At 31.7% G+C, this 144,179-nt stretch overlaps 6 protein-coding genes across 8 annotated transcripts; 5 read left to right on the forward strand and 1 right to left on the reverse strand.

Annotated features, from left to right (window-relative positions):
- The first annotated feature begins 551 nt into the window (after positions 1-551).
- On the forward strand, positions 552-18,506 carry LOC143067684 (mannose-6-phosphate isomerase-like). Of its 2 annotated transcripts, XM_076241139.1 has the most exons (8): positions 552-744; positions 2,068-2,207; positions 6,247-6,447; positions 6,767-6,905; positions 7,039-7,224; positions 12,897-13,070; positions 14,010-14,224; positions 16,645-18,506. In XM_076241139.1, the coding sequence occupies exons 1-8, from the start codon at positions 729-731 to the stop codon at positions 16,891-16,893; spliced, it is 1,320 nt and encodes a 439-aa protein (XP_076097254.1). In that variant the 5' UTR covers positions 552-728; the 3' UTR covers positions 16,894-18,506. The 2 variants fall into 2 exon arrangements, with proteins under 2 accessions (XP_076097254.1, XP_076097255.1); XM_076241140.1 differs by lacking the exon at positions 2,068-2,207 and having other exon boundaries at positions 553-744.
- A 6,186-nt stretch (positions 18,507-24,692) lies between these two features.
- On the forward strand, positions 24,693-33,747 carry LOC143067685 (mannose-6-phosphate isomerase-like). Its single transcript, XM_076241141.1, has 8 exons — positions 24,693-24,799; positions 26,516-26,643; positions 28,400-28,600; positions 29,315-29,456; positions 30,384-30,569; positions 31,709-31,882; positions 32,156-32,373; positions 33,488-33,747. Exons 1-8 carry the CDS (start codon positions 24,781-24,783, stop codon positions 33,701-33,703), a joined length of 1,284 nt encoding a protein of 427 aa, XP_076097256.1. The 5' UTR covers positions 24,693-24,780; the 3' UTR covers positions 33,704-33,747.
- Positions 33,748-52,093: 18,346 nt separating this feature from the next.
- LOC143067686 (uncharacterized) lies at positions 52,094-73,006 on the forward strand. The gene is made up of 3 exons (XM_076241142.1): positions 52,094-52,222; positions 65,036-65,108; positions 70,972-73,006. Exons 2-3 carry the CDS (start codon positions 65,069-65,071, stop codon positions 72,165-72,167), a joined length of 1,236 nt encoding a protein of 411 aa, XP_076097257.1. The 5' UTR covers positions 52,094-52,222; positions 65,036-65,068; the 3' UTR covers positions 72,168-73,006.
- Positions 73,007-79,644: 6,638 nt separating this feature from the next.
- Positions 79,645-87,661, reverse strand: LOC143067687 (mannose-P-dolichol utilization defect 1 protein-like). Its single transcript, XM_076241143.1, has 5 exons — positions 87,505-87,661; positions 85,930-85,995; positions 81,535-81,667; positions 80,714-80,918; positions 79,645-79,979 (listed from the first exon to the last, which is right to left on the reverse strand). Exons 1-5 carry the CDS (start codon positions 87,602-87,604, stop codon positions 79,758-79,760), a joined length of 726 nt encoding a protein of 241 aa, XP_076097258.1. The 5' UTR covers positions 87,605-87,661; the 3' UTR covers positions 79,645-79,757.
- Positions 87,662-99,030: 11,369 nt separating this feature from the next.
- Positions 99,031-107,677, forward strand: LOC143067689 (galactose mutarotase-like). The gene is made up of 8 exons (XM_076241144.1): positions 99,031-99,144; positions 100,636-100,766; positions 101,496-101,653; positions 102,053-102,262; positions 102,595-102,676; positions 103,603-103,747; positions 107,083-107,254; positions 107,501-107,677. The coding sequence occupies exons 1-8, from the start codon at positions 99,080-99,082 to the stop codon at positions 107,576-107,578; spliced, it is 1,041 nt and encodes a 346-aa protein (XP_076097259.1). The 5' UTR covers positions 99,031-99,079; the 3' UTR covers positions 107,579-107,677.
- A 3,987-nt stretch (positions 107,678-111,664) lies between these two features.
- Positions 111,665-136,875, forward strand: LOC143067690 (amine oxidase [flavin-containing]-like). 2 transcript variants are annotated; one of them, XM_076241146.1, is made up of 15 exons: positions 111,665-111,803; positions 119,291-119,385; positions 121,667-121,804; positions 123,920-124,024; positions 124,400-124,491; positions 126,285-126,426; positions 127,354-127,417; positions 129,094-129,182; positions 129,538-129,697; positions 130,260-130,356; positions 130,697-130,808; positions 133,014-133,111; positions 133,869-133,980; positions 134,991-135,053; positions 135,826-136,875. In XM_076241146.1, exons 1-15 carry the CDS (start codon positions 111,758-111,760, stop codon positions 135,967-135,969), a joined length of 1,557 nt encoding a protein of 518 aa, XP_076097261.1. In that variant the 5' UTR covers positions 111,665-111,757; the 3' UTR covers positions 135,970-136,875. The 2 variants fall into 2 exon arrangements, with proteins under 2 accessions (XP_076097261.1, XP_076097260.1); XM_076241145.1 differs by lacking the exon at positions 126,285-126,426 and adding an exon at positions 126,604-126,745.
- Positions 136,876-144,179: the final 7,304 nt, after the last annotated feature.

Raw genomic sequence — 144,179 nt, forward strand, 5'->3', positions numbered from 1 at the left:
CAAACCCCATTAGAAATTTGAATTGAGATCAGTTTTGGAAAAAGGGAAAGAGGGATGTGAAAAAAATAATGGGGGGGGGGGGTAAATTTTTCTCATTTCAGATTTCATGAATAAAAAGAAAATTTCTTCAAACATTTTTTTGAGAGGATTAATATTCAACAGCATAGTAAATTGCTCAAAGGCAAACAAAATATTTTAAGTTCATTAGACCACATTCATTCTGTGTCCGAAACCTATGCTTGGTCAACTATTTAATCACAATCCAAATTTAGAGCTGAATCCAGCTTGAATGTTGTGTCCATACTTGCCCCAACCGTTCAGGGTTCAACCTCTGCGGTCGTATAAAGCTGCGCCCTGCTGAGCATCTGGTTGAAAAATGTCACTCGCCTATCTGACATGATCAATGAAAGGTCTTTTTGTGATTAGCGAGGCATTTAATGTTTAAATGTATATAAAAATCATGAATAAAATCATCACCGTTGGCTGAATACGTTGTATCGTATTTACAATCGTCTTTATATTTAAAAAACAAAATATATTAAGCATATATAAAAAGAGGGCATCTGTCGCTTTCGATATACTAACATTGAGATCGGTCCATAAAGTCAATCACAGTATTCTAGCATTCCAAATACTTTATAACATAATTAAGCATTATGTTTTCCATTTCGCGATGAATGGCGTGTACTTAACCCTTTCGTATCGCAGCGTAACAGCCCTGGATATTAATGATGTATCAAGGAGGTAAGTGAATTTCTTAATCTGTACATGCAAATAAAACAATGACTATAGTTTATCTTTAAAGGACTTGAAGGTACTTTAAATCGTGTAATTGTCTGGACTATTTCATCACTTTGTGTTTTAAGTTTTTCTCTCACTGGCAGAAAAGGATGTTTTTTCAATAAACAAAATGACAAATGTCGTGCGTGACCCATCTTGTTTCTTTAAAATTTATTTGAGAGATGAGCTAGAAAAACTTTATGTTCTGACAGACACAGTGACATTATACTCTAGGGTCTGTTTTCATAACAGGAGACGTTTCCTTCGTTTTACTGAGAGTTCAAGCAATTCCTCAGTTTTTGTCAAGCCTGTGATTTTATAGTATCAGACATCAATTACTTTGTAAAATTTTCATGGAATTTTATGAAATTTAGACAGAAGTTTGTTTATAACCAAAATACAGTATCCAGAGCAAAATTTGGAAAATATTTATTTTCATTTTCCGTATCTTACTGATAATGGATTTAGATTATTTTACAGTTAATATTCATAATCAGTCTGAGGAAAACGTTTCGCTTTGACAAACCTTCATGGAAGCCTGATTATGTCATTAATAACCAAAATTCAGTATCCAGAGCAAAATTTTCAAAATATTTAGTTTCATTTTTGCGTATTTTACTGATAAATGGACTTAGTGTTTGTTTGTTTTTCCGTATTTTACTGATAAATGGACTTAGTGTTGGTTTGTTTTTACAGTTTCAAGTACATACAGTTTGGGGTTAAAGTTTGTTACATATCAATTACTGTGTCAAACCTTCATTGAATTTAATGAAAATTTGGTAGAAGCTTTTTATGATTAATTAGAGATAATGTCTGAAACTTTTGAAAATATATTCTTTCATTTTCCGTATTTTGCTGTATATCAAATTTGTTTTTCGTTCATTATTTTGTACATAAATCAGGGCGTTAGTTTTTCTTTCTTTTTTATAGCCGACTCTGCGGTATGGGTTTTACTCATTGTTGAAGGCCGTACGGTGACCTATAGTTGTTAATGTCATTTGGTCTCTTGTGGAATGTTGTCTCATTGGCAATCATACTAGATCTTCTTATTTGTATATTGAAACTTTCTAACCATATGGAATATTATTTTATATTATGTATGTCCATTAATTATAATATTTGTCGGATTTGATCACCGTACTAGCAAGTTAATTTCCACAAATCAGGATGGAATGGTTCTTGTGTTTTCAAAACGTTAGCACTTTCGGTGGATAAACTAAGTTTTGTGATGCCAGAATTTCGACTTCTGTGATATTTCATGATACATTACCCTTCTTAAATTTACAGGAAGCTTGAAAGTTCTAAAGCTTGAATGCTCTTTCCAAAATAACGCATGGGGGAAATTAGGCAGTGAAAGCATGGTAGTTCGACTTGTAAAATCTGCAGATGATAGTTTTAATATTGATGAAAATGAACACTATGCGGAGGTATGTAAAAGTTCAGATGTATAAGAAAGACTACAAGATGGAACTTAGTCTCATCCAATTTCGGCTTATCAGGAGTCGAAATACATACATTTAAAATTGAATGGAAATGGTATGAATCAAAGTTCGGGACCGCAGGAAAATTTCGACTCATCCGAAATTTCGAGTCAACCGAGTTTTAGAGTATTTGTGACATCTTCACCATATTGATCTACAATAATGGCTTCCAATTCTTTCTTGAAGAACTATTTTTTCAGAAAGGTTTGGGATATTTTTTAAAATCTCTTTCTATATAGGATTTCATTATATTTTTAAGAAAGGATCGAGGCTATAGATACTACTAACGGGATATTCTAACGCATAAGTGAAAAAAACCTAACAAACTATTATAAATAGATCACGTTTGAGATGTTGATTTTTAAAGAGCTGCATGATTTGCTTTCTTTTTCTATTCCTTAACAAACGTTCTTTTATATATTAAATGCCATAGATATCTTTCTTTTTTCTTAAATCAAAAACTTATTACGCGATATATTTCCATCAAACACGTGATTATTTGCTCTAGTTGTGGTACAATGAATTAGTAAACACGTTAAAAACTAATCCGGCAATAAAGGTCAAGTACAAAAAGTAACTGACAGTCTGTGTCAACGATGAATGAGCACTGTTTCAGAAAGCAAATTACACCCAACATCATGGCAGTGGTTAGGCAGCAACCATTTGATTTTCTGGGGGGGGGGGGGGGCTATGATTTTTTTTTCTGTGCAAACTTTTTTTTTCGCCTTCGGCGAAGAACAATCTATTTTTTTAGCGACAAACCGAAAACAATTTTTTTCTTTCAATTTTAGCATTACTTATAGTGGCAGCTGAGGGTGAAACAAACATTTTTTTTTCTCAGGGTCCAAAACAAATTATTTTTTCACCAAAACCTGGAAAAAAACTTTTTTTTCCAAAAAAAACCATAGCCCCCCCCAGAAAATCAAATGGTTGCTGCCTTACAAAGCTGCAAAGTCGTACATTTTAAATAGGAAAAAAGAGGAGTGTACGAATGTAAGACTACATTGTACTTGCTTGAAAATATTGCATATATAAAGGGAAAGTTATCTTTTGCAATAAAAGTTCATTTTTTTTACATAAATAAGGTCGTTAGTTTTCTCGTTTAAATTGTTTTACATTGTCTTATCTGGGCCTTTTATAGCTGACTATGCGGTATGGGCTTTGCTCATTGTTGAAGGCCGTTCGGTGACCTATAGTTGTTAATGTCTGTGTCATTTTGGTCTTTTGTCGATAGTTGTCTTTTTTATACTCTCTTTGTCAATTGAAATTTATACATTTTCGCTTCGTGAGTGAACATACTTTTGCAAAAGAGGCAATGCATTTCACGCACTGGTCTTAAATGTTATTTTTTACTAAAAACTCACTATGTCTTTTATGAACAAAAATCATCTTTAATGTGATAGAAAAATACCGTTTTCGTCGGATTTTCTTCTGTGCAAGCTAAATATCTAAAATAATGCATAGCTTATCAAATTTAATTAGTTTGAATCCGAAAGACATTCCATCAGGGAACAACCATTTAACTTCAAAAAAAGGGGGGGGTAAGTTTTGTTTTGTCTGAGTCAGAAAAAAAAGTTCTCCAACGCTATCAATCAAATTTGTTTTTACAATACTTTACACTATCAGGTATGGGGAAAATCTGGATTCAGAATATTTTTTTTGTCATCTGCTTGACCAGAATAATTTTTTCAGCTAATTGGGGATCAGAATATTTTTTTTAGATATGTCTAGGCCTTTTATGGCCTGCTTTTCGCGGTATGGGTTTTGCTTATTGATGAAGGCCGTACCGTGACCTATAGTTGCTATAACATCTACGTTTTTTATTTGATATTTTCAAGTTACGTTGAATGCAAACGATGTGAACCTACGAAGTCTTATATTTATAGGAGTAGGGATGGAGTGATTTTTTTTTATAAAACAATAAAATATACATAATTGAGTTTGAATCAAGTTGAAATGAGAGCAGATTTATACAAAGATAATATTTTTATTCAAAAGTGATACATACATTGTAGCTCGAACCCTTTAATCGTCATTTCTCTGTAGACCCTACATTGTTTAAGTCGGTGAGACATTATCCACCAGCAATATATGTCCACGAAACAAAACTTCGGGTACAGGAGACCTTCTTGCTTTAAGACAGTTCATATTTTCTTTATTGTGAGCTAGAGCTAGTTTCGACCTTGGCGTCTTATTTTTAAGATTTCTTCGTTGATGAACTTATCACCAGGCGCGTAGCTACGTTTACGTCAAAACGCCCGGGCGTACACTTGAATTTTGGTAAAAAAAATATTTTTATCTAAATAAATTTAAAAGAACTGGTTCAAAGCACATCAGCCTTCTAAATCTTTCTTCAGACAGTAGCTTTTAATTGCGAATAAAAGTGACAACATTTATTTTTCAATCAAATGGTACCGTATTACATTTTTATTCATTTTTTGGTCAAAGTCTGAATCTACTGTGAATTCTACTTACTTTCCTTTGGTTTAACTGAAGAATTTCATTATCTGCTGATATTCGATATGTGTTTGCATTTTTATCGAGCCTGCAACATTATTTCGCGAAAGAGAGACATAGAGATCATATGTTTCGTTGGCGTCGTCACCATATAGATTTTTAAAAAGTATGTGGGTCAAGATGTTTTAAATATCGTTGACTTTGTCAAACCTTCATGAAATTTAAAAAAAAAAATTTTGTGACCAAAAGACTAAGAGTACCAGATCATAATGATGAAATAATATTTCAAATGTTCCCATATTTTACTGATAAAAAGGATTTTTTTTAAAGTTAATAAGTATATACAATCTGGGATAAAATTTTGTTGCACATCATAACTTTGTCAAACCTTCATCGAATTTTATGAATCTATGGCAGAAGTTTTTTTATGATTAAGAAAAATTTTGAAAGTATATTTTTTTTTATTTTTCAGTTTTGTGATTATTAATTTTACATGATCAATTTGAAAACCTTCAGAGATTTTCATAAAACTTGGGTAGAAGTTAATATTCCAGATCAAGATTTTTTTCTAAGAAAATATTTGATTTTTTAAAACCTGTAATGAACCGGAAAAAAAATTCTCTTTTCGCGGGAAGTAATCCCAGGCAAAATCAAGGTTTTTAACGGAACCCTTGACGAATTTTCATAATAAACCTGAACATCTATGAAAATTATTTACTTCATGTCATTAACGAAATGTACACAAACAAAGGGTTTTAGTTTAAACATATTTTGTTATAATGATGATAATTCAATAAATGGAAATAAACTAAGAACCTACAGAAAATTTAAAGTAAAGTATGAACTAGAAAAGTACCTTTTATTGAATTTAGATAAAAATGTTACAAAAAATTATGCTAAAATAAGAATAAGTAATAGTATGCTGGCTGTTGAACGTGGTAGATACAACAAAACAGCTTTAGACAATAGAATATGTCCTTTATGCCATGAAGAGGTGGAAGATGAATTTCATTTTATCATAACATGTTCAAAAATTAATAAAACTAGGATAAAAATGTTTGAAGAAATTTCTAGTATTGTCCCCAGTTTTAATTCAATGAGTGAAGAAAACAAATTTGATTTTATATTTTCCTGCGAAGAATGTGATATTTTACTTATCACTGTTAACTACATAAGTGAAATGTATAATGAGAGAAACATTTATAATGTCAATATATGAACTGTGTAATTGATGGCTCAACTTATAATGTTATATATAAGCATAATATTTAAATTGATAATTTTAAAGAGGAGGCATGCTGTCAAAAATAGTATTATAATTAATATTAATAATCTATATTTTTGTTTTTCTTTCAAGGCTACATGTTTGTAGTGTTTAATGTCTATCGTTTTGTAATTAATATGCCTGTCTGTTTGTTTGTTTTTGTTTTGTATTTTAGTAACAATCCTATTGTTTTGATTTTAGACTAATAAAATTCTTATTCTTATTCATAAAAAATACTGATGCTGTTAACTTTTCTTTTTTCAGCTATGGATGGGGACGCACCCAACCTGTCCATCTGTCTGTTATTATAACGGTGAACGAAAAGAATCTCTAGACCATTGGCTGAGACTTAATCCTAGTGCTTTTGGGTCGGAGATGGACCAACATAGTGATGGACAGTTACCTTTTCTAATGAAAGTGCTTTCGATACGGAATACTCTTGCAATACAAATACATCCAGACAAGGTATTACTGAAAAGCAGGGATGAATATTCAGTTTCTATTAATTATGATAAACATTCTAAAGAAATTAAAAAACAGAGGATTCAAAATCCATTTAAAGGCTTTAACTTATGTTTGATGCAACGGTTGACGAATATGATGTTTTTATTTGTTGTTTTGTAATTAACATTTTTAACTTGTCACCGATTCAATGTGTTTAAAACACTTACTTACGAATAAATTTATTCTGTTTAATTTCAAATTATGGTAGTTGACAAATTGAAAATAATAAAATATCGATCCACAAAATGATGAAGTTTTTTAAATATTTTTCACGATTAAGGTTTCAGCACAGAAGTTACATCAGGAGAGACCAGACATCTACAAAGATCCTAATCATAAACCAGAAATGGCCATAGCTCTAACTCCATTCAAAGCAATGTGTGGATTCAGACCAATTAAAGAAGTAGCAAAATTTACAAGTATGTTGTGTTAATAGTATCTTCAATTAGATATATAATAAATAGCGCAATGATCTGAAAACTTATAAATCGTTTATAACCACTGTTGATCACTTGTATGATTTAAATATAATAGTTCGTTTTATCACCGCAGAAATAAAACCCTTCAGAAGATTAATTGGAAGCAACAATGCCATGAAGTTATCCAAGGTCAGTCAGACCGATGACCACGTGCTACACAACCAGGCTATGAAGGACTGTTTTACTGCCCTCATGAATCAAGACAGACATATGGTACAGAATCAGATTGGTATACTTTTAAAAACCATCCAGGACAAAGGTAGGCATGTGTACTATTTGGCTTGATACGCTATAGACAACTGTAGATTTCGACATAAGAAAATGCCTACACCAAGTCAGGAATATGACAGTTGTTATCCATTCGTTTGATGTGCTTGAGCTTTTGATTTTGTCATTTGCATAGGGACTTTCCGTTTAGAATTTTCCTCGGAGTTCGGAATTTTTGTTATTTTACTTTTTACCGATGTTCAAATCTCATCAATTCATAAAAAGTAACATATCAAAAATACCGAACTCCAAGGAAATTCAAAACGCAAAGTCCCTCAACAAATGGCAACATCAAAAGCTCAAACACATAAAACGAATAGAAGACAACTATCATATTCCTGACTTCGTAAAGGCATTTCGTTATGTACATAAAGACAGGGCCGTAACTACATTGAGGCAAATGCCTCATGTTGGAAATTTAAAAAAAAATAATATAAGTTGAAACAAAAGCTTGTCTTCATATCAAATTATTTTCACGGCGAGTGTCTTGCAAGAAGCAAATTCTGTTCACCCTCTGACGTCGCCCCTGTTTTTTTCGGGATCCATGTTTCTCATTTACTTTTAGTATTCAGTGTTGTCTGTCTATTGTTTGTCGTTATGTGTCTTATCTGTTTCCGGTTTTGTATTTTGTTCACTGATTGCTCTTCTTTATGACTTTTGTCTTAGTGTTGAATTTTATTTGTATATTAGTAATTTTGTTTTAAACGTGAGTTTTATTATATCCTTTTACATTGAAGGGCTTAACTTGCATTAAGCCGTGTTCAGGTCCTTAGATAGAAAATAAATGGGGATATGGAGTAAATGTGCATAGACAAAATCGAACACACTACACAGAAAAAAAAAATACAAATTATCAATGAACAGGGCTTATTCCTGTTCTTCATCTTCACAGTCATTGGATGGTCTTCTACAATAAATGTATTATTCATACCCTACAACAAGGTCAAGACGGCCCCTATCGTCGACTTAAGCGGTATTTAAAGTATTGTACTGTGTATAAATTTCAAAGTCACAAAAAAAAATTACACCAAAGACTTAACACAATACAAAACCAGAACAGACAGATTCGACATTAATCAGTCGGTATACATATATATTCATTTTAAACAGCACAAAAATGTAGCAATGAGGTCTAACAACAGTTTTCCTGAATCTTCCCAGAGTTTACCCGTAACTATGTGAATTACGATTTTTGCTTTTTCCTTCATATCGGTCTTTTGATGTTGTCCCTAAGGACTTAAAGTCTGGCTGTTTTCTGCTCTTCGGTCGGGTTGTTGTCTCTGACATATTCCACGTTTCTATTTTCAATCTTATCACACTGAATCTATATATTTTGCTTTGAGATTAGAATATTGTCGAGAAAATAATTAAAACAAAACTTGCGTTTCAGATTAAGAAAGGGCCCGGAAAACACTCAGAATGCACGATGTTGCCTCATTATTTTCTAGAGGTTATATCCCTCGCCGAAAATTTTCGATGAGCGGCGCGAGACGAATATTTTTTACCTCACTTTTAAAAGACGCAAGTTTCGGCCCTGAAAGAATTATACAAATCGAGGTAAAAACACCAAAACAAAATGAGGAAAGTGAAACTACTCCAAAAGGATCGAGACCCGTTGTGTAGATAGCATAAGCGTCTCCTGCTATTCATGTTTCACCCGTTTTGCTATGGCCATCGAATTTAAATATAAACTACAAAAGATATTTAACAATTGGAAAATGTATTGAACACAATAAATCAAAGTTATCACAACAGAAAACTAACATAATAGGGCAAAATCAATTAAGAAGTTATAGAGTATTGGAAATCCAAAAATTAAAATTTAAGTTTGACAAAACAGGAAGGACATCTATGCCTAGAGAAGTTGAATATGAAATGAATTAAAAATAAATGAATATCAATTTTACAAAACATGACGTATTATGATATTTCATGTCAAGGCAAGAGAGCTTAGTTACTATTAGGCTGGAGACGTCCATCAGCTGTAGTATCGACTCAGTTGCTGTAAAAACTCATCAAGGATACCACGTTTATAATGTTGTACGCCAGACGTGCGTTTCGTCTACATAAGACTCATCAGTGATTTCAAAACAAAATAAAATTAAAAAAAATAGACGTTAAGTTGGAAGGTCAAATCAATTACAAAGTTGATGACCATTGAAAAAAAGTAGTGACAAACTCAACAAAAGCAATCTATGCATGGGTGTAGAGAAACTTTATGGTTTTGAATGACGTTAATGTTTTCTCATCAGTAAACTAGCATAGAATGACCGCATCAAAAATAATTTGTCAGCAGAGGAGCATTGACTACTAGGCTTGGGATACCCTCGGTATATGAAACGCCTAACGAGCCAATCATCGATCAAGTGGTTGTAAAAGCTCACCAAAGATACCAAGCTTATAATTCTAATACACAAGACGTTCTTTTCGTCTACATAACTTTCATCACTGGTACTAATTACGATGTTGAACAGCATTGAAATTCCAAAATGTAGTGCCAAATACATTTGGCCATTTTGCCTATGGGTAGAGAAACCTTATTCTGTTAAATGATGTTAACGGCTTTTTTAACAGTTAAATATACAGAAAATGACCGTAGCAGTGATATTTTATATCTGCACATATGCCTGAATCAAATGTTTTGAAAGCCTAACCAATTACGAAGTTAAAGGGACATTAACTGCCAAATTCATGTTCAACGATTTAACTTGAATTTTCATGTTTTATTTATAACATGCTAAAACGAATATCCAAATTACAAAAATGTCCAAAAAGACACAAAAACAATACATAGGCTCGCTATTATATCTTTGCATTTCGTATGCATTTTATACCATATGTCATCTAATTATCCATCGAAATGACCTCCGAAGACTGCTGGCGGTCATATACCCGTTATAAACAAAATTATACACATGAATAGATTGCAAGCACGTGCAACTGGATTTATCTAGGTTCGTTTGGTTTCATGTTCTTGGTTTTAAATATAGTTGAAACATACTCACCCCTTCTCGTCCAATGAAAAGTCAGTTTTTTCCTTCTAATTTTCATAATACATGGCTTTCCATGCACTATAAAATGCTATACATGAATGACTTTTCATTGTAGATTAATTATGAAAGTGAACTCTTAATAACTTCACTAACGAGGTGTACAATCCCCTGAGACATTTTCCTTTGAAATGAGGGCAAAGATGTAGGTAAAATTATCTTTTATACAATTTTTATACCAGACATACAAATTTGTTAAAATGTAAACTTTTAGCTATTTATTGGAAAGTAGAATACTTCTGTTCCAAAAATAAGGGCTGTTTTTGACATCATAATGCACATGCATCAGGTAATAGCATCATAAATTCATGCAATATTACTGAAATCTTCACAATTTTAGCATTTGTGCCAATTTTAAGACGGTTTTTATCTAAAATGGAAGTGGCCGCATGTGTGTTCAGTCTTAATATTTAAGGTGGTACCTAACACTACAGGGAGATAACTCTGTAAAATCAGGTAAACGTTTTAATTACGTTGTTTCGTTAATGGAATATTAAGCTTCTCAATGATCAAAACTAGTGTTTGTCAAACTGCTATGTAACCTGTGTAATTTTTCTGATAGTATGAAATTCAAAACAGTGTAGCTGTGGCCATTGATTGACCCATCAAAATCATCCATTGACTGGGACAATTTACGTGAACGTTTGTCTGTAACAACCACTGTTCATGACGTACCTACGATAGACATTTAAACTGTGGGGTCAACAAAGGTTTCTTAACGCCTTTAATTATAAAATAATTCGAAAAATTAATCAGGAATAACCTTTGTGTTTTGATTTATATAATTGATATAAATCAAAATATCGTGTTATTTCTGATTAATTTTTCGAATTACTTTATTTAGGTGTTGAGAACCTTTGGTGACCCCATAGTTTAAGTGTCTTTAAAAAGTACATAGTGAGCATTGGTCGTTACATACAAACGTTCACCTAAATTGTCCCAGTCAATGAATGATTTTAATGTGTCAATCAATGGCCACAGCTACACTGTTTTGAATTTCATACTAATATGGTTGGTTCAAATTTTTAAAATTTTTTATATTTTTTTCAAAGGGTCAAAGTAAATGCTTTGTCAAAATTTTATGAAAATTAAACGAGCCAAATTAATTTAAGTGAAGGTGTTGGGTACCACCTTAAATTTTGATTATTATTAGTATTTTCTGATAATACACAACATAAATAAAGGTTGAGAATGAACACGAATGCGGCCACTTACACTTTAGACAAAAACCATCTGAAAAGTGACGTTTTATGACATATTTGATAGATTTTTCATATTTAAACTTAAATTTGAGCGTCTTTAATGACCAAATCAGTACAAATCTTTTACATAAACTAATTGAATCGACAGAAGTAAGCACTTAAGTGTTTGAAAAATGTCAAAACTCATTCATTAGATGTACTTCGAATATTAGGCCAAAACTAGCCCTTACCGGACTTTCTCCTTTGATATTATGTATGTTTTATATATATTTTTCACTAAATATCTTAAATTTTAGGTAAAACTCTCTGTTAATTGTCAGAAAAATAATAATTTTGAATGAGAAAATCTTAAACTTTTCTTTGACATAGAAATAAAAACAAAAATCTACTTTGCCATTCAGTAGGACTATATACAATTGATATATAAGGAATCAGCTGTACAGAAATAGTAAAGGAGTAGGTCCAGTAAGGGCCGATTTTGGCCTCAAATTTCAGGTTCATCTTACGTAAGATTTTGGACACTTTTTAAACACTTGAGTGTCTATTTTAATTGATTCAATTAGTGTATATGAAAGATTTTAACTGATTTAGTCATTAAAAACGCTCTGATTCAAGCTTAGATATGAAAAATCTATCAAATATGCCAAAAAACGTCACTTTTCAGATAGTTGTTGTCAAAAATGAAAGTGGCCGCATTCGTGTTCATCCTCAACCTTTATATATGTTATGTATTATCATCAAATACAACTTACATATCAATATTATGAATCAACACGAATGTGGCCACTTTCATTTAAGACGGAAACCGCCTATAATTTAACTAAAATGCTAAAATTGGGAAAACTTCAGTAATTTAGCATGACTTTATGATGCTAGTACCCGATATATGTGAATTGTATTGTCAAAAACAGTCCATATTTATGTAGCAGAAGCATTCTACTTTCCAGTTAATAGCTAACAGATTACATTTTCACGATTTTGTAAAACTGCTATATTTTGGGGCCAAAAAGGGGTCTTACTGAACCTACTCCTTTGAAGTTATATACTGTTCTGATAGAATTGTAAATATGCTTTATTTTTTCATTTCCAATTCTAAACAGAAACATACCCCTGCCCCATTGCATATCGTTTTAATATCTCATACAGATCTCATCAACAGATGTGTTCTTTGGACACAAAAACTGCTTCAGCATGAGTTATATACATGCCAAATTCCTGTCTTCGAACTTGTTAGTGTGTGTGTGTGTGTAAGTGTTTGTGTAAATATATTGTAAAAAGTTAAAACACTATTTTTTATGAATTCGTAGTCAAAATGACGTCAAAGTTTTTAACGAATTTTAAGCGTATTGCATTTTGTATAGATTTTTTTACTATTTTAAAATTCAATTATACCTATCATTTTTTTTTCTCAGAATTATCTGGACAGAATGTGCAATATTATATTCCTGACATCATCAATAAGATAAACACAGAATACCCAGGCGATGTTGGAATATTCGCCATTTACTTCCTAAATATTGTAGATTTACAACCGGGAGAAGCAATATTCATTGATGCTAATATACCTCATGCATACATATATGGTGGTGCGTATTCATAAATCATCCATCTCCATTTGTCATACTTGCAAAAACACACGAAAAAAGTTTCCGTTCGATTACTTGGTTTTCCAAAAGTTATTTTACAAACGGGACAGCAGCATTATAAAATAATTTGCAAATTACCTTGTTTTAAAAATTGTCTTAGGCGATAACATACAGAAGGTATGATGTTTTGCAAGAGGTGTGTATAATGGAGCAGGAGATTTTAAGTTCATTAAAGATTTTGGTTATAGTTCGTGTTGCTCAGTCTCTTTTTTTCCTCCTTTAACTAAAAGGTTGAAAGTTGGATAAAATTATCTTAAGGTTCATCATAAGGAATTGAAAAATATGGCCGTGTTTAAACCTCCAAAATTACTATGAGTACAGACAAACTGGTACAGCCAGGAAAGTTTTAAGGCATGGCAGGAACTAGATATATAAAAGTTATATGAAGTCTACGTTTCAGAAAATTAAAAACTTACCTGGATTTTGATGTTCATTTTTTTCCAGTCCGCAGAAGATAGCAAAATAAACAAACACCCGACTTTCATTTGATACGGTCCACTCAGTTACACAGTTTAAACCTGTTAAATAACCTATTGTTTACAGGTGTCTATTGTCCATCTATTGTCCATTTAAATCAATACTACTCACAACATTGATTATATGAGGGGAGCTTCTCAATCGTTTTCACTACTTAGTTAATTTTTGCACCTTCTGCAGGAACGAAAAAAAATGGATAGCAAAATCTAGAAAAGTTTATAATTTTCTGAAACATAAAATGCATTTAAAATTTATATATCTAGTTCCTGCCATCCCTTAAAACTGTTGCAAGTGTATAGGTTAGTCTGTACTCAGAGTAAAATTTGGGGTGTAAATACGGCCATTTTAGCGAAAAGGTTATGATGAACCTTAATACATATGGCTGAAAATTACTCATTTCAGATTGCTTAGAGTGTATGGCTAGTTCACACAATGTAATCAGAGCTGGATTGACCTTCAAGTATCGAGATGTTAATACTTTCTGTAATACTGTTAACTATACCGGGCGATCTGCTGAGGATATGAAACTACAGTCTAATCAAATACAATTAGAAATTGGAATATCTGAAACAAAATTTCAACCGCATGTTCCTGATTTTGCTGTTTCGGTTATTAAGGTAGATTACTGTATATGAAAAGCAAATAAAATGATGAAATATTTAACAAACATAATGATTTAAATTAATGCAGAGTACGTTTAACGATGCCCTTCATTTTACCAGAGACTAGGTCTCTGATTTTACTCCGACGTAAATTACATTCTACAATTCAGAGAAGCTGTCATGAACAGATCCTTCACAAACTAAACCCCTAAAAATACTACTTCACATTATAACATCCCCTTTCAAATTTATTGGCAATACCAAGATAATGTTGGTGAAAGAGAAGGAAAAAAACACGTTGACAAAATGTTCATACGTGTATGCAAGTTATTTTCTTCCTTGGCCTATTTGCAAAAAAAATGATATGAATTCCTAAAAGTAAAATCGAATCAGGTTGAAGGTGTGAGAAAATGAAATGTCTGAGATCAAATTTCATTCTATGTTTCTGTTTACTTATTCTTCTGTTGTGTGACCAAAAAGAACATAGAATTGGGCAAAAGCATGTAAAATAAATCTGCTCTTGGAGTTGTAAATCTAGATTTGTAGTACATTTGGGAGATGTTAATTCAAAACAAAAATGATGAGCAATGCAGAAACATTAAAAGGTTTTATTTCCGACAAATCAATGTTACTTTCGATTAATAATGATGATTATTGTATGTGCTTCAGTACTGCAATAGAGATAATTAATGCCTGGGACAAATCATTTGTGTATCTTCATTTTTCTACATCAGTCTTAAGTGACAATCGTACTGAAGCATATATAGGACTTCTTAAAACTATAATCACGAATTTAAAATTTCACGGAGCCGAATCGTTATCATGAATTGCATAATTCGTTATCACGAACAAAATTTTTAAAAATGAATCTGTGGTGTTATTAATTACATAGATATAAGAAGATGTGGTATGAGTGCCAATGAGACAACTCCCCATCCAAGTCACAATTTGTAAAAGTAAACCATTATAGGTCACAGTACGGTCTTTAACACGGAGCTTTGGCTCACAACGAACAACAAGCTATAAAAGGCCCCCAAAATGACTAGTGTAAAACCATTCAAACGGGGAAACCAACGGTCTAATCTATATAAAAAAAACGAGAAACGAGAAACACTAATGAACCATATCAACAAACGACAACCACTGAACATCAGGTTCCTGACTTAGGACTGGTGCAAACAAATGCAGCGGGTTTAAACGTTTTAATAGGTACCATCCTTCACCCTTACCTGAAACAATAGTGTAACATCACAACATAGAAAGACACACTATAAAATATCAATTGAAATGACTTAACTTAATCAAAAGACATATTAACACAAACAAGAGAATGTACACTAAACGAATTAATTTGATCTATGACACAATGTGAATACAAATCAATAAAATAAGGTGCGAGATGTTAAACAATTTCAGAAAGACACCATAACCTTCAACAACATGCCGCCAAATAGAATAATGTACACAGGTAAATGAAAATAATTTTGTTGTAAGGTATTCATAATGGATACGAGAACAGAAGTGAAAAATTATAGTCATACCAAATACTTATTAAAGCTGGTTTATATTAAAAATAGAGAGACGAGGTATAACACTAAATAAGTAAATATTAAATAACAAAAAAACATTACAAATTGTATCAACAGGTCAAATTAACACGAAAGTACGATTTTATAGTACTCGCAGTTACTGAAAGCTAGTTAAAAGCCAAAAACAATTTAAAAATTAAAAATCATGCAGCAAAGACTAAAATCAACTAAAACACATCCCAGGGATTTAGTATTTTAAAGTCATGGACAGTCAAAGAAGACATGAAGTGTGCAATACCAAAAATAAAAGTTTCAAGAGGCAGTAGGATAGTTAGGAGTTAACCTCTATATAGAAAATTAACGTGGATGTGTATTTATACATCCCGTTTGAAAAAAATACACATTTAGTTATGTTTTAATTTGCTGATGACAAAGTCGATACTTTTGCCAATGTAAACTATATTCAAAGATCTGACTATAACATTGGTAAGATAACCTTCACTAATAAGATTGTTTGAAGGTTCGATGAGTTTACACGGATCGGATCACATAGTGATTTCCACGCTTTTAGTACAATATTACAGTAAAATTTAGGATGTGAAATACCATTTTTAATAAGTTTTCTAAAGGTACGGTTAAATTTACTAATCAAATATTTGTATCTATGAAAGAATTAAGTAAAAGTTTGAAGTAATTTATTGTAACGAAATCCCTGACTTAATAATTTACCAGTCTGTTATATAATTCGTGATCACCGACTAAATTCGTTACTAGTATCAACAACTTTTGATTCGCAAGACACGCATATAAAGGAATAAAACATATTATCAACGTTGGACATTTCTGATTATTTTATACATATTATATCACAATAAAATAATGAAACCTTTTTTTCATTTATTTCAGATATTATCGGGAAATAAAACTGTTCATCTTACTGCTATTGACAGTGCAAGCATATGTTTGGTATATACCGGAGAAGGCCAGGCATCCAGTAGTTCATTAACCGAACCCATAAAACTGAAGACGGGAATAGTTTTCTTCATTGCTGCTTGTCATACAGTCAGTGTTGATGTACAGTCAAACGACATGACGATATTCAGAGCTTGTTATAACACTTCAGAAACGTTTTCAAAAGTCGCCAGTGCCTTCTGAACGGAAGTGTGAATAATTACATTTTAGAAACTGTAATTTTTGTTTTGATTTAAAAACTGTCTTTTTTCAGTTTAAAAAGGAAGGTGTATTGACTTTTTATAGTTTAAAAATTAAGTGCTAAGAAACTTTTTTTACATGAATTAATAGTCCCCCTTTAAAATGGAAAGTATAATGAAAATTGCATTGTTAGCAATCTCAATCCTATTGTTCAACTTCGTTTTTATAATATTTTTTTTTTATAAAATTCAAAAGTTAGTTTGGCAAACCAAAGTTATGCATGAGTTCAATAATTGTTGCAGATTAGCTTTTTTCGCAGGAGTTAAGCTGCTTTAGAAAATTGCATTTGTTACTAATTTCAAGTATAATAACTTGTCGATTTTTTTTTCATAAGAATGTTCATTTTATATTTGCCTTTTATGAACTTTTAACTTTCAGTTACATTCAGTTCTTGTGAAATTCAACATCTTAATATAAACATCACAACTGTTTGCAATTGCTATAAGTCTTTTTACTTAATCACCTTTTTAGCTCACTTGGCCTTCGGGCCAAGTGAGCTTTTCTCATCACTTTGTGTCCGGCGTTAGCTTTTACAAAAATCTTCTCCTCTGAAACTACTGGGCCAAATCAAACCAAACTTGGCCACAATCATCATTGGGGTATCTAGTTTAAAAAATATGTGGCGTGACCCGGCCAACCAATCAAGATGGCCGCCATGGCTAAAAATAGAACATAGGGGTAAAATGTAGATTTTGGCTTATAACTCTGAAACCAAAGCATTAAGAGCAATTCAGATATGGGGTTAAATTGTTTGCAAGTCAAGATCTATCTGCCCTGAAATTTTCAGATGAATCCGACAACTGGTTGTTGGGTTGCTGCCCCTGAATTGGTAATTTTTAAGGAAATTTTGCTGTTTTTGGTTATTATCTTGAATATTATTATAGATAGAGATAAACTGTAAACAGCAATAATGTACAGCAAAGTAAGATCCACAAATAAGTCAACATGACCGAAAAGGTCAGTTGACCGAAAAGGTCAGTTGACCCCTTAAGGAGTTATTGCCCTTTATAGTCAATTTTTAATAATTTTGTAAATTTTGTAAATTTTTATAAATTTTAACAAAATATATTCCTCTGTAACTCATGGGCCAATTTCATTATAAATTGAGATAATGAGATAATTGTAAGAAGCAAGAATGTTCAGTAAAGTAAGATCTACAAACACATCACCATCACCAAAACACAATTTTGTCATGAATCCATCTGTGTCCTTTGTTATATGCACATAGACTAAGGTGAGCGACACAGGCTCTTAAGAGCCTCTAGTTTATGTTTACAGAATAAATTGTCCCAGGGAAATGTCTTGGGCAAAATAAAAAGGAGAAGTAACTGTGCCAGGAAGCAGTTCCAGTCATTTGTAGCACCAGGACTGTGATGAATAGAACTTTAATATATACATTGAATCAAAATATAGAATTTAACAAACTTGTGTCAGATAATACTCTCGTGATTCTACTGGAGGACATCAATGATGAGAAGTAAAGGAAAAGACAATAAATGACAGCATATCAAATATCACAATGTATATTTAGTCCAGGGGCGGATGCAGGAATTTTCGAAAGGGGGGTGCTAACCCAGGGCAAAGGGGGGGGGGGTGCAGGGGGTGCAAAACATATGTCCCGATACAAATGCATTGATCGGCAAAAATAAAGGGGGGGGTGCGCACCCCCGGAACCCCCCCCCCCCTTCCTGGATCCGCCACTGTAGTCAGTTCACACATTAATTCAACTTCATATTTTACAGCATTTCATTTTATCCATGTGTGAATTTTGTCTATTTAAGCTGAGTTTAACAAAATGCTTTAAAATTAAAACATTAAATATTTTAGGCAGACCTGTTTTTGTAATTTTCATTTATTTTATAAACTTTCAAGTTATTACATTCTTCCGTGGCAGATCCAGCCAAAAGCCCATTTTTTCAAAGGGGTTTCCCAACCAAGGATAAAGGAGGGGTTCCAATCATGTCTTTCATGTTTAAATTGTTAATTTCCTCTACAAAAATGAAAAAAAAAATAAGCCAAAGATAAAAAATCAGTCATAATAAAATATCTTTGTGAAATTCATGTAAAACGTATGTAAAACATGTATTTTACATGAGTTTGTATTAACACGTGTTTTACACATGTGATATATTTCATGCGTTTTGTAACACATATTTAATATATGTTTTTGCACACCTGTTATACGCATGTTGTAAAAAACATGCGTTAAACGCACAAAAAACATACGTTTTACACATGTTTTCTCTACCATACGTAAAACATGCGTGGCACTTTTTGCTGTGTAATTCAATTAAATCATTTCATGATATTCAAAAGGAATCAACTTTGTTGGATGATTTCATTCATTCAATCTTTCTTTGAAACAGCAATAAGTGACTCATTGCATAGGCTCTTGTTGAAAGTTGTGACTGAACCAAAGTCAAAGTTTAAAACACTATTTGATTTTTCAATACTAAAGGAGAGGGTGGCCATCAATATTTTGGGCCCTCTGCAATCGAAAATAAAAAAGTTATTATAAAAGTAAGATCTACAAATAAGTTAACATGACCAAAATTGTCAATTGACCCCATAAGGAGTTATTGCCTTTCAAAATCAATTTTACACAATTTTTTGTAAATTTTTGTTATCTTTTTCATAAATCATCTCATCTGCAACTACTTGCACAAATAAAACCGCGAACTTGGCCTTAATCATCCTTAGGGTATCCAGTTTTTAAAAAATGTATCCGATGACCCCGCCCATCAACCAAGATGGCCACCATGGAAAAAAACCCCAAAAACAATGGGATGAAATTCATTTTTTGGCTTATATCTCTGAAACTTAAGCATTTAGAGCAAATCTGACTGATGAAAATGTTCATCAAAACAAGTCTATCTGTCCTGAAATTTTATTAAGCATTAGACAAACCGTTCTTGTGTTGCTGCTCCTGAATTAGTAATATTATCATTGATAAAGATAAACTGTAAACAGCAAAAACGGTAGCAAAGTAGTATTTACAAATAAGTCAACATGACCAAAATTGCCAATTGACCCATAAGGAAGCTATTGGCTTTTAAAGTAATTGTTTCACAATTTTTCGTAAATTTTTACCAAAATCCTCTCCTCAAAAACAACTGGGCCAATTAAAACCAAACTTGACCTAAATCATTCAATGACCTATAACCTGTTGATTTATCGATAGGCTTGAATAATTTCACTTTTTTGTTTTTTTGCAATTTCAGGGTTCAAATAATGGCTCGTATCATAACCTCCCTCCTTGTCGGATAAGACTGTGAACAAAAATACTCAACTGACTTTATTGTAGGGTTGTCATATTACTTGGAAATTAAAGTAAATATTAAAGGTTTGATGTTTTTACCTTTGTAAACTTTTGTGGTTTAATAGAGCCCCTTAGGTGCCATGTTAATATAAGTATTTTTGTTTGCCAGAGATTCAATCAGTTGCGCACCAGCCGTATGAAAAAGTAGTGCATGACTTTTAAACTGGTGTGCACGACTTTTAAACTCATGTGCAAGACTTCGAACGTCATGCACACAACTTTTAAACTTGTGCGCATAACTTTCACTGAAAAACCTTGTGTGCATAACTTTCAAAAATAGTTCGCACGACTTTCAAACTTGTGCTCTCTTCCGTATAGAATCAATCAAACTTTGTTTGAAAGTCGTGCTAACCAGTTTTGAAATGTCGTGTGCACGAGTTGAAAAATATTAAAAGAAGTTTAATCTCGTTAATTATTCGAATGAAAGCTGTTTTGCGTGTTAAATTTTCACCATCAGCTTTTAAAACACAAATGCAGGTAATTTTGTATGTGGCGACATTATAAGTAGTTGTGTTATTTAATAAATGAAAGGTTGAATATCCTTCCTGACCTCATAAAACCATTCGCGGTTTTAGGTAGTGTTCGTTTTTAGCTCAAGTGAGCTTTTCTCATCACTTGGCGTCCGTCGTCTGTAAACTTTTACAAAAATCTACTTCTCTGAAACTCCTCGGCCAAATTTAACCAAACTTGGCCACAATCATCATTGGGGTATCTAGTTTAAAAAATGTGTCCGGTGACACGGCCAACCAACCAAGATGGCCGCCATGGCTAAAAATAGAACATAGGGGTAAAATGTAGGTTTTGGCTTATATCTCTGAAACCAAAGCATTTAGAGCAAATCTGACACGATGTAAAATTGTCTATAGGTTAAGATTTATCGATCTGCCCTGAAATTTTCAGCCAAATCGGACAACCTGTTGTTAGGTTGCTGCCCCAGAATTAGTAATTTTAAGGAAATTTTGCAGTTTTTGGTTATTATCTTGAAAATTATTATAGATAGAGATAAACTGTAAACAGCAATAATGTTCAGCAAAGTAAGATCTACAAATAAGTCAACATGGCCAAAATTGTCAGTTGACACCTTAAGGAGTTATTGCCCTTTATAGTAATCTTTTAACAATTTTCATAAATTTTTAGAAAATATTTTCCAATGTAATTACTGGGCCAAGTTCATTATAGATAGAGATAATTATAGCAACAAGAATGTTCAGTAAAGTAAGATCTACAAACACATCACCATCACCAAAACACAAGTTTGCCATGAATTTATCTGTGTCCATTGTTTAATATGCACCAAGGTGGATGACACAGGCTCTTGAGAGCCTCTAGTTATATTTCGGTGCTGTGTTTTATGGACTGTTGTTCGTCTGTGAAACTTTTATTTGTTCATGGTTTTAACTAAGTTTCTTTGATTCATGGTTTGAAATTGTCCCCTTGGTCTCATTTTACTTCATCGAAACTATTGAAGTAATGAAAATCGCCAAAAAATCGGCTCACAGTAAAGTTAAGAGGACAAATATCCACGAAAATAAGTTAGTTTGTTCATGGGGACATATAACAAATTCGTAATCATGACACATTCAACCACGATTTTTAAAACTTTCATCACTAAAAGAAAGGTAAAAGATAGCAAGGGAATTCAAATTCATAAGTTGTAAACAAACTGACAAAAAACGAAAAAACAGCCAAAAGACAAGCAGTATACAAAACAAAACATATCAAAATAACTGAGAAACACAGATCGCGCCAAAAACTGGGAGTGTACTCAGGGGCTCCAAAAGGGTAAGCAGATCCTGCTCCACATATGACACCCGTCTTTTGGCTCATGTAATTACTAACCCAGAGATATGTCTAATTCCGTAGGTCATATTCGAGGCAGAGAGGACGGGATTGTGGTAACAACGATGGAACATATCCGTCGTCATCTGTGAATCAGATATTTCACAACGTCAATCAACTCGTAATGGCGTCAATACAATATTAGAAGGGATGATTTCAACTTCGAATTTTAAACTCTGGTTTTGTAGCTTTCTTGTGAGCAGCAACCCACTATCACGGAAATCATAAAAAGTAAATACAAGCTCTGGAATGTCGTTGAATATCAACTGCAAAACATAATATATATAAAAAGATGTGGTATGATTGCCAATGAGACAACTCTCCACAAGACCAAAATGACACAGAAACTAACAACTATAGGTCATCGTACGGCCTTCAACAATGAGCAAATCCCATACCGCATAGTCAGCATTAAAAGGCCCCGAAATGACAAATGTAAAACAATTCAAACGAGAAAACTAGCGGCCTAATTTATGTTAAAAAAATGAACGAAAAACAAATATGTAACACATCAACAAACGACAACCACTGAACTGCAGGCTCCTGACTAGGGACAGGCACATACATACAGAATGTGGCGGGGTTAAACATGTTAGGGGGATCCCAACCCTCCCCTTACAGTACAACATAAGAACGAACTATAAAAATCAGTTGAAAAAGGCTTAACTCATCAGATGGATACAAACAGGAATACCGGTACTACACAGAGTGGACGTGGCCGGGTACTTGTATATCCCAACAAAAAAAAGACACTAAGTACAGCTCTGATAGTACTCGCAGTTACTGACAGCTATTTCAAAGCCACTAACAACTAATAAAAAAAAATCATGCATCTAAGACTACTGAAATACTCCATATGCAGGCGCTTCTTGAATGTTGCTCCATAGAAATGAAAGTTCATAATTGTGAAGCTAAAACCATCTTTTTTGTCGAAAATTTGTTCTCAACCGACCCTCATCGTCAATTTCTAGATGTAAGTCAAGATATGTGGTAAACTTAAAGTCCATCTGTTGTGTCTTTTTTTCCAATTACACGGGATAAATGCGTTCAACATAGTCACAAACATTGCATTATTCAGTGAGTGGGCATCATCTATATTGTGGAAAGTGAATTTTACAAATATTGGTCGCTTCTTTTCATTCGTCCTAAGAAGCTCTTGTTTGAAGTCAGTCCCATGTGAATAAAGAAAGCAAGTTATTCAAGCTATTCAGGAAGTCTAGTTGTAACTAGAATCATTGCTACTTAATTGGTTTTTTTTAACAAAATTATTCATTTTCAATGATATATGCATTTAAACAATGAACAATGCAGTTTCTGCAGTCAAGAAGAAAAGTTTTCTAATTTATATACTAGTAAGTGAATTCTTTGCAATTCTAATTTTCATTAATTTTGTTTTTAATTTATTTTTGTCTATATTTGTTTATTGTTGACATTATATAGATAAAACGTCTTTTCACTACACCATTCATCAATGTTTATAATGAATAACAAATCAAACAATAAGAAAAGTCGAAAGACGCTTATTTCATTCTGGCAGTTACATTTCACATTGAAAGGTAAAAGTTTCTCCCCCTTAATTTCCAGCAATATCATGATGCTCGCATACATTTTTTTAACCTGAATATTTTCACATTCTTAAGATTTTTGTTCCTTCAATCTCGTATTGACCACATACAATGTTTAAAGAGGAAGAAGTGCTTAAAAACTGTGTTTTCGCAGATGGCGGTATGTTGGGCAACTGCACTGATTAGATGCCGGTTATCATTTACTGTTTGGTTAGAAGTAAGCAAAATTGATGATGTCAAAAACTTTCATGATAACACCAATCATGTATGTGGTTCATCATTGGTAGTCGAAACACTAACGTCAACTATTTCAGATATCATATCATAATATTTGAACCAGAGATATATAAACCAGAGACATATATGTCTCTGTTGAACCAAGGATTTGTATACTATACAAATTGAAATCGTTGGTTGAACATATTTAAACATATACTAGAAATAACTTGTATTTGCTATTAACTATCAATTCTAAGTTTACTATCCACAACAATCACTGTCTCATAAGGGAGCTACCATTTGATTTTTTATGGGGGGGCTAGGATGAAAACTTTTGTCCTGCATTTTTTTTTAGCTGTAATCTCTGTCCTGCCTTTTTATTTTTCACTCTGTTCAGTCCTGCCTTTTTTTTTTTAGTTAATCCTGACTTTTTTTTACCTAAATTGTCGTCCTGACTTTTTTTTTTGTAAGTGTCTCATCCTGCCTTTTTTTTTACTCAAAACTCCTGTCCTGCCTATTTTTTTCAAATTTCATCCTAGCCCCCCCATAAAAATCAAATGGTAGCTCCCTAAATTATATATAGAAAAAAGTTAAACGAGAAAATGAATTGAACTAATTAATCAGTTCAAAAAAATAAATAAAGGATTTCGTGAAAAAATGGGGAGGACAAGAAAAATGTCCTGTCCCTAAGTATCTATGTACTATATTATATATTTCTTACAAACAACAATAAAAATACTTATAGCTATCGCTGTTTTATGGAAGATAAAACTGTGATAAATTCGCGGGAAAATATCAAGAAGTATGTATAAACACAGAGCTATGATAAAGTCAACTAGCATCCGAATAGAGTAATTTTCTCTTCGGATGTTTCATAGCTGAGACACGATGGGAGACACTGAAAGGGGTATTTATAAACGTATTTCTGCAAATGTTTGGTTATATTTGGAATCTATTCGATTTTATGAGATGATTGAGTCGATACGACTACGAAATCGTCAATTTTGAAGATCAAGGACACAACAAGAACAGGATTTTCCTATTTTTATATAAAACTCTGATCGAATACGGAAATCACTAAAAATCCGTGTCCGTGTATACATCATGAAGGGCAAATACTTGTGTTTATGTATACTAGTTGTGCTTAAAAAAAAGCCAGAAATATTATACTAACTTTTTTTTAACTACATGTACAATTGTATATACCTTGATCAGGTTGGGAACAACACCTCAAATGAGGGATAACCCCTCGAAGTAATGACGTTATATGAGCCATAATGAGGGATAAATTACAAGTGATAAAAAATAAAAAAATAAAAACAACTTTTAAGTACAAAAGGGCACATATCTATAATATTATTTGCAGAAACTTTCCCCACAGAACAATATGTCTATCTGGTATTATATTGACAAAACATGTCCATGAATTTTGGGATATTCCTGGACATCAAACATCACATCTTCGCTAGCCAAAGGTTACGATCCACTCTCGTTCTCTTCACCCTTGGCAGATTAAGCCAACATTTGTAAAAACAATGTTGCGCCGTCTATCGGAAGATTAAAGTCACGCCCATTCTGAATACATTATTCTTGACCAATGGTAGCACTTGGACTCTTCAATTTGGAGGTAAAAACACGGTAGCGTCTAGATTCTACACACTTGATAAAGCCGGAAACGAAAATATACGTCAACATTCATGCATTTGTGCATGAAACATACACAGGAACTTCTATTAATTGATTAAAAACATTCAAGTTGTCACTAAATATAGTCGTATGTTTAAAGAATTTAAAGACTTGTTGCACAATAAACACGTGGCAATTGTTTACAAACACTTTCTACATTTACACGTGATCATGTTATAGGCGCTTTTTGATTGGATGCAGCGAGTTCCGACTGCAACCAATAAAAATCCTTACCTTTTGTCTCCGAAATTTTATCTCAATCCGCCAAGGGTGAAGAGAACGAGAGTGGATCGTAACCCTTGGCTAGCGAAGATGCAAACATCATGAACATCTTTATTATTGAAAATAAGAGAACCCTTCTTTCAGAAAAAAATGTTCCAAATATAATGAATTTTCCCTTTTTTAAGTTAAAAAGGCTTAGTTTTTCTTTTTTTTTTTCTACCACAGTATAAAAGCCCCTTGTCTGAGGGTCAATCCCTTCTTTAAGGGATATCCCTCATTTGGGGAGTTGTTTCCAACCTGTTGATATAAACATGAAAAAGCTATATAGGACATGTAGGTAAAATAAATCTGAGATAGGGGTCTGTGACTTTTATGTATTATGTGGATTATTTGTGGGATACCAATTTTCTTGGATTTCTTTGGGATTGTTGGGTATAGGCAAACAGGGAATTTTAATGTTCAATGAATACAAATTATTTTTTGGCTGGTATGCAGACCTTGGCAAAACCACAAAATCAAATATCCATGAAATTGCAAGTTTTTCTTATTCCACGAAAACTGGTACCCATAGAAATAAACGAATTTGCAGTAAACAATTTATTTGGTAGTTTGAATGTCTTGTTCATCATGTTCATATTTACAACTTGGAATGCTTTATTCCTGTAATATAACTTTATAAATGTATTAATATACATGTATTGAACTTTTTTTCCAGTTTTTGAAATAAGATGTTCTGTACAGAATTATGCATGGGGAAAACATGGATCTTCAAGTGCTGTAGCACAACTTGCTGCATCAGCTGATAAAAATTTGAAAATAGATGAAAATAAACCATATGCTGAGGTAAACTATATAGTTTATTGACATACACATGTAGTTATTATACCAGCACTTATTGAGTGGGTGGGATGCTGTATTTTACTGGATTATTCTTTTGTTCCTCTGTCCATTCATACTTCTCAGTATGTAACTTCCATTGATGCAATGTACAACATGTATTCCAAAATAGACTGAAGATGGTTTCAAAATTTGGACTACTCTGCCCTTTACAAATAGTCATAATGATTAAGAGTAGTAGTCAAACTTTGTTGCATAAAAATTATAAATTTAGAACCCAATATCTCCAGAATTTTATTTTAATAGTAATGGACAAAGTATACTTAGTAATTAAAAAATAATTCAAATAAGAGGTTAAAATTGTGAAACTGACATACATGTATTCCCTAATTTGTATGAGGCAGAGTTCATAGTTCATCCAGTTATTATCTATCCATGCATCTTGGCAATACCTCCAAACTTATAAAGTAACAAGACATGACAGACAAAGCTGATCACTCAATCTGTACAAACGTGTTTAGAGGAGAACATGATTCTGTCAGTCATTTTTGTTTGATCAGGAACTGTCTTAATTTTAAAACCCTGAAAAAATTTTTTTTTTAACCAACATAGTTGAATTCAGATGTATTGATTTAATGCAGTTACTGTCTATAGATTTATAACTAATTTGTTCTTGTCCTGAATAATAAGGCTGAATTGCAAAAGGAGTAGGTCGGGTAAGGGCCGATTTTGGCCCCTAATTTCAGCTTCAGCTGATGAAAGATTTTGAACACTTTTTAAACACTTAAGTGTCTACTTAAGTAGATTCAATTAATTGATGTGAAAGATTTGAACGGATTAAGTCATTAAAGACGCTCATATTCAAGCTTAAATATTATAAATCTATCAAATATGCCATAATATATCACTTTTCAGGTGCTTTTTTGTCAAAAATGAAAGTGGCTGCATCTGTGTTCATCCTCAATCTTTATATATATGTTATGTATTATCATCAAATACAACTTACATCTAAATATTAAGAATGAACACAAATGCGGCCACATCCATTTAAGACAAAAACCGTCTAAAGATTAACTCAAATGCTAAAATTATGAAGATTTCATTAATTTAACATGACTTAATGATGCTAGTTCCTGATACATATGCAGTGTATTATCAAAAACAGCCGATATGTATGTAACAGAAGTATTCTACTATCCAATAAATAACTAAAAGTTTACATTATTTCAATTTAGTAAAACTGTTATATTTTGGGGTCAAAAAGGGGTCTTACTGAACCTACTCCTTTATCACTGGAATCAACAATCAATCATGATAAAAAATCCATGTCTGAATTTTTCATTCTTAAAGAACTTTGGGCTGGTGTGTCGCCATACAAATTCCACTGCCTCATTTAGAAAATCAAACGAATAAACAAACAAGTTCCATTGCCTCATTTAATAAATCGGAAAAAAAAAGAAAAAAAAAAGAAAGAAAAACAACACACACTCAAGATTTAAAGACTGTAAATGATGTTTTTCAACAATTCATAACATACATATTATTCTCAATACATACCAATGAATTATACAAAGTTTGTGCGTGGTACAGCTTAGCAACATGCATGGCATGATAAACACTTGATAAATAAAGATATTTAAAACATATATCTTTTTCATTTTCTTTTGAAGAAAGTAAATTTTGTCATAGTCATGGGGGTTTGTTATAATTTTACATAACATATTATATTGTTAATAAAATGCAATAACTTAATTCTTGACAGTTATGGATGGGAACCCATTCTAATGGACCTTCAGAAATATACAAAGATGGTCAGTGTAAAGGAAAGTTAAAAGATTGGATAAAACAGAATGTAGATTGTTTGGGTTCACAGGTTAGGGAGTATTTTAATGGCCGCCTTCCATTCTTATTCAAGGTGTTGTCTGTCAATAACTCCTTGTCGATACAGGCTCATCCAAATAAGGTAAGCTGACCTTTATTTTAATGATAAATACTAATTTTATAAAATTATCCCACAGCCTCTTATTATTTTTGTGACAACAAAATAAAAGCACTTTAAGTCAAAGACACTTCTGCTAATTCAGTAGTTCATTAGGTTATATATTTATTTATTGAAAAATTGAACAATTTAAAGGTTTCAGTAAACATATAGTGAAAAAAAAGATGTATGTGTGTGTGTGTATCCATTCTTCTGTATCACTCTTTCTGCAACATAGTGGTCCAAATTGGTTCATTCAGAAAACTTATCTGGTATAATAATATTGTTAATATATACCGGTACAAGTTCATTCTGTATTTTTATTTTGTTTAATTGATGTTGTAAATCCACATAGGTTCAAGCAAAAGAGGTATCTCTTATAATGATTTGGTTAATCAATTCGGGTTCATTTAGAAAAGTTTGAACAATAATTTTGTTAATCCATACAGGTTCATTCTGAAAAGTTAACTTGTATAATAATTTTTGTTAATTCACACAGGTTCATTCTGAAAAGTTATCTTGTATAATAATTTTTGTTAATCCACACAGGTTCATTCTGAAAAGTTATCTTGTATAATAATTTTTGTCAATCCACACAGGTTCATTCTGAAAAGTTACCTTGTATAATAATTTTTGTTAATCCACACAGGTTCATTCTGAAAAGTTATCTTGTATAATAATTTTTGTTAATCCACACAGGTTCATTCTGAAAAGCTACACAAAGAGAGACCAGACATCTACAAGGATCCAAATCATAAACCAGAAATGGCTATTGCTCTAACTCCATTTAAAGCAATGTGTGGATTCAGACCAATTCAAGAAGTGGCAGACTTTTTAACAAGTGAGCATGCATCAATTGAAGATTTTAGGGTCATATCCTTCAGAGGAAATATTTTTATGCTTTCAGTTAGACATCTTTGATAAACATGATAAATAACAGTGCATCAAATTAACAAATGTTATATGTTGAACTAAAAGGATTGAAATTGAAATGGAATGTTATTGACTTCAAAATATTGGTCAAGTCTGATTTTCAGCATTGCATTACTTTACAATTGCAATTTTCAGATCAAGATAAATTATTATTGTATAGCAATATAATATTTCCAACAGAAAGTAACCAAAAGTTAGCGTGCAATAAATTCTAATATTGCACTAGTGCAATAAATCCTCAAAATTCATGACGTCATCAACGACAAAATCTTAGTTTAAACCAGTTAGTACTTTTAAATATTATATTACTATACAATAAAAGGGTTATTGCATGAATATTGGGGAATATTGTCCCTCGTAGAACATATATTGCACTCGCAAGCTCGTGCAATATAAAATTCTACTCGGGACAATATTCCCCAATATTCATGCAATAACCCTATATTGCTGATATCTCTTTAACATAAGGTGGTACAGAAATATTATGCTTTCAATAATGGTTATCTGGATATGACTTTCAATTTCTAGTAAACTATCTAAATATTGTATATCTATTTGTGTCCATATCTATCATGTCTATAGAAAAAAAACATTTAAGTAAGACGTGAAAACCCAAAGTTAACCTTTTGAAAGTGCTGCACAAACATAGGAGAGTTCTGGCCAACACACCAACATCATACTTAAATTTGCAATTGGGTAATTTAATATGCAACACTTAAAGCTTGGTGTAAGTAAGTAAGTATTCAGACAGTACAGTATTCGTGAAGTTGTATTTATTGAACTGTCCTTTTACAGTCATGACAATTGCTATAATAACAGTAACATATATTTGTAGAAATAGAACCATTTAGAACAGTAGTTGGTAGTAAGAATGCCATTAAGTTAATTACAGCAAGTAAAACCAATGACATGCCACTACACAGAGAAGCTATGAAATACTGCTTTACAGGACTGATGCAACAAGAAACAGATATTGTAAAGAGGGAATTAAAGAAGTTATTTATGCTTGTTGAACAATTCAGTAAGATCTTCTTTAGCATGTTATTGATTAAAAACATACTTTAGTTAAGATTACCAAGAGGATGTGTGATCTTTTCTTACTGCATAGACTTGAAAGAGTAATAATTTGTTTGATATTGGCATCTAATATGGGGCCGTTTTTCTGATACAACATTTTTCTATGGCAACATAGTATTCAACAATGAACACATAGATGTGAGAAGATGTGGTATGTGTGCCAATTTGTTAAGGATGTCTATTTAGTATGTTTTTTTTTCAAATAAAGTATGAATAAATGTAACTTAGACTATCAAAGATCTTCCATCAGGACATAACTCCCCAAAACATGAAAAAACAAATAAGATATCAGTTTTCTTGTAAGTTTGAATGACTGACGTCTAGTCAGGCAATATGAATTGTGCCTGTCCAAAATAGAATTTACCTGGCAGATATGTATATCACATAGAATGGCAATACTTGTCTGACTAAACCTAAATTTGTCTTTCATGTCCTGCAGTTGAGGCATATATGGGAACCTTTGAGATATAATGAAGACAAACACTAACACTGTTCTTTACTTGGGACAAGCACATGAATTTGAAGCAGGGTTGCACTGTTTTGGGGTTAAAAGATTGTGTTCATACAACCAGAACCCTAATGTGGTTGGTTTAGTAATGATCAATTCCAAGATTTTATCTTTATTTTTGATGTACACAAAACATAGTGCATTTAGTATAGCATTCTATACATTCAAGAAATTTAACAATCAAATATATGCTCAAATATTCAAATAACAAAATTATGTGAATAACCTTACTAGTCTAGGAAATTACATAAATTATGCATGGCCCATGAATTTGTTCTAAAATCATCAATGTCTTACGGTAGTAAAAGTAATATAAAAAGGAGAGTTATCTTCCTTTATATATAATTGTAGTTGAATCTACTAATATCATTATATTGCCTTCCAATGCCTAATGTAATGCAATGTTTAATTTTTAGTTTCCTTTACAAAATGAATGAAATCTATACCCTTCAGTTCTCACAAGCACTTTGAATTTTAGATTTCAACCCTCCCTCTTTTGAAGGAAGGGAAATTGTCCTTCTCTTTTCAATTTTAATGAGAAATATGAGTGAGAAATTCAATTGATTCTTTTGTAGACACAGAAGGTAAGGATGTCAGCATTTTGATACCAGATATGTTACAGAAACTGAATAAAGAATTTCCTGGAGATGTTGGTATTTTTGCTATTTACTTCCTCAACATTATAACTCTGAAGCCAGGAGAAGCCATCTTTCTTGAGGCTGACTATCCTCATGCTTATTTATCAGGAGGTAAGGAAAGACAACTGTGTATAACATTTACTGATTGTTTTTAACTTTTAATTTAAATTTGTCATAAGTGGTACATGTACAAAGTCAATCAGCACACCTTGCCTTCTGTCATGAATGTAGAAACATTGTATCACACACTACACAGTAGTAGAATACACACAAAATCAACCTGTCAATCTAAGCTTTCTCTATTACATTGGTGATGTTTGGTTATTATTTAAAGCTTGCTAACTAAAGGTTCTTCTTTTAAGAATTATTTTATTTTATTTTCAGATTGTATGGAATGTATGGCATGTTCTGATAATGTAGTGAGAGCAGGACTTACACCAAAGTTTAGAGATGTTCATACACTGTGTGAAATGTTAGATTATACTGGCCGTCAAATATCCAGAACAAAACTAAAACCATCTAAAGTAGATAATTCTCAATCAGGAATAGAGGAAATCCACTTTACACCACCTATATATGATTTTGCAGTCAATGTTATAGAGGTTAATATAAATTCCTGTTATCTGGAAGTATATTAAAATAATTTAATTTTGGATGTAACACGTCTTCTGATTGGCTGACGTTATTTTGTTATGAGCCCATAGACATAATTTAGTCATGTGACCGTGACGTCATCAACGTTTTTTCATGATTTTCTACGGTTTAAAATGGAATTGAGAATTAAATTATAAGAAATGACTGTAATATTTTTTCTGTCTATTCGAAATAACATAAAAAATGTGGTGCACACTGTTAAATAACCCGCTACTTGCGTTATTCAGTGTGCACCACATTTTTTCTGTTATGTCTTCATAGACAGAAAAAATATTACAGTCATTCCTTAAAAAGAGTTAAATATGTATCAATGAAAATAAGAATCATACCAGTTTAAATTCTACTTAACAAAGTTTTTTTCTTTAGTCCTTTTGATATCCTTTCATAGAACATTATTTCTTTTTTAAATGATTACATGGCTAGTTATGGTCAAGACAAATGATTGATGTTGTCCATCACAAAGGTATTAACAGACTGAAGGAAAAAATGTCCTTGGTTGGGATTCTTTGATTCAATCATTGTTCCTGTCTGTTGTATTTTTTTGGTAAGTTGTATTGACATAATATATGCCATTGGTTTACTGATTTGAATTGTAGGTGTTGCCCATTGTTGAAGAACTATTATTGCTTATATCCATGTCATTTTGACTAGTTGGATAGTTATTTCATTAGCAATCATACTTCATCTCCTTATCTTAATATATACAAAATGAACAAATGTTGTTTTCAAAATCATTTCTTTTACAGGGAGGCAAAAATGGTTTCCACATTGAAAAAGGATTTATTTCATGCATGGTCAATTATTCTAAATTATAATCATCACTTATTACTATATTCAACTATGATGGTGATCCAACTGAGAACTTTTGAATGCCTTGAAAGATATATTACCAATGCTTGATATTATTGTTGACCACCACCAGAAGTTTGATGAAAATTAGGTTGAAGTGTCTGGTCTTTTTTTAGAATGTCAGTAAACTGTATATAAATATGAGTACAGGCTGGTATCATTTGGGAGCTTTGCTCTTCTTTAGTCTTCATTATTCTAATTTTGTTATTGCAGGTATCAAGTGGATGTACTAAAGCAACCCTGCGACCTTTAGACAGTGCTAGTATTGTAATAGTACAGAGTGGTGAAGGCATTGCCACTAATTCTACATTAAGCTCACCTCTTGGTGTCCGGGCAGGATCTACCCTGTTTATATCTGCTAATGAGACAGTAAATCTAGATATACACTCACAAGGAATGTTGATATTCAGAGCGTTAGCTGGTCTTTAACCAAAATCTCAGGGTTTTTAACAATAAAGGGCTTTATATGATTATTTTGGGCTTATTTTTTGTTAGTTTTGATAAATGCATAGGTGTCAGCTTTCCAGATTCAGTGGCCTGACTGGGAGTCTTTCAATATTTTTTTAAGAATTTAAAAAAAATATTTCTTAGAAGTATAATCTCTTGAGGTGAAAGTCTAATCTCTCTTAAAATTTGTCTTGTAAAATGACAAATTGTTTATTAATGATTGTAGACTATATGATTTACAGCGCCCAAGCTACCAGACATGTTGTTTTACATGTAGCTTAGGTGTTAGTGACTTAAATCATGTTCCTTGAGAAATTTAGATAAAACACATTGATTACTGTATTAAACTTCAAAAGATTTGATCAGATATGGAAAACAATATGACAAAGTTTCTATTAAAAATCTCACCCTGTTCCCCATTTCAAAATATGGAAAGTTGACACTTGATTTGTAGCCATTCTGTTTTGTTACAAACTGTACTTCAGTCTTATATATCTACATAATGGGATTGATTGAATTGTTATTTTATGTGCTGTTATGTCCAAGCCCCTACAATTAAATTATTCATGCTGGAGCCAATTTCATTCTGGAGTGAACTGCATTTTCATGGTATTTTAAAAATATTGAATTCGTAAACTTAGAACCATTGATTATCTTGTCAGTATTTTGCCCAGGTTTTCAATTGATTGGTTAATTTCACTCCTTGAATTTTTTTTTTTTTGAAACAGGTTGGGAGAAATCTTTGAAATGAGATACATGTAAAATACATGATTGGGGAACAATATTCCAAATAGGATATATATTTATTGTGTACAATTTCTTTATTTTCATTTTGGGGACAATATTATAATGCATATTATTTAGATCAGTGCCTGGGCTTTATGGTTAAAACTTTTTACAGATTTATTCAATTGAAAACCTTTGTTTTAGATTTGGTTTAACATCCCAATTGGGTGATTTTTTACAATCATGTAGATGTTAGTATATTAAATATTTATATTTGATCAACAAAAAAATATCACTTTGACAAATGATTACAATTTTTTGTTTAAAGTTTAACTTGATCATGTTTTGCACCTCAGAAGCTTCCTGGATTTATATAAACAGACAATCAATTCAAAAACATATGTCTCATTGGCACTCACACCACATCTTCAGATATCTAGCCTGTTGCTCCATGATCTACACACAATTTGGTAATTTTAACACAAAATGAACATTTTTTAAAATGCAAAATTTTGCCTGGGCAGAACACTGCCATATGTATAAATACATGTCCTATTAACAACAATTTGAAATGTTTGTATGAATTGTTTGGACATTTAAAGGATTGTATAATGTATTTTCCTATTTTATTTGCCATTTTTGTCAGGTTGTCCATTTTTCATTCGTTCAATATCTTGTGATTTGAACTTGTTTATATTATAGATTGCCACATCCATGTAACTAAGTAATATTGGCAGCTTTAATGCATGTTATATATATTTTTAAAATCTTTATGAAGAAAACTTGATGTTTTATTTTCTGCGATTAAATCTTGAATTTTGAGTTTATGTGAGATATGTTTGGAAAACAATTGTTATTCTTTATCAGCATAATTAATTGAGTGATTTTTATTTTCTTTTTGTCATAAAATTAAAATATATTCATGTTTGTACATGTATACTATAAGAGTATTGCAAAAGCTTTAAAATATAAAAATATTTGTATACAGTTAAAATATTAATTTGGTACATCTTCCAGAAAATTTCTGTGGTGATCTTTGTTATGGTTTACATATTATCTACTTCTTACAGCAAGGGTATTACAAAAATTTCATGTGAAATTGAGTTTAGGCCTCATATGTAAGCTGTTCCTACAGTCAGTGAGCTGATATTTGGTTTATAGTTGTATAATGAGTTGTTTCAAAGTCTGTCACTTAGTAAAATGAAGTTTGAAATTTTTCAAATTGATAACAATCATTATCAGTAAGTCAGCTAACCTTTTGTAAGGCTCAGTTCTTTTGAAAAGACTTTTCATTGAAAATAAACCAGTAATTGACATTTTCCCCGTTTAGTGATTCTAAATCTTTCTTTTTAAATAATAAAGATAACAACTCATGGAATGTTAGAACTTTATAATACTATGGAATCAATAGTTTTATTCATATGATACATTTAGTTGTGTAAATCCCAATTTAAATTATCTTCACGCATGGTATATAGCTGTTATAGATGTAATGAAAATCTGTATAAAGAAAATGTAAGTGCAGTTTGTTTTACTAATACAATCAGTGCCATAATCATATTTAATTGATCTACTGTAAATTTATACATTTTTGCATGATTTTTATTATCGCAAAAAATGTGACATGGTTATAGTCGCAATAATTTAAACTCACATTTTGAAATTTTTTCTATATCGCAAAAAATTAAAATTTAAGTCCAAAATGACAGAATCGCAATAATAAATGCATGCAATATTTTCTTAATTTACAGTATTATTGATGTTACAATTATAGATGAATTGCTCAGAACAGTATTGAGGAATAATTCAAACTGAGCAAGCTACATTAAAATTTATAATAAAATTGAGAAAGGAAATGGGGAATGTGTCAAAGCCATAACATCCCGACCATAGAGCAGACAACATCTGAAGGCCACCAATGGGTCTTCAATGTAGCGAGAAACTCCCGCACCTGGAGGCGTCCTTTAGCTGGCCCCTTAAAAATATGTATACTAGTTCAGTGATAATGGACATCTGAATTATACACAAGAAACTAAAATTAAAAATTATACAAAACTAACAAAGGCCAGAGACTCCTGACTTGGGACAGGCGCAAAATTGTGGCGGGGTTAAGCATGTTTATGAGATCTCAACCCTCCCCTATACCTCCAGCCAATGTAGAAAAGTAAACGCATAACAATACGCACATAAAAATTCAGTTCAAGAGAAGTCGGAGTCCAATGTCAAGAGATGTAACAAAAGAAAATAAACAAAATGACAATAATACATAAATAACAACAGACTACTTACTATGTTTATTCCTGATTTTTATAAAAGAATTTACTTCTTTTTGTTATTTTTTTTTGTAAGGAAACTTTATTTTGTAATTTCTTCTGTTTGCAAACATTTATTGCTCAAACTATTAAATTACAATGTACTATAAAACCTATGGATAAACATATTAAAATTGATGCAGATTAAGTACATTTTGTCTTTCAAAGGATATTTAATAGCGCCATAATTAGAAAAATAATGTCAACCACCTTACAATGGAAGGCTAAATATGAATAGAATTATGCAAACACAGCTTCAAATATTTGTACCAGTGATTGCGATCACTTTAATAGTTGTAACCATGAAAATGTTAAATTTTGTCCTTATAAAACTATGTACTACTCTATAAGAGAATTTAATATTTGCTGGGCAGACACTTTTTGTGTGATGAAATTTAGAATTTTTATGATACTAACTGAAAATGGATTTTTTTGTTGCATATTACTCTACTTTTGTATCAAGGAATAGATTTGATATTTGATCTTGAACTTTATAACTATGATTTGTACCATGAGAACACTTTAGAAATGTGCTTCACCGATTAAAGAATTGATTTTTTCCTGCAACTCTTGGTTTCCTCAACAGTGATGTTTTATAATATTCGAGCAAATTTCGGTTCTGTATGACAACTTTTTGTTTTCTGATATTTTGAATGAAGAGTAGGGATATGCTTAGCATTATAATGTGTGTACTTGTTTGGTTTTTTTTCCTGAACTGATCCAAAGTTGTAATGTGAGTTTACTCATCGATTACCATCTTTTATCTGTAGGTTTTAAAATGAACTTTATTAAAGATCATCTCTTTTCAGTCTTTAGGAAATTGAAATTAAGTGAAATAAGTGTTTTCTCCACTTGGGTCAGTTTTGGAATGTAGATTTTGAAAGTAACATTCTGGCCTGTGATGAATTAAATCACAACCTTACTTTACTGCATTGTCAGAAAAATGAAAAATGGCATTTTTTTTTGGTTTCAGCAATCCTTACAGATATATTGCGCTGCTTATTTGTTATCAGAAATATAATTTGTAATCATGCTTATTTGTTATCAGAAATATAATTTGTAATCACAGTCCAGCTGACATACCTTTGAATTAATTATTCCCTATGACTTTAATAGACACCCATTTTTGTGAAATTTACAGTTTTCTACCTTGCTCTGCTTTTGTCTGTTTTTGGAAAGATTAGAACTTGTTCTAAATCTTTACTTAGGCACCGGCTTCCCTAACAACAGGACAGGTTAGCTACTGTTACTAAATGTATTCACACTGAAATATAGTTCCCTATGGTTCTGATGTATGTGCACATAATACACATATAAACTGAAAAAAACTGGGTACATTATTGGAGCAGTTCATTCAAGAATGTATGTCATTAAGGTGTGTTGATGTGCAGGCTTTTTAAAAATCATTTTGATTAGGTAACTGGGTATTGATTCAACTAGTATGATTGACAACTGACATCATCATTAAACAATCAGAGACAAGGTGGACCTTTAATTGTTGCATACCATGAAGAATGAAACATTATTGCTGTTATATTTCTTATGTTATATGTTGCACATTTGTAAAGAAAGGCAATGCAATTTCCCATAAGAACTCCTTTTACGGCTAAAAATTTTACACAAAAGAAAATATCTATGGATTTTATATATCTCCACAAAAGAGGCAAGGTTTGTGAAACTGTATTTACAAAGTGAAACATAAATCTGTGTTGCCTTATATCTTCAAACTTAATACATAGATATAAAATAACATCAGAAACAGTAAGCAAGACAAGACCTACAAATTAGTGAACATGGTCAAAATTGTATCCTTATTGCTCATTGATGGCGAATTTTTGTGTTTTCTATTAACTTGAAAACTTTTATATCAAAAATGTTAAGCAAGACAAAGTCTGCAAATAAGTTAGTATAGCTAAAATCACTCTACGACTCCTTATTGGAGTTATTAATCCAATAATGAAGATTTTATTTTACGAGATCAACGACATGCAAGTATGACAATAAAAAGTTGACAATTTTCCTGTAACAAGAGGGAGTGAACATATAAAAGTGACAATTAATACAATTAAGTACAGAAAGACTTACACTAGCTGGAACAGAATGCAGAATCCAAACAGACCAACACAGAAATAAAAGATAGATCAAGAAAACCTAAAAAAACATTGTCATAATAGTTTGTTGAAGAATGGACATATATGGAAACCAAAGTTAAAGCCAAACTTCATTTATCAACTGCTGCTGTGACCTCCAATTGGGCCTAGTGATCTCAAAATCAGTTGAGACCATCATCTAGTGTGTCTATTCCTAGGAAAATGCCTGTACCAAGTCAGGAGTATGACAGTTTTTATCCATTCGTGTGAAATGTTTGAGCATTTGATTTTGCCAGATAATAAGGAACTTTCCTTAATTTCCCTCGGACTTGCTGAGATATCATTACATTTATTCTATGCATGGGACTTTTCCATTAAAAGTTCGATAAGGATATTATGCATAGCTCAAAAGATTTTACTCAGAACCTAAGAAGTTGACATTTTAACAACTGGACAACAATCATTATTTTAAGTCTGTAATCTTTCTCTACTCAGCTATAAAATATACGTTTTCTTCTAGGCATATTGTTAAAAGTGAAAACAACACTGTACTTCATGCATCCAAAACACTTTTCTAGACATTTCTTCATCAGGAACACTCCAAACCGAATGATTAAAATAAAAATCAAAACAGTTGGAAGAGATAAATGACCAATAAACTCAGAATTGATACCAATTTAAAGTTTGTACGCCAGATTTTACAACATATAAGGTGAAGGCTTTGAAGTGAGCTTAACTTCTATCTATTTATCAGATAAATTTAAAGTTACTCTTTTGTTTTGTTGATAAAACAAGATAAAAATTCGAAAAGAGGTACATAGAACCATTTTTAAAGTTTATTTTTAAGAGCAGTTATATTACTTAGGAATTCGGTTGAAAATGAACATAAAAAAGGTCTCACTGAGACTTTTAGACAACGGTAAGATCATTGTTATTTTGGTTTTTCGTTTTCTTGTTGTTGCTGTTAATATACTGATTTATGTCATTGTTGGATACCTATCCTATGTTTTTTCTATCCTCTTAAATGTGCAGTGTTTACTCTTCAGTATCTCATTGGATTATATCCTAGTTTTCCGATTAAACTGTTATGTCAAGTTCTGTTATCAAGTCGTTTATACTATGCAATTTGCAAAAAAAGCGATAATACCTGAAATGTGTTTGCTTGACAACAACATAAATATCTTGGAGATTAAACATTTGTGTTTAGAAACGCTTTTGAGGTAAATGCAACTTTGAATTTCATTGATCCTTTCTTTATTTATAGATATAGTTGTATCAACGACTACACAGCCTGAATCCATTCGATAAGAGTGTTTTCGTCTTCATTTACCTAGAATAATCATGAACCGAATCCATTAGTCATAAATTTGTATTTCAAATTTATGAATTTAGACTCATGATGTTTCACATTTTTTTGTTAGCTTATTTCGCAGAAAAGTTTGTTGACAATGCAAAGGTTATCTGTAATTAAGTTGTAGGCCAATCTGCTGAAGGTTGAGTCGTCGGTATGAAGATTATTCATTAAATGTTTGAAGTTCAAACTTAAGTCGCAATATGTATAAGTGATAATTGGAACAGTTTGTCTTTAAAGTTTATCATCAGATGCTAACTATGATGTCTAAACAATAATGCAAAAAGAACCGAAAATGTTCCTAGAAGAAAGATACAAGTTACAACTATAACTGGTAAAAGTATTCCAAAGCCTCTTCTTTGAACGTGGATGTTTGTTATAGTATTATTCACATGGGGTTTGTCTTCCTCGAACGTTTGACCGGTTTCCGGATGATTGTATATGACAGTTCTCTTTGGGTGCTCAAATGTTGATTTGTCAATTTTTGGTCTCGCTTTCCGAGCATGTCTTATAGATAGTGTCAGGACCAGTTCTGTGTCTGTGTCATATAAATGTTTAATTCCAGATGGTCTGTGGGTTTTGAATTTTAATTTGTTAAGATCTGGTCTTTTAAGTTCCTTTCTGGTTAATCTTACAGACTGAAAAATAAAGTCAACTTGAGTAAGGCATGTATGTTGTAAGATAAAAGTTTCCTGAACATTTTTTTAAATTTTTGTCGAGCCTGCAACTTTTGTTGCAGAAAGTTCGACATAGGGATAGTGATCCGGCGGCGGCGGCGGCTACGGCGGCGGCGGCGGTGTTAGCTAACTTCTTAAAAGCTTTATATTTTAGAAGGTGGAAGACCTGAATGCTTCATACTTTGTATATAGATGCCTCATGTTACGAAGTTTCCGTCAGTCACATGTCCAATGTCCTTGACCTCATTCTCATGGTTCAGTGACCACTTGAAAAAAAAGTTCAGATTTTTTGTAATGTTGAATTCTCTCTTATAAGTAATAGGATAACTATATTTGATATGTGCGTACCTTGAAATGTCCTCATGTCTGTCAGATAGTTTTCACTTGACCTCGACCTCATTTCATGGATCAGTGAACAAGGTTAAGTTTTGGTGGTCAAGTCCATATCTAACATACTACAAGCAATAGGGCTAGTATATTCGGTGTATGGAAGGACTGTAAGGTATACATGTCCAACTGGCAGGTGTCATCTGACCTTGACCTGATTTTCTTGGTTCAGTGGTTATAGTTAAATTTTTGTGTTTTGGTCTGTTTTTCTCATACTATATGCAATAGGTTTACTATATTTGTTGTATGGAATGATTGTAAGGTGTACCTATCTAGCGGGCAGATGTCATGTGACCTTGACCTCATTTTCATGGTTCAGTGGTCAAAGTTAAGTTTTTGAGTTTTGGTCTTTTTATCTAATACTATATGCCATAGGTCATCTATATTTGGTGTATGGAAATATTTTATTATCTTTATGTCAGTCGCGCAGGTTTTATTTGACCGTGACCTTATTTTCACGATTCATTGCATAGTGTTAAGTTTTTGTGTTTTGGTCTATTTTTCTTAAACTATAAGTAATAGGTCAACTATATATGTTGTATAGAAGCATTGTTAACTGTACATGTCTGCCTGGCATGGTTCATCTGACCTTGACCTCATTTTCAAGGTTCATTGGTCTTTGTTTAGTTATCTTGGTTAATGTTAAGTTTATGTGACAGTTGTGTTAAAGCTTTGCTTTATACTTAGGACTATCAACATAATATCAATGATTAGCATAGAAGGCGAGACATTTCAGTGTGTGCACTCTTGTTGAAATTATTTCTATTATATAAACCAATGAAATATACTGTATTTGGAATTGCATTTTGCCATCGAAAATATAGTGCTACATAGTTTTGTCTCGTCTTGACGGATTCAAAAAGCGAGACATATGTATGCTGTTTCCGGCGTCGGCGACGGCAACGGCATCAACAATGTTTTAGTTTGTGATTAAGGAGTAGTGTTTGGTGAACGGCAAGTGGTAGGTCAATCATATTTGGTATGCAGTTGTATAAGCATTAGCACATCTCATTTCCATGGAGATTATTTGCCCCTGACTCCTCAGTCATGGTCTATTGACTTCGAAACTTTTGCTTATTTTACATGTATAAGTTTGTGATTATGTCAGTTTATGGGGAACCACAAGTGGTAGGTCAATAATTTTTGGTATGCAGTTGTATAAGCATTTGACATATCTCATTTCCATGGAGATAATTTAGCTCCGCCCCCTTAGTCATGGTCTATTGACTTTGAAAATTTTTCAAAGTTATCATGTATTAGTTTGTAATTAGGTCAGTTCAAGGGGAACCATTAGTGGTAGGCCAATTTTAATTTGTATTCAGTTGTATAAGCTTTGGCACATCTCATTTCCATGGAGAATATTTGGCCTTGCTCCTCAGTCACAGTTTAATGACTTTGAAACTTAACTTAGTTTATTAGGTTGTGATTAGATCAGTTTAAGATGAACTGCTTATGTTAAGTCAATGATATTTGGTATGCAAATTTATTGTCATTTGCAAGTATTGTTTTCATGGAGATAACTAGTATAAAGCCCCAACCCCTCTTTATGATTCATTGACTTTGGAACTTTTACATAGTTTACAAGTTAATGTTTGTATTTAGATTTGGGAACGACTTATAATAAGTCAATGGTATTTGGTATGCAGTTGTATTAGCATAATGGTACGTTTCATTTACATGGAAATTGTTTAGCCATATAACTCAGTCATGGTTCATTGACTTTGAATATTTGCATAACTTGTTTAAGATGTTAGAGTATTGCTTTTTGGATTTCAACATTTGCATAATCAAAATTACGAAAAGGCGAGACATATCTCTGTGATAACAGTTTATTATTCTTGCATTCTTGCAGATAATAGTACAAAAGAATAAATTGCATGAACAAATAGATATGAATATTATGAAAAAAAAAACCTGTCAAACGATATTTTTAAAATGAAGTTATTGCCATTTTAATTTCTGTTTTATTGATATATAAAAACAGGTCATTCAACTATATTTATTTCTATATATATCATTCAAGAGTATATTTCATACAAAGAATCCAAGCATCACTTGCAAAACTATAAGATTTCGAACCAATTCACGTGATTATTTTCTAAAAAAAAAATTATTGATGTGTGTTTCATAAATCGAGATATGGTAGGTCGAATTCTGAAACAATGATCACATAAAATCAACAGATGCAAAACCCACCAAAGAGTGTAAAAATATAAATGTACAAAAGTAAAAAAGAAATATCCTTTACAAATTTGACTTTAAAATCTACAGTTACTTAAACATGTTGTTATTAGTTCGGCTTTTATCTGCTTTTTGGTCAGGTTGTTGTCCCTTTGACATATTCCCCATTTTCATTCTCAATTTTATTTACCTTTGATTTTCTGTTATGTTCCACTAACAAGTCTTTATATTTATCTGTTGTTACATCTTTCATTATTTCCGAGGACGACGATTTCAAACAACAACGACAATAACTTGGATCGCTGATATGGTTTCCTGACATTCCTTTTATAAATTCTTCCCAAGAAGTGTCAGCTGGAGAATTCATAGTACGGTGTATATTTAGGGTTTGGTCAATTCATGAGATTACATCATTCAATATAAAGGATTGACACGTTTCTAAATATACCAGTAAGTAATAAATTATGTTAAGTGACTGCCAAAACATGTGTTTTTGTCTATATGGTGTCCAGAACGATATGTATAATATATAACCGAAATTGTTATTCTTGAATATCTATTGTTTGTCTTTATTTCAGGTAAATTCTTAATCCATAGAAATGTGTTATTGAAAAAAAATGAGAATCATATTTTATTTTTAATTAAACTAAATTTAATGTCTTTTGAAATGTTCCAAATTAACATATCAAAGATACCAGGATTGACATTTTGTATTGGCGCCCGACGCGCGTTTTGTCTACAAGAGACTCGAATCAAAAGAGTTAAAAAGGCCAAATAAAGTACGAAGTTAAAGAGCATTGAGGACAAAAAAATACTAAAGTTTAGCCAAATACACATAAGGTAATCTATTCCCGGGGTAGAAAAGCCTTTGCATTTAAAAAATTCAAAGTTTTGTAAATAATAAATTTATAATTATGACCATACCAATGATAATTCATGTCAACATAGAAGTGCTGCCAACTGGTCTGGTGTCACCTTCGGGTAAATTTGTAGATGGTTATGAACATGATAATATTTTTAAATGTAAAAAAAATTTGTGTGCATATAGAGTTGACAGGAAAGACTACGTAAAACGGTTCATTTCATTATCGCCCTTAAAATTGTAATTATAGTCTGATTTAGTTTATTGCAAAGTTTTCATCGCTGACCATAGAGGTACTATAAGAAAAGTGAAAAGTAATCCGTCTGACATTATAAAGTGAAAGGTCAGTATTTCTATATCAATCTGAAGGAAGTCTTTGCCCAAGGGTATAATCGCCCATTAGTCAGCACTTCGGTGTTGACATGAATATCAATTATATGACAATTTTTATAAATTTTCTGTTAACAAAAGAGTGAATCATTCGACATACTGAGGATTTCCTTATCCCAGGCATAGATTACCGTAGCCGTATGTGGCTCGTCTTTTTGGAATTTTGAATCATCAATGCTCTTCAACTTTGTACTTGTTTGGCTTCCTAACTATATGTCGTGCGTATCAAATTATAAGCCTGGTATTTTTGAAAATTATGAAAATAGACATGTGCCTCTGCAGTATGTCAAGCTTTGACATTTTTTTGTCTGATTCATCTATGTAAGCTAGTATTGATTGGAACATATCATTATAGATTCCCGGAAAAAATCCCACTTTACATAGGTTCTACAGTAAACTATTAATCTAGATATGCATTTTGTAATTTTAACAAGATATACGTATAAAAAAGAAGACTATTTTTATTCCGCCATATCTTAATGCGCTTATCCAATGTGCAATTGTTCGTGGTATCATAGTATTTTGTCCTTTAAAGTACTGTGTTTTTTATTGCAATTTTATCTAGTCTTGCTAATTTACTCACAACCTATCTTATTGTAGACTCGCATCACTTTAAGCACTATCTTTTAAGCAACTTACAAGAAGAAACAAGAATTTTCTACTAGTTTAAACAGAATTTCCTAAAGTGATTTTTTTTACAAATAGTGATAAAAACCTAATTCCTAGTTAAATAAGTACATTTAAAAAAGACAAAATAACACTTACAAACGGTGATCCTGACGTTTATCGAGGAAGATTTCCGCATTTTCCTAATGGAAATAACTAAATATAATGAAATTACATTTAAAATAATCTGAAGCCATATACCAAAGAATTGATAAAAATATAAATGTTCGAGGATTAGAACTCCGTGATTATTTTTGAAATAATACAAGAAAATAAAACTGAATCAGCCATTGATTGAATAAAAATATATCATGAAATCAAAATGAAATTCATTGAACAATAGGAGGATTACTTCAAGGAGTGTATACTATAATTCTCTTTAAGTAATATACTTGTCGACGTCAATGAGTGCCCGTAAGCTCAGAGACAATATCTCTCTAAAATACACAATTCTTAATCCTAGGTTATGATAGCAATACGTGGCTACATCACGCTACGCCACACTTCATTCCATATACATAGTACAACAAAAAATAAATGAAATAAAAATTATTTATGAACTTTTAATTAAAATTTATCCAGGATAACCAAATGGATGAATGGTATAATTATGAAAGGAAGTGTAAGGTGAACGTAAATGAGACATCAACTGAAATGTACACAAAAAAGGTCAACATACAGTCTTTAAAAGGTCAACATACAGTCTTTAAAAGATTAAAACAAAAAAACCGACCAACAAGGTAAATCTCTAAAAGGTGAGTCAATAAAAACATATCAAAGATAAGACTGTATCAACAAACGGAACGAATAAATAACAACTGTCATATTCAAATCACTTGCATGTACAAGATGCCCAGCTCTTTAATGCTAATTGTAATTACTTGTTGAAAGGGAAGTTTGTAAAGGACACAACCACTTAAAAGAAAGACATATTGTCTTCAAAAACAGCGTCTTTTCAATATGTCAAGCTCTAATTAGATCCGAATTTAGAAAATTTGTACATGAATTGACCAAATAAAAATTCTTACTCAAGAAACCATTAAATAAGTTACAAATAAAAACACCTATTGACATGGTTCTTGAAATTGGACCTGATCATGTTAAGGGATAGAACTTGTTATTGTCATATTCTACCTCTGCATTCAGTATATAAAAAGCGCTTTGTTTAAAATAAAAGGATCTAAAAATTTAGAGTCGTTCCAAATTTGACTATGCTCTGGGTAGTAAACCTTAGTATTTCGAGCGTTTTTCATTTTACAGCTTATCGGTGAAGCCAATTATAAGATTTTTTGGGACGTTTAGACTTGTTCCATCGCCATTTGCTGACGTACAGATGTGGTTAAGTGCTAAAATTAATCCCCAGATAACCAGCAATGTGAACAAAACGTCAATTACAATTGACCAGTTGTTGTTAACATACATCAAAGATAGCAGGTTTATAATTAATTACGCAATATCATATTTCGTCTATCCGAGATTCATCAAAGGTACTTTAGTTAAAAAAAAGTTAACAGGTTGTTCCAAACCTGAATATGCCTGGGGAAGACAACGTAGTGTTTCGGAAGATTTTTATGATTGTTTTTACATTTAATTTACAGAGAATGACCGAATCATTTATTTTTGATGACTACTAGCCTGGTCATACTCTCGGGGACGAACCTTCGAGAAACGTGACATCTACTTAATTGTTTAAAAATTCTTTAAAAATACTAAGTTTAAAATACACTGCACCAAATGTTCATTTCTTACACACTGTAGTTCTGAACTAGCCAAACAATTGCTAGATCTTCAGCAAAGTTGAAGATAATTCAGAACCAAAAAGGGGGTTCCAAATATGGCAAGTAGTAAACATTAATTTTATTTAAAACAAAACTTAAAGGTTGATATAATCTTAAGACATTGGTGCAGGATAGTCACGCGTAGTTATATGTTACAAACCTGACATATTTTACTTAAATGTATATTTTCACATTAGTTTTGGATACAATAATTACGAGACAACCCTTTAAAACAGACATTTTACACAAATTTCAAACATCATACAAAATATATTTGACAACGCTTTTGTTAATATCTTAATATTGACATCAAGTTTTAGAGATGAGTCTTTTTTATTCGTGTTTGCAGTATTTCATACCCTGCTAGCAGGTAAAAGCTCAAACGCAAACATGTAAAACAAAATTCAAAAAGGAACATAATAATAAACTAAGTTCTATGGGTAGATTGATAATGTTTTTTTTATTCCTTTTTAGAATTCAAAAGACAAAATAAAAAAACTCGCTTGTCCTACCTTCTCATTATGAAGTGTGGTTTTCAATATCAACAATTTTTTTGAATGGTTATAAAGGCAATGTTTATACAGCCATAAGTTTGCTTTGTCTCCTTAATGGGTCTGCTGGAAAGAGAAAATAATTGTCCATTCGAGGTCTCATAAGCCATTATGTGCTTGAAAAAAAAAAATTCAATTCGTATCCTAACTTTAAATCGGTATATGAAGATGTGCTTAGGATTGTCACAGGACTGATGTCATGTGTTTCAATCTAATTTCTATTAGTTTTAAATTAGGGCAACAGTAGTTAACCGATTTTAAAATTAATAAGGAAGACACAAATGAAAGTTACAAACAGGAACCCATGGAATTGCATAATCTCCAAAAAAAGAGCAAGACCTGTTTTGTCGACAGGGTTATCGTCTCGTTCTATGCATCCATCACTTATAATGCAAAGTCAGATCAGAACATTTAAACAATAAACTTTGATTGATTTTAATGTAAAACTTCATTAAAAACATGTTGATCTTTCAAACATCATGTTGTCGTGTTGAAACTAAAATTCGATTTACCTATGAAAGAAAAAAAAAATAAAAAAAATAGTAAACTCCGTGGAAATTTCATAACGGAATGTCCCTAATCAAATGGCAAAATCAAAAGCGCAAACACATAAAACAAATGGATAACAGCTGTCATATTCCTGACTTGATGAAACTTAAAAACAGGACAATATTTTATGAAGTGAATTCTTTTCTTCTCACATCAGTTCTTCATTTTTATAGTGTCTTTTAGTTTTCCAAATCGTATATCTTCCCCGTCTTGAGTGGCAGCATTTGTAATCACGCTTTTAAACACTAAAAGATATTTCTGACCTTGACTATCTAGCTGGACATTTTAACCATTTGTAACACATTTTCTTCATAGAGTGAAGAAACATATATTTTAAAATAATAGAACTTCACGAGCAGCTTTGTGACTTCGATATTCAGACCTAGTACTGTTCAGAACCGTCAAACGTATGTAAGGCGAAAATAAAATTCGAAATTAACATGCAGATATATTAGCCGTCGTGTCAGATTAAAAGATGTTTTGCTTCTCTTCATGTTCTGAAAATTCTAGAAGATGTTGTTTTGTTTCCCTATTCTGTGTAGATTCTAAAGGATTTTTGGTATATTTCATTATCCTCTGTAGACTTGAGAAGATCTTTGTTATGTTTTTTTTACCCTCTCTATATTTTAGAGATTTTTGTTATGTTCATTTATCTTATTTGGATTTAAGGTGGTACCAAACACCTGGACTAAAATTAATTTGGCTTTTTATATTTTCATTAACTTTTGACAAATATTTACTTTGACCCTTTGAAAAAATTCAAAATAAAAAAAAAAGTTTTATCGGAAAACTTGCATTGGATATATAGCAATTTGCCAAACGCTTAGTAGAATATAACAGGTCTTTGATATATTTTTTCATGCATGAATGAATATGTAGGTCTCAGAACCGCGATGGTACTCTGAACCGCGATGGTCACGCTGAAGTGCGATGGTCTACGCTGAAGTGCGTTGGCTTACACGCTGAAGTGCAATGGTAACATTGTGACGCTAACATGTTGTTTGAAACGCTGAAGTGCATTGGTGGGTACGCTGAAGTGCGATGGTCTAATTTTAACGTTGTTTATACAAGCTAAAAAAAGAGGTACGAAAGATACCAAAGGGACAGTCAAACTCATAAGTCGAAAACAAACTGACAACGCCATTGCTATAAATGAAAAAGACAAACAGACAAACATTAGTACACATGACACAACATAGACAACTAAAGAATAAGCAACACGAATCCCTACAAAAACTAGGGGTGATCTCAGATGCCCCGGAAGGGTAAGCAGATCCTGCTCCACATGTGGCATCCGTCGTGTTGCTTATGTGATAAAAAATGTGACGGTCTAAAGTTGGAATCCTATTTAATGTGGAGGTGTAGTGGTTAGCGTGCTAGCTTCATATATTAGCTGCTTCTCCACCAATGACCAAGTTGGGACCACTCGGATTTTTTTTGCCTATCCCGCTGCAGAAGATTATTACTGTAAGCACAATACTGAGAATGGTTTTCTTTCAAAGCAGGATTCATCTCAAGTCGCTGAATATTAAAAACACAATTATTGCTACTTGATATAACAAAAAAAAATTGCTTATAATTACTTCTATCTTATTATTAAGTTGTCAGCACAAAATAATGTGAAGGATACTTAAAAACATCAAAATAAATAATAAGATCAAGACATTTTACTTGTTGTACCAAACTTTTCCGGCATACAATTTGTACTTCCGAACACTGGCTAGCTCATCTGAAGACCAAGATCATCTTATCTTTTAGCCGCCTTGTTCCCATTGATTTACATATTTTGGTAACCTCTACACCCAAACGGTCCTCTAAAATCTAAAGTATTGAAGATAATGTTTGTTATGTTTCGTAATGCCCGGTAAATTTTAAATTATCGTTTTAATCCTAATTAGAGATTCTAGTGTATCTTTGAGATATTTCATTGAGCTCTGTATATTCTAGTGTATCTTTGTTGTATTATGCTCTGTAGATTCTAAAGGATCTCTTTTGTATTTTTTCATCCTTAGTAGATGCTAGTGTATTTTTGATATATTATACTAAGCTCTGTATCTTTATTTTATATCAGTATGCTCTGTATATTCTAAAGGATCGTTTTTCTATTACTTTATATTCAGTAGATGCTAGTGTATTTTTGATATATATTACATTAAGTTCTTTGGATTCTAGTGAATCTTTATTTTATATTAGTATGCTCTGTATATTCTAAAGGATCTTTTTTGTAGATCTATCCTCATTATATGCTAGTGTACTTTTTATGTATTGCATTAAGCTCTGCATATTCTAGTTACTCTTTGTTTAATATCATTATGCTCTGTAGATTCTAAAGGATCTTGTTTTTGTATTTCTGCATCCTCGGTAAATGCTAGTGTATTTTTGATATATCACACTAAGCTCATTAGATTCTAGTGTATCTTTGTTTAATATCATTATGCTCTGTATATTATTAAGGATCGTTTTTGTTTTTCTTCATCCTAAGTAGATTGTTATGTATTTATGAAAATTTACATTCAGCTCCATAGATTCTAGAGTATCTATGTTTTATATAAGTGTTCTCTCTAAATTTCTTTTGATCTCTTAAATATTAATTCATCCTCTGAGTCAGTAGATTCTAACGGTTATGTTTTATATTTCGACCGTGTCTATAGATTCTAAATAATCCTTGTTAAAACTTCATGCTTTGTAGAGAATCTTTAGTATATTCTTTCAGGCTCTGTAGATTCTAAATGATCTTGGTTAAATTTGCATATGCTTTATAGGTTCTTAAAAGTAAAATCACAAAAATACCGAACTTCAACAAAAATACAAAAAGGAAAGGCCCTAATCAAATGGCAAAATCAAAAGCTCAAACACATCAAACGAATAGATAATTCTAGTTATATTCATATATGCTTTGTAGATTCTTTGTTATATTCCTTTATGCATCGTAGATTTTAGAGATTATGCATGTTTTCCTCCCGGCTCTAGATTTTAGAGGTCTTTTGTTATATTTCGACATGCTGTGTAGATTCTAAAGGAGTTTTATTTGTATTATTTTATTCGTAGTTGTTTTTAGGGAGGGCTTTTGTTTTATTTCTGCCGGCTCTTGATTTTAGAGGTTTTTTGGTATATTTCGACACGCTCTGTAGATTCTAAAGGATTTTCGTTTGATTACTTCATGCGTAGAAGGTTTTAGGGAGGGTTTTTGTTATATTTCTGCCTACTCTTGATTTTAGAGGTTTTTTTTTAATATTCCGACACGCGATGTAGATTCGAAAGGATTTTTGTTATATTCCGTCATGCGTAGTAGATTTTAGAGAGAGTTATAGTCCTCTCGGTTCTGCATTTTAGAGGGGTTTTGGTATATTCCGACAGGCTCTGTAAATTTAAGCGGTCTTAGTTCTATTTATTTATACACTATATTTTATGTGAATTGTATTTTTGATACTCAGGATCTTTGTAATTTTCTTTTATGTATTGTAACGTCAAACTGGCTACTTTATTTATTAATTTTTACAACATGCACCCCACAAATGTTCATTAAAAATTAAAGTATCTTCTTAATGTCATCTCGTAAAAATTCTTACAGGATAAAAGATGATAGATAAAAAGATTAAAAATGAAAAATGAAAAATTAATGTCATTGATGTACCTATATCATCCCTTTGTTTGCACCTTTAAATCATAGAAAAATATTTTTAGTTATGACAAAAGACCACATCGCATCGTTGAATAATTATTCTTTTCAATTTGCATCTTAATGGATATATAAATTTTTCAGTAAAACAAATTTTTCGATGTTCAAACGGTGTTAATTGTCATTATAAATTGACATCATTTATAATTAATACCGTCATTCGAGATGTCACTGTGGAAACAAGTATAACAACTTTACCTGGATTTCCTGGGATTATATCTACCACAATAAATCTAGTCATCCAGAATGAGACTTTGATACTGATGGATATAACATAACAGTGAATAAATTGTCCAATATTTGTAAGTATATATACTTTTAATTAACAAATGGAATGTTTACTTTGATATCATTGATCTCTTTTTATTATTGTCTTTTTTCAAGGTTTTTCCACAGAAATCAGACTATTTCCAAAATATAATGAAATAAACAATAATGGTCTACTTATACATTTTCCTTGTAATTGTAATATATCGAAGTAGAGAATTGCACAGAATTGTCAAAGTAGCACTTAGTGTTTGATACGAGTCCTTTGTAGACGCAATGCGTGCCTGGCGTATCAGATTTTTAGCCAGGTATATATGAGGAATTTATTTACAGTTAGTAAAGTAACACTGTTTGGAAACATTTGAATTCCAATTGTCCATAAACGGATCGAATAAAACTATGTTCTATTTTATTTCTATTATAATTTTGTAATTATCAGTTTAAAAATTAGTACCGCTCTTGTCCTTTTGCCTACATTAAACTAAATTTGCCATCAATAAACTATGCAGAAGACGATGAATCATTTTTTACCACGATGTAGTAATATTACAACGAAGTTTAACATTCACAACGTATTTCATACTGGCAAACACTGCGACTCAAAGGGCTTCAACTACAGCTACTTAATTACAGATCAAAAGAAACCAAAGCGACTTTTTATTAAGCATTGTATGATATCACGAGTACTGAAGTTCATAATCCCATTCTGCACTAAACAAGTGTTTGTATTTTTCTGTTTAAGACTTTTTTCTTTCAGTATATAAGTACTATTTTGACTAGTGCATTGGATATATTAAATGTAAAAGAATGTATTTCCAAATAATAATTTTATATAAATTGTCGAACAAAGGGAAGGAGAATGGCACTGACTTGGATGTTAATATGAGTATATCTGGTTATGGCTAATATAAAGTTCACTTCAATTCATATGCCTTGGAAATAAGACATTGGCAGTCACACAAAATCTTCTTATTTTGATTTCTCTGGTTACATGAACATAAACTCTTTTAGGGGTTTAGACAAATACTGTGAATGTAGTTAAAAGTTATAAACAGTACGACTACAAAGCAGGAAAGCCGTAATATAACATACGAAAGCAAATTGAGCATTAATTACAAAAACAGTAACTCAAGTTTAACACAAATTCTAATGAAAGTATAATATAAGCTGCTCTTCTATAGGCCTCAAGTTGTGACATAAAACTTAAAAACACACTAAAGCACATGTATTACAATGGCATGAGTTACAATATCATGAGTTGACTTACATTTTTAAGTTAGTAAAGGATTTTATAATTGAGCCGCCAACTCATTTTATAGTTTGGCTGCAGAATGTATCTGGTGGATTTCAAGCTTTACCTTGTAGTTCTATTTATAGGCATTTCAGATAAATTTTGTTATATATAATAATAGTTTGTTTAATTAATATTTATTGGTAGAAAACTATGAAGACCTTATTTATCATTTTCAAAACTTTAACAACATAAGCAACGCACCCATCATACCATAAGTATATTGGTATCACAATGTCCTGTGTAGCTACAGATTTGTAGCAATCTATTAATTTGAAAGCAAATAAAGACAACAGTAGTATACCGCTGTTCATAACTCGTAAAACTATGGAGAAAAAACAAAATCGGGGTAACAAACTAAAACTGAGGGAAATGCATTAAATATAAGAGGAGAACAACGACACAACATTGAAATGTAACACACATAGCAACGGACTAAGCATTAGACAAAATTCAATGAGAAAAACCAATATAACATCAAAACCAAATACATGAATTTGGGATAGAAAAGTACCGTGACACGTCTTATAGTAATGTGAATTCACACTCAAATATAGGATAAACAAACGACACAACGGAAACACAACGTAAAAATGTTACACACACATAAAGAACTATGATAGAACAATGGTCATTTTCCTGACTTGGTAAAACCTTGAAATTTATGAAGAGTTAACAGATTAATCTTCGTTTGTCATCGACATTTTATTGTCACAATGTAAGTTACAATCGCAAAAGTAGAAACATAGGTAAATATTTATTTTATATTAATTAGTTTTAAAAATTGACAATCACAGGCATTGTTTAAGTTGTAGGTAAAAGAATACACACGAAATATGTTTTCACAAAAAATAAAATGCTCACAAAATTTGATGTTCATGACTTCAGAAATGAAGTGCTAACATTTGGACTCATTTCAATCAATTTGTTTACGGTGGTGCTTTTCATTTGTTATTGAGTAAAGTTCCAAGGCGAAATACTTTGAGTGATGAGTTTTTTTTAAAGACAAAAGTAAATCCCCATATATGCTGTTGATTATTGGAAAGAAGTGCTGCATCGATATAAAAATAAAAGAAATTAAAACTAGACATTATGAAAGAGTGGTACTATGATATTGTTAATTTTTGTAGTTTGTTTGATATTTTGCCAAGTCATTTTGTTTATTTATTGTTTCTTTCGGTTTTGGTTTGTAACACGGATTTTTTTTCTCAATCAATTAATGACTTTTGAACACCAGTATACTACTGTAGCCCTTGATTTGATACATTAAGCTGTTAAATATTGCAACTATAAAACATTGTTTGGCTAGCTTAAGTAACTTTAAATTTGTACCGAATTTACTAAGATATTGCACTTTATTATCTTTTATTGTTAAGTTGCTCTCACGTATTAGTGACCAGGAAAATACGACGACCCATTGGCCACACATTCATAATACTACATTCGTAAATATTATACGACGAACATTACTGTTCTTGCTTTCTGGGTCTACTTTACATGTAATATTACTTAGTGAAACATATTCGATACCAACTATAAATGCATAAGGTTAAATATATGTGATATCATGTCAGCTACAGTCCTGAAAATCTGTGATAATTGTAAACTACGAGACATCTGCACTTAACTATAACACTGTACACTGGCTTAGATATGTTACATCGGTTTTTCCTTAGTAACCTTATCATAGTATTAGATATGTATCAGCAAATTTAAATTGAACCTTTTCCCTTTTGATCCGAAAATGAATGAATTACTTTCCAAATGGAATAGACACACTACGGAAATGTGACATTAGAAAGATTACACTTAAAGTTATTTGCTTTCATTTTTAATTAAATATCATTCCAACAAAACATGCATATCACGATCAAACATTGTAAATTACTTCCTTAAATCACTTGCATGCGTCAATAATGTCATCATATTGTCTCAAATCTCTTTCTTTTTTTTAAATTTAGCATCTAGTCATTGCGGTAATAACAGCACCACGCGTTTTCATGTGTCATATAACACTTAAATGTAGCTCGGGATATTGGAAAGGAAATTTGTAAAGGTGCCATGATGTCTGTTGATTGTTTCTATCATTTTTACAATTCACGAAAAGAAATGTTGAACGAAATACGCAAAAGCAGAACAACTTCAAGCTGCTATAATGTGAACTGGAACCTGACCTGGAACTTTTACCAGTAAACTATGTTATCGTAAAAGCAAACTGTCACCTACTTTTTTTTTTTTTAAATTTTATTATATTGCCTGTGTTGTTTATAAAAATTAGAAATATAATAATAGTATATAAACATAAACTTTGAAATTTCAAATTGACATAATAAGAAATACAAACTATTTTATAAATTTTGCTAATGTAGAGGAGACGGGATTTAATATTTATTCTTCGCACCTTTTTTAAGCGAGTGATTGAATAGAATTTTCTTCATCATGAAAAGTTACGCTATGTTTTTGCATGTGTGTTATTTTCTAAAAAATAATATATATACGATATCAATTCCTCCTAATGGTATGATACACTTACCAATCAATACATCAGTGACAAATGTTCTGTCGACCTTAACGTGTCAGTGTTATGTTCGTTAAACGCATGATTACCGCAATGATTTTCAAAATCCTCACAATGAGTCAAAAATTTGTGAAGACGAAAACAGACTATACGACGGCAAAAGAAAACAGACGAACAGAAAACGATAATTCCACAACAAAAAAACTAGAAAATTAAAAAAGGCAACACAAAACTTATTCAAAATCGGAGAAAACTACAGCAGAGTTACTTTAAACATAGTTTATACTCTGTAAGAAAATGTGCGATATCTTCAATCTTTTCTCCCAATACAAAATTAAATTTTATTTGTCGTTATTATTATGTATAATTTGCGGAGGTTATTTGCTAATCGTAATTATATTGACGGTAATAAATTTTCTGGATGCTATTTGAAAAGCCAAAAAAAAAAAAAAAAAAAAAAAAAAAAAATTTACAGCTTATAAACCGAATGTGTCAAAAAGATTATCTTTAGAAAATATAAATAGCATGATAACAAATACATTTTTATTTATAATAAGATAGTAGTTCAGATGTAAAACAATGATTCATTTCAAACAAACATAGTTTTGTTATATCCAATACTTTCAACCGAATAAGAAGTGCATATAAAATATTAACTTATAAACCGTGTTGTTTTTATATTTTCATCGACAATTGTTACAGTAACAGCCAGGATAACATTACAAACTATATTTTTTTCCTGATTCGTAACGGAATGATATTTACATATGACTAATAAAACCTTAATGAGTTTTTAATGCATTACAGTGTCAGTGACAAATTCAATCTGCTTCTTTAAATGCACACGTAGGAAAATGAAAGCAATACCAATATTTACTTAATTCTGTTGCTCGACCCCCAGTTAATATTAAGGTAAAATTATGATTCTGTTATTTAGTTTGAAAGCGCTGGTTTAATGTTTGTCCATAAATACGTTTTTAATGTTGAACAAAATATTCTTTAAGATAAAAGTACAATATACATCAGTTGCTTCAATAATGATAAAAGTGGAAAAGAAAATTGAAAAGGCAACAATATTGAGTCACTACTAGTTTTTGTTTTTGTAATTGATAAGAGAGGCAAACGATACCAAAAGGGACATTCAACCTCATAAGTCGACTTAAAAAATAGGACAACGCCATGGGGAAAAAAAAAAAAAAAAAAAAAAAAAGAAAAGACTGAAAAACAACCAGCCTTTTAAACAATTTTATGGATAAGTTGTTTTGTTATTGGATTTATATACCAATATGTAGTAGGTCCGTTACCAGTTTGATATTGGAATCAAATGTTCTATTTACAAATCAGTCAATACTATTCATAAACTTATATATATACAACTGTTCTTTGCGTTCTAAAATTAAACATCTTTAACTATTCTAATTCATATGTATATGTAGCAAATGTAAATTTATACCGTTATGAATTTGTAACACGTCAGAAACAAACTTGTCATTTTGTTACCTACTATAACACTTGTTCGGTACAATACAACTCGTAAAGCTTCTTCTTGTAAAAGTCCGTAAGTTCATTCAATCAAATAAAGTTTCTCACGAAATTACTTGTGTAAACTTTCGAATCTATGAAACACATATTGATTATTGGTCTTCTATTTTTACAGTATGAGAATTGCATCTATCTTTTTTTTTCGGTTAGAAGGTTTGAAGTAAAAGAATGATGTTTATTATTTCATCTTTAAAATTCTTAAACATCATTAGTAAATTGATGAATATATCAATGATAATGAATTATGAATTGGTTTTCCCCTTTTAAAGTGGAGAATATCATTTAAGATTAATTGTGACATACATTTGGTATGTGATACAGATTAATGGGAAATATGATATTGATTAGATTTTGTACATGCAATGACTCAAAATCAAACCATCGGGTAGGTTAATAGTTTCCTAACAAATTTTGAAACAGTATATGTCCCAGTGGATGAAATAAGGTTGTCATATTCGTAATGGACAGGCTCAAATACCTTTCTTGTTTAATCAATGTCGGAAAAGTTCGAAAGTGGTGCAGAGTACGTATCTCTGTAAATATTGCAAGTGTAGGCACGAGAAAAGTTAATCCAAATTAATGTAGATAGAAATTACACGAAAAAATAACCAAGTTTCAAATCATGTTTACATTGTTGATTCATATGTAAATGAAAGAAAAAAATACACAGTTGACAAAAAAAAGTAAAATCACAAAATACTGATCTACGAAGAAAAATTAAAACGTAAAGTCCTTAATCAAATGACAAAACACATCAAACGAATAGACAGCAATTGTCATATTCCTGACTTGGTACAGGCATTTTCAAATGTAGAAAAAGGTGGATTGACACAGTGAACTATCTATTGTTTTTGGTGGTTTTTTTTTTCATTGTTATTTTATCAATCTATCTTGTTTTACGGAGAATCATACAATTGTTTTAGTAAACCCGATGGAATTTAAATTCTTCAAATTTCTGGTGTGAATTTATAACAGGAAAAATTAAATCTACCGTACCATTTCCCATGGTTTTAAGGTTTTATGCTGATTAATTAAAAAAAGTATAATCATCATAATATTCAATTCATAATTCTCGGAATAGTTCAAATACACTTTTGTGAAAATGAAATATATATTTAAGGCATGAAATATAAACTTTCAGTTTGCGAAGATAAAAAATCGCTTTGAATTAATTATTTGTTTCCGCTTTGAATTAATAATTTGTTTCAATTTCCTGTTAAACATAACGAAAATGAAATCTTTTTAATAAATCAAAAAGTGAGTTTTTAATCCGAATACAGAAGTAACTACCGAATATTGCCCAAACGATTATTAACGCATTGTGCACCACAATAAAAGAGAGTCGAAAAATACCAAATGGATATAACTCATAAGTCAAAAAGAATCGGACAACACCAAATACATCAACGAAAATGTATACAAAAAAGAATTGCGAAAAAAAAAACGAAAAAAAAAAACCCAAACTACAAGTCAACAAAATTATACCTTGAGAATATCAACTCTGAAACCTAGTTTAAACAACAAAGCTTCAATGTCAAACATACCAAAGAGAATATTTCGTGAAACACTTATATTACATCTGACAGTCGGAGTTACTCTTTTTTATTACGTCACGAGAAAATATGAAGAAATCATATGTCAATTAACTTCTTAAAATTACAGTTAGCTTTTGGCATAACAACGCAACATATCAATTATGAAGGCTCGTGTATTTTTCCTCTCCAAGCAAACGAATTCCGCCTTGTGGAATGGCCGTATCGACCAAATCGAGCAAATTCCAAAACAGACCCTGAAACGCCATTATATAACAAGTAAAAAAACCCGCTACAAGATCCTTCTTTAATAGAGAAAACAATATCACATTTTACGGGTGTCCTCACCCGTTGGTTGATCGTTCTAAAATATCTGTTTCACAGTTGACGACGGATATTTTCCAATTGTCATAAGTGCAATCTCGGCCACTATCCCAAAAGTGATCTACCGAATTAGACATATCACCGGGGTTGTACTTCCGGAGCACCTGCAATTAATCCCAGTTTTTGATGTGTTTCGTGTTGATCATTCTTTCGTGTTCCATGTTTGTTTTGTGCTCTGTTGATTGTTTTTCTTTTTCGTTTTTTAGCCATGGCGTTGTCAGTTTATTTTCGACTTATTAGTTTGAATGTCCCTTTGGTATCTTTCGCTTCTATTTCAGTATGTTTCATTATGATCACAAATGATTTAAACGGGATTAATAAATAGTTTAAGTTTAAAACAATTAAAAAATATCTACTAAAATCAAATGATATATATATTTTTTAACATGAGTAGTTTTGAAACATGCAGAGAACTAATTATAAACTCTGAATGAAACTGCTGTTAGTCAAAACATCAATCTAGACTTCATACCGAATATTTTCTGATAACATATATTGTTCACCATTTTTTCCTTTAAAAATGTCCTGTACCAAGTCAGGAATATGGCCAATGTTATATTATAGTTCGTTTCTGTGTGTATTACATTTTAACGTTTTGTTTCCGTTGTGTCGTTTGTTTTCTCTTATTTTTGAGTGTGAATTTACATTTCTATAAGACGTGTCACGGAACTTATCTATCCCAAATTCATGTATCTAGTTTTGATGTTACATTTGTTATTCTCTAAGTATTTTGTCTAATGCTTAGTCCGTTTCTGTGTGTGTGTGTTACATTTTAATGTTGTGTCGTTGTTCTCTTATATATAATGCGTTTCCTTCAGTTTTAGTTTGTTACCCCTATTTTGTTATTTGTCCATGGATTTATGAGTTTTGAACAGCGGTATACTACTGTTGCCTTTATCTTTAACACAATTTACTTTATCATAAAGAAGCAAATCACTAAATATGAAAATAAACTCTTCATAGATACCAGGATTACAATTTTATATTTACGCCAGACGCGCTTTTCGTCTACAAAAGACTCATCAGTGACGAAAAATGTGTAAAAGGCCAAAACAAAGCACGAAGTTTAAGAGCATTGAGGACCAAAATTCCTAAAATTTTGCCAAATACAGCTAAGGTAATCTATTCCTGAGGTAAAAAAGCCTTAGCATTTCTAAAATTCCAAATTGTGTTTACAGTAAATTTATAATTATGAACATATCAATGACAACTCAAGTCAAAACAGAAGTACTGACTACTGGGTTTGTGATGCCCTCGGGAAAATAAATCTCCACCAGCAGTGGCATCGACCCAGTGGTTGTAAATAAACTCATCATAGATACCAAGACTAAAAATTTATAATTTACGCCAGACGCGCGTTTCGTCTACAATACCCTCATCAGTGACGCTCGAATCAAAAAATGTTTAAAGGCCAAATAAAGTACGAAGTTGAAGAGCATTGAGAACCGAAATTCCTAAAAGTTTTGCAGCTAATGTAATCTATTCTTGAGGTAGAAAAGCCTTAGTATTTCTAAAATTCCAAATTTTGTTTACAGTCAATTTATAATTATGAACATATAAAATAAAAGATGGCACCTCCCCTTTCCTTTTATCAAGAAATTAAATAAAAGTTTGAAGACTAGGACGAAATATTGGAAAGACTGAATTAATAACTAAAGCCAACTCTTTTAATCAACTACAGAACAGATTAAAAATGTAGAATTATACAGATAATTTCCACAGACAATACATGTATTGAAAATGATACATTTAAACATCAATAAAAAGACAATAACTAAATAATAACGCACTTTAGATGAATTCAAATAATCACAAATTTCCCACAGGATCATTTATAAACCGAAATACGGCTTAAATCTCAATAAAAACAGGACAAATGGTTAAAATCAAAATGTAGATCGTGATGATATGATAGTTAAATTGTTGATCTATGCTTCACGTTGGTTAAGTATATTTTCTTAACACAAACCTAAAAATCACGCAATAAGGTATAACTGGATTTGAATACAATACAGTATTGTCAGTTCATAACTGTACTATAACGTATTATATTTGATGATTATTTACACATGTTACATGTGCTTTTAATTAATATAAATTTAATTTTTAATTTAGAAATATAAATTTTGATCTTATTAAATTGAATACTGACTGGTTCATTGACAAAGGAAATGCGAGAGAACTAGTTCATAGTTTCGATATTAAAAAAAAAATCTATTCGATACACAAATGTCTCGCTAATTGGTATACATATTGATCAGATCAGAACATTTAAACAATAAACTTTGATTGATTTAAATGTAAAACTTCATTAAAAACATGTTGATCATTCCAACATCATGTTGTCGTGTTGAAACTGAAATTAAATTTACCTATGAAAAAAAAAAATAGAATAACAAAAAATACCAAACTCCATGGAAAATTCAAAACGAAAGTCCTTTATCAAATATCAACATCAAAAGCTAAAACATCAAACGAATGGAAAACAACTGTCATATTTTTGACTTGCTTTTCAAAACCGTGTAACCGTGTAAAATGTATTGGTGTTGTAAAAAGGTCTTACGCTAGTATCTAAAAATGTTTCTTTATTTATTATTGAGAGAGAGAGAGAGAGAGAGAGAGAGAGAGAGAGAGAGAGAGAGAGAGAGAGAGAGAGAAATGTGTTGCCCATCTGTAAAAACTGTAAATGAGTTTGATCAGGTACTGTAGGATTAATAGCAAAGGGTATGTTCAAGACCATATGAGTATTTGGACCGAACGCGTACAGTCGGACCATATGAGTATTCTAATACGGTCTAGAACAAACTGGACCATATATATGCATTTGGACAATATGGGCTACTTTTAAACAAACATTTATCCAACTCTTTTTATTGAGTTTTAAAAGTTAATATTTTTACAATAAAATGAAAAGAATGAAATAGTAAACATTTTGCGTGTCAAAAGTTTGTTATCACCTATATTCTAATATTTCCGTTTAAAAACAATATCACTCATTTATCAATTTATCGGGACGATGGCTTTGTCCTATTTGATTCCAGTGAAGATAATCTTATGAAGATAATCTTCAACATCGCTAATACTATACACCCATTAAGTAAATTTACACATGAGATATCATCAGAAAGTATACAGTTTCTATACATAACTGTCTTCAAAGTTGAACGATGGGAAAAAATGCAAATTTTAGACGTCAAACTATTTTGGAAACCAACTGATAATTTCCAATACCTGGAACGAACATCAACCCACCCTACATCCGTAATTAAAGGATTCATTACTGCAGAAATTATTCGTTTTAGAAGATCTTGCAATAACCTGAAAGACTTCAATAAAGAAGTCCAACTTTTTAAGTCTAAACTTCTTAAAAGAGGACATTACGAAAATGAGATTGACAATAGTATAACTAATACAACAAAACGAGAAAGGAAACAAACTTTGAAATACAATTATAAAAATAAGAAAGCGGCTCCACCACTCGTTTTTGAAACAAGAATTAGCCCAGCATTTACAGGAATCGGTAGAGCTTTAAGGAAACATTGGCACCTAATCAAACAAAACAGAAATACTAAAACTATGTTTCCAAAACCACCGATTACTGCGTACAAAAGACATAAAAATCTAAAAGAATATTTAACGAATTCTAAAATGGAAAATAATATGATCATATAAAATCAAATACAAGATCAAAATATCACACTCAATAAGATTAAGGAACTGATAAAATAAAGAGAGAAATAAATAACAAAAAAAAACAGATAAAAACAAAAAAGAAAGAAACGAACTAAAACGTATGAACAGGTGTCGTATCCCCATAAAAGAAATCAAATTTGAACTATTCTACATATTACAAAGGAGGAAACAAATAGGCTAGGGATACCTGATGAGGATAAGCCTAGGTCTACATGACTATAACCGAAACACCTTTTTTTTGGTACACACAATAATCATACTACAAACATGCAATTGTGAATTTCTAGAAAAATATGGAAATAAATGCAGTACTATATATTTTTCATTTTACGATATACTGGATTGGTCCTGGACCCGATTGATTTTTAAAAATTGTTATCACCTATATTCTAATAACAGTTAATATGCAAATTCACATGATGATAGTTTGTTAAAAACTTGCATCTTCACCGATCAGTGTTTGGTAGATTACCAAATAGATTCATTGTAATCATTGCAATGATTGTAACTAAATTTCATAAATAAAACAGCTAAGTTTTGGATGCTGTGATAAGCAGAAAGCATTATTTACCACTTTCTTTCTATTGACTTTCAAATACCAATAAATTGTTTTTGCAAAACTAACGTTACTTAATTTAAGACAAATACAAATTTGTTTGAAATACGTTTCATGAAAGAATAAACCGGCAATTAGAATTCTGGTTGAACCAAAAAGAAGTACAGCCAACAAAGAGAGTATAAAGCTTTTCACCACCCTTCCTAATCTCAATTATATCATGAACATGTCACTCTCAGAATAAATCACTCAGACTGATTAATCCAAAACAACTCACTATCTAAACTAGAAAAAAAAAGACAATGTGCCACTTACTTAACTAGAATAAAGGACAGTGTTCCACATATTTTTTCTGCCTGCGGGCAATAACTTAAAATAATCTATTTACTATCAAATGAACATTTTTCAATGTATTTCGACATGCATGAGATTGCTAAAAAAAAGGTTTTTTTTTCTTCATATATTTATATTTTATGTAAGAACAGTTTGTCGGCACTCTTCCAAGACCTTGCTGATGTCAGCCTTTGATTTAAACTTCATAAAAATCGACAGGAAATATATGTGTAAAGGTGCTAACAATGCAATGTCCAATATAATCAATGTGTCTCTAGCATGTCAATACTGTAGTTTTGATTGGAATGAATTTTCATAAAAATCTGACAAGAATTGAACATACATCAACGCTTACTAGCCCTGGCGGATTATTTTCATGTACCACAAAAGCGACGCACGAAAGACAAAAACAAGTGTACGCATATTCAAAGCAAATGCCAATTGATATTCGGAACCATTTGTATAGCTGTTCCAGACAATATGACTATTTTGACAGTATGTGTACGGTGTGGAGCGTATGCGTGTTTTTATTATGTAGGATCAAGTTGATATAGATGTTAACCAGCTACGAAATGTTACTTGTATCCGACAAGCCGGACCAAACACAACTGCTACTTTATATCAATGTATGAGAACACTATCAAAGCTTATCACATCACTTTTAAAAGTTGTCTGTCGGATATACACGTGCGGTATGTTGTTCTTTGTCGTGGTATAACGAACAGCAGTTATAAAGGCACTATTCGTTTAGAGTATTTATTTTGTAGTATTTCAGCGACGCAAAAGCATATTTGTTTTTGGAAGAAGTTGGTATTTAAAGTTCTCGTTTAAAATTCAGTATTTTACGTCAATTTAGAATGGATATTTTTGTCACAGATTTAAATGTTTTCAATCATTGAAAATCTGTATAATGAGATTGACAGGGAGACACTAAAGGTGTTGTAGCTTAAAAACCTAGGATTGTTAATGTTTAAATTAATATTTGTGTTTTCTTTTTAGTTGATGAAAAGAAGAGAGTAAATAGCAGCGGTCATGGAACTTAAAGTTTTTATAGTATTTAGTGTTTTGTTTTGTGAGTATTAGTGTTATATCTATATGTATCATAACGAGTGAGAATTGAATATCGATTGATAATAACTTGAGGGAAAACGGTACTATTTATTCTGCCATAGGCGACAATATTAACATTTTCTAAATTTACCACTTTTTAAGATAAAAACCTGGATAAAACAGTTTTATGTTGTGTTAGTACTTTATTATTGTGTTTTAAAAATTAAAACCAAATAGTATCATGACCAACTTCCAACGGAGCTTGTTTATGTTATCCATGCCCACCGTCATTTTGCCCCAAATTTATGAAATTTTGCAAGTCTTTTCGAATAATCCTCTAGAAAATATTTCATTAGGTTTCAAAATTTATATTGTAAATATACACACTGCAGTTATGCATAGATAAATAAAAAAATATATATATATATTGTACCCTTACATCCAATCACAGCGCTCCTGCCTTGGGTACACAAAAGGCCAACCTAATGCTGGGAAAATTAGATACTACCGTTTTCCCTTGAGCTATTTTATTTCGATATAATAATAAAAGAGCCGTGTCATTTATATTAAATTAACATGCGTATTTCCTGAAATTCATAATGTTTTTAGATGAAATTTACTTCAGGAAAAATTTGATCCTTTTGTATACTGGTGTCTCTTATTTTTCTCTGTAACACTTTAAATTGTCATTGAAAGTGCAATTGTGTACTTTACCAAGGCTCTGAAATCTGAACCCATACCGATGGAATGAATTTTGTTAAATCTTAAATCCATCAACATAACACGTTCTGGTGTTTAAATGGAGTAAGCATAACATGCACTATAAATTAAAAATTAAATATTGATGAGAAATATTACAGTTTTAAAATAAAACATATAAGTCATAATTGATAAAAAAAAAATACTATTTCAATTTTCAGAGAGAAGAAAAATAAAATTCGTTATTAGCTAAATCGATTTAATCGTAGGGTTAAAAAGCTAAGATAAACATTCGTGGTCGTCATTTGACATATGCTTAAAATGTTATTGATGTAATACCAACAACATAATACCTTATAAAAAGGTAACTATCTTCTTCGTTGCTGCAATTTGTAGCATAGAATGAAAATGACTTCATTAAAAAATAAATAACTGATAACAAAAAGAAAAAGGAAAGAAATCGGTGTAAAAGACTAGTGTTGCCGATAAGTCAGATGTAAAATACTTTGTACATAGGCATTTTGCCGCACTGAAAAAAAGACTCAAAGTTCTATTTCAAAACAAATAAAAAAGTAAATAAAATCAGTGTAAAAGACTAGTATTTCAACCCACCATTTTTTCTTTAAAAATGTCCTGTACCAAGTCAGGAAAATGGCCATTGTTATATCATTGTTCGTTTCTGTGTGTGTAACATGTTTACGCTGTGTTTCCGTTGTGTCGTTTGTTTTCTCCTATATTTGAGTGTGAATTTACATTACTATAAGACGTGTCACGGTACTTTTCTATCCCAAATTCATGTATTTGGTTTTGATGTTATATTGGTTATTCTCATCGGATTTTGCCTAATGCTTAGTCCGTTGCAGTGTGTGTTACATTTTAATGTTGTGTCGTTGTTCTCCTCTTATAATTAATGCGTTTCCCTCACTTTTACTTTGTTACCCCGATTTTGTTTTTGTCCATAGATTTATGAGTTTTGAACAGTGGTATACTACTGTTGCCTTTCTTTATCTATGGAAGTTGACCAATCGTTCCAAGATTTTGATAAATTTAATATATATACGTACAAACATCGCCGGTAACTTTAAGAGCTTCCTTACTTTTAGATTTTTTTTCTTATTCTACGTTTTTAACCCCCAAAAATAAAAATGTTGACGTTTGGGGGCCAATTTCCTCAAGAATGAATCTCTATCTAAGGTTAAGGAAAGTCATGCAAATAAACAATTTTCTTTTGGTCCTCTGTAATCACAATTATCAAATTTGTGAGTTTTTATTTTTGACTTTAAAACTGATATTCAAATTGATTAAATTGAAAACTTCTGAACTAATAAAAGTCGACGGAAAGAACAAATTATCAAAGCCACATATGCTCAAATATTGAGAAAGGCATTACAAGGATTTTTTTGTAGTATTTTTTAAAAGGAACCAAAGGGGTTTTGTAATATTATGGCTTGTATTTCTATAGTCACTCTGTGTATGAATCTAGAGACTATTAGCTTCTGCATGCCGCATTGGTAAACAGGGCAAACAGATTGGATTTAATTCACAAATCTACTATAATTTAAAGCTTAACAATTCTTGTTTGACTAAGAAAAAAAAACCCAACTCCAATGGAAATTCAAAACGGAAAGTCCCAAAACATGGAAAACAATTGTCATATTCCGGACTTGGTGGAGGCATCTCCTTATGAGGAAAATCGCGGATTAAACCAAGTTTACAAAGTATAATATTCAGAAACTATCTGAATATTATGTTGTTAATGACACGAACACTCACCTGCAAAATCGCGATCCGTGAACTAACTTAGTACGTTATATAAAGCCTGGAATTAAGAGCAGGTTGAACGAAGTCCAGGAAAAGTCCCTTAATAATCTATAACATAGACCGGTTTTTAAAGCAAATCATATTTTGTCTATTATGATAATTTAAATTGAAAAAAGTCTAAAATCTTCAAAGATGACTGTGAATTACATAACGATTTATATCATGACATCAAAGAATTTAATACATCATTTTCGTATGTTGTATACGTCTAACACTTGCAAGAATAAGAGTGATTGTTTGGACAATAAATAAATTGTTCCCACTGAGACCAAAGATGAAATGATTATCTCAGATCTAATGATATTGTATCAGCATGTTTGATAAAACATATGAATAATTTATGGATCTAAAATTTAAATTGCATAGTAATTACCTGTCAATTGTCCTCAATAAATTGCAACATTTTTAGCCATTATTTGTTTTTGCATCTTTTCATGTTTTGCTACTATTCTTTGCATGTAATAATAGAAGCATGTTAACATGAATATTTTATTAAACATCTGTCTGTCTGTATTAGATTGCAGTGGTATTTGTTTTTTATTATTAAAATGTTTTTAGTGTGTTGAAATGTTAATAAACAAGAAGATACCAGGGAACAATAAAACATAACCTAAAATATGTTTACTTTTTAAATTAATTTGAATAAAATCTAAAATTTTAGATTTTAAAAAGTTAGATCACAAAAATACTGAACTTAGAGGAAAATCAATTCGGAAAGTCCATAATCAAATATCAAAATCAAATAACAAAACGCATCAAAAACGAATGGACAAGAACTGTCATATTCCTGACTTGGTACAGGCATTTTCAAATGTATAACCTCTAATCTCGTCTTATCTAAATATATACAATGCACGAATATTGACATCCAAGCGAATTGAGACTTCTCCAAAAATATCGATTTAATGCCCTAACAAAGTCATTTGAATGAAACACAGAGTTAGCATATATCCTGATGAATTGTTCTTTCGATGTTCGCTTTTATGCCTATCATTCCTACATTCACTTAACAGTTTAAATGAATGAAATTTTGTTTCTCATCGTATTCATACTGCTGTTGCTGGTGGTTTTTTGTTTTAACTTTTTGCTATAATTGATTTATAGCAAACAAGTTAATACCATTTTTTTTTTGTTGAAAAATGACAAGTTTTAGTACAATACTTATTTTTTGTGTCTTTATATGAATACAAGAATGAATAATTTATAACAATGAAATACCATAAGATCATTTTAATCCAGAGGTTTTGCAAAAAAACAGAAGTATATTTCCAAGAAAATACGTCATTAATTGATAATTGCGACCTTCTTTATGTCTTCACTGATGAAAATAAGCAACAAAAACAACTAATCAATTCAAAATAATGTCCGATTTCTACTTGAAATCACTTTTATATGGGAGCATTAATCTGATACAATGCATCTTTTCTGACAGTAACTTGTTAATGAGAAAGTAGATATTTGTAAATTTCACGGCGATCTGCGTCGATTTCTATGTCAAGTAATTTACAGGTTAATAAAATGTCATCGATTTTAATGTTTTTATTATAATGGAGTTAAAACAATAACGCTTCACTAACCATGACGAAAAAAAGAAAAACAATGATTTCCTTCAATTAGCCTTAATACAGTTAATTTATTACTATATTCTTGCCGAATTAGACTATTTACCGGATTTGTTATCACATAAGCAACACGAGGGGTGCCGCATGTGGAGCAGGATCTGCTTACCCTTCCGGAGCACCTGAGATCACCCCTAGTTTTTTTTGTGGGGTTCGTGTTGTTTATTCTTTAGTTTTCTATGTTGGGTCGTGTGTGCTGTGGTTTGTTTGTCTTTTTCATTTTTAGCCATGGCGTTGTCAGTTTGTTTTAGATTTATGAGTTTGACTGTCCCTTTGGTATCTTTCGTCCCTCTTTTTTTGATCATGAATTGAAGCTTTGTTTCATCATCTTCTGACCTGGACACTGTCCATATTTTCTTCTTCTGTTTTTTGTTATAGAAAAAGTATTCAAGGATACCAGGTTCGTTATTTGAAATATAACAATTAAAAAATTAAAAAAAAAACCAGAAATATATAATTAAAAATTCATAAAATGAGTCAAATCTGGCCATCTATGATTTAGGAAACAAATTGTCATTGTTTTAAATAATTTGAGTAATTTTGTGGTGAACAAATTTACAAACCTTATCAATGATATATCATGTTGGACAATACTCAGAAAGGATTCCACAGTATCTGTATATGCAACACAACTTTTTATATGATGTACTAACAGTAAATGTAAGCATCTAAATGGGTTTGCATATAAAATAAGCAGGAAAAGTTTCGTCTACAGAATCGACATAACCAATAAGCTAACACGATGTAGAAATTATGATATTAAAATACCACATGAAGTTAATGTGATGCATACGTTACAAATGATATTCAACAGGACTACATAATTCATCTATTTTGCAAACTGAAAATACCGTTGAAATTCATTAAAGAATTTATAATATTCACAAAAAGTTACAATACTGAGCAACACGCGTCTGGCTAGACAACATATTAAAAAGCGTGATCAGTTTTTTTAATGACTTTTTGTTATATTGATGTTGTGCCACAGACTGCGTGACACTTGAAGCGGAAACATTCCGTGCAGTTGCAAATATTGCTAAAGTTCCATCAATTGAAATCTAAAAAAAATCATAAAATGACTGAAGACTACAAAAACTTCAGATGAAGGTATTAAAAACGTCATTAAAGATTAGTTAAAAATGGAATCAAATGATCCTCTGGCGATCAGTTGAATTTTAACTTTAATATAACTATACGAACATGAAAATTGCAATATAACTATTGAGAAAACTGCAGTACCCTCAACTCAGATGTCAAGTATCGCAGCTTGTATGATTTATAACATATCCTTCTTACAATTATTCGTTGATTAAATTTCAAATTATTCAAAAACTAAGATTATATCTCATTCAGGCAAAGTTATCAATTTTAAGTCCATATTGTTCCTATAGTTCCTAAAATTAATAATCTTACATGACTTTTATTTTGTTTTGTTTTAAGCGTTAGTGAATGTAAATTAAGAAAAGTTCCTCGATGCACCAGATATTAATTTGCAAAAAACGAAACTATATGGTATATTTGATGAGCTTATTTCCAAAGTCTTTGGCATCGAGTTTACATTACAAGGTAGCCTGGTATCTAAGATGCATTTTTGTTCAAGAAACCATGCAAATTGCGATTCAAATTAAGTATCATAAGTGTCAGTTAAATCACTGTATCTTCTAATTTTCGATTCAAATATAAATTGTTAACTATCTAATACTGTTTGTTGTAGAAAAATTAGTTTATATTTATATATCTTTTTAGGTTTTGTCAGATGTTTTCCAATGATGGCTGACGCATCTTTTATCGAAAACAATCCCTCTGAACTATATAACAAAGATTCATTACTCCACGTATTATTACGTCATAAGAGATCGACCAATAATACTTCGTCAGATGACGGAAGGAGTGCGATCGAAAAGTTCTATGATGATCCAAATAATAAAGCCATGTATTTAGTGTTTCCACTGTTCGTCCTTATAATCAGCACATGTTGTGGTCTTTACTTTTGTGATAGATGTAGGAAACATTTAAAAAAGAAAAAAGCCGAAGAAAGAAAAAAAGAAAATGAGCTTCTTGAAAACCAGGAAGAAAACGAAGAAAACAAAGCTTCGACATCAAACAGTGTTGCTGGAAATAGTAGTGATTTGAACAAGTCAGCGAGGGATAATGGTGTTGCAAACAGCCCAATTGCATTGGAAATGTCAGGCGATATAAACCGAAATGATACACCACTAGAAGATGTAGAAAACAGTCCCGAGGTCAAAGCGGTTAATGCCGTTCCTATCAAACACAGGGAAACTAGTTTTATGACAGATGTACAAAATGGAAATAAGTATGATGTAGAACCACCATCCAAAAAATCATCGAGCTCTACCTTTGCCGATGACGTCAAATCAAAAATTAGCAGTGTTCCAAATGCTGTTGCCGATGACACATTAAATTCGGATACAAATGGTAATACTATAAAACATGATTCGGTAATAGTTAAAAGAGAAAATTTGAAAAAAGAACACGTCGCAAAGAAAATAAAGATGAACGAAAATCTAAACGACAATATGGTCGTTCCTGAAGTATTAAATAACAATAACTCTGATCAGCAACCTGAAGTGATAAAACCATTACCAACGACAAGAGAAATACAAGTAAAGAATACACAGAGACGAGACAGTTTTAAATCAACATCAACTGTACGGAGCAATAAAAGTTTAGATAGAAAATCGAATGGTACACGATCTAATGCTGCATTTCACGAGAAAACGACTTTGCCTGATGTTACGAAAAGATATTCAAAAATGGACAGAAAATTTACTGCATTATCAGCCGAAGCTATAGGAGAAATACTGCAATATTATAAAGACAAAAAACATATGCCAGATATTATTCCAGACGAAGATGAAAATGCAGCTCCTATAAGAAAAAGATTCAAAAAGGCAAAATACAAAGTTTTTAATGGCTAGCACTAAACCTTTTTATTGAACAGTTTACACAAGAAAATGATATTCCTCACAATATTGCGTCATTGTCTACTGTTGCAACTTGGAGTTACCATTAGTTCTGAATTTCACTATTTGGTAAATAATGAACACTCAATAAAATTAAGCAGATATAATAATGTCTTTGTAGCAATCACATATCAATATGGCGTTCAAGAGTTGGAAGGAATATGAAGTCAGTTAATAAGAAGATGTCTATGTAGTAGCCAAAACTTTTATAGCGTATACTATTTTATGCATGCATTAAATTACTGAATTTGGGGTATTTTAAAAAAAATTGATTCTTCCACTTTTAGTATTGTTTAATCGTCAATGCTTAACCTTGATTTGTAACTGTGTAATGGGTATTGAAAATCTTCATACTGTAATTGCGTCTTTTTTCACAAAGTATTCTAGGGTCGAATAATACAGGTTTTACATTTATATTCATGCTTGTTCGGCATATTTGATCAGGATAATTTATGTTTACACTTAAAGAAGTCACTTCTTCTGAGGTTTGACAATTATTTAGTTAGTTTCCACTAAACATTTACCTATTTGTTATTGACTAGAAACAAAATCATAATATTTCAAAAACCCTCAAACTATTTTTTTATATTACAGTATTTTAGTACTAAGGCACATATGAATAGAGTCAAGAGTAGTTTTTTTAACTGATAAATCCACATTTAGTGTAAAAACGCTAAGAAACAACTTGGAAATAACATGATCTCCAAACTGAACATTTTCCCAAGTCTATTGAAATACTTTCTTAGCCAAAAATTATAAATTTTGTTTTACGTGTTTGGAACAGATCTAGAAACTTCTACAGCCCGTAACAGAGTAGTGATCGAATTCGCGTTTCTTTACCGTCAGAATAAGTTACGTTATCGACAAACTTATTTCAGAAGTGACATAATTTAATTTTCTTCATCGACAAAATATTTCATGTCCAACGTGTAAGTTTTCATTGTTTAAGTCGAAGTTTTTTTAACACAGTAAAACATTTTTTATAATCAACTTCTGTCATTGGCATTTTCATTTTAACGGTAAAGGATCAAATACGGGATCTCCGAAATTTCTATCATTTGTTACGAGGAAATCATTATTCAATCGAACATATGTCTTTGTTCATGACACATATTATGAAATACAAAGGAGTTGAAATGATCAATTCGGACGAACCCTCCCTTGAAATCAAATAAGCACTGCTAAAGTCAGATTATAACATGCCCTTTTCCATATTGGCCCTGGTATCATCCCGAGACTCCCATATCGGCCTCGAGGCTTTAGCCGAGGACCGATATGGGTCGAGGGATGATTCCCGGGCCAATATGGAAAAGACATGTTATAACCTTTTTATCACATATTCAAGTTCTGCAGAATGAGAAAAAAAAAGGTCAATTATAACAATTCAATGAAACATAAAAGGTAAAATCTTACAAATTTATCACAAACGTGTCGTAAAGGACGCGATGACGTCACGTCATTTGGAATCAGGGCACAATATCAATGTACTCTTTTTTGCCCCGGGCAATTTTGAGGTTATTGCATATGCAAAACCTAAGGTATTCATAACAAATATGTGATAAGCACTGTTAAAGTCAACGTTTTGTTCAAATTGTGACTGTTAGAGTCGAGTTCATAAGTCCAACGACCACCCTCCCCCCTCCCTTGGAAATTCCTGGCTACGGGCCTGACATGAACTCGTCGGTTAGTGCAATGAAGACACTTTTAAAGATTGAGATTGTTGGTTTATTCTTTACACCTTCGAGGTATTAAAATTATTTCAGTGTTTTTTTAAAGTTAAATTTATTTCAAATCTCTTCTGTTTAAAATTGTCGAAACTTCCGTTTAAGATTTCTGTGGTAAACTATCTATTCTATAGTTAGGGCCATTTTATAATAAATACCATTTTGTACAAGAATACTTTCTTTAAAGAAGTATAGATCTGCTGGTTATAATTTTTTTTTATAACTTTCATTATTGTGACGACGCGCTATGAAATTCAGATTAATTTATAAATGAAGTTGTATATAAATTTTTGGTCATAAACACAAATCTTTTAAACATTTCGACGAGTGCGTCAGTGTTACAGTAGTCTGTTTACTGTAAGTTACTAAGCTTGGCCCGAGTCATCTGTCATTTATGGAAACTAATTCACCACTTTCTGAGACATTCATTTTTATTTCACCATCAGACATGGAGCTACATTTGTAACTAAAGGAAAACTCTCATACATGTATATTTATATATTGGGAATTTATTTTTGTTTCCAAACAAAATTATAAGGTTATGTCTCCGTTCACTGCACAATTGTAGATTGTCTTCCTAAAGACCAGCAAAAATAAATGGCACAAGTTCACGTAGTCATAAAAAAAGTCGTATAATTTACGTTATCGAACAAAAAATCAGAAATACGGAATATTATATGTGAATGGTTAGGAAATTCGTTTCCCCTACATGTTTTAAAAGTCAATGTTTTCCCTGATATAAACGTTTTAAGAACCAGCTTTGTGTAACCTATAGACAAATTCGACTGGATATAAGGAAGTTAATATGTTTACTCTGATTTGAAATTATCTTTTAGAACTTTTTTAGTAATTGAGAACCTATGTTGTTTATGGGTAATAGGTGAAATGTTGCATGATCCCTCGAAATGACAGCAAGCGCAGTTTTCCGGACGATTTTCATTTGTACACTACTAAAAACTGTCAGGTCCTGGCCATGGTATATTTTGGAGAAATTTTTTTTTACTGATTTTTACTAAAAAAAATATTCTCTGTGTGTGCCATTGCAAGAAATAGTTTTGCTCGTTATTTTGTCATATTAAAAAAAATTCTCAACAAAATTTTCCCGTTTAAACTGTACCAGAAAAAAGTTTGGCATGTGAAACGGACGAAGACATATTCTAACAGAAGTACAAATACCAGTCCTCCCTTTTGTGTATACATATGAGAAAACATTTCAAAGTTATTGATTGAATTCAAATCCATCACACATACGGAACACATTGTAGTCCGAAAAAATAAAGGACTTCATTCCTATCATACACCTTTTTAATTGTTTACCAGTATATTTCTTTTAGTTTTGGGTAAAATTGTAAAGGAAATAATACTATCAAGACGTCCTTCCATAACTCTTTTTTTTTCTGTTCTGACTTTGAAGAAATGACTACTTTTCGCCCAATCGAAATGGTGCATGGACATATTTTGTTTCATATTATTAGAATTATTTTCAATATTATCGGTATTAAACTTGATTATCGACACATGAAAGTTTGTCAGCATTGTCAATCTTTTTAACGTTAAAGTACCAATAGTTCGGTCACTACTCAATTAAGTTTGTCGATAACGTAGCTAATTTTGACGGTAAAGAAACATCAATTCGATCACTTCTCTGTTACGGGCTGTAGCATTTCCGGAAAAACGAAAAAAACTGCCGTAATGATTATTTTTTCAATTTAACATTTTCATTTTTATATCTTATGTGAGGAACAGCCTTTCCCACAAGTAAATTCCAAATATAAATGTCGATTTATATTAGCTCTTCTTTTTAAATCAAATTTTACCAAAATTGCTAAATGTTATGTTGTCTATGAATCAATAGCATTAATATATATATATATATTTGAATTGATTAAAGGATTTTTCTAATTTTGCAATTATATTGGCCAAACTTGTTCTTTTATGTTGCCTCCTATTGCTGTACAGATTCTAAAATAAACGACCACTTAACATCTTGTAAGTTTAAAAACCGTTCTGAAATCAAATCATGTCACTGATGTTACAAACGAGAGGTAAAAAAATAACAAAGGACATATAAACTCATAAGTCAAAAATAGACTGGCAAAAAAACAAAAGACCAGAAAATAACAATAGTATACAATACACAACTGAAAAACACGAACTTCATCAAAATCTTTCGAAATATAGCAACAAATCAACAAGTGTTTTTTTTAAATCCACTTACAAATATCGTTCTAGTGAAACATTGTTTTCTTAAAAATACTGTAAACTAAAACTAACCCCATTATAACATTTATATAATACTTGATGACATGGCCAAACAACATGCGTCACCAATCCCAAACAAAGAAATAAAAACCGGATTCAAACAATGATAATAATATTATAATAGTTCTTTATGTTTTATTTTGCGTTACTGTACAGTTACAGAAGGCAAAAGCTCTCTTAAATGGAACTCACGCTTATATATTCATTTCTATTGTTCTGTTTTGTTCACTTTATTGTATACAGGCATGTTAACGCAATAAATATTCATCATCACTGTACACTTATTTGAATTTGAGCTTGTAGTTTACTCACAATCTCTGTTATAATGCAATATCTAACCTGTTAAATGCTGGTGTTATGCATTTGTTCAATTTGTAGGTTACTATCTTTCAAAGTAATGAGAGTGTGCGGATTTGTTTACTTATCCCATCTACAAAATTTACTCATTATAGCCATGTGCAATTCTTGAAGATAGCTCTAGAAGGTTAGATTAATTGTGAATATTAAAAGTGAATAGTAAGTCAAAACCTTTACCATATTCTGTATGCCATTCTGAATAGTTTTTAATGAAATTATTTGGTCTAAATAAGTAAGTGACATATTAAGGCAAAAGGTTATTACATTATTTAAAATCATTTCTGTAGACACCTGTAAATAAGTATGGATAGAATATGCAAAATAATGTATATTTTTATTTTTGTCCTTCTATTTTAAATCTACACTTAATGATGAAAGTGGTCAGAAATTATATGACATATACACACGAAATGCACAATATGTAAGTATACAATATACCAGGAGCAATTGCTGTGATACATTATTATTGTTTTGTTTATATAATAAACAAAATGTTCGATATGGTTTGGTTTTATTTTAGCCCAGCTGTGTTCATATCAAAGTCTGCTGATAAAATTTAAATTAGGTGTTTTTCTGTTAGTCTGGGTTTCATTCCAGTGATCACCATGTCCGTTTCTAAAAATTATGATTAGAGCTTTAACTAAAAAATAAAATCACAAAAATACTGAACTCAGTGGAAAATCGAATCGGAAAGTCCATAAATCACATGGCAAAATCAAATGACAAAACACATCAAAAACGAATGGACAAGAACTGTCATATTCCTGACTTAGTACAGGCACTTTCAAATGTAGAAAACGTTTTCCAGATAAAAATATCGTCTATGGATGTGATGTTCATTTGTTAAAAGTAAAGAACACGGAAACATTTACCATAAAAAAGACAAAATAAATCTTCAATGGCCATCAAATATGTACCATTGATACTTATCTTTGACTACTTTTAGTGTTTGTGTCAGTATTTAAAAATTCATTTTCAAAAGCTACAATAGATTAATGGTTTTACATATAGTTCCTTCCTTCCAAGAATACAAATGTTACCAATCTTGTGGTTAATAATAAAATGTCTAGTTAAAGAGGAAAACCTTGTTGTCTTTAGGTCAAGTTCAATATATATATGCTATAATATTTCTATATGAGCCTAATCAATTTCTATTTGATGAATTTTGTGACATTTTGATGAATCTGCTTGTATACTGTATTCGATTCACATAATTTTCGTTGTTTGATAACATTTCACCAGGAAAAATAAAATGATATTCAAGATGAGATATAAGAAATTCTGTTCATTGGTGTACATGTGTATACTCAGTCTTGGCCATCAGATATAAATGAAAGCTTGAACTAATATCTTATAAAGTTGAGAATGGAAATGGGGAATGTGCCAAAGAGACAACAACCCGACCATTGAAAAAAACACAACAGCAGAAGGTCACCAACAGGTCTTCAATGTAGCGAGAAATTCCCGCACCCTAGCCTATCATGGTATTAATGCAAGTATACAATTTGGAAAGCATGACTTATAAAGTTCGAATAAGAAAGCATGGATCTAGAACAAGCACTTATAAAGTTTGAATAAGAAAGCATGGATCTAGAACAAGCACTCAGAAAGTTCGAATAAGAAAGCATGGATCTATAAAAAGGACATAGGAAGTACAAATAGGAAAGCATGGATCTAGAACAAGCTTTTAGAAAGTTCGACTAAGAAAGCATGTATCTATGATAAGCACATAGGAAGTACGAATAGGAAAGCATGGATCTATAATAAGCACATAGGAAAGCATGGATCTATAATAAGCACATAGGAAGTACAAATAGGAAAGCATGGATCTATAATAAGCACATAGGGGTATGAATAAGAAAGCATGGATCTATAATAAGAACATAGGAAGTTCGACTAAGAAAGCATGGATCTATAATAAGCACATAGGAAGTTCGAATAAGAAAGCATGGATCTATAACAAGCACATAGGAAGTTCGACTAAGAAAGCATGGATCTATAATAAGCACATAGGAAGTTCGATTAAGAAAGCATGGATCTATAACAAGCATATAGGAAGTTCGAATAGGAAAGCATGGAATTATAATAAGCACATAGGTACATTAGGAAGTACGACTAATAAATATTTTGCGAGCATATAACAATTTGTAGGTAGCCCTCAGAACATGGTAACTTTTAAGCATTAAATAATGTATGACTTCAGAATTTTGTTCCCAACTTATTAATTTCACGAGTCTATTCTCTGAAACAAAGCATAAGAGTTTCCAAAATTGAAAAAATACACTGTTCACTCCTTTCGTTCCTTAAATAAAGCCAAACATACAAAACGAACACTGACATACTTTATGAAAGTGCATTCCATACCTTTTAAGAACGGTTTCACTTATTCACTGTTATGTTCATATTTGTTATGGTTACAGGTAGAATGGTCGTGTATTATATATGTTTAATATAGTTGCAGATAACTGGGAATAGCCAAACAATAAACATAACACAGAATAATTACATGGCTTCGATTTTAAGCATTCTACATTATATGCATTGTGATGATTTCTATTTTTATTTTCTCGATGGACAACTGATGTTTTCAGTGGAATCGAGGGCATCTTAAATATCTTAAACTAACATGTTGTTATATTATAAAGTGTTTGTCATAGTGTACTTTGCAATAACTGATATTGTTGTTATTGGAATATTGTAAAGATTCAGTTTTTCCATTAGCGATGAACAAAGTTTACTATTTAGGTTCATTTTCTAGGAAACAAAATTGTGTCATTTGTAAAGAGTATTAACAACAATATCAAACTCCAAGGGGAACTAAAAAGCGGAGAAGTCCATAATACCAGACGAAACATTAACACCCGATTGTATCAACAAACAGAACAAATGGATAACAACCGTCATATAACAGACTTGGAAAAGAAATCCCGAAAAAATTATGAGTAAAAAATGAAAGCAATTAAAACATTAACTTAAAAGCAGAAATGCCATCGGATGGACATTGGGTTTTGTTTATCCAAAAAAAAAAACAATATATATTTGTCATTATTTGTGTCAGCAGCTGTCAGAAAAAAAATAACGCATAAACATTTTAAAACAACTATTACTTTTTTTTATTCAAAAAAGCATAACAAAGAAAAGATTAACAAGAATATATCAAAGGAACACATTAGTAATATTTCATCAAGTTCACAGGTTTATATCACTTTAATTTTCTGTTTTTCCTTCTGTAATATATTACTTGCAATGTCAAAATCAAGTTCGATATCAATAACTGAACAAAAGTTAATATAAGAATCCAGTCACGTGTCAATAAGATAGATGTTGATATTCTTCCAAAACTTTGGAAAACACAAAGAAATGACGATGTCCCGGATAACTGTCCCGTGTCATGGTTTTTGTGATTGGTGTATATCTGAATTATCTATATAAAAAAAACAAAAAACTAATCAATAATTGCTATTAACTGTACTTCAAAATATAGCGAGACAAAACATAAATATAATCAAGTCAAATATAAAGTCAACAGTGTTAAAAAGTAATAAATCAATTGAGAGAAAACAAATCCAGGTTAAAAACAAAAACCTAGTGAAACACATCAACTTATGTGTCCTTTCAATAACCTTCGTATATAGCCTTGTAATAATTAATTCTAAAATTATGATCGTTTCCTGTGTTCTCGACATATATTGGTTTATTGGTTTTATATTCATTATATGGAGAAAAAGGTTTTGATGTCATGTGTGTCTTTTGTTTTCTGTGTTTTGTTTTGTAAACGTCTAAATGTCCCTTTTGTTATTTATGCTGTTAGTACTTTTGTCGTTTTTCATCCAGTGCCTCGGTATTGGCATGTTTCAAATGATACATTTTGCAGTTCATTATAGATTTTCCCTCAAGCTAATGTTCCATCGACGCGGCAAATTTGACAGATGGTTTCATTGTTTTTAATCTCCTGTTTGTGTTGCTTTACAAAACGTTTTTATTTTGTATTTCAAGTTCATAGAATTTGTTTTTTTCTTCTTTAGACACATACTATTATACGACGTTCATAAGGTAAACTGAATTTAATTTCAGTTTTGAACAAAACCTTTGATTCTAACATTTTTCCCTCATTTGATCATATACTAGTACTAATAACAAATGACTTATTGTACATACCCTGCTTATACTTAAAACAGGTATACTGCAAATGTTTAAATACGTTATGCATTTCGTTGGCACCAATGGTATAATAAGTGTTAACATTATGAGAGTATAAAATAGCATAAAACACACTGCGCTGATAGGTCTGTCATTGTAACTGAGTAGAAGCAGGACCAATACAACCATTTCCACCATTAAAACTAGATTTTCTCCCCACGCACTGAAAAAAATTATATATTTATATAACGAAATAGAAACATAACCCTTTGGTTTAAATAAAAAAAGTGATTTATTTCGTTATATTTCAAATAGCTAAAATGAAATCGATAATGATTTAATTATTAAATTGATAGAACTTTGGTACTGTCAGGCTTAACTGGAAACATTATATATTCCAATTTGAAATTAAAGGCTTATGAATTTTGCAATATGATATATGGTTCAAATTCGTTCTGGGAAATCTACAATTTCGCCTAATGTCTAGTGAAGTATATTTATGTTCAATATAAACATAGATTTCCTTTGTAATAAATTGTAATAAAACTTTATAGATTTTATATATTCTTTTGTTTTTGCTTGCTTGTTAGCTTTTTTATTAGATTAGTCCCTACAAGATATGATTAGACAAAATACAAACAATGTAGTTGATTAGAACTGTTGTAGGTGTCTCTTTGCTATTACCATTCGAAAAATCGATATTAAATGTTCTCCCATGACTTTCTAATCCAAAAACAAACAAAAATGTAAAAAAGTTGAAAAACTGTTTTTTTTTTCCTTATTAACGACAACACTTCATATATGCATTGTGCTTGATCTTTAAGAAACGATAGATATACCTGAATGTGAAGTTCTGCTGAACGCAATATGCAACTTTCGATGAGGATGCTTGCAACATCAAAATTATACTGACAAAGCTAACACCACTTGCGTTCCTTCTTCGGAGTATTTTAAGTATTTGTGGAATCTGACCTGTAAAACAGATATGATAAGTTTAAAATAGAAAAACCCAAGAAGACGTTTTTAATTGTTGTTCTTTTAATTAAACAACGCACATTTATGGTGATCGGTCCTCGGTTTGGAATGGGTTATTTACAATCTTATTTTTATTTGACAACTGGTTGTCTTCCTCTTTTCAATGATCAACTCAGTCTTGTTGGTCCACCTCAATGGATGTTATATATATTTATGAGAATCCTTGTCTTGAAGTTGTTAATAAAATGAAATTATTTGGCATAATACATGTGTAGGACTCTAAAGTGCGATGGGGACGCTAAAGTACGATGGTCACGCTTAAGTGCGATGGTCTACGCTAAAGTGCGTTACTTCCATACGCTAAAGTCCGATGGTCGGCGAAATTATAGACGTCAGAAACGTAGTTCGATAATGACGTTAACAGTCGTTTATACAAACTAAAAATGAACATGCCGGAAGATATAGATGAGGAATATTTGATTTACAATTTTAACACAAAATGTCCACGACTTAATAGTAACTTTGTCGGCTGAATCACAATGTTTATTTTTTTCGAGTGCTGGAAGAAGGACTACAGTCGACTATTTTACTACAATTGTATATAAATACAAAACAGCATACGTACCGATTATCAGGTTGTCTGCATGTTGATATCGTAAAATATCAGCTGCGAGACATAATATGAAGCTTTTTGTCGAGTAAGCACAGCGAACGAGATCAAAAAGCCTTCATATTATGTCGAGCAGCTGATATTTTACAATATTAATATGCCGCGTCTTTTGGAAGTATTGTCTTAGTTTCACCAGCAACCGGAAGTTGACTTGATAAATTCGGGTCAAACTTATCAACGTCGGTTCAAACATTATGACGTGGCTGATATGTCCGGGCCAAAGTTATTAAGGCCAGGTCAACGTATTTGACGTCACAAAGCCGTGATATGGAGTTTTATTAAGAGTTGAGCAGATTGATATAGACAGTTGGACGACCGATAAGCATTGTTGAGAATATAATGCAAACGTTAACGTTATGTTTCCCGTATTAACGTCTTATGTTTATGACGTTACTTTGTACCTTCGATATAGAGTTTGAGCATAAAAGTAACACAACGCAAAGTATCGAGTTTTAGTCGTTTATTACAATTCATTTTGGTGCCGTGACCAGGATTTGGAGTGAACATCAAGGAATGAATACAAATATATTGTTCGATGAAGGAGCACAGCGTTCTTTCGTGACCGAAGAATTAGCTTCGAAACTAGACATAAAGGCAGTAGGTACAGAAGTTATTCATCTTTCTGCATTTGGAAATGCAAGCACTAAAGTTCGACACTTACCGAAAGGAATGATATACGTTGAGTCAATAGAAGGAGTAAAAATACCCATTGAAGTCTTAGTAGTCCCAACCATAGCAAGTCCGATCACCAATTATAGTGAAAATGATACCCGAAATTGCAAACATCTGATAGGATTACGATTAGCACACCCGATCACAAACGACGACAAGTTTAGTACATCTTTACTGATAGGAGCAGATTTTTATTTGAAGTTTATACAAAGATATACTTTTGCGGCCCCCCAGTATGTTGAGAATATAATGCAAACGTTAACGTTATGTTTCCCGTATTAACGTCTTATGTTTATGACGTTACTTTGTACCTTTGTATGGGCGCCTTCGATATAGAGTTTGAGCATAAAAGTAACACAACGCAAAGTATCGAGTTTTAGTCGTTTATTACTTATCCTGCTTCTATTTGAAGCGAACGGATACATTCGAATCATTGTTTATGTGGCAGTTTACTTTGTGGTCTCCGCTAAAATGCTGTCGATTTTAATGAAAGGTAACGTCGGTAAAATAGAGATACATGTTTTCATGCGTTAACTATAAATTTCTGCTAAAACATTAGTTCGTATTGTACATTGTAGGAAAATAAAACATGTCACTTTGTACTCGCTACGAAAAATGAGAAAGCTCGGCGAACATTGCATTTCTCTTGCATTTAAATTAATTGAAGCTTATACAAATTAATGTTGCATATACCGACAATGAACGAATTTCGTTACCGTATTTTTAATTTTCAATGACAAATGTAAGCTAAGGGAGGTTGTAACATTAGTGTGAACGGCAATCCACACCAATTATCCAATATTCAATTCGAATTGTTAAAAATTCATTTTACATGAAATATAAGTAGCAATTATTACTTAGTTGGACTTGTTAATTTAGAAACAATCACTTCAGCCTACCGGTAAATTGTAAAGCATATCACATATGTTATACTTTAGCATAATAGCTTTTGCAAAAAGACTTTTCAAACCTCGATGTTTTAATACTTCGAATCCTACCCTTTGGACCATCGCACTTTAACGTGATACACCATCGTACTTAAGCGAAATAACAACCATCGCACTTTAGCGTGAGACACCATCGTACTTTAGCATAGACCATCACACTTTAGCGTGACCATCGCACTTTAGAGTACCATCGCACTTTAGAGTCCTACATATGTATGCCATAACTAGCACATAATTCTTTTTAGCGAGTACTTTTTTCTCATTTACTAGAAGCCTTGTGGACATTAAACTAAAAATACTAAAGATGCAACAAGATTATTACGCGTTTTGAAATTGATCCAGGAAACTATTATTCATGATAAACGCTTTCATTTAGATTTTCCTTTTGTCAGCTGCGACTTTGGAATCATGTGTAAGGTAAAAGAGGCTTTGCTTGATTGATTGGTTGTTCTCTAAACCAACGTAACTGTTCTTATGGTATTTGGAGTTCATGCTCACTCTCGCTTTTTTGTTGTTGTCTTATCTATAAATACTCTTAAATGATATTAGATTAACCCTCTTAGTGCGTAGTTAAATTTCAAAACATTGTCTAGAAACGGGTCAATTTCAGAAAAAAATACCGAAAACAGTAAATTGTTATTCAGTCTTGTATAACAGCATGTTAACTCAAATAATTGAAGAATTACGAAACATTAAGTATAGATGTTTATTTTTTTTTTCAAAAAATAACGTTATTTATCATTTATATGACATGACGTAACGTCATAATGATGATCACGTAACGTCCTAAGTGAGTTTTGCGCTATTCAATTAGTCAAGCACTTTGCAGTGTTTTGAAGAAAACTTTCAGTTTATGCAAAACAGCACTATACTTTACAAAATTTCAAGTCAGATTAACTTATTTATTCATTCCTATTATTTTTTTTTACAAAATATGATATTACTGTGTCACATTTAAATGCATTTTAATATGACCAGAAAAAGATAATCATTTAACGCTTCGTTTCTAAGCGTAACGAAAAATAATCAAGTTCAATGGCTTGGGCGATTTATCTACCGTTTCTTGTATCTCATAAGAAGGTTTCATAGGTTCATTTAGTTAAAGTGCTATTGTGCTTGAAAGTAATCCTTTTTTTATGAAAATTAATGTATATTCCCAGTGAGCCAGAAATGTATGCTTCGATACTAATAAGAAAAAAATAATTATATTGAAGAAACTCGGTAACAGTAAAAAATGAGAAGTCAATAATTAATTACATTCAGAAAATGAAATGTCACCAAATATTCATTTAATAAATTACCCGAAATGAACGACCTACATTTGTAGATCTGCATCTATGAATATCTATAAAAAAAACCCAAAGAGTTAACGTCACTGCATGTTCTTTACTTTCAAATCTGCAAAGTGGAAAATATGCGAGGTCTACGTTACTCGATATAATATCCCGATTTGTCGTTAGTCCGGTCGTTCAATTTTTGACTAGAATTTCCTTTCAGTCATTCATAATGCAGATTACAATCGAAGTAAGTCATAAGTATTCATAGGGTATGCATGCATATGTATTATTCCCTTGGGACAAAATAAATATTATTTGATAAAAAAAATAATGGTATTATAATTCATGTCATTATCGAAGTAAACAATACCCACTGAGTTTCCAATGACAAAGACGTCATGCATAATCAAGATGAGAACAAATTAAACCTAACATTGTGTGAGCTCTTCAACGCGGTCGACCTAGAAGATCGTTGGTTAATTCAAACATTTATTGAAAAAGACGATATGTGGGTAGGAAAGATAAGCTTCTGAAGAATCATTCAGTCGTTTTAAGGGTTCTATGCACACAAGGAGCCTACAAATTCATGAAAACACAGGGCATCCCCCACAAACGAAAAATACTTCTCAATTTAAAAAAAAAAGACTTAATAAAATATAATTCTCTTTAGGCCATGATGTTATTGATACTTACTGATCGTAACTGTTCCAATGAGGAAATATCCAAAAAATGTCGTCACAAGAGTCAGCATACATTGCCCTGTAATAGTATCTTTAGTATGACTATCTGTTGACATTTTATACGTAATATTGAATGAAAATGGCTTCTAAACAAGATCGTTCATTTCAATATTAGTTTAAGTATATAGGAAATAGTTTTGACCTACTCATTAGGTCGATGAATCTATTTATACATTAAGTGTACATCAACAATTCTGTACATTAACCCTTGGTTATAGTCATTTTAGTTTGTTTACAATACTTCAATGTTACAGAAATATTTAATGTATTATACATAAGTTGCTTTATTCTTCCTTCTATAAAAGTTTAAGTTTTCAAATAAGTTTTAAATGCATATGAATATATTTGATGTTACTGCAATACAATGAAAGGTGGTTAGATCATTTGACGAGTGGCACATATGACAAAAATTGCAACTTTGATACATCCATAATCATCTGATGAGTTAAACCTTTTTCAACTGATTTTTATAGTTCGTTCTTATGTTGTACTGTTACACTATCAGTCTATCCCAGATTAGGGGGAGGGTTGTGATCCCGCTAACATGTTTAACCCCGTAACATTCTGTATATGTCAGTCGATTTGTCTCAAGTCACAAGCTTATAATTCAGTGGTTGTCGTTTGTTTTTGTGCAACATACTTGTTTTCGTTCATTTTTTTTGTACATATATTAGGCCGTTAGTTTTCTCGTTTGCAATGATTTACATTTGTGATATCGGGACCTTTTATAGTTGACTATGTGGTATGTGTCTTTAATACTGAAAGGCCGTACGGTAACATATAGCTTTAATTGCTGTGTCATTTGGTCCTTTGTGGAGAGTTGTCTCATTGACAATCGTACCACATATTATTTTTTTATAATTAATACATATAATATTGTGAGCGCCATTTCCTTCCATCGTGCCTGGTAATAAAACTTTTGAAAAGAAAAAAAATCTTAGAATTCATGTTATGGGCTAAATTTTACATATTTAGTGTAAATAAAACGTTTATAGCCCATCATTATTATGGCTTCGAACAATACAGAACAATACAGAAAAACTGAAAGAAAATAAATCAAATAAACCCAACTCAAATTCAACCAATTTTGGTTAAAAATCTTATTCCCACCAGAATGACAGAAATGTCACTAAAATGCTTTATTAGATTTTTCTAAATCTTAGAAATTCAGCTGTGTAGAGTTGATACTTTTGTTATAAATAGTAAAACATCAACGACTCTATGGTGTCGGTAAATCATTTTCTGTTTAAACAAATTTGAACATCAAGTTAGTCTTTTAATATTGAAGACATTAAAGCAAGATTAACGATAAAGTTCTTTAGAGACTCTTTAGTTCCAGTAAGAATAGATTAGTATGTTTATGGTTTATGCATTTTTCAATTTTAATGAATTGTCCACCGTTTCAATGAGATTGTATAAAACTCAAATAAAACATTGCGATATTTATCTATATCATGATAATATAACTATGTTTCACCTGAATTCAGAATTTAAAATGGTTTTAAATATTTAAAACATTTCTACTCACGTTGTGGGAACCGATGACGTTCAACCAACTCTTGAAAACATTGAAAATAATGATCAGGATTTCCAGATGGCCAAGTTGTTGTTAAATCCCATCCACCCATGTCTTATGATGTTTCTCAACTGAATCAAGTAATAATGAATTATCTTATATATATAATATCATATGTATGAATATATGTATATATATAATGAATAAATAGGGACAATGTAAACAATGATAATATTAATCACGCCATCAATTTTAGACGCTATCACCGAGTGCATCTTTTTTGATAACCACGTCTGACCATGTATAAAACATGCAAGTCAACATAAATGTCAGAGGTAAATAAAAACAAAAACTTTCACCTCCTAATAATATATTTTTGAACAATGTCACATTAAATAATAACATTAAATAACAAATAATATAATTTCTAACAATATCGCATTACATAATAACATATTATTACAAATTATATATGTTGTTACAATATCGATTCCATTAATAACATAATATAAATTTGCATAACGTTAGTCAATAATTAAAATATAATTGTTTGCTGAAAACTGAAGAAAATAAGAGAAACAGCATTTATGCGAAATTCTCTAGTTACAACTATCATGAATTTTTAAAATTATTTTTTAGTTTTTCGAGAGTAGCAGAAGGGAAATTTAGGTCAAATAATAGAAAATCGAAAATTTGTGAAAATAATCTCATTATCAACGAGTTTTTGAACTGCTTCTGGACATCATGGACAATAAACATTATTAGTGGGGTTCGTGTTGCTCCACAGTCCGTCTTAAGTTTTTTATGTTGTGTTTTGTGTACCATTGTTGATCTTTTTCGTTTTTAGCCATGACGTTGTCTGTTTATTTTCGACATATGAGTTCGAACGTCCATAAAATCATCACAGATACCAGGATTGAAATTTTGAATTTACATCAGACGCCCGTTTCATCTACAAAAGACTCATCAGTGACGCTCGAATAAAACAAATCGTGTGGTGTCTTTCGTCCCTCTCTTAAGTTATTACGATTGTTTTAAGATACATTGTACTGTAACTTTAAATCCCTTACTTAAAACTAAAAAAATATGAAAAACAAACAAAAAAATAATTTAGAATTATTAAAATAATCGCTTAATATCTATTTGCAAATGCATCATTCATAATCAGGAGGCGAACACATTAAACAGAAGGTGTGTTGGGTAGGAATTCAAAGCTTCTTAAAACCCATGCCTTATAGCAATGGATAGATGGATAGATATTACACGTACCAATGTTCAAACATAGATCATTGAATGTAACCATCCAAAACCCCCATTGGATGTGGTTGCCTATTTACACATCCCACACAAACGAAAATAGGTCTCAATCATCCATTAAATTAATTGCTTCTGTAACTTAGACCTGTCACCAAGCCTTCATTTATAAAAAGGTTTTATCCTAAAGGTGCATTATTAACCAAAGTTTGAGAAGATATATTATTTATGACTTAAAGACATTTTCCCCAAAATTTGAAATTCCCAAATATTTTCAATACAACTGATAGATACCGTGAGATTGAGACTTGATCTACTGACCAAAAAGGGGGTTTGTTCTTACCAATGGTCATTTTCAAACTCAGTTTGGCAAAGCTTTGACCGAAAAAATATAATTGTGCAACACAAAAGATGTCCCAATTTTAGTCCACTAATTGCTGTTGTTATTAGAAATCATATTGAGTTTGTTTTTTCAGCCGAATGCACATCCTTATATATTATTGTTTTTTGTTTTGGCTGAACAGAAATCGTCTGAAAACAAAAACAACATTTCCAAAGAAAATCAGTGCATTTAGGCACTCTGATATTGACCTATGACCTAGTTGCAAAACAATTAACAGAGGTCTGGTTATTTCCATGAGTAATTCTCAATATACATTTGTGAAGGTTTGACATATTATTTAAAATGATATCATTTTGAAATAAAACATTTTGTGCATGTTTGGTCTATCAGTTGTTGTAACCTTAACTTTTGACCATGTGACCATAAACGGGATCTTTTTCATCCCATTAGGACTGTTATCAAATCAAGCCTGGTAAAAGCTGGACAAATCATTCAAAAGACATGATGCAAAAAGCTGATTTTAATCAAGTCGCAATTAGGCGAAATTTCGGTTGCAGTTACTATCTCATCCGAATTGTGATGAAAGTCAAGAAAAAAGTCGCGAACTGTGAATTTATATTTTCTTGTCGTGTCACTTTTGGTTATAAAGCTCCTAACGTACTCGTATATTTAAAGATCCTTGGTTTTTGGTTGTTATATTTTTCTTAATACCAATAGTGATAAATCCAGAAAAGCGCTTCCAAATTATTAAGTGTTATTTTCATGAAAGATACGAAGTTAGGATTACAGACATATGCTTAATATATAGTACTAGTAATATACATACTTTAGTTATATTTATGATATTCGCCTGAGATAACTACTATTTACTTGAATGTAAGTATCTAATGAATGAGATGTTTAAATTAGGAAGTTCGAAGTTCATTTTTATATATGAAGTTTAGTAGTGATGTATAATCGTATGATATACATTGTACATGTTTTGTCAACCTTGAACATTGTAATGCCACTTTATATAGCTAACAAATAAACTAAACTCGCCTGTAGTATCAGGTCTAGACGGACGACAAGATAAACATTACAACCTTGGTCTCTGAAACTTCTCCGGATAAAGTGTACTTGAACGCATACATATATGTAAACATGTTTATTTGGCTTGTTTCTCCAACTTTGAACGTTGAGTCTACTCTACAATATTTTATGTTTGATTGTTGCATATAGAATGTATAAGAGAAAACAATATACGTTTAACAAGAGTCTATATATGGAATATGTTTAAACGGATTTTATGATGTGCTTGCAAGCTTTGCTTGATCTATAACAGTTTGTTGATTTTTTTCTATTTAAAAAAAACCTCAAAATTGTTTACCTCTACAGCAGCTATTCGTTTGTAAGCAGAATTTCCTTCAATATCCTTTCGGAAAAAAAAACCAATTTGACTGAAATTTTTCCAAGAATTATATCTAATTTTATAACATGTACAACCTGTGTCACAGTTTAACAGTGATGATCATTGCACATCGCAAACGCTAAAGTATACAGAAGATATACTGTATTTTATACAAACAAAAAGGCTAAGAAGAGAAATATGATTAATATTAGCGCAATAAAAGTACTAGTCTTTACATTTCTAAATATGTTATCGAAATATAAACAGACTTTATATGGTTCGTGATATCCGATACATGAATAATATATCAATTTGTTCCAATTAAACGATGGGGATACCGGGTGCCTCTGTTAACTACATGTCGTGTCAGATCAAAGGCATATGTATTTTCGGTTTTTACACAAACAGAGTGTAAAAACAGAGCACTAAGTAAATTGAAGAAATACTTATACAGAGTTCGAATAAAAGGTCCAATAGATTATATGTTTTTCTGCAGGCTTTCTGCCTATTTGGATAGTACGTTAAAAATCCTTACAACTTTTTACCGTTTAATACAAAGCAAGGTTCATGTCATATCAATGTAACTTTGTTATTGCTAACAATTTACAATTAAGCTCAATTCACAAACCTTGATAGATAGTCTTTCAAGGTGCAATGTCACAGATATGTGTTATTGCTAATGTCATAAAACCGATGCCTGCCTTATCTCATGCAAGTTGACGTTTTTTTTTTTGCACAACATATAATTCTACTATTGCAACCTTCGACGAATTATAATTGTTCAGATCACATTAGGGCTTTAATCTGGAAAATGATATCACCAGCTAGTTTTCAAGTATTCACCAATGAACCATCTCTTTGGTCTTGTGGGTAGTGTATTGCTCGCCTCGGGTGCTGAAGATCGATCGCTCAATCCCCAGCCGTAAAGATACCATGCAGGATTATGATTTGATAGACAATAAGCGCTTTTCGTATAATTGATATATAGTATTATATACTCACCAGGGACACTCAAATCAAAACCTTCCATGGCTGTCATTTATCATATATCTTAATGCTGCTCAAACATAACAAATTTCTTCTGAATATTTATATGGAATAAATTGATAAGAGATGGTTGCTGGTGTGCTAGTTGTAAAGATAACGTTCAAGGGCCTATTCAGACAAAAACACCCTAATATGATATGATATTAATTGTGCTTGGACAACGACTGACTGCATCGTAATTCAACACTATTTCCCAAGCTGCACGAAAATGTGTCATTCCAATTTAACACTTTATTCTACAATAACAATTCTAGTTGGACACCTACTTCCCTGTACTTACTCCCCAATGACAGTCAAGCGCTCCAAAAATATATCCAATACCAATGTATGTTTCCGGTCTGGCAATGCCTAGGATGTTGGAATATCGACAACCCCAGGATCATATCTATAATACTAAAATAACGAGGTCCAATTTGTCAGCTGTCATGGGGTAAAGAATTCAATTTTATATATAGCCAATATAGGATATCGGTGTTGATTAAAAATTACAACATTCCAGACCCTTTTGTTTTCCACATAATTAATATTGCCAACAGTGGCGGATCAAGAACACTTTTCCTAAGGGGGGAGGGGTGCTGACTGACCTAAGGGGGCCCGCTCCAGTCATGCTTCAATGATTTCCTATATAATCAACCATTTTTTTCCCACGAAAGGGTCCCCCCACTGGATCCGCCTATATGGCCAATAATTAACAAATTCAGGGTCGAATCCGATACCGATACCAACAGTATATTCACCTGTTACCTAGCTATTACCTTATCTGTGCGTTCCGCATCTGCCAGGCGCACCACCAAACGGCGTATTTCGGATTTTGCTATATACACGGGTCATAATCACAGGGTTGCTACTACTAAATCAAATCATTGTAAAATTGTTCCCTATTGTAGTATTTTAATCAGTAAGACTTTCCAAGATGACAATACAAATACTAAAATTCTGGATTTCAAATAAAATAAGGCGTATAGGAACAGTTTTCAATTTGTTAGCGGGCGTGACGTAAAACAGCGAATCAAAGAATTCAACTTTCTTTATAACTAATATAGGACAATGCTGTTGATTAAAAAATACTCCATCCCAGGAAATTTTATTTTCCAAATAATTAATATTACCAATAATTGATAAGTTCCAGGTCGACTGGTTCAAACAGAAAGATTTTGAAAGCAGAGAAAACTGTACATCTTATAATCGGCATGACTTTATCAGATGACAATCCCAATACTAAAATAAGGCTTATGCATAGTTATATATACTTTAATTCAGTCACTGACCCGCAATATCACGGGTGTGTTCTAGTGATATTAATGAAGTTATGAAAAGCTAACTTAGTCACTAAAGCATGATTGAGACGACATAGCCTCATAAGATGGATTCAGAATTGTTCGTGCATTTAAGTAACATGTAGTCTTTCTTTGCCGCAAAACTGAAATGTAGGGACGCTTTTCTCCGATTGTTTTATCGGATGACCATTTGGTAATCTGGTGGGATTCATGTGAAGTTTTTGTGCGGATTGAATATGTATTTTCATCTGTGTACTCATATATTTTTTGGCTTGTTACCAAGGTAAAAGGCAGGATATCAATTTTCAAATTCCTCCTGCCCCTTCCTTTGAAAATCGAATGGTATTTCCTATAGTATATAAGTAAAACTTGAATATTATAGTATTGATTTCATTAAATATAATCTCTTGCTGAGTGCTTCTCTGGATCACTAGAATTTTATAATAGTATAATCCACTGTTCAAAGGGAGATAACCTCAGCTCAGCATAATAGTTATCAAAGGTACCAGCAGTCGGAAACCCGGTTGAAATAGAACAAAAGAATCGAACCTCTTTGTTAGAGAAGGCGATAAATGTGTACTGTATTGTTTACTATAGTGACAAAATTTTTAAAAGTTAATCGAAACAAACAAAATTACAATTTTCTTCTCAATTACGAGGTGTTTTATTTTAAAAACACCATTTGCATAAGTTTTCATTCAATTTATTTGGTATATAGTTAAGCAAACAATTAGATTTCAAGTCGACGACATTGGTATCTTTCAAGTTGGATGAAGAAAATGCATAACCTCCGATTTTTTTGAAAAAAATTACCACGGACGGAAAACATATCAATCTATTAGTTCAAATATTTTCGTGTCTGCCCTTCCATTATTTGACTCCAAGAAAAAATTCCCCAAAATGGGTAACAATTGTATCGAAAAGAGAAAATCGAGTACACCTTTTTATGTTAGGGCGTGTTTGGGTTGAATATTTTGTCTTGATATCGTACAAAGTAAGAATATTTCATACATCGTCTCGCTTCAGATTCTATCATTTTACATATAAAAGCTACAGATTGACATTATAACACAAACAAAAAAAATAACAGTACTAAAAGATGAAATATATGGGTCAAGTGAAATACCTATCTAATGAGTCACAAAAACAGAGAAGGTGTGTTCGAATAGCTATTTTTTTACTGAAAGTACTTGACGACGGTCTTTCAAGTTGGATGATGAAAATGCATATCTTTGAAAAATTTATAATTTTTTGTGTGTGAAAACTAGGGTTTATAGTCTTTATACACTAAAAAAATCTAGTCTGCCCTTCCACGAAATTTTTAATTAGAATTTTTTTAAATGTTTATGAATTTTCGAAATTTCCACCTGACAACCGATCAGACAATAGTTTTAAGTTGAATCAATGCAGACAAGATCATTAACTGATGCTCATTAATTAGCTAGTTGATACATTTGTCTTTTAAAATACAACTGACATATAAGGATCGTAATGGTGCAATGTGGATAAATTTATCGGTTTCCAAGAGCAAAATTGGTAGCGCAGCATCCCTACAATGGCTTCCATTTCTACGATTGTGAAAATGAACTGGCGTAATGGGGAGATAATTCTGACGAAGTAGGATCCTGACTGCCAGGATTATAATTTAGTACGCCAGACGCGCGTTTCGTCTACATAAGACTCATCAGTGACGCTCAAATCAAAAAACTTATAAAGCCAAACAAGTACAGGGTTGAAGAGAATTGAAGATCCAAAATTCTAAAAAGTTGTGCCAAATACGGCTAGAGTAATTTATACCTGGGATAAGAAAATTCTTAGTTTTTCGAAAATTCAAAGTTTTGTAAACAGGAAATTTATAAAACTGACCACATTATAGATATTCATGTCAACACAGAAGTGTTGACTACTGGGCTGGTGATACCCTCGGGGACGAAACGTCCACCAGCAGTGGCATCGACCCAGTGGTGTAAATAGTTATCAAAGGTACCAGGATTATAATTTATATATAGTACGCCAGACGCGCGTTTCGTCTACATAAGACTCATCAGTGACGCTCAAATCAAAATACTTAAACAGCCAAACACGTACAAAGTTGAGGAGCATTGAGGATCCAAAATTCTAAAAAGTTGTGCCAAATACGGCTAAGGGAATCTATACCTGGGATAAGAAAATCCTTAGTTTTTCGAAAATTCAAAGTTTTGTAAACAGGAAATTTATTAAAAATTACCACATTATTGATATTCATGTCAACACAGAAGTGTAGACTACTGGGCTGGTGATACCCTCGGGGACGAAACGTCCACCAGCAGTGGCATCGACCCAGTGGTGTAAATAGTTATCAAAGGTACCAGGATTATAATGTAGTACGCCAGACGCGCGTTTCGTCTACATAAGACTCATCAGTGACGCTCAAATCAAAATACTTAAACAGCCAAACACGTACAAAGTTGAGGAGCATTGAGGATCCAAAATTCTAAAAAGTTGTGCCAAATACGGCTAAGGTAATCTATACCTGGGATAAGAAAATCCTTAGTTTTTCGAAAATTCAAAGTTTTGTAAACAGGAAATTTATTAAAAATTACCACATTATTGATATTCATGTCAACACAGAAGTGTAGACTACTGGGCTGGTGATACCCTCGGGGACGAAACGTCCACCAGCAGTGGCATCGACCCAGTGGTGTAAATAGTTATCAAAGGTACCAGGATTATAATTTATATATAGTACGCCAGACGCGCGTTTCGTCTACATAAGACTCATCAGTGACGCTCAAATCAAAATACTTAAACAGCCAAACACGTACAAAGTTGAGGAGCATTAAGGATCCAAAATTCTAAAAAGTTGTGCCAAATACGGCTAAGGGAATCTATACCTGGGATAAGAAAATCCTTAGTTTTTCGAAAATTCAAAGTTTTGTAAACAGGAAATTTATTAAAAATTACCACATTATTGATATTCATGTCAACACAGAAGTGTAGACTACTGGGCTGGTGATACCCTCGGGGACGAAACGTCCACCAGCAGTGGCATCGACCCAGTGGTGTAAATAGTTATCAAAGGTACCAGGATTATAATGTAGTACGCCAGACGCGCGTTTCGTCTACATAAGACTCATCAGTGACGCTCAAATCAAAATACTTAAACAGCCAAACACGTACAAAGTTGAGGAGCATTGAGGATCCAAAATTCTAAAAAGTTGTGCCAAATACGGCTAAGGTAATCTATACCTGGGATAAAAAAATCCTTAGTTTTTCGAAAATTCAAAGTTTTGTAAACCGGAAATTTATAAAAATGACCACATTATTGACATTCATGTCAACAGCTAAGATTGATGTTACAATTATTTCAAACTTCGTTTATTCCGAAACTTTGAAATGACGGTGGTATACACTGGTTAACGTCTGTCCGGGTTTCCGTCCGTCCGTCCGTCTAACCTATACAGGTTTTCAAGGAAACAACGTTGTCGTAGTTTGGCGTTATTACTGTACAGAAATGAGGAAATATATATGAGTATATTCTAACATTTTTAATGGAGATAAAATGGTAGATAAACTTGCTTCAACAGCCAAACAACAAACTGCTACTGAACACTGAAATATTCCCCCTTATGATGTCTTGTAATTGGACTTAAACATACTGAAACAAAGCTTACGTTAGTAGTAGTATTAACTGTTTCTGCAATGATTTATATGTCCATGAAAAGCTCTGCTCTGTTAAAGGTCATATGGTGTCACTGACAATTATATGATTTCTATACTTTGTAAATATTATTGCATACACTTCGACACGAATTAAGATACGAGATATTTCTTGTTGAATTAAATGGTCTTTCATTATATCTTGTGAAACTATATTTCGGTCAGTCGTTATTCCCTTTCAGTATTTACACTTAAATACATTTCTAAAAATACTTAAACCTGGACATGCACAGAAATGGTTCAAGCCATAAGTTTTTGGCTGATAATATGCTTTTTGAGTTTTTCTTTATAGGTGAGAGATGAATTCGAAGCATATGGTGTTTGCAGTGATGTGAAATTAAGATTTAATGAATGTTCCGTAATTTTTCAAATAAATATACGGATTTATTGCGGAAGCAGGATCTCGCCTGTGAGAATAAATAATTAAAAGCAGTTTTTTCTTATCTAATGTTTTTACGCAAATGGTTTATTCTGCAATTTTGTTCTCGGCATTGTACCATTTATTTCTACCAGTACTGATTTTGACGTTGCTGTATAAAATCTTCTTTCCTTTTTGGGTAAATGCAAATTATAACACACAGGTATAAATGCCGTGAGAATCCAATGATTTTATAATTAACATAGGATATTCAATTTTACTGTTAGTAATTATGTGTTTTTAGAGGAATATTGCTGCATTATATATTCAACCCGAGTATGATTTTATACAAGCAGTGACACACAATAGCTTATACTTATGATACTTAAGTGTTCTTACTTTTTGACAGTCTCATAGATATGTATTTTTGTAATGTGTGCATCATTTCGTTTTGTTGAAAGCAGGACATTTATATTTAGTGGAGGAAGGCACACGCAGTGCATGCCGTCCCTAGCATATTACGCTTGTAGCGACGTCAAATTATGATAACGGACAAACTTGCAAGACATTTTCATTAATCCGTTTTTTTTATAGATAACCCTGTAATATTAATGTTATTTGGTGTACTAACTTCAACTGTAAAAGTACTTTTTATTGGTATAGTTATCAAGGCCGAAAAATAATCATCACGAAATCAAATCTCCGGTTTTTTCCGTAAAAGTTTTTGTGAAGGCATGAAAGTTGAACTCGGACATTTCCGCAAGACATTGCAAATCTATTGTTTTGAATTTATTATGTAGCTCAATTTATTTTTCAATTCGAATTTCGGGAGCAAACACTTAGTACAAAACGATCGTGCATACAATTCAATAAATTATCTTGTCAAAATTTTATTTTTGAACTGCAATGTTTTAAGTTTCCAAATTAAATTTCCGATGGGACATTTCCGTACATCATATTCTTTTGAAAATATGTATGCAAATTTTAAATGGAGACAGCCATGTCAACCAATACTGAAATATATCCCGTCATAGAATGTTCATGCAAAATTTCGAAGAGTTGCGTGCACATTTCGCGAATTGTTCGAGTTTTATGTTTCGAGTTTGTTACATGGGACAACGCTAAGTAAACGTTTTTTCGGATAATCTGTGTCTTCCTAAGCCTATGAATATTATATTTTTATTCTTTTTCTATCATAATGTGAAAATTTAAGAATCAATCTTTATTTTCATGTATAATTTGAAATATTTATTTCAGCATTTCTATAAAAAATTTCCCGTCAAATATTTACTTAACGCTATTTTTCGGAGTGGTAGCAATATCTAACGTTGCGTCTCTGAAATTAATTAAAGCTACCAATATTGATGAATATTAGATTGAAGAACAGCCTGGTTTTATATGAGCAGGTCAAGTACTTTCAGGTTGTTTTGAGCTCATGAGAAAATTCTTTTATACGATATACGTATAGTTTTTTTTTATGTATAATTTAGGTGCTTTAAATTCCTTCCTATTTAACTGCTTTTATTGTTTATAAGATTTTCATCACAAATTGTTCATTTGACAGTTTTTTAAGAATTAGAATGAAGTTCAAAACAGTGTGGCTGTGGCCATTGATTGACACATTAAATTCATCCATTGACTGGGACAATTTAGGTGAACGTTTGTATGTAACGACCACTGTTCACGACGTACCTACGATAGACATTTAATCTGTGGGGTCACCAAAGGTTTCTTAACGCCTTTAATTATAAAATAATTCGAAAAATTAATCAGGAATAACCTTTATGTTTTACATTTATATAATTGATATAAATTAAAACATCGTGTTATTTCTGATTAATTTTTCGAATTACTTTATTAAGATGTTGAGAACCTTTGGTGACCCCATACTTTAAGTGTCTTTAAAAAGTACATAGTGAGCAGTGGTCGTTACATACAAACGTTCACCTAAATTGTCCCAGTCAATGGATGAATTTAATGTGTCAATCAATGGCCACAGCCACACTGTTTTGAATTTCATTCTACCACATTACCATGTCGATCCATAACTTTTAAAATGCAGAAAGTATGAACGAATTTTATAAGTACTACTACCATGACTACATGATTGTCTACCGGAAAAGATAAAAAGTTCAATTTGATAAGATTATAAATTCACACAACTTTTATCATAGTATTACTATCGTACACTTATTACTATCCTTTTGAATACACACAAAATGTCTGCTGTGAATATCTCAGAGGAAGATTTTGGGAGAACAAAGGACGGCTTGTCCGTAAAAAGGCAAGTTTTAAAATACACTCGTTACTTTCAACCTTGCACAAACTACGGGGCACCGAATGGGACTCTTGTGGTTTTGTATAAAATTCAATTCTGTCAAAATAAAATTATTTTTGTCTTACAAAACTATATGATACAGACTTGCTTTATGAGAACTTCATTTGACAAAATTCATTTTTGTTATGACAGAATTCCTTTTTGTAGACACAATTCATTTTTGTCAAAAAGGTATGCAAATATAAACTTATTTGCATACAAAATTGACTTTTGTTACCTGATATGGAAATTAAAACACAAAAGTCAATTGTGTGAGACAAGATTCAATTTTGTGAGACAAAATTGACTTTTTGTGAGATAAAATTGATTTTTGTGAGACAAAATTGACTTTTGTGAGACAAAATTCACTTTTGTCAATTTTGAGAGACAAAAGTCAATTTTGTGTCCTATGCAAATTAGTTCACAGAATCCAAAACTAAACTAATTTGCATACAAAATTGACTTTTGTCGTCCAATTTTCAAATTAGGTAACAAAAGTAAAGTCTGTGTTACAAAAATGAATTTTGTCATGACAAAAGTAACTTTTGTCCACTGAATGATTATTTTATATGACAAAATTTTAAATTTGTAGTATGCTACAAATTTTGTTAAGAATTATGTACCCTTGTGTTGATTCAATGCTGAACCTATGGAAATTTTATAGGAAATCCACAGCCTTTATCCTTGCACTCTCATATTTGGCAATTTGATGACTGATAGATATACGATATACGATTATTGCATGCAGTGCTAGCATTGATTTCCTTAAAACAAGTTTATAAATGTAGTTATTGGTAAAAACAAATAAAAGTATTGACCAAATCAAGTGGGCTATGGTTTTTTTTTTCAACAAGTCGAAAACAATTTTTTTCTTTCAATTTTAGCATTGCATATTGTGGCAGCTGAGGGTGAAACAAACAATGTTTTTTTTCTCAGAATCAAAAACAAATTATTTTTTTCTCCAAAAACTGGAAACAAACTTTTTTTTCCAAAAAAAACCATAGCCCCCCCCCCCCCAGAAAATCAAATGGTTGCTGCCTAATCTATGTTTCAAATTTTATAACAAAAATCTCTGTATTAAAGGCTGTGGATTTTCTATAAAAATCTTGGTTTATTTGCCACAAAGTACTCTTTTTCTATTAAATGAAATGAAACAGTAAATAATAATGCTTTGCGTCAAGTTTCCCCTTGGTGTATGCACAAAATGGCCTATCTCTATTATTCGTTATATCTGTAGTTTTGATACAATTGAAGTTTGAAAAAAATCGTACAAAAATGGCCTCAGAAGGGGTCATAAACCTTAAACTGAACACCTTTTTGTTAAACAAAACTCACTTTAGTCCATACAAAATTGAATTTCGAGTACAAAATCACATGAGTCCCATTTGGCGCCCGTACAAACGTATTAAGTGATCACTTTCAAAATATATTGACGTCCTAGCATATTTTTATTTTCAGGTTTACACTGAAGAATCAAAACAATGTTACAATAAGAATAATCAGTTATGGAGCCATAGTGACCGACATCCTGGTCCCAGACAGAAAAGGCGATGTACAGGACATCAACCTAGGGTTTGATGATATTAAAGGTATACCTAACAATTCCTTAAATAGCTTATTGTTTGTTATAGATTATATAGTATGATAAGGACATTGGCAATATTATCACATCTTTTGACTTTTAATAGCATTAATTTACATTGTCAACATTTGGTGGCACATCCAGAGCTGATATATAAAGATGGTTCATATTAGTGTTGTTTTTTTTTTACTCGGGTGTTTAAAGACAATAACAATCAAAACCAAGGAGTAAACAAAGACTCACAAAACCAAAGGACATTTACAACACATGTACATCAACAGTTATAAATAATAAATAAGAAACAACACGAACTCCACTAAAAACCGGGAGTGAAATCAGGTGCTCCGGAAGGGTAAGCATTTCCTGCACCGTATACGGCACCCGTCGTGTTATGTCTTTGTTCAGTTCGGTAATGATGGAAGGTTAAGTTTATACATATACAACAAAATCTGGCTTATCCAGCCTCTTGATCCATTGTAACTTTTACAACAAAATATAGGTGACCATAGGTGCCATCTATGGTCACCTACATTTTGTTGTAAAAGTTACAATGGATCAACTTCATGGTAAACCAACAATCCACAATCTGGTTTATATTGCATTGTTCCCTCCCACAATATTGACAAACAACCCTTTAGTGAAAACTGTTTAATCTGCTTTTTGAATCTTTATTAAGTATTATCCCCTGCCAAATTGTAAACGCAATATGTTGAATACGTTTTCTGTTTTCGCTTAGGATACGAGAGTCCGCTTCAGAGATATTTTGGTGCTTTGTGTGGTAGAGTCGCAAATAGAATCGCTGATGGGAAGTTTACATTAGATGGAACGGACTATAAACTTGCGATTAATAATGGTCCTAACCATCTTCATGGAGGTCTGAAAGGTTTTGATAAGGTATACATGCTGAAGTTTGTGTTTTGATACCGGGAAAGACATCCTCATTTATTATTTACACTATAAAGACTTCTTAATTTAATTTTAGTATGAAAAAATAATTGAATTTCGTACACGAGAAATCATACATCTATTCTGATTTGAAAAAAATATGTGTACATGAAAAAAAAAATAACATTACTTCCGATACCATCAATTAAAAGTAAGTTGGAGATTTAAACGAGTTGTGTTTACTATATGAACAGCACTGTCCTAAATACATATATAATACAGTGTCTATGCATTTACTGAAACTTTCCAAGCTGATAATACGAATTGCTTACATTTCATGTATTTTAAGGTAAATAAAAAAAAAAATTACTTAAAAAACTTTATTAAAGCAAATGTATATTTAAACAGGTTGTATGGAAAGCTGATGTTAAAGATTCAAAAGTAGTGATGTCGTACACAAGTCCCGATGGTGAGGAGAATTATCCAGGGGAACTAACTACGACTGTTACATACGAACTGACCAATGACAATGAATTTATCATAGATTATACAGCCACTACTACTAAAGCCACGCCCATTAATGTAACCAATCATTCATATTTTAACCTTGCTGGACAAGTGAGTTGAGTAAACACTCCATGTATCTGTCTTCATTTTTTTCTCTTCAGAAAGAAATCTACAAAAAAAGTATTTATTACAATTGGTTGATGGCTATTGGAATAGACAATGGGAACGGTCCATTTCTTGCCAACTATACCAGTAAACAATCAAGCTTGTCAATTCATTGTGATTTCTTCTATGTGGGAAGATGCTTTGTTCTTTATCCTGAGCAATCATTCTTAAAATAGTGTTATTGGCTAAATTCTAGTCAATTTATGCCAATCTACGTCTCTCTTAAGTATGATGTGTGACCTAACTTTATTGTAACTACAACTTTTGTTTTTTTACAGGGTTCACTTAATATAGACGATCACATTATCAAGGTCAACGCTGACTATTATACTCCTTTGAACGAAAATGTAATCCCAACAGGTGCGTAATGATAACCCACATCGCATCGTTAGTAGGTGTTCAGTGGCAGTGTTTCTGTTAGCATATCATTGCATTATGTTTGTAAAAGATTAGAAACTTTGTTATTTTGCTATCAACTTAATATTAAAACCAAATCATTATATATATATTATATATATATATATTTATATATCAATATAAAATAATGATTAAGTTGGTGGTTAAGTCTTGCTTGTGTGTTTCTGTACGTAAATGGGTATGTGTGTTCTCGTTGATTTACCATTCCCATCAATGATGATAACATTTCGTATTAACATTTCGAGGAAAGGTCCGTAATACACAACGTTTACTTTTTAAATGCGTGATTATCCCCCTGCACAGAATTAAATTTTGTTTTGAGTGGGGCACAGACAAATATCCGAACGTATGAAAAAAGAAAAATAACAAAAATAAAGAACTCCGAGGAATATTCAAAAAGAAAGTCCGTAAGTAAATGGCATACTCAAAAGCTCAAACACATCAAACGAATTGATAACAACTGTCATATTCCTGACTAGGATTTTTTTAATGTAGAAAATTGTGGATTAAACCTGGTTTTCTTGCTAACTAAACCTCTCACTTGTATGACAGTCTTTTAAAATTCTATACAAGTATATTAACAACGATGTGTGAACAAAACAAACAGACATGATAGATAAAAATGTCAAAAATTGGGGTACAGCAGTTCACATTGTGTAATCTAAATGAAACAAGATTTCCATTCTGAAGGAGACTGCACAAAGTTTGAATATATACAATAAGGAAAGGATGTTACTATAAAAAAAAACCGACCGATTTACTACCATTTATCATGTCCTTTCTTGTTACTGACCAAAATCTCGATTTAGATATTGAGTTACAATTATTAGTGATTATTAAATGATTTCCCCCCTTCTTCTCCCTTTCAGGTGAAATTGCTCCTGTAGAAGGAACACCATACGATATTCGAACAGCAGTACGTCTAGGGGATCACATAAAAAAAGTCAACAATGGAAAAGGGTTTGACATTAATTTTTGTGTAGGAAAAACGGGTCAAATGAAAAAATGTGGCAGGTATAATTATAATACAGTACTTGTTGTGTTGGTTACCGTTATTGGCCCGAGTACACAGTTATTTCGTAGTGCATTTCTTTTAGAAAATACATGGAAATAAAAAAAAATCACACCTGCGCTTTCTCAATAATATTTTTACAGTAGGGTGAACTACTTTTGAGACAAATTGTATTTAAATAATAGAAAACTTCATCTGCTCTAACTTAAAATATGGACAATTTTAGGTTTAGGAGATCTTGAAATCTTTTGACAGCTTCCGAAATGCTTATTTTTAAACTTTTTCAGCGGGACCAAATCACTACTTTACTTTAAAAATTCATAAATCAATTTTTTTCACAGTGTAATTGTATCCCCTTCTTGCTGTTTGAGGCATAACACATGAAGAAATAAATTTGGAAGGGGTATAAAAAAGATTTGCAAGTAACACACTGTCCACACTAGGGACTATATTTGTGGACAAATCGAGGGACGATAACTGTGTACTCGGACCTATTGTTTATAAAGTAATACACATCCTAGTGGAATACCGAAACATTCAGTCGAAGAAAAATCTTTGCTTCGGTAATCGGTAAGCAACACATGCGCAAACAGCGACTCCCATCGCGTTGCTCATAGCAAGTAAAATCTGATGACAGGTCTCATTTCGTGGTGTTATCTTGGAGGAAAGGAGAAAGGGGGAAATTGACTTCTTTTACGGTAACAATATGTCCTTTCCTACCAATCAGCTTCATCTAATACCCATAGCAGGGACCTGCAATTATAAAAACAAATATGCTATATGATGCAAGGGGAATCTAAATGTATAAATTACACAGGACACCACAATACCCAAACAATAAACTCTATTTGGCCCGAGAACACAGTTATTTCGTAGTGCATTTCTTTTAGACAATAAATTCAAATTAAAAAAATCGCACCTGCTCTTTATCAAAAAGATTTTTATAGCGTAGTGTACTACCAGTGAGATAAATAATATCAAAGTTATAGAAACTTCTACCAGCTCTAACTCAAAATATTGACATTTCTGTGTTAAGGGGGTATAAAATTCAGTTTGACAGCTTCAGACGTGATAAATTTTGACCCTTTTGAACTGGACCAAATCACTACTTAACATAAAGATTCAGCACCCAATTTTTATACGACCCCAAATTTTTTTTGGGATCGTATATTTGTATGATGTCGTCGTCTGGGTCGTCTGCGTCGTCGTCGTCCGAAGACACATTGGTTTCCGGATAATAACTTTAGTTTAAGTGAAGAGATCTTCATGAATTTTTTTCAGAAGGTTTAATATCACAAAAGGAAGGTTGGGATTGATTTTGGGGATGATGGTCCCAACCGATTAGGAATTAGGGGCCCAAAAGGGGCCCAAAACAAGCATTTTTCTAGTTTCAGGATAATAACTTGTACAGAAGTATTTCAATTGCTCTAAAATCATACCGCAATGTTTAAAACCACAAGTAGAAGGTTTGGATTCATTTTAGGGGATTATGGAGCCAAAGTTTAGGAAGTAAGGGCCAAAAAGGGGTCAAAACAAGCTTTTTTTCTAGTTTCAAGACAATAACTTATGTGTAATTGTATGGATCTCTCTGAAATTGTACCACAATGTACCATATAACAAAGGGGAGGCTGGGATTAAGTTTTGGGTTAATTGCCCAAAATATGTAGGAATTAGGGGCCAAAAAGAACCATGATTCTGGTTTCCAAACAATTATGACAATAACTTGTGTTTAAGTGTATGGATCTCTCTGAAATGGTATTACAATGTTCAATACTGCAATGGAAAGCATGGGATTGAGTTTAAGGGTTATTGCTCCAAGGGGGGTTCAAAAAGTTGTGGGGGATTTTTTGTTTACCATTTTTTGAAGGGCTTCCTTTTTTTTCAAAGAAGTTTCAAGAAGAAATCTTCAATTGCACAGTATTGTGCAATAGATTTGTTAGATCTTTGACCACATTAATTTTGTGACAAAAACCTATATTATGTCAAAAATTTGATCACAATCAAAATTCAGACAGAATCAAGCTTGAATATTGTGACCAAATTTGCCCCAACTATTCAGGGTTCAACCACTGGGGTCGTATAAAGCTGCGCCCTGTGGAGTACCTGGTTTTTAACATGTAATAACATCCCCTACTTAATATTTCATGCATTTAACATCAAGAAATAAATTGGGAAAGTGTATCAAATAAAACATGCAAGTTATACACTGTTTACACTAGGGACTATATTCGAAAAACCAAAGGACGATAACTGTGTCCTTGGACTATTTTTAAGAATAAATCATTCATCTAACTATAAAGGTATAAATTGATATTTGAAAATTTTATACATACTTATATTTAAGCAAAACTTTCTGACAAATAAATATATGAAGACTACTCTAATGTGATCATTTAAAGTACTCTCGAGAACAAAAATTATGTCTGACAAATATGATTGATATACGCAAGCGAAATAGGCAAAACATTAGGGAGCATAATTATGCTAATAAAAATGAGATAAAGAAAATATACTATGTGTTTTTTTTTCTATTTTGTGATGTTATACTATTGTTTCAGAAAAGGGAGAAGGTTTGGTACCATTAAAACGTTTAATTCCGCTGCAATTGTTTGCACCTGTCCTAAGTCAGGAGTCTAATGGTCAGTGGTTGTCGTCTGTTTACGTGGTTCATAAGTGTTTCTCCTTTTTATATAGATTAGACCGTTGGTTGTCCCGTTTGAATTATTTACACTAGTTATGTTTTGGGCCCTTATAGTTTGCCGTTCGGTGTGAGCCAATGTTCCGTGTTGAAGACCATACCTTGACCTATAATGGTTTACGTTTATATATACATTGTTACAGTGTCTCGTATATGTAAGTCTTTATAGGCTGGGTATTGGTCCTTTTTTATGATGTTGTTATGTATTTTAATGTAGATCAATATGTGACACTTTAATAAACTATTATTTATCTTATCTTATCTCATCGTTACTTCGATGGAGAGTTGTCTCTTTTGCACTCATATCACATCTTCCTATATCTACAAAATCATTAAGTTCAACTTTGCAATGTGTAATGCTAATGTGAAAATTCATTGTTTATAATCGGAAAATTTACTATCTAATTATTAAAAACATAACAATGACAACTAAAGCAAAATATTATGAACCAATAGTTCACACAGGGACACCGTTTACCAACATCAATACCGACAAACTGTTTGTTACAATCATAAGCGTTTGAGAAGGGGAAAAAATGTCGAGGAGACAAAATACTCTTATAAATACTCTTATAAATACTCTTATAAAGTCGCGGTTCTTTTTTTCCTATAAAGTTAGTTTGTTACATACTTTTGTAGAGTTGAGCATCCACCCTCAGGACGAGTTCTGGAAGTATCAAGCACAGAACCTGGTTTGCAGGTATACACATCGTACTATCTAGATAATGTCCAGGGTAAGGCAGGTGCTACATACGGGCAGTTTAGTGCCTTCTGTTTAGAAACACAACATTATGCTGATAGTGTTAACCATGTAAGTATATGTATAGTCTAGTATCAATTATAGTAATGGTATGTGAGTTATCCATGATGAGTTACAGATCAAGTTTAAGTTTAGTTCCGCTCTGCTGGTTTTTGTCAAAATCAAGATGTTGTTTTTTTAGTTTGAATTCTATTCAAAGAAGATAATTGCCCTCACAATTTACCATCTTTGAAATGTAGTAAAGAGTAATCAATAATATGTTGATGTGTTTTTTTATTCTTTTTTTTTTTATTTCAGGATAATTTTCCAAGTACAATCCTAAGACCTGGTGAAACGTACAGACATACCACACATTATAAATTCAGCACTATATAAGAGAAATGGTTAAATCAGTGCCACAATGGATTCACTTTTGAAGTTTAAAGAGAAATCCAAAATTGTTGTTATTGTAACAAATAAATAAGTTTATGTCAATGGAATTAACCACTTTCCCCGAACTCACCTCTGCACTTCTAATATGCATAAAATTTTTCGTAAGCTTCAATTTTATAGCCGAAAGTATATAAAAGTTTAATTCCCGTTCATATTCTTGAGTTTGTCGTTTGATGTTACATCTTAGATTTTTTCCCTTGGAGAACTTGATGTTGATTTCAGTACTTTGATATAGTTTGTTACATTTATTCAATGTTTTAATGTGAATCGCTAAGTCTGATATATTGAATGTAAACCTATCTTTTATTGAATACTATTTGTTTAAATCTAAATATCTGCGGATTGTTTCTGTTGTGTGGTGGTTGCTGCAATGACTTACTCATATATCCTTTTATTCATATTAACTAAACTTGCGTGTTCATAGAAACTGCATGTAGACCGTTAGTATTCAACCGTCGATTAACCAGAAGTAAAATTCAGTCCATAATTGCTGCTGTGACCTTACCATGTCACCAAGACGTTGCAGTGTTCTCAAAATCACAGGGATTTACATTATCCTATGATGTGTTATCAAAACAAGCTTGGTATCAGATGAACCTGCATGGGGTTCAAAAGTTATAATCTGGAAACTTCTGCTGTGATCTCGAAGCACAAATTTGGATTTCCGGACGACAATCATAATGTTAGTCAGTTCGCCTATTTTCTACCAGTACGCACATTCAATAAACGGATTATTTGGCAACTTTTTGATGCATATGTGAATATTTAAAAAAGAACAGTAAGGGTTAAAATTACAATTACAGTTACGAATTGTGGGATCAAATATTATGTTGTTTTGATAATCCATCGCTAAATTGGTTTTAAAAGAGAGGAAAAGAACATTCAAAGTCATAAGTCGAAAATAAACTGACAACGCCATGGCAATACTACGAACGAGATCAAATTAAAGGCAACCATAAATACACAAAACACAATAAGATAACTAAAAACTGAGCAACACGAACCAAACCAAAAACTGGGGTAACATATTTGATGAAAAAAGGCTCGAATGAGGTTAAATATAGATATAAGAAGATGTGGTATGAGTGCCAATGAGGCAACTCTCCGACCAAGTCAAAATTTGTAAAAGTAAATCATCAAGTACGGTCTTCAACACGGAGCCTTTGCTCACACCGAACAGCAAACTATAAAGGGCACAAAAATTACTAGTTCAAACCCATTCAAATAGGAAAACCAAAGATCTAATTTATAAAAAAAGAGAATCGAAAAACACCAATGAACCACATCAACAAACGACAACTTCTGGACATCAGATTCCTGACTTAGGACATGTTCAAACAAATGCAGCGGGTTTAAGTCCACAATGCAGTGGATTTAAACATTTTAATAGGTTCTGTACCAACCTTACCTACATAATATGACTTGTGAAAAACCATTGAAACGGGAAAACCAACGGTCTAATCTATATAAAACACGAGAAACACTTATGAACCACATCAACAAACGGCAACTAATCATGAACATCAGACTTTGGACAGGTGCAAATAAAATAAAAGTGAAAATTTGTATAGACTTATGACAGTTACACAATCTAAACTTGATTACAAGTGTATGGTTTTAAAAAGGTGAGTTTTAAGAAGAAGAAAAAGCATTAACGTTGTTGTTTTACAATTTTCAACATGCATAGATATGTAAATGTGTATATGTAATGTTTAAAACAAATAAGATTACGTTCAGTGGATATTTTGATAGTCATTAAAAATCGGCCAGGTATTTTGTAACATGCTAATACGGATTTTGATCAGGTTTTTAAATGGGAAAGCATGCATCTGAATAATTGTTTACTGTATTATTTATGCTGTTCTTAATATGGTGAATTCTTAAGACCATGTTTCAGTGTACTTGAAATTTGGACATCCGTGCTAGTACAGTAAGGTACGCACATAAGTTTATTTTTCATTAACAGTATAAAAACAATGGTTTGTGGTATAATGAAAACGTATGGTATGTTCAGACTCTACAAGAAAAAGGAAACCTTTATTATAGGATGAAACGCCTTTTTAAAGGAATTTATTGGTGTATAAACTCAACCAATTCACTCACAAATAAATAAAAGTCCGAAGTTGCTGATGATGTCTGTTGCACTAACCTGTATTTTTGCTGGTTGATGTTGTTTGATGTACTGTCGAGTATTTTTGCTGGTTGTCTGTTGTACTGTCGAGTAATTTTGCCGGTTGATGTTGTCTGTTGACCTTCGAGCATTTTTTGCGTTCCTGTCACCCTTTTACATGTTTTATATAATATTGTATTGAATAACTGAAAATAAATATAACATTATGACAAATAACATCTCCGGAAGCGTATTAGCGCCAAACGTTTTATTGTTAGTTGTCTTCCTATCTTTGCGTTGTAACGCAAACCTTGGCGAAATAACGCAAACATTGGCGTGTATAACGCAAACTTTTGTTTTATCTTATTTCTTATCTAAGATTCAAAGGAAACAGTAGTTATTGATTGAGGAGGCTGTATATATTAAAATTTATCATCTTTGTAGTCATTGCAAAGTAAAATGCTCGAATAATTAGAACATATAATTGACTAATAATGAGCATAATAATATACTATATTAAGATTTGGAATCCATGTTACTACTAGTATATATATATTACAAAGAAAACTGAGTAAATTGAGGTTCAACCGAAGAAAAAAAAATCAACCCTGCTAATATAGCTATTTATAACCGAATATAGATATACTTCCAAAGTAAGCTCTCATTAGAGAACTGTAAAAAGTTGGTTAGATTCAAACAAGCTATCATTTGGCAATAAATGTATAGAATGAAGATGTTTTATTAATAAAACTGTTTTCTCTCCATTCAAATTTCTACCCAAGCATCTTAAAAATACTTCACTATATTGAAATGAAAATTCAATGACTTTCTATCAAAGAATATTTATCATATTCTGAGATTTCTTGCATCAAAATTTAAAAAGAATGTTTCCTTATTAATAATTCATTTTAAAGAAGAAAGATCATTTTGTCTATTTGACTTGAAGTTTCACAATTGTATGACATTATTTTTGATCTTTCAATTTTTAAATATGCCTATATGCTTTACTATATATCTATTTTCTTGTTAAATTATATACTTTCTGATGCACAAATCAGTCTTAATTGATGTATAATTGCACTTCAAGTATTCAATTATTCCTATGCATATTTATTATAATGATTTGGCCTTGTATGTATGTTTTTTTTCTCTACTAGTAAATCACATCCTAAATGAATGACAGACGGAAATATATACAAAACTTAATGAATAATTGAAATCAAGATATTTGCGTTATATCGCGAATGTTTGCGTTTTTTCGCAAATGTCTACGTTATAACGCAATGGTAAATGCGTTATTTCACAAAGGTTTGCGTTGTAACGCAAAGATAGGAAGAAAAAAATTAAAGAATGTGTGGCGCTAATACGCTTCCGTAATACGGTCTCATATTTCTGTCAACATTTTTTTTATGGTAACATATTTTCACAGATTTCTAGAGAAAACAAATATTTCTTTAATTTTAATCAGCATCCAACTTCCAATATACATTTAACATTGAAAAATACCCAGGAAATGATCTCGACCAAGGTCCACTATTTGTTTGATTGTTATATCTACTAATCCATCTTTGATATTATTACGTAGATAATCTTAAGATTAGTACATGCCATTAAACGTTGCTTCTGATATTTTACAATAAATCAAAATAAATTATAATGTGCAAACAGTGACATGTCAACTTTGTGATGAACCGAAGATAAAATCAAATGCTATCGGCCTGATACGTAAAACTACTTCTCTGTTTTGTTTTCAATTCGAATTGAATTATTAGTTTTTCTACTTTTTTACTGGTAAAGCTTAAAAAATGTTCGATGTTCGAAGCAATGGTATAAGTATGCTACCAATTCATGCAAAATGCTTTCTAAATCAGTGTCAAAGATTTTTATTGATCTGTTTTCATCAAATGAAGAATTTTATTGATATATCTCCTGAACTGAACCTCATCATAGAATGATCGATTTCTGCTCTCTAATATTGTATCGTCTGCTTTATCTTTGTCCTTGTCCTCAAGATGGCTAACCAAGCAGACGTTATTGTGGTCGGAGCTGGATTAAGTGGTAAGTATATTTGTATTCAAGTTATTTTTAAAATATTTGTGTAAACATGCGATTTTCGTCTCTGATTGTTTTGTAGCAAGGCTAAATGCATTGCTCAATATAGTTAACGGTTGATTTACATAATTTCTGTCAGTAAAACAGGGATTACCTCACATTCTTTGTTTGTTTATTTTATTGGACATTGCATACATAATGTTTTGTTATTGGTCAATTGGGAAATAAAACTGATAACCCTTTTTAGCTCACCTGGCCCAAAGGGCCAAGTGAGCTTTTCTCATCACTTGGCGTCCGTCGTCCGTCGTCGTCGTCCGTCGTCGTCGTCGTCCGTCGTTAACTTTTACAAAAATCTTCTCCTCTGAAACTACTGGGCCAAATTTAACCAAACTTGGCCACAATCATCATTGGGGTATCTAGTTTAAAAAATTTGTCCGGTGACCCCGCTTACCAACCAAGATGGCCGCCATGGCTAAAAATAGAACATAGGGGTAAAATGCAGTTTTTGGCATATAACTCAAAAACCAAAGCATTTAGAGCAAATCTGACAGGGGGTAAAATTGTTTATCAGGTCAAAATCTATCTGCCCTGAAATTTTCAGATGAATTGGACAACCTGTTGTTGGGTTGCTGCCCCTGAATTGGTAATTTTAGAGAAATTTTGCTGTTTTTGGTTATTATCTTGAAGATTATTATAGATAGAGATAAACTGTAAACAGCAAAAACGTTCAGCAAAGTAAGATTTACAAATAAGTTAGCATGACCAAAATGGTCAGTTGACCCCTTTAGGAGTTATTGCTCTTTATAGTCAATTTTTAACCATTTTTCGTAAATCTTAGTTATCTTTTACAAAAATCTTCTCCTCTGAAACTACTGGGCCAAATTAATCCAAACTTGGCCACAATCATTTTTGGGGTATCTAGTTTAAAAAATGTGTCTGATGACCCGGCCATCCAACCAAGATGGCTGATATGGCTAAAAATAGAACATAGTGGTAAAATGTAGTTTTTGGCTTATAACTCAAAAACGAAAGCATTTAGAGCAAATCTGACGGGATGTAAAATTGTTTATCAGGTCAAGATCTATCTGCTCTGGAATTGTCAAATTGATCGGACAACCCGTTGTTAGGTTGCTGCCTCTGAATTGGTAATTTTTTTGTTATCTTGAATATTATTATAGATAGAGATAAACTGTAAACAGCAATAATGTACAGCAAAGTAAGACCTAAAAATAAGTCAACATAAACAAAATGGTCAATTGACCCCCTAAGGAGTTATTGTCCTTTATAGTAAATTTTTAACAATTTTCATAAAATTTGTTAATTTTTACTCACATTTTCCACTGAAATTACTGGGCCAAGTTCATTATAGATACAAATAATTGTAAGCAGCAAGAATGTTCCGTAAAGTAAGATGTACAAACACATCACCATCACCAAAACACAATTTTGTCATGAATCCATCTGTGTCCTTTGTTTCATATTCACATAGACCAAGGTGAGCCACACAGGCTCTTTAGAGCCTCTAGTTTAATACACGACGTAGATAATTTTTGATTGATTTTTTATTTTGAAATTGTTCAGCGAAAATGCTAGAACAATCGATACTTATAAAAATGAATAAGGACATGTGGACGGAAAGTTGAATGAGAAATTAAACTCTTAATTAAAACAAAATTTCGGCAAACTCCTAACAAAGATTGATAAATTTGGTCATTCGGAAAGGTACGCATAAAAAATCATAATCAGTGGCGGATTCGGCCATTTTAAAAAGGGGGGGGGGGTTCCCAACCCAGAACAAAAAAGGGGGTTCCAACTATATGTCCCAATACAAATGCATTGATCGGCCAAAAAAAGGGGGGTTCCAACCCCCGGAACCCCCCCCCCCCCTTTGGATCCGCCAATGCATAATAAAACGCATATTCGAAAGCCTTCATATCAAGTTGATGTAATATCTTATAGTGTTATTTTTATTTTATATGAAAGTGATTGTGCTCTAACCCTCTAACCAGCTATGATATGCAATATGCACACTTTTCAATGTAGACATTGAAAGATCTTTAGACAATTATTAGTACACAAAACACTAGACAGAAACTAAGTTACGTGGTAGATTAGTTTCCGATATTTGTTGTCGTTGGGCAACCCCTGTTAGAATCGGTCTCATCTGGAAACAAAGATGTGTGTGAAAAAAGGGGTTGGGGAGTTGGAGAGGAGCACAAGTATTTATCATTTAAGTGATACTAACTTACCGACTAAACATAGCAAGTATATTGTTTATAAAGCATATATAGTATCCTTATTATAATTTCATACTTATTTTTAGTCGAATTTGTGCGGTATTTTTTGTCTTGTTACATGTAGTCATGGGTCATTATCAAAAAAACATGCAAAACTATGTTATTGGGTCTTTTTAAGTCACAGACATGAAAATATATCAAAATAACACTTGTATATATTAGATATGAATGTTTTGTGATAAACAATATACAGTTTACAGTATGAAATGTTATAAAAATACCTTAATGTTTTCTTAAACCTTGGAGATAGCCAGAATTAACTGTTATTTTTTACTTTAAATCCTTTCAGACTTGAAATAGGACTATCATTATATCATTTGTTATTATGATTTATCACTTTTTATTGCATTTTGATACATACAAACATTTTTTAATGATTTAGGAGGTGTATGTTGGTTTTTTAATAAAAAAAAATCACCAAAATGAATTGTAACTTTTTTCTAAGTCAATCATTTACATATATTCAGTTTAAGTGTATGTTTTAGTATTTACAACGGTCATAATTAGGACAGCCAACTTTTTTACGACAATGTATTCTGAAATTTATGTTTGAATTGAATGCACAGCTATATGAATAATGTCAATAAGTCGTAATTTAAACCTAAACAACAAATGGGAACAGTTGTTTGATGTTTAACAATAATATTTAGTACCTAAATGTATGTTTTAAATTGGTATCACCATTGACACGATTCTATCAAAGGATGACCTAAAATTGTTAAAATGGAAGGAACACTTCATTTTCCCCATTGCATATTTCTGAATATCATTGCTACCATATTATAGAATAGAGCGCCACATTCAAATGTTTTAAACAATGACATCATTTTTCAAAATACTACCTCGTCGAAATTTGCACTTTTTTTGATAATGAACAATATATCAACGTCTGCTTCAAATGTTTATTTAAGAAATAACTTGTACATTTTACCAGGGATTAAATAGTTTGTGTCATTATTCCATGATGTACATATTATTAAAATCTAGGAAAGGTTATAACTTTAAAGATTAATCAAGTAATTTTAATCGGAATATACCATTTGAATAACAATCGGGTAAAGCAGTGCTCTCTGCTAATTATGAAGCACTTCATGAAAAAAAAAGGTTGTTTCTGAACACATTGATACTTTTTTATCCATCAAAATGTACCTGAGGATTTTACAAGTATCTTCCCGAGAATTTACTTAATAATTAGATTTTTCAGTGTAGATAACAAATTTTCGTTCAAATGTTGATAATTTGATAATGTCGGTTATATGCCAAACTGTCGGTATCACGACAGCATCAAAAGAATATCTAAAGCATATGGAAGCCATCGATCCTAGTCTTATGTAATTTGTTATCTTTAATTTCCATGGAAAAGGATAATGGAAAACGTACTAAGCTCGAAAGCAGTCGAGATATTAGATATCCCCCCTTCAAAAAAAGGGTCAAATGAGGGTCGGCCTTATTTAAAATGTGTATTTATTCATTTTAACAGTCTTTAAAAGCCCTACATGATTCAGCTGTTTATTAAGTTTTCTTTACATACACTACGAATTTAATAAGAAAGATCCATAATACCTCCAAGATTTGAGTTAAATATGAATAAAAAAGATGTGGTACAATTGCCAATAAGACAACTCTCCACTAGAGCCCAAATGACACATATATAAACAACTAAAGGTCACTGTACGGCCTTCAACAATGAGCAAAGCCCATACCGCATAGTCAGCGATATAAGGCCCTGAAATAACAATGTAAAAAAATTCAAATGAGAAAACTAACGGCCTAATTTATGTACAAAAATTAACGAAAAACAAATGTGTAACACATCAACAAACGACAACCACTGAATTAAAAGACTCCTGACTAGGGACAGGCACATGCATACAGAATGTAGCGGAGTTAAACATGTATGTGGGATCCCATCCCTCCCATTTAACTTAGGACAGTGGTGTAACATTACAACATAACAGAACTATAAAATTCAGTCGAAAAAAGCTTAACTCAACAGCTGGATACAAATAGAAATACTTCACAGAGTGGACGTGGCCGCGTACTTGTATATCCCAACAACAACAAAACACACCAAGTAGACACTAAGATCTGAGAGTACTCGCAGTTACTGACAGCTACTTCAAAGCCACTAACAACTATTGAAAAAAATCATGCATCTAAGATTTAAAGCATGGACTCATGGTCAATTAGATTACTATGATATAACCTTCCCGTCTATTTTCATTCATATGCTGTACTAATCAGCGTAAGGTTCTTATCTATATATTTTTTTTAAATATATTTAATTTGGTGCATTCAACATTTAACACAAGGTTTATGACCACAAAAGGAAGGTTGGAATTGATTTTGGGAGTTTTAATCCCAACATTTTAGGAATTAGGGGCCAAAAAGGGCCCAAATAAGCATTTTCTTGGTTTTCGCACAATAACTTAAGTTTAAGTAAATAAAAATCTATGAAATTTTGACACAAGGTTTATGACCACAAAAGGAAGGTTGGGATTGATTTTGGGAGTTTTGGTTTTAACAGTTTAGGAATTAGGGGCCAAAAAAGGGCCCAAATAAGCATTATTCTTGGTTTTCGCACCATTACTTTAGTTTAAGTAAATAGAAATCTATGAAATTTAAACACAAGGTTTATGACCACTAAAGGAAGGTTGGGTTTGATTTTGGGAGTTTTGGTCCAATTAGTTTAGAAATAAGGGGCCCAAAGGGTCCAAAATTAACTTAGTTTTACTACCAACTGATAAATTAAAACAATCTTTACCATTCAGTGATAACAAGCACCTTTTGTTACATTTTAATATTTTATGATGTATTTAAATGAGTAGTTATTGTTGCAAACTCCATTAGAAATTTGAATTGAGATCAGTTTTGGAAAAAGGGAAAGGGGGATGTGAAAAAAAAATGGGGGGTGGGGAGGGGGGCTGTTACATTTTTCTCATTTCAGATTTCATAAATAAAAAGAAAATTTCTTCAAACATTTTTTTGAGAGGATTAATATTCAACAGCATAGTGAATTGCTCAAAGGAAAAAAAAGTATTTTAAGTTCATTAGACCACATTCATTCTGTGTCAGAAACCTATGCTGTGTCAACTATTTAATCACAATCCAAATTTAGAGCTGAATCCAGCTTGAATGTTGTGTCCATACTTGCCCCAACCGTTCAGGGTTCAACCTCTGCGGTCGTATAAAGCTGCGTCCTGCGGAGCATCTGGTTTTCGTATGTAACGTACCTACCAAATCACAATTATCACCGGGTTTGTTCTTACTTTGACATCATAGCATGTTTCATGATATGCTCGTTATGCCCTTCGCTGCCATTTAAGATCACACCCTGTTTGTGGCGGGGTTTGTGTTGCTCAGATTTTGTTTTCTATGTATATAGACTGTTGCTTGTCTTTTGGTTCATTTTACGTTTTTTGCCATTGCATTGTCAGTTCGTCTTCTAATTAAGAATTTTATTATTCTTTTGGTATCTTCCTGCTTTCTTTTATGAAAGTCATACTCATTTAGAATGAAATTCAAAACAGTGTGGCTGTGGCCCTTGATTTACACATTAAATTCATCCATTGACTGGGACAATTTACGTGAACGTTTGTCTGAAACGACCACTGTTCACGACGTACCTACGATAGACATTTAAACTGTGGGGTCACCAAAGGTTTCTTAACGCCTTTAATTATAAAATAATTCGAAAATTAATCAGGAATAACCTTTATGTTTTGATTTATATAATTGATATAAATCAAAACATCGTGTTATTTCTGATTAATTTTTCGAATTACTTTATTAAGGTGTTGAGAACCTTTGGTGACCTCATAGTTTAAGTGTCTTTAAAAAGTACATAGTGAGCAGTAGTCGTTACATACAAACGTTCACCTAAATTGTCCCAGTCAATGGATGAATTTAATGTGTCAATCAATGGCCACAGCCACACTGTTTTGAATTTCATTCTATTAAACTCGATAAGACGAGTGCCACATGCCGTTCTATAGCACCTGAGATCAATCATGGTTTCTTGGTGGCTTTGTTTTTCTCATTCTTTAGTTTTCTATGTTTTGTATACTGTTTGTCTTTTGGTCATTTTTTTCGATTTTTGTGTTTGATCTGTTCTGTTAAGACTTTTCCGGCTTAAGTGATGTCAGCGTATTATGTTTTTGGCTTTCTAATTTTTGGTTTTCATAATAACTGTCTTACGCTTGAACCTCATTGTGTATCGTACGATTATTTTTGTATCAACAACTTGCGATTTCAATCAATATTCGTCAGGATTCTTTGTGGTATGAAGAGTTTAATATATATACATAAGGATTTGTTACTCGAACTTAACTATTGTATATTGAAGCTATTCGTTTACAAAAAAAGCAATTAGGTCATCTGTATAAGCCAATAAAGACCTTTCAATCAGAATATTGCCTGCTGACGAATATATCAGATACTATCACAATTACCAATATATTCTTTTATCGACAACATTTAACAAACTGTCAACCAACGAGTGTCTTTTAAGGTATTATTTGATGAGTTCATGATCGATATATAGTCTCCTGCAATACTATATGAATAAAAGAAAAACTGCGTTTACTTGTCTTCCATCTTAATGGTGACAAAAAATCAATGCATTATGTATACTTGAGTGCACGCAAGAAAGACAACAACACTGATTTATTACGTTGATGAGATAAGATACCACAACAAACATATAAGTTAATTCACTTTATTGTCCTTTTTGTGTGGGTATCGTTAATACATGAAACAATCTTGTTTACTATGAGAGCTGTGTTTATCGTAGATACAGAGAAGAAGGTATACTAAGTCCACCTCTTAGTCCCTTGTTTTGACAAAATTAGAATTATGAAAGAGAATATCAAAGGGATATGCGAACTCAGAAGTCGAAAATGAACTGACAACGCCATGTTTAAAAGGGAAATAGAAAGATAAACAAACTGACAATCAGACAAAGAACAGTAAACGAACCACAACATAGAAAACAGAAGACTGGGCAATACGGACCCCACAATTTCTTGTAACGACAATAAATGGATAAAATCAGAGGCTTCTGAAAATCTGGCTTATATTCGAAAACAAGAGAAGTATACATCCCTAAGAAAAAAGTCATTATTTGATCAAGTGAAAGAGTGAGAAACAGGCAACAGTTAAATAAAACTAATGGAATGAAATACTATCTATTAACAGGTTTGTCTGCTGCGAAGCTATTACACGAAAAGGGAATCGAAGTTCTTGTTCTCGAGGCACGAGATAGAGTTGGCGGTCGGACATTTACAGAACACGTAAGAAAGCAAAAATATTACACACATAAAAAAACGACACAGAAACTACACATTTACAAATCATATATTCGGGAATAACAAACACATTTCTATATTGCTATCATTATTTGATTTCGAGATAGTATACCTAATGCTTTCTCAGTCAAGCATTTCAATGGTAAGTTATTAATCTTTGCTCAGGGTAATAATCGTTACGAAGGTTAATTCAAAACTTCAACAGAATTTTACACGGTTAATCATTGTACCCTTAATTCAGTTCTGAAATTAAATTATGAGCACAAGTTTTTGATTTGTTTAAACGTAACTATGAAGTTCCAAGTTGTTTTAAATTTGGAGCAGGGTCTGCTTACTTGTCTGGTACACCCCAGATTACCCCTGGCTTTTGGTGGGGTTCGTGTTGCTCAGTTTTTATTTTTGTTTTTGTTGTGTTTTTGTGTTCTCTTGTTTGTCCTTTCGTCGTGTTTCGCTTTTTGTCATGGTATTGTCAGCTTGTTTTCGACCGCTGAAATGAGTTAAGCAATCATTTTGGTATCTTTCGTCTCTATTTTTATGGCCCTGCAACAAAGTTGTCGGTGCCATTATAGTTTTACCCTTGTCCGTAATTCCATAATTCCGTCATTCCGGAACAAGCCATTATACGGAGTTTTTTCTAAACGCCTTGAGATATTGGGCTGATTTTTGGTATGTGAGCTAACCACGATGAGTTACAGATCAAGTTTAAGTTTCGTTCCGCTCCGCTAGTTTTTGCTGAAATTACGGGCTTTGGACTTTGATAAATTGTTGAAAATCACAGTTATACGGATTTTTTCTAAACGCTTTCTGATATTGGGCTGATTTTCGGTATCCGAGTTACTCATGGTGAATTACAGATCAAGTTTAAGTTTCGTTCCCCTCGGCTAATTTTTGCTGTAATTTCGGGCTTTAGACTTTGATAAATTTTTGAAAATCACAGTTATACGGATCTTTTTTCTAAATGCTTTCAGATATTGGGCTGATTTTTGGTATGTGAGCTAACCATGATGAGTTAAAGATCAAGTTTAAGTTTCGTTCCGCTCTGCTAATTTTTGCCAAAATTAAGGGTTTACAACTTTGAAAATTGTTGAAAATCACAGTTATATGGACATTTTTCAATACGCCTCCAGATTTTGAGCTGATTTTTGATATGTAAGACTACAATCATATTTGTGTCCACATGTGTTATTGAAATTGCAGATTTTTCAACTTTTTGATACGGGGCCATTCGTCTCGCTTTGACACATCTAGTTTAATTTCATAACATGATGACACCTCATCGAAATAGAGGAGAAATAAAGAATGATGAGGCAAAGCTAGAATGTTCAGCACTATGCAAAACTAATATTTGTATAAAACATTATTTTGGACACATAGTTAATTCGATCTATGTCATTTGGTCTCTAGTGGATTGTCGTCTCTAGCGGATTGTTGTTATTATATCACATCTTTCTACTTTCATATATGGGACGTATATAATATTGGAAAATAATATATGCTGCTTCACTGTTGTTATTGGTTGAATACGGACTTTGAAGTTTTGTCATTCATTATACATCGGAATGACTAACTTAAGTTAAGATCGCAAAGGAGAAACAAGAGGAGAAGAACTATAGTATAAAGAATGACACACACACAGTCAGCAGTGATATTGTTGGCTTTTTTCAAAACTACCTCTACCTTTTTTTTATTGGGAAAATATGCGTTATTTTGGAAAAAAATTAGAATAAACCATGAATTTGACTGAAACTTTTACAGACCCCCTTTCAAGAGTCAAACCCTGCTTTGAAACAAGACCCCTTTTTGTCAGTAATGATACATAAATACACCCTCAAATCAGCACATATAGTCATTTTAGACATGAAAAATGTTTAAATGAGTGTTTTTCAGTTTGTATTCATGAACAATTACTACTGAGACTGCACTGTTTGGGAAAAAAAAGTTGTCTTTTTGGGAATAATTTTAAGGCTTTTTTTCAAATTTGGATTCTTCTCCAGGTGAAAAAGCCTTTATTCTCCACTATTTTAAGGCAAACAATATCACTGCAGTCACACAATATTCAACTGTCACAAATACATTATCCAGAAAACTAAGTTTAATATTACTAACGACGGTAGTTGATATTTCTCATTGGAATCAGAATGACAGGCATAAGTTCTTATGTATAGATTCGTAATATTAGAAACAAAAAGAGCAATTAATAACGCACTTATTGAAAAGTGGATACAATTGATTTTAATTGAATTATTTCTATTTAATCTAATTTAAGAATCCCAAAGTTAAATATGTCGACCTAGGTGGTGCATACGTGGGTCCAACTCAAAACCGTATCTTAAGATTAGCAGATGAATTTGGCATCGACACATACCTAACAAATGAAGTCGAAGATGTTATTTTCTATACAAAGGTAAGTGGCATCATTCTGATTCCCATGCAATATAGTAGAATATGCAAAGTGATGTGTTCGTTTACATTTTATTGTTTCATATGGTCATTGTTTGCCATCAACTTAACATGTGCGATGCAAGGAAAAGACAAACCTGCTTCAGATTTTATTCAGTTAATACACATGTACGATCATCAGTGAATGGATATACGATCATCAGTGAATGGAAAAGCAATTTCTTTCTCCTTTTCCCCATGACATCACTTTAAAAACCTTGAGACTCATTCAGCTTGGAACATGAACTAAACCAAAATATGTAATACAAGCAAGACGTGAATATTTTAAACGAACAAAGGAACATTTATACCGCTTCAAGATACCTTAGAAATTCAAAAGTCTGATTTAGAAAAACACACAAACACAGTATTTAATTTACAACTTTGCAACCACTCAAATCCAAAACAATCATGGCAATCATATTGAATATTCCAAAATTCCCGAAAATTTTGCGGACTTGCATGGATCAAAAACCTACAGACAGCGTATTCCCCGAATCTTAATGACAACACCATGAAGGAACATATCCCAAAGAACCGCCATTAATATAATTATTTTTAACAAAAGACAACATATTCATATCTCTCAATTACTCTAAATCGTTCTGAGTTCATGAAAACTTGTAAAACACTTAAGTTAATGAGAATGTCCTTTACTATTTGAACTGCTGTTAATGCCCTTTAGCTTAACTGTAGAAAATGATATAATAGATTTGTACGAAATATTATATACAAAATCTAAAATGATTTCCACTTATAAAATGATAGAACCATTGATGTTTTATTTAAGCCCAAAGGTATTGGGCTGGTGAGACCCTTTATGACGAAGCATACACAAACAGTGATATCGACCCAGTGTTTGTCATAACTCGTCAAAGATATCTGGCTTATTATTCAGTACGCCATATCATGTATGTATTCATGAATAAAGGCAACAGTAGTATACTGGAGTTCAAAAGTTATAAATCGATTGACAATAAACAAATCCGGGTTATAGACCAAACCCGAGGGAAATACATGAACTATGAAAGGAAAACAACAGGAACACCCAAGTACAACAAAAACAAACACCAACACACATAGAAACAAACTATTTGATAACAACGCCCACACTCGTCAAAACGTAAATAAAATAACTTAAAACAGAAAATAGTACTGGGAAAACGATGATATCATTTATATAGATATAAGAAGATGAGGTATGAGTGTCAATGGCACAACTCTCCGTCCAATTCACAATTTATAAAAGTAAACCATTTTAGAATTATTTGTCAAAGTACGGTCTTAAAAACGGAGCATTGGCTCACACTGAACAGCAAGCTATAAAGGGCCAAAAATAAATACTAGTGTTAAACCATTCAAACGGTCTAATCTATACAAAAGAAGAGAGAAATGAGAAACACTTATGAACCACATCAATAAAGGACAACCACCCTTATTTGAACCAATAGTGTAACATCCCAACACATATAAATATATAAGTACGTCTGAACCAGTGAAGCCACATAGTGGTCGAGTGGTCTAGCGCGTCGGATACAGTGCAGGCGATTTGGTGTCACAATATCTCAGTAGCATGAGTTCGAATCCCGGCAAGGGAAGAGCAAAAAATGTGAAAGCGAATTTACAGATCTAACATTGTTCGGCTGATGTTTATATATATTGGTGTTGCTTTGTGCATTATTTCTTGGATATGTAAATATATCTAAAGATATAAAGTACCAACCGAAATATAATCAAAGAATACTGGTATATACTGAAAGCAAGTTCAAAATAATAAACCTGTATATAGAAAACTACACACAAATATCGCATGGAAAAATGATTGAATTACATGCTCAATATAGTGATAGATAGTTGTTTTGTTGGCAAATATACCACTTCTCATAAATTTTTTAAACAATTTTCTCCAAGTACAGATCATTAAATTGAATTTCCCCTGAAAAATCTATCTCTAAACTGAAATTCCAAAACTCCTGTTCACTTACTACAATGCATTGTAACCTGATTAATCAATACAATTTCACATGTGGATAATTCTACTCTCATACAGACGGATACTTTAAATATTCTTTAATTTTAGGGAAAATCAAAACGATTCACTGGAACATTTCCACCAATGGGAAGTTTTCTGGCATACATGGATATGAACAATTTGTTTCGACTTATCGACAAAATGGGCGAAGAGGTTTGTCTTGTATTGCATAAAACCAAACGATGAGAGAAAAAAGAATAATTTATTGGCATTTTTTTCATGACTATAAGAAGAAAACATATTAACTGGAATTACTTTTAAATAACGTTTTACTAATCAAAGCCGACAGTGTGTCAAAATATATTTCATTTCCCTTTACTTTATAATTATATAGTGAACATTTTATGTGCAGCGATTTTTTTTAAAAAAAAGACCAAAGGTTAATTAGAGAATAATGTCAGTAATCAAGAAATTTATTGCTAACCGAACACAGAAATACATGTATCGAGAAAAAAAATATTTTGTTTTTCTAAAGATGCACATTGCTATTCATTTGGTCCAAAATGCGTTTGTCTTAATTATTATTAGATACCTATGGAGGCGCCTTGGGATGCACCGAAAGCAAAGGAGTGGGATTCAATGACAGTCAAAGAATTTTTAGATAATAATGTGTGGACAGCGTAAGCATTGATAACTCTCATTAATTGTCTTATTCCAATTTTCTTATAGGAACTTAATAATCCAGCATTTATTTTAAGGCAAATATAATAAATATCTGTCACCAAAAACCTTTACCAGAGACGCCTAATAATTTGTACAAGAAACAACAAAATATATGACCTACAAAAAACCCTCAATAGAGACGACTAAATTAAAAAAAAAAACCGCAAACGAAGACAGCTTAATATCGGACAAAAAAAAACGGCTTACAGAAACAACTCTAACCGAGATAACAAAAAATTAAAAGCGACCATTGAATACCTGACAAAAAAAATGTATATAGATCACTTCATATTTGACACAAAAAGTTTCATAAGAGACGACAAAAAAAAAAACCAAGAGTCGACTTGATTTATGACACAACAATGTTATGTACTAGTATGTAAATGTATATCAAACTGAAAGGAAATTTACACACTTACAGTTAAAATAATAAAGCATGCAAACCCAGAGTTTAAATGCCTTGCTTGCCAACTTTGTTTGGTTGTTGGCTCAGGCATTGTAATTAAGATTGACACCTAAAATAAATGGAAAGGCGGATTAGCAGTTTGTTTACTATATACAAAAGAGTTGATTGGACAATGGATATTATATTGAAAACAATTTTGATATTCATTGACCAAACAAACCTTTGTGTATAGTAAATAGATTGTTATTTTGAATTTATGTGTCAATCTTTATTACAATGCCTGAGCAAACAACCAAACAAAGTTTTCAAGCAAGGCATTTAAACTCTTGGTTTGCTGCTTTATTATTATAACTGTAACGCTTGACATATTTTACTGATTAGTTACGTGCAAAATCTTCAGACAAAAATATATCTAAACCTTATAACTATTAAAATATCCGAGATTTTAGTGATGCACACTGAATGCAAGGATCAATGATAGGCTATAATAACCAAACGCTGATAATTAAATACTGTGAAAGTACTTTAATTCGTGGGTATCAATTTTTGTGGTTTGAGCAATATTTACATGTTCGTGGGTTTTTAAATTCGTGGATATTAGTTTTCTAAAAAAAAGAAAAAGAAAAATTAAAGCCTCTTTAGAAACAAAGTTACAAACAGTCTAGATTGAAGGAAATTGCAAAATAAACATAGACTCGTGTAAATCGTAGTGATAACACTTAATAACCCGTGATAAAGTGATCAACAGATTAAAGACCATCAAAGGTGTTAATTAGGCCATAAACATATCCCCTAGAGAATGCAGTAACATAAACAAATGCTATAAACGTATCTTGTGTTGTCAAATTATTCTTATCAAAATCAAGCCAGCATGAAATATTATTTCCCATGTGTACGAGAACTATGAGGATATAAAATGAACACTTTATCATACTAGCATGTCAAAACCGGAAAGCTGACTTTCATCGAACAAAAATATTTTTTATGAGAATTAAAAGATCAAAAGTTGTACAGTTTAGGTTATTAAAGATTAAATGGGTATAATTCTGCATGCGGTTGTAGTTTTGTGAATGCTTTTGAAGTAGTCTTATGTTTGGCGTTATTCAATTTTTCTCGAGATCATATCAGTAGTCATTCCTACCGATGGGGATCTTTCCATGTCTTGATTTGGACAATGTTTTTTTTTATTTCGTTGGACACTTAAATTCGTGGATAAAGTCATCCACGAAAACCACGAAAATTGGTACCCCACGAATAAAAGTACTTTCACAGTACCTAATATAATTTGTTAGAGGTATATTTATTTGTAAGAAGAAAATGTACCATACCATTTCTGTTTCATAGTGCAGCTAAAGCTTTTGCAACATGCTTCGTACAAGTGAATGTGACCTCCGAACCTTATGAGGTATCTTTATTATGGTTGCTTTGGTATGTTAAATGTGCAGGAGGTTCCATGCGAATCTATTCAACAACTAATGGAGGGCAGGTGATTAAACAATGTCTTTGATGTAGTAAAGTTGTCTGTAGGAATTGCACTTTATTATCTGCACGTTCAATATCTTTTTGTAAATTTTGTAGTTTTCTTTTCTTTTCTTTTGTTTGTTTGTTTGTTTGTTTGTTTCTTTTTGATTGTCATACCTTTTTGTATTTACAAATTGTTAAGTATTGTACGAAGATTTGGAACAGCATTTACCCAAGTGAATATGACTTCAGAACCAGAAGAGAGTTCTTTGTTGTGGTTTTTGTGGTATATTCGTCAGTGTGGTGGCTGTAGCAGAATAAATTCAACAGAAAATGGGGGACAGGTCAGGTTTGGTATTCGAAATCATTTAACTAATAACATATCTACAGCATTTTTTGAGTGCAAGATAAAAAGAAATTAACAAAATTTAATTTAGCTGACTAACATTATATTTGCTTTTATCTCTGAAATATTTATATAATGAAAAAGATGTAGCACTTTGTTTGTAAAACACTTCCCTGTGACACTTCTGTCTTTTTCGTTTAATTTAACTTTTTATGACAAATTGGTCTAGAGGAAATAGGGTAACGGATACCATTTTTGAAAATTAAACTAAGCCTACGTAGAATAAGCCCAAAATACATTTACAGTTATCTGCATTCTGTTGAAAGATAAACCGTGTAAACAAGATTTTATTTCAGTGGTGACTTTAGGATTAAAATCTAATACTTATAAAAGTCCGCGAAAGGTTGTTCCAATCCTTGGCAAATAAATAAGTTAATAACGTGCTTCCTGATTAAATGAATTATTCATCTGATATGAAAAATGGTATTTCCTTGAAAGTACCATCACCGCTATAACATGAGAGACGAAATACGATGAAAAGATTTTTGAAACAACAAATTAGTGGCATTATTTTATTTATATTAAATCTTTTTTTTTTTATTCCAGGAGAGAAAATTTGTAGGCGGTTCTCAACAGATAAGCAAGCGGATTGTAGAAAAATTAGGAAAAGGTTTGTTTAAAAGTTGAATATGGCCTTGCTCCCCCACCCCTCCTTTTTCATATGTTTCAAGTGCTATATGTTATTGCGATTTTAAGAAGTATATACTATTGTACAAGAATGATAGAAGGCTTTATATCCGAAGTAAAATGTAATATTCCACTGTTTTTTTAATTGATTGAATGATAGAATATTCTCGCACTTTTATCTCCAACAAGATGTTAGAATTTTTCTTCTATTGTAACGGTTAATGTTTTTTTTTTAAGACACTACTGAATGATAGTATTGCAGTTAAAAGTGAACTAAAAGATAATACGAAATGCACAACCACTTGAAAAATACGAAAAATACTTATTTGTCTCAATATTACGATGAAATTAATCTAATTTAACAATTAGAATATTACCTACTTGCCGTGTTTTGTATACTAGTTTTTGTCTTTTTATCGTTTTTCATTCTTTGACATGACATTGTTGGTTAGTTTTTGACTCATGAGTTCGATTGCCCCTTTGTTAACTTTGCCTCTCGTTTTAAGAGCTTGATTAAACTTATTTATTTATGAGATGCAAGAAAAATATTATTTAATTATTTTAAAAATTGATTTCAGTTTCATAAACAAACGGATGAATTTATAGTTACTTCAGATTTGTAGGCCTGCTATTATAAAGATGTATAAATCGAACTCTCTTCTCGTGGTTGTATAATAACATTCTATAGTACTTGGTAAGAGCTGTTCAGGGAAAACAAGAAAAGAGAAATATTATTATTTTTAAACGAAAACAAGATGTGGGTCAAAGGAGTAGGTCCAGTAAGACCCCTTTTTGGCCCCAAAATATAGCAGTTATATATGTTATATATGTTAACTTTTAGTTATTTATTGGAAAGAAGAATGCTTCTGCTACATAAATATGGGCTTTTTTTTAATAATACAATGCACATATATCAGGTACTAGCATCATTAAGTCATGCTAAAGTACTGAAATCTTCACTAATTTAGCATTTGTGAAAGTGGCCGCATTTGTGTTCATTCTTAATATTGAAATGTAAGTTGTATTTGATGATAATATATAACATATATAAAGGTTGAGGATTAACACGGATGCGGCCACTTTAATTTTTGACAAACACCATCTGAAAAGTCACATTTTTTTGGACATATTTGATAGATTGTTCATATTTAAGCTTGAATCGGAGCGTTTTTAATGACTCAATCTGTTAAAATCTTTCACATAAACTATTTGAATCAACTGAAATAGACACTTAAGTGTTTAAAAAGTGTCCAAAATCTTTCGTCAGATGAACCTGAAATTTGAGGCCAAAATTGGCGCTTACCGGACCTACTCTTTTGATAGGGAAATACTCGGTCAGGTTTTTTCAACATTCATATTTGATAAGATTTTCCTATACCCTCGTTTTTTTGTGTATAGTTCGTGTTGCTCAGGTTGCAGTTGCGAAGTTGTGATTTGTATACTGTCTTTTGGTCTTGTTTTGTCCACAGCGTTTTTTTAGATCGGTGAATTTAATTATTTCTTTGACTTATTTTGAGTCTCTATACCTAAACAAAAATGAACATGTTTAATTGCTGTAAAAATAAACTAGGTTTGTGAATGAACAGTTTTCCCATTTTTTTAAATGTCACATGTATCACTAAATCAAATATAAGTTACTATTTTTTTTCATTTATATAGAAAAAGTTATCCTCAGCTGTCCTGTTTGTCATATAAAACAGAATGGTAGCGATGTCACAATTAAAGATCTCCATGGAAACACTTATATGGTCAGTTATCTTTAGAATAGACGTCACTTTGTAGTTCTATGTTTTTATTTAAAAAAAGCTGTGGTTTTATTATTTCACCTTTTGCGAGATGTTTAAACCTAATTGAAATGCATAACTTCACTAACAAAATTTATGTTTATTATTGCTAAGATGGAAGAGATAATATTATAAATATATAACAATATTATATAAACGTAATTACTTAGTATTGAGTTATTTTATAAATGGGTTTCATTGTTCTTATTTTTTATTTCATTTCATGTTTATTTTAAAGTTAAACTTTGTTTATGCTGTAGACGAAAATCGTTTGGAGGTACACTATTTTTATGAGGTTGTTATTTACGAATTTTTGCAGGCAAAATATGTAATAATGTCAGTTCCAGTACCACTACAAAACAGAATAGTATATGAACCTCCATTACCGGCAAACCGAAATCAGTTGATTCAGCGAATGCCCATGGGATCTGTAATAAAAACCTTTATGTATTATGACTCACCATTCTGGAGAAAAGACGGTACGACGTTTAAGTTCGAAATATGATATTTATATATTTTTGAAATATTGTACTACTTCATTATCATCGTTATAACACTAACAACATTTTATGTTTTTAACTTCAACCAATCTTATTTATTTTTATTTATTAAGATATTATTTACATAAAAACGGAACTAAAATTGACATTTTTAATACAAGCATCATTACATGGCCTTTAATGCTATGTGGTATGGGGTTTGTTCATTGTTGAATGCTGTAAAGTGACCATTAGTTGCTAACCAACTCTCGCATTGTTAATCCTACCACATTCTCCAATTTTCATATTAACGGTAAAATTGCCACTAGTATATTTATGCAAAGTATATAACTGACGGCTGATTTCCTTTTGAAATATCCATAGATTTGTAGAGTATTAGATAACTGCTTTTTTACACTGATCTGTAGAGTATTAGATAACTACTTTTTTCTACTTTACATGCATTAGTTGCAACGGACACCTACATAGAAACGGTAACCAAACAACACAAAACAATATCTCCTTCATAATCTAAAATTTCTTTTATTTTCAAAATTAAAAGGGTTTTGTGGATCCTCTGCTATTGATGATGAAGATGCTATTATAGGATTTACCATGGATAACGTCAATCCTGATGGCTCATGTCCAGCACTGATGGGGTAAGACTAATCTAAATAACATTGCTCAGCGAAAATAATATGTTACATTAACGGTGGTATTGCTATTTTAGACACGTCAGATTAATGTCTTGATCCTTAAATCTCATAGAGCAACAGAACAAGTCATTTAGAATAAAAAAATATATTGTAATTCTCTTCGTATGACAACAATTGGTCTTTTATTGGTCAATTCAATATGCAAATACATTTTTTTCTCCTTAATTTCTTGTAGACATAACGTTGCTGTAGAAATCAATGTCTAACATACACTTACTGATTGCTATTAGAAAGTGCAAGATTATCAACGCTATCACCTTTTCTTTGATTAAAATTATTTCAGATTTATATTGGCAGACAAAGCAAGAACATTATCAGTCTTATCGCGAGATGAAAGGAAACAAAGAATTGGTGAACTTTATGCAAAAGTATTCAAATCAGATAAAGCCAAACATGTAAGTTTATTTTTATTTACGTTTTTATATGTTGTAAACAGTGTAGTACAACATTTGATTAGTAATTTTCAATATATTTCAGTCAACACTGTTTGTTCCTGCTTAAGTGCAGATATGAGGTCTAACATAGAAGGTGCATACGACTATAACTTTTGTATCAACTTTATCCTGTAAATTAAAAGATGTGAATATTACAATTCACAAAAAGATACCAGACATTATATTTTGTATGTCAGAGTCACGTCTTGTTAATAAAGGACCAATCAGTGACGATTGAATAACAAAACTTAGAAGACCAAATAAAGCATTAATTTCAAGAATAGTGAGGACTATAAATGACAAAACGTTTTGCAAAATACAGCTTAGGTACATTTCATTGTTAATAACTTATAATAACTTTTACGAAAATTTGGAATAATAGGTAGATTTACGATTCTTAATTTACGATAAAAATATGCAACAATGTGTTTTGTTTTCAAGAGCAGTTTTTATACCATTATTGTATGGTTATAAAGTTGACATAATGGAGAAGATACAAAAGTTATAATTAAAGAAGTCGAGAAAAAACAAAAACACCACACACAAAATGCAAATAGAAAAGTTATCGTTCAATCTCTCGAACTTGGATTATACACTGATTGTTACTGTGGTTTATACTGTATTCTGAATGTTGTATCAACTTTGTCATTTAATTCTTATGCTTACCAATTCGATGAATTCGGGTTTTGTCCTCTTTTATGTTTTTTGGTGTACATAAACAAGTGATATTTGAAAATTATGTAATGCATTGATTCCGATTCCGATCACTTCCAAAATGAATGTACCAAGCAATTACATGAAAAATAACAATAACTTCATGTCGTACTTTGGAAAATATTTACCACTTTACTAGAATATCATCCACAACAAGGAGTATAATCTACAAACAAGGTGTTAAAATATAACATATTGCAAATGTAATCATTCAACAAATGATAAATGTATCGACAATATAATATCATTATTAAAGTCAATTAATAATATTCAAAACTAGAATGAATGTTATTCTCAGAGTTCATCTATGTTTACAAAGTAATGCAATAATTTAAGTCAGTTTTAGTTTGAGATAAATCGTGGAAGAATCAGTATCACGTAGCATAGATACTTCTAGATGAGTACGCACCTTTTTTAAATTTCGTAATTTGTAAACTATTAAAAAAAGAACAATGCGCGACATTGTTTGACTATTTTTTTTCATCAATTAGTTTAATACTGTTATGGCGACATACATATAATTTTAATTGGTATTAACAGTCCTTTGTCTGGAATCTTTGAAGAACTTATTCTAAATTAGGAAATCTTCTTTCTTTGGTCATCGATCACCATTTTAACAGCACAACTCGTTATTTATATTTTTGTGTCTTATTTTATTCATATTACGTTGTTACTGTAGCCGGCATTTGTGCATTTCTCAAATCCAAAAGTACGATAACGTCGACATTGAAGTCATCAATTGTTGTCTAGAAGTCAATGAGTTTGTGTGAGAATCTAAGGTTGCAATGATAATTTCTATACTTTGTTCGGTAAAGAATGGTGTTGGTTGGTTTGATAAAAATATAATTCCAGAGATATTTTTGAAAAGGTAAATGCATCGATTTCCTATGGTATTCCTGTGTTTGTTATTTTCTTAAGATTATTTATGTAATCACCTTTCATCTAGTACATGATGCATCTATGGAGTTAATCCATTTTACTCTGTTGTGCACTTTACAGCATTGTTTTATGTCCCATTAATGGGCATTATGTTTTCTGGTCTGTGCGTTCGTTTGATCGTTCGTCTATCCGTTCGTTCTTCCGTTCGTCCTTCTGTCCCACTTCAGGTTTAAGTTTTTGGTCGAGGTAGTTTTTGATGAAGTTGAAGTCAAATCAACTTGTAACTTAGTACAAATGTTCCATATGATATGATCATTCTGATTTAAATGCCAAATTAGAGTGTTTTTCGCAATTTTCACGGTCCATTGAACATTCAAAAAGATCGTGTGAATGGGGCATCTATGTACCTGGGACACATTCTTGTTTCTTTCTAATTGCAAATATCAATGAAACATTCCGAGCTTCAGAATGCAGATCCTATAGCTATCATACTGTGTACAAAATTCAAAAACGAGAACATATCTGTGAAGAAAAGGGCCTTCATGTTCACACATTAATTTTGTTCTCTTAAAGCCTATACATTATGAAGAATTAAATTGGCCTGCAGAGCAATGGTCTGGTGGATGCTACACAACAATGATGCCACCTGGATTTCTTACCAAATTTGGCAGGTATGATAAAAAAGTTCAACATCTTATTAATATTTGATAAATAGGGAAGTGTAATTGTTAGCGAATTTCAATGATCATGAAAAGCAATTAGTTTAAACATATATATTAGTCATCATTACAAATATATCAATCTACAAAAACACACAATAATAATAGGATTTAGAAGCAAGCTGTACATAGCTTATATTAATCCGTTTAATTGAAACACCAACTCCAAATAACGATTACATAAATATAGAATGCAATGTTACAATGATATGGAACAAGAATAATTAAGAAACTACATAACAAAGAGAGAAGGAAGAAAAATAATTTTGATAATAATACAAATTATGAAAGTTCAACAAAAGAAAAAGAAAAAAAATGTTAAAACAAAAAAATATTGTATATTTCGTATGACAGGGTGAATAAAATAAGCTGCACGTTACATGTTGTATGACAAGGATGATAACATATGATGTATGTTATATGGCATATGACAAGAATGTTAAATTTAGTTGTTTTACCAAGTCCAATATTATCGTTAGCTTTGTCAATCAGAAATATGTTATATTTCAAGAAGCCATGGGTGCAACTTGTGCGGGCGTAAATTGATCTGACTGCAAATTTGTATATAGATCTGCAGTATTGTTAGTATTCTCTTTTCTTTTTAAAACCCATTACCTAGATCTCGTATACTCTGTTATAACTAAACTGTCTCGCAAACTCCTTGCCTTTGATAAAATGAAAGCAAAGATGTCATTGTCCTGTGTTTCAGTGAACTTAGAACACCGGTTGGTAAAATGTATTTTGCTGGAACAGAAACCGCTACCGAATGGTCTGGTTATATGGAAGGTGCTGTACAAGCTGGAGAACGAAGTGCCAGAGAGGTAATAACAGACTGCTCTCAAAACTAGGGGTGATCTCAGGTGCTCCAGAAGGGTAAGCAGATCTTGCTCCACATGTGGCACCCGTCGTGTTGCTTATGTGAAAACAAATCCGGTAAATAGTCTAATTCGGTAGGTCACATTCATGAAAGGGAAGGGGATTGTAGTTACGACGTAAGGAACATATCCAATATCATTTGTGAAACGGTTATTCCATAACGGTCAACCAACTCGTGATGGCGTCCGTAAAATTTACGAAGGGATGATTTCAACTTCACCATTTGGAACTCTTGGTTTAAAAGCTTTCTTGTGAGCAGCAACCCTCTATCAAGAAAATCATGATAGGAAATCCAAGCACGGGAATATCGTACCGTATGCAGGTGCTGCTGGAATGTTGCTACTTAGAAATGGATATTTCACAATTGGAAAGCTGAAATCATCTCCTTTGTCGTAAAGTTTTGTTTTCAACAGACCCTCATTGTCAATTTCTAGATGTAAGTCAAGATATGAGGCCGACTTAACTGTATCTGTAGTATTCTTGACTAAAAATACTAAGTAAACAGCTTCTGTGTTGGTTTAACATATACTTTATTGCATTCTATATGCATGTATAGAATACATTAAACAGATTAACTTGCAAGACTTAGCGACAAACTAGTTTGAAATACTCACATGTATCTGTTCTGTAACTGTTAAAACACTTAAATAGATGAGATAATGATGCAAATGAAACTATGCTTTTCTTATCAGTTGTTTTTAATTGATTTTCTTTGATATAGTTTGAAATTGAATTCATCGACAAAGTATAAAGTTTTTTTAGTCCTGTTTTTTTTTTATTAATTTGTCAAAACCACGAAATCAAACTGTCTTCAATAACAACAACTGATACTCGAAAAGGGTACTCACGAATATAAATGAAACTACAGTATTTGATATGAATACGAAATATATAAGAAGAATTTTTCAGAAAGAGTACACATTTATTTTGTTATCATTATGATTTTTTCTTTAAGGTTTTGACTGAAATGGGAAAATTATCTGCATCAGAAATTTGGCAGACAGAACCTGAAAATAAGGTAAATGGCCATTTGATAAATGAAACAAAACATAAGTAATAATACATTTTTATTGTCCAAATTAGACATAGTTTATTATGTGGAATATTTCTTACTATAATAACATATATTATTATATATAAGATTTGATATTAGTTAACACAAAAACAAAAAGTAAGCAACTGAACGACATAAGAAATCTCAAATCGGTTCGAGTCTAAAATTAAATAATTCCATTAAGAATTTCAATTATTTAAAACCAAAAATCAACTTCCCTAAAGAAAAAATATTAAGACATTACCAAAGATAACCACTGATTGATTGCTGTCTTGGGACTAGCACTTTCGCATGTGGCTAGATCAAACTAGTTTAGTAAGCGCACAAACAATTTTAAATCACAATCATTGGTATACTAAAAGCATCTTTATAGTTAAGCTTCAAGCTTCTTAAGCTTCAACAAAACATATTTAATGATCAGCAGGAGAATAGTTTGATATCTAAGTCAAAGTTGATGGAGTTGTTTGCTTCTTCACTAGAGACTGACTTTGACAAAAACAAAGCATTAATCATGTAAATGTTTAAAGGACTACATTTTATTAAAAAAACATACCAATCATCGGTTTTCGTTTAGTCATAACTTTTTGTCACTGCTAAAAAGAACATCAGGTAACTTCAGTCCGATCATTATATATGTTCATGAATTCACTACATGTTCAACAGCTATAAATTAAATTGTTAGGAAGACTCATATGCATGTCAAAGTCATTTAAGCAATTATTCTTTGATTTTTCAGCGAGTAAAATCAAGTCCGTTTCCATCGTCCTTCATGAATAGACACCTTCCATCAGTGCCAGGATTTTTTGGAATGTTAGGGAGTGTTGGAATTGTATCTGCAGGAGTATTAGCTACTGTATTGTATCAGAGACATCTCCGTTGAAATTTTTGCTGGCATTCAACTTCAAATGTACTGCAATTTTCACCTCAAATATGCTTTAGGAAATGATATTACAACTTGAAGGGGCACTGCTTTTGTCTGTCTGACATAAATAAAATCATTTTATCTTCAAAAAAAAAGTATATTACTTAATAAAAGAATATTTGCTCTATTATTTATTAAAAAAATTGTTTTTGATTGTAACTTAAATAACATTTATGGTTTTGAATGTTGAATCTAATGAGGGGAATGTTTTCAATTGCTGATCGGTTCTATCTACAGTTTGTCTTTTAATTCATAGAACTCTAGGAGATGCGCGCATATCATAATGACTAAAAAGTAAAGAATCTACGTTTATAGATTAGAAATAAAGGACATGTGGGGTATGCATCAATAATTGATCATAACGACACAGATCACCAAACGACACGTAAGATTTATTGGACAGGAAGTACAACTTGAATTCATTAACGGCCCCATTTTAATATTTATAGGAAACATTTACGGAACATTCTGCGTATTGTTTTATAATACGTTTATGGATAAAACGTACCCATATATGTATATGCATAAGAGTATGCAGCTTTTTTCATGCTTATGCTTTATTCGGAAATTAAGTACATATTTACATTTTTGCACATATAACACATAAAGTAAAAAAAAAATTAAAGTATAGTATATATGGGTAACTTCACAAATTAAACCGCATATATCGTTAATTTCCCTCAGAAAACATGCTGCGTTCTTCGTTCAAGGTTAACATGAAATTCACAATTTCCGAATTATAACAGTATATTCAGTATTAATTATGACAAATAATTATATTAATGAAAGGTTGTATATATCATATTGTACTCTGTAAATCAAATTATTTTGCACCAACATTGTGAAATAAAATATGTGTTTACACGTCTTTCTTAATAACTTATAATTGCAACATAACTGATGGAGAAATGAACCAACATTTAAAGAAGCAAAGCATAAGGCTCTTGAAACCGTGTTTTTAAAGACATGTTAAAAAATTAATATAAAAACTTTGCACACACTGATCAAAGATTTTGCAACAAACACGAAGTCTACCAAAAAACTCGTGTTACAATTTCGCTTTCAAATGGTAAGAAAGTTTGTCATATTTGATTGCAAGTATATCTAATGGAATATTCTTATTTGTAAGTTGAATTGTGAGATATTTTTTCTAATAATTTATACTAAAACACCTGGAAAGTGATCAAACTATCTAATTCAACTACCTTAGATAAATCAATCTATAAATTTGGAGGAGGATTAAATATTGTTCCATTATCATCATGATAATCAACTTTAGAATTATAGATACTAGTTTGACTGAGTGGTCAATTGAACTTGATACATACGTGTTAAGTATATGGACATATTCATGGCCCACTTTATATCAAATGTCTGGAAATCCAAGCAAAGATTTGCCCTTTCAGGTTTTCTGTAATACACTACCACGTTTTCTTTAATGTAAAAAAAACAAAAAAAGTACTATTTAATTCATATTAATACAGAAATGCTTTCTATTGTATGTTTGGAGGATTGTCAGACAACAATCTACACTATAGACGCGATAGTTCTAACATAATTAGAAGATAGAAACTAAAATAAAAGAGAAATGGAAAATATCAAAGTGATATTCAAACCCATAAGTAAATGACAAAACTGACAACGCCGCGTTAAAAACAGTAGTAAATATTCTCAAAGCAATCTTTCTATTTGGAATTTTATATCCTATACTTTTTCAAGCGCATTATATATAAACAGGTGATGTAATAATTAATTACATATACCTAAAGCGAAACAAAAGAGAAGAGAAATACATAAATGAGATATTCAGACTCATTAGTCGGCAATAAACTGACATTGCCATGGCAAAAAATTAAGAAAAAAACGACTAAAAGATAAATGATAGTTCACAAAACAAAATATAGCAATCTGAAGAATGAGCAGCACGAAGCCCACACAAACAAAGGGTGATCTCGGGTTCTGCAAAAGGGTAAAGAAAGATCCTGCTCCATATGTGACACACGTTAAAGACATTTTTGCTGGATATACTAGTACGTTTTATCAAAAACGAAGAAGAGTAATATAGCAAAACAACAACATATATAGAAAAAAATATGATAGATAAAAACGCATACAATATATGTATAGTGTAATGGTAAATTTGTTAGTGTTCTATTGATTCTTAAGACCATTCATTTATTCAAAGGATCGAAATATAATTCTGTCAAAACCAAGTAAACAAGCAACAGTTAGTGATATTGAATGATAACTTTTTATTCTAAAATTATTGCAAATAGGTGGCATATGCATACTGCTTCACTATATGATTCTTCCCAATATAGATATACTTTTTATTAGCATTAGTTTTGAATAAAGTTCTTTGCTTGAATTAAGGAGATATTTGTTCAGGAAATTCTATTTGGTGAAATTCTGCTTTCATTGTTTTCCATATCGTATCAATTCCAAAATGGATATTTGAGTTATGCCGCATTGAACAAATACAAGAAATGTTTTTATGTTGCTAAGTAAAGCATATGATTCGTTTTACATCGCAAATAAATTGGATAATCTGAATATGTCGCACCTTTTAGTATATTTTCATTATAACTATACTAATAAATATCTTAGTTTGGCTGTGAAAAAACTACTGAATAAAACTCATGTAACATTTAATTTTTCCCATCACCATAATTACAAAGTTGTTAGCACAGTTTTCAAGTTACATGTATATCGATTTAACAACTTTTCCTTATGATCTACCTAGCTTGTTTCGTCACAACCTTTAGAGAAGACGTTACTAAGTTGTTAAGCTTGTGTCTGAACCATATTTGTCATTTTGAACAATTATTAAACAACCTTTACAACATTCCAAAACTATCAAAATATTTGATTTTTTTCCCAATTTTAAACTACTATTTTAAATTCTCAAATGAATTACATCATTTCGTAATCAGAACTTTTTCAATATAAATGGAAAACAAAGATACAAAGTCCTTGAGGTTGTTTCAATTAATCGATATTTAACGGATTACAAAAACAAGTACACTAAAGACAATATTATCAAAATGCTGGACTTTTTGATCGAAAACGTATTTGTAGAGTTTGTATTTTAAGTTGTACTAAACATGCACCACTAATAGCTGACATGGTTTTGTACTCACATGAAGCAAGTTCATACATAATCTTTTCCAATACAAACAGAAAAAGCATATTGTAAAGTTCTTCAATTTCACTTTCGGATTTATATGTGATATTCTGTGACTCAATAACCAACATTTCAATAAGTACTTACATTTACCAGTGATCTAAAGATTAGGGATATTACTGAAAGTAGGCTTGATATCTTGATCTTTTCCACAATATTGTCGCAAATGGACTACATAAATAAAGAGTATTTGACAAAGTGATGATTTCAACTTTCCAATTGTCAATTTCCCTTTTTTCAGTGGTAATATACCCTATGCTTCATCGTATTGCGTTTGCATATCTCAAATGAGCTTAAAAGAAGCGAGACAAGTGCATCGACGAATTAAGCGTCTCCCGATTTCATACGAGTCAAAATTAGATAATCAGGAATAAGAAACAACTGGTTACCTTACATATTAGACGATTAATCTGGTTATGAAAGATCTATGACCGCGAAAAAAGTAGTTAGTGAGGTGACATTGCCTGAAAAGAGTCCCGAAGGCATAATGTGATACCTTTAACTCAGTTCACTTTATTCGTATTCCCATCATTTTTACAATTACGTTTGTTTAACTTTTACATGCATAATACCTGTAACTTGGCATTGCACAAGGTCATGTTTTTCTCTGACTGTTTATGACGTCTTTACACTAAATCCATGGGATGTTAGATGTGTACGGATTGATAGTTTAGTGGCTTTGAACTAGCTTTCAGATAACTGCGAGTACTATCAGATCTGTTCCTAGTGTCGTTTTGTTATCGGGATGTACAAGTTCCCGTACTTGTATTTTTGTCCATCTGATGAGTTAAGCCTTTTTCAACTGATTTTTATAGTTCGTTCTTATATTGTACTGTTATACCACTGTCCCCGGTTAGGGTGAGGGTTGGGATCCCGCTAACATGTTCAACCCCGCCACATTATTTATGTATGTGCCTGTCCCAAGTCAGGAGCCTGTAATTCAGTGGTTGTCGTTTGTTTATGTGTTACATATTTGTTTTTCGTTCATTTTTTATACAAATAAGGCCGGTAATTTTTTCGTTTGAATTGTTTTACATTGTCATATTGGGGCCTTTTATAGCTGACTTTGCGGTATGGGCTTTGCCCATTGTTGAAGGCCGGATGGTGAACTATAGTTGTCATTTGTCTATGTCATTTTGGTCTCTTGTGGATAGTTGTCTCATTGGCAATCTACCCACATCTTCTTTTTTATATAATAAGAAGGTTAAAGAAGAAATAGAGTTTGAAAAGCTATGTCTCTGTAAACGTATGCGGTTAATTTTTGAAGAAAAGAACATAAATTACATAAATATCATAACCTGTCTGTTCTCAATTTCGAAGAATTAATATTTTCAGCACTGATAAGCTCCATAAACATTTTAAAAACATAACAGCAGAAATACCTATTTACCCATTATTTATATTAAAATGTGCTTTAACCGACAATTTAACGCTGAGATAAAAATTCATTTCAGATTTGATTGTTTGCAATAAATAAAGAATACCTCATAAAACTATAGAGAAACATCTCTTTATGAGCTACAAGTCTTACAACGTTTCGTTATATTTCTTCCACACAAAAAATATTTACTATTTGTCTAACATTTCTCCACAGGAAGCAGATATTTAAAGATGAAAATACGAATGTGACATCAAATAATATATCAATTTCAATAATACTAGATTGTTTTGATATTATGGGAACCCGTGGTATCGGAAGTCGTCCTTATGTCGATTCTGCCATCCACTGTGATTTTTATAATGAATTAGTTCAAATTAAGGACAATAAATAAATTGAATAGGTATTATGCTAATTATGCTTATTGACTCCTTCAGATTTGTTCTCGTCTTTTTTCATTTCAATTTCATTGATAAAAACCTAGAGCCTGTGTAACCTAATTATAGAAAAAAAAAATATTATCTTTTTTTTGAAATTTTGTATAATGATATGTTGGTATCAGAAGAGATCATCAACAACCTTACTTTTAAAATCGTGGATAAACTGTGATACCTAAAAGAGAAGTGGATGTTACCAAAGGAGACATATCATTCATAAGTCAAAGAAAAAGCTGGCAACGCCTTGGCAAAAACTCAAAAAGACAAAAGACAAACACATCCACAAAACCCTAAAATGGAATTGAAATGATTGTTTTTATGTGTATGTACCGATTTTGCAACTGCCTTTAGGCATTGGCCTTTTAAAGTTACATTTTTTAAGGGGCACGATTTTTGAATAAATAATTTCCAGGAAAAAAGAAAATAAATTAATGCAACATTTAAAAGAAAGGATATTTCTTGTTCCTGCAAAGTAGCCGTTATTGGTATAAACAAATACAACATTTTTAGTATACTGTATATTGTATAGTGTACATGTTGACTGAAATGTTTAACACTAAGGGTAATCATTTACGAATTGGTAAATACTTCCAATTTTCGTCAACTGGAAAATCGGGGCCTTTTATAGCTGACTATGCGGTATGGGCTTTGCTCATTGTTGAAGGCCGTACGGTGACCTATAGTTGTTAATGTCTGTGTCATTTTGGTCTTTTGTGGATAGTTGTCTCATTGGCAATCATACCACATCTTCTTTTTTATATAGTTTTGCATCCGTTAATATTAGAATTAAAGTACGCAAAGGCAGATATTATCCGGTGCAAAAATAACAGACCATAGATAAGCGTTACTAGTCAAAATTAATATACATATGTGAAGTTAAGGATTGTGAACCCTAGTAATGATTTAATGCTGAATAGATAATTTTAACAAAATCCACACCCTTGCATTCTAATATTTAAGAATTCGTTGCTTAATAAAAAGAGGATTCTTGCCTGTAGTGCTAGGATTGATTTCCTTACAAATATAGATATTGATTAAAAAATATATAAATATGGACCAATTAAAGTACACCTTCTAGGATGCGCTCGTATTAAGTGACTCAGTACGAAGGTTTTTGGTATGCAAAGGTTATTTAGAACCTTTTGTAAAAAGTAAACGCTAGCACAACATGGACAAACAAGTGAATAATGTTTGTTTGAAATTTTATAACAAAAGTATCTGAATGGAAGTCTGAATTTTCTACACAAATTTTGATTTTATTTGCCATAAAATCCCCATTTTCTATCAAATGAGATAAAACTATAAATAATAATGTTTTGCACGAAGTTTCCCTTTGATATATGTAAATAATGGTTCGTTTCTATTATTCAATATTTTTTTCTGTTTTGATACTATTACAGTTTGAAAATGTCGTAATTCACATGGCTAGAAGAGGTCATAATCCTTAATGTTTGCAATTATGTGTACAAAGTTTCGCCGTAAAATGAATTGCCTCGTACACGAGTTATTATATGGCCTTCATTTTTTTTTATAAACAAAAACAAAGATAATAGACCTGTAAGTTTTATAGACAGACGCATCTACACTAGTAGAGGGAGGAAAGATACCAGAGGATCCGGAAGAGTCAAACTCCTAGATTGAAATTAAACTGACAACGCCATGGCAAAAATAAAAATACAATCAGACAAATGATAATACAGAAGACGCAACACAGAAAACTAAAGACTAGACAACACGAACCCCACCAAAAACTGGGGTGATCTCAGGTGCTCCGGAAGGGTAAGCAGTAGCTTATGTTATTACAAATCCGGTGAATAGTCTAATTCGGTAGTTCACATTTGTGAAAAGGGAAGAGTATTGTAGTAACGACATAAGGAACATAGTCGATATCATTTATGAAACGGTTATTCAATAAAAGTCAATCAACTCGTGATGGTGTCCGTAAAATTTACGAAGGGATGATTAATCACTGGACTCATCAGTGGAGCTCCAATAAAAATAAAATAAAAGGCCCTATCAAATCATGTAAGAAGTTGAAGAGTACTGAGGGCCAAAAAAGTGGCTTTCCATAAATAGCTTTAAATAGTTATCAAAGGTACCAGGATTATAATTTAGTACGCCAGACGCGCGTTTCGTCTACATAAGACTCATCAGTGACACTCAAATCAAAATATTTATAAAGCCAAACAAGTATAAAGTTGAAGAGCATTGAGGATCCAAAATTCCAAAAAATTGTGCCAAATACGGCTAAGGTAATCTATACCTGGGATAAGAAAATCCTTAGTTTTTCGAAAATTCAAAGTTTTGTAAACAGGAAATTTATAAAAATGACCACATTATTGATATTCATGTCAACACAGAAGTGTTGACTACTGGGCTGGTGATACCCTCGGGAACGAAACGTCCACCAACAGTGGCATCGACCCAATGGTGTAAATAGTTATCAAAGGTACCAGGGTTATAATTTAGTACGCCAGACGCGCGTTTCGTCTACATAAGACTCATCAGTGACGCTCAAATCAAAATATTTATAAAGCCAAACAAGTATAAAGTTGAAGAGCATTGAGGATCCAAAATTCCAAAAAATTGTGCCAAATACGGCTAAGGTAATCTATACCTGGGATAAGAAAATCCTTAGTTTTTCGAAAATTCAAAGTTTTGTAAACAGGAAATTTATCAAAATGACCACATTATTGATATTCATGTCAACACAGAAGTGTTGACTACTGGGCTGGTGATACCCTCGGAGACGAAACGTCCACCAGCAGTGGCATCGACCCAGTGGTGTAAATAGTTATCAAAGGTACCAGGATTATAATTTAGTACGCCAGACGCGTGTTTCGTCTACATAAGACTCATCAGTGACGCTCAAATCAAAATATTTATAAAGCCAAACAAGTATAAAGTTGAAGAGCATTGAGGATCCAAAATTCCAAAACATTGTGCCAAATACGGCTAAGGTAATCTATACCTGGGATATGAAAATTCTTAGTTTTTCGAAAATTCAAAGTTTTGTAAACAGGAAATTTATAAAAATGACCACATTATTGATATTCGTGTCAATTATTACATAAACTTGAAAAATATGGTATAAAAGGAGACTTGCCATGTTGGTTGAACAGTTACTTGTCTAGACGATCTCATAGAGTTGTCAGAAAAGATTCATTAT

Source organism: Mytilus galloprovincialis, chromosome 3 (assembly GCF_965363235.1).
Source record: "Mytilus galloprovincialis chromosome 3, xbMytGall1.hap1.1, whole genome shotgun sequence".
Classification (NCBI taxonomy): domain Eukaryota; kingdom Metazoa; phylum Mollusca; class Bivalvia; order Mytilida; family Mytilidae; genus Mytilus; species Mytilus galloprovincialis.

Bases quoted from the DNA above. Each gene is read 5' to 3' on its own strand.
- LOC143067690 (XM_076241146.1), top strand. From the start codon at position 111,758: ATGGCTAACCAAGCAGACGTTATTGTGGTCGGAGCTGGATTAAGTG. The intron at 119,386-121,666 runs GTAAGAAAGCAA...ATCTAATTTAAG, and splicing joins GTCGGACATTTACAGAACAC to AATCCCAAAGTTAAATATGT. The intron at 121,805-123,919 runs GTAAGTGGCATC...CTTTAATTTTAG, and splicing joins ATGTTATTTTCTATACAAAG to GGAAAATCAAAACGATTCAC.
- LOC143067689 (XM_076241144.1), top strand. From the start codon at position 99,080: ATGTCTGCTGTGAATATCTCAGAGGAAGATTTTGGGAGAACAAAGGAC. The intron at 99,145-100,635 runs GCAAGTTTTAAA...TTTTATTTTCAG, and splicing joins GACGGCTTGTCCGTAAAAAG to GTTTACACTGAAGAATCAAA. The intron at 101,654-102,052 runs GTATACATGCTG...ATATTTAAACAG, and splicing joins GTCTGAAAGGTTTTGATAAG to GTTGTATGGAAAGCTGATGT.
- LOC143067686 (XM_076241142.1), top strand. From the start codon at position 65,069: ATGGAACTTAAAGTTTTTATAGTATTTAGTGTTTTGTTTT. The intron at 65,109-70,971 runs GTGAGTATTAGT...ATATCTTTTTAG, and splicing joins AGTATTTAGTGTTTTGTTTT to GTTTTGTCAGATGTTTTCCA.
- LOC143067684 (XM_076241139.1), top strand. The intron at 6,448-6,766 runs GTATTACTGAAA...TTCACGATTAAG, and splicing joins TACAAATACATCCAGACAAG to GTTTCAGCACAGAAGTTACA. The intron at 7,225-12,896 runs GTAGGCATGTGT...TTTTTTTCTCAG, and splicing joins AAAAACCATCCAGGACAAAG to AATTATCTGGACAGAATGTG.
- LOC143067687 (XM_076241143.1), bottom strand. From the start codon at position 87,604: ATGGGTGGATGGGATTTAACAACAACTTGGCCATCTGGAAATCCTGAT. The intron at 85,996-87,504 runs GTGAGTAGAAAT...ATACTATTACAG, and splicing joins ACGTCATCGGTTCCCACAAC to GGCAATGTATGCTGACTCTT. The intron at 81,668-85,929 runs GTAAGTATCAAT...TCTGTTTTACAG, and splicing joins CATTGGAACAGTTACGATCA to GTCAGATTCCACAAATACTT.
- LOC143067685 (XM_076241141.1), top strand. The intron at 31,883-32,155 runs GTAAGGAAAGAC...TTTTATTTTCAG, and splicing joins TCATGCTTATTTATCAGGAG to ATTGTATGGAATGTATGGCA. The intron at 32,374-33,487 runs GTTAATATAAAT...TTGTTATTGCAG, and splicing joins TTGCAGTCAATGTTATAGAG to GTATCAAGTGGATGTACTAA.